At 38.2% G+C, this 144,179-nt stretch overlaps 1 protein-coding gene across 1 annotated transcript; it reads right to left on the minus strand.

The window, feature by feature from the left end:
* Positions 1 to 27,615: 27,615 nt before the first annotated feature.
* LOC131596290 (uncharacterized) lies at positions 27,616 to 92,117 on the minus strand. The gene is made up of 2 exons (XM_058868903.1): positions 90,494 to 92,117; positions 27,616 to 27,659 (listed from the first exon to the last, which is right to left on the minus strand). Exons 1-2 carry the CDS (start codon positions 92,115 to 92,117, stop codon positions 27,616 to 27,618), a joined length of 1,668 nt encoding a protein of 555 aa, XP_058724886.1.
* Positions 92,118 to 144,179: the final 52,062 nt, after the last annotated feature.

Consider the following 144,179-nt stretch of genomic DNA (forward strand, 5'->3'; position numbering starts at 1 on the left):
TATCAAAAAAAAGTCAACTGTATAGGATCACCCTTGACTTTTAAGGTTTTTGGTCAAACCATGACTTTCAAAGATCAATATCATCAATATATGGTTATTAAAGTCATTTGACCAAAGAAATTCAAAGAGATTCACCAAGGAGCAAAAAGTCGGGAATTAGGGTTTTTGAGGGCATTGTGGGAACTCAAAATTTCACCTACACAACTCAAAAAACTTCCAACATGAAAGTTGTAGATCTTGCAAAATAAAACAACATCTTACATAGCAACTTTTTTCAAAAGATCAACCATTTAAGAGATTTAGAAATTTTGAAGTTTTAGGTCATAAAGACTTAGAAAATTTTCTAAGTGTTTTAACCTAGTTTTCATCCAACTTTGGGCTCATTTTTCACAATTTTCCCAAATGATTCTGAAGGAACCATAAACTAATGATTTGAAGTAGATGTTTAGGGCTTTCCAAATTGTGTTCAACCTTCTCCAAATTCATTTTGAGCTAAGAGTTATGCTTGTTCAAAGTTGGCCTCATGAAGTGAAATTATAGGTCATGCCTCATTTTTGAACTTTGAAATTTTGTGCACATGACCTCAATTATGGATGCTACACGACCCATAACACATCTGAAAACATGCCATGCATTCATTTTCACCATAGCATAAGAATTGAGGAAGATTCCCAAAACAAGAACATGTGATTATGTAATGATTACATTTGGGAATTTATGGCAAATTGATGAATCACCCAAGGAATCTTCTCACCAACCAATTAGAGCTCATTTCTGTCTCAGAATTGTCCCCTAAGATCAAGCAAAATCGAGGGCTAGGGGATTGATCAAATGGAATCAAAATTTTCATCATTGCATTTTGGATATTTTTGAAATTCCTTCATAGCCAAGAAACCAAATCAACCTCATTAAGCAAGCTCACTCTCTCAATCAGTACTAGGGGATTGATCAAATGGGATCAAAATTTTCATCATTGCATTTTGGATATTTTTGAAATTCCTTCATAGCCAAGAAACCAAATCAACCTCATTAAGCAAGCTCACTCTCTCAATCAGTACTGAACCATTTGCCTATAAATAGAGGGCTCTTTCTCATTCAAAAAACACACCAAAGCAACAAAATTCTTGCTTTCTGTAACTCGGTGGGAGAACTGACTTTAATATTTCGCAAACAATGTTGCGGTGAGCATGAGCCGCCACCGACTTTTATTTTGTCCAATTTCAGGAAAGGTAAAAAGAACAGAAAAAGACCTTTTTTAGAAGAAACGGGCTCGGGGGGTAAGTTATGAAAAGGGAAGGTGTAAGCACCCTTTTCATCCACAGTTCTCTGTGGGCTCTTAGTTTGCTTAGCTCATGTTTGCTTATTGTTTGTTTGGAAAAGAGATTTTTGAAGAGAAAAGGACTTTAGCTTAAAAGCGTAGCCTTTGTTTTTGAAAGAGGTGTGAAAAACAATTTCTTGGTTTTGAGCAAGCAAACTAAGAGCACTACTCTATACTTTGTCTTTTCTATGCTTTTTAAATTTCCTAGGACTAACCATACCATTTATGGGTAAATAGTTCCTTTTTATTGGACGTGTTCGGGACATCGAAGGGTTATCGAAGGTCGTTTGAAGGCAACAGGATAAAGGTATCTTTAGCGATATCGAAGGGACAAATCATCTTTTGTTAGGCAACCGTTCGAGGGACAAAGATCATATTTTTGTAGGCAACAATTCGAGGGACAACGATCTTTGATGATTTTTTTTGTTTATCGAGGGACGTTCGCTTTAGATACCTCTATATTCGAGGGACACGACCTTTATTCGTAAGACAACCAAGAGGAGCATACCCTAGGGGTGAGTGGGTGCAAGAAGTGTATTCAATTCAGATATTTATCTTTTGAATTAGGTTAGCTAAGATTGCTTTTAGTCTTGCCATACAATCCTATTAACATACATCTAGCAATTATATAGCAGTTTATATGGTGCGGAAAATAAATAGCAGAAAATGAAATCCTACGCTATTACAAGGCTTCAGGATGGGGGGTACACAACCAAAAATGGGGATAAAATTATTACAAGTCCAAATGCAAATTAGAGCGGAAAGTAAACGATTAAATGTGCAGATGTTCACAAGAAATATCTCAAATCCTCAGAGATAGTACCTCGCAAAATTCAACAAAGTATTAGTATGGATATGAAAAATAGTAATGATTGAAATGATACAGTTTAAACAATTAATCAAGAAAATAATAAGAAGACATCTAAAAAAACTATTAACAACAAAATATAATTTTTAATATGGAGCATAAAGTCTAATTAATCTGATATACTAAAACATTTTTTGTATTTTTATTTTTGTGTAAGGAAATATTTCCAGTAAAATTAAAATAAGAGAAACAAGTATATTAAAATAAGAAAATGAATTAAAAAAAACTAATTGGGGATGCTGGGTCAGTAAAGGAAAAACGGGATGGGCTTACCAACAACAACAACCCGGCCCAAGTTCTCTCTAGAAACAAAACAAGAAAAACCTAATAGAAACTAAACCAAAAACAGCCGCCCCCTATCCTTCTTCTTCTCCATCGAGCTATCTCTCTCTTTGCAGAATGACAACAACAACAAAAACTATCCTTATCCCAAACTCAACGTCTTTCTCTCACTTAAATTTCTAATCTCTCAATCTCTGCTCTTATGCTTTCTAAATTTCTCAATTCAAACAACAACAAAACAACTTCTCTAATCTATCTCAGATCATACGAAACCATAGCTAAAATATTATAACCACAAATCAAGCAAGATTAAAATATAAATAAAAAAAGAGAAGCAACGTACAAACCTCCGCACATGATGGTTGAAGCTGCGCCGAGAAGGTTGTTGCGGCCGGTGGTAGCGGTTGAGTCACATGCGGCTGTTGGAAAACGTGTTTCACCGGTGATGACGTCACGTCAAACGATTTCGTGTTGTTTGTTGAAGATACGGTGGACGACTTGAATCGAATGAGTGATGTTTCGATTTATGCTGAAATCGGTGGAGCGCAGTGTTGAAAATCTGCTTCCGTTATGTCAATTGGGAGCTATGATGGTGTTGTTCATGAAGTTGCGCGCGTAGGGAGTTATGGAGTACGTTGCGACTTGATCAAATCCGATGCAGTGTTTGTTGAGGATGTCGCCCGTGACGGTGATTTCGATTACTCCACTTGTTCTTCTTCTGTAAAAAAAACAAACTACCAAAACATTATTCAAATTATTAAAGTCGTGATCATGTAGTTTTGATGATTTTGATTGAGTTCAACATTGGTTTGAAATTCAAAGGGCACTAAATTGTCACTGGTATGATTTGTTGGTTCAAAAACACATGTTGTTAATGGAGAATGAGTTTTAGTGATTGTATGAAACCTGCAGGTTAATGAATATCAGAATGTGTACAAGCATTAGTTAGGTACTGATTAACAATACATCCTAATTGCTAATAATTTGGATCCCACAAACCAAATAGATTAAAATTATTATAAAGAAATTACAATGTGAAATTCACGAAAAAAACAAACATCAAATATAAAATTTATCTTTCTAATGTGTTAGTGTAAGTTAGCAATGGCCTCAGTGTTATAAAACTGTTACGTGAAAAAGTTGATAGGATGTAAAAATATTAGATGAAAAAAGTGTTGATGAAAAAAATTTAGTTAAAAAAAACTGACCATCAGGTAAACATCATATGATTTTTTTTTTTTTTACAAAAACAGGTAAATTGAAATTAAATTTGGGGAGGTCTCATATTGAAATCATCGGCCAAGAACATTGTAGAAAAAATATTTTGAAAAATAGGGAGGCCTCAGGTCAGGTGTCATCATTGGCCAAAAACATCATTTAGAAAAAAGTTTTAAAATTGGGTAGGCCTCATATAAAATCATCGGACAAAAAAAGTTTTAAAAAAACTAGAAAGAAGGTTGAAATTGTTGATCGGTTGATGGAGGAAAGTTTCAGAAAATTGTTGATGAAAATAAGAGAGTGGAGAGCCACTATTTATAGACTGGAATTTAGGTTAAAATCAATCCTAAAAAGGAAATGATCCAACCCAAAGGCCCGTGACCTTCTATTTGCAAGCCTTTCATTCTTACCAATTGTGCTATTTTATATATTTGAAATAAAAAGCCAATTGAAAGTATATGGAGCATCAGTCAGCATTTTCGATTTATTAAAATATAAGCAATTTAAGAGTAAACTACTATATTTTAAAATAGACTTTAAATCGAATATTTATAAAATTCAGGATATCAATATAAAAGAACTCAAGATTTTATAAAATCCAATTTTTTGAAATAGCTTCGAATTTTTGAAAAGTGTGGGCAAATTTTGGGGTATGACACTTTCTCTCTTCTTTCTTCATACTTAAGGTTTTCAAAGGTTCTTTGGCAAGAAGACTCAGATTCTTCAAACCAGAGCTCTTCCTTTGGAATTAAGTATTCAAACACCTTAGGGGAGTCATTTAGAGGTGATCCAAACCTCTGAAACACTTCTGTACGTGGGGAATCATCATCTTCACTTCTCACTTGGAGCTGTTGCAGTTGGGGTCGAGCAAGAGGTTCTGGGCACTTTCAGTCCAAGTTAAGCATCTCAACACCTTCCAGGAGGATCACTGAAGCTATCTGGATCGTTGCAACAACTCTGCAACACACTTTGATCAGAGCCAAATCTTCATTTTTCAGGTAAGTTTCAAAAGCTTCTAACTCTATGATTCATGCATGATAAATTTAAAATGAAGTTACCAGTTGGTTTCTGCACCTTCATAGATCATTAGCCCTCAACCAATTGCATCAAATCATGCATATATAGTATTTCATGTTTAATTTCAGTTTTAGGGTTCTTAGTGTTCATGCTTGCGAATTTTATGTTACACTTAGAATAAATGAAATTAAAGGACACCATCATGATCCTCGTCCAAAAACGAGCAAAATCCATCTTTACATCTTTGAATTTAGTTGAGAATTGAGGGAGATAGGATTTCCAGAAATTGAAATCGTGAGGTTGAAGATGAAGTTGCTTTGCGCGCGTTTTTTTGAATTCTCAGAAGCAAGTTTAAAATATAATCAATTGGAAGCGTGTTTTGAACGACTAAAACATTCAGCTCACTTGGTTACAAGCGCCTCTCACTTTCTCATGCCTTAGGTCTGGGGTTCGATCCCCCCCTCAGACCTTTTGTTTTTATTTTTCATTTTAACGCGCGTGTTTTATATATAATAAATTGGAATCCCTCTTTAGTCACACTGAGCGTGTAGCTTAGTTGGCTTTGTTTTGTGTGGTGACCATGGGAGCGTGGGTTCAAGCCTTGGTAGTGACAAAACAACATTTTTTATCACTTTTTCCATTTGATTTCTTTACAACTTTAAACAATTATTTAACCTATCAAATTAATTCATTTTAATTTCATTTTTTACACACTTGTCATTTAATATATCTATTTTGTGAATAATAAAAAAAAATCATAAAAATATTATTTATTTCATATATTCTTATTAGGTTTAAAATAGTATGTTTTAAGTGTTTTCTTAAATACTTTGAAAATATATATTTTCATTTTGTTTTAACCTAATTACTTTGTGAATAATTTTATGATAAAACCCTAATTATTTAGGTCTTAATTAGGTATAGATTTCATCTTTTCCTTAATTAAGTTAACTTTTGTCAATGTTCAAAACTGTTTTCAGTCTCCAATTAAACGGATGATTAAGGATTTCAAACAACAAAACCTTATATCATTTCAATCATTTTCAACTGTTTCTTTTAAACAGTAATTAAATCTTTGGGGCTCTAATAGAGTGTAAGTCCCAACACCTTTTTCTTTTCATAGTTTGTTTTCAAAAACTGTATTTACAAAATCTCCTTTCTGTTTTCAAAATATTCTTCGGGTATTTGAAGGGCATTATTCCCGGTGAAACTCTTCAGATACCTATGTGACCTTTGTCCATCTTCACTTCTTCTGTTTTCAAAACCCTTTACTGTTTATCATATATATTCAACTGTTATCCATCAATTGCTGGTAAGGCTTTTTACATACTTCTTCAAAGGCCTCCACTCCATTCAGGATAGGCTTTACAAGCTTTCAATTTACAGTCTTTGTTTAAATTACTGTCAAATATAAACTGTGCATATATTTGTTTAGAACTATGTTTGAGTGTAAACCTTAGGACAGTTAAACTATATATATATTATAGGAATATGACCTAGGATTGAGAATGTCTTCCCGGTGAAGGCTCTTTCCTAATTAGAGATCTGTAGTTCAAACCCCCAAGATGAATTATTCTGAAGGATAGAAAAACACTTAGAAAGGGGGGGGGGGGGGTTTGAATAAGTGTAGTCTAAAAACTTGAACGATAAAAACAATATGCACAGTTATTTTTATCCTGGTTCGTTGTTAACTAAACTACTCCAGTCCACCCCCACGGAGTGATTTACCTCACCTGAGGATTTAATCCACTAATCGCAACAGATTACAATGGTTTTCCACTTAGTCCACGACTAAGTCTTCCAGAGTATCCTGATCACAACCTGATCACTCCAGGAACAAATGCTTAGACACAAGCTAAGACTTTCTTAGAGTATCCTGACCACCACGTGATCACTCTAATTACAACTGCTTAGACACAAGCTAAGACTTCCTAGAGTATCCTGATCAACACTTGATCACTCTAGTTACTTACAAATTAATGTAATCAAATAAGAGTTTTACAATGCTTCTTAAAAGCTATAATCACAACAGTGATATTTCTCTTAACGTTTAAGCTTAATCTCACTAATATATTACAACAGCAATGTAGTGAGCTTTGATGAAGATGAAGTTTCTGAGCTTTGATTTGAACAGCGTTTCAGCAAGTTAATATTCACAGAATTTGGTTCAGAGTTGTTAACCTTGCTTCTCATCAGAACTTCATATTTATAGGCGTTTGAGAAGATGACCGTTGAACGCATTTAATGCTTTGCGTGTTCCGTACAGCTTTGCATTTAATGTTTCACGCTTTTGTCAACTACCTCGAGCCTTGTACACGCTGTGTCTACTGACGTTGCCTTTAATAGCTTCCAACGTTCCTTTTGTCAGTCAGCGTAGCCTGCCACCTGTACTTTCTTCTGATCTGATGTTTGAATATAATATTTGAATATCATCAGAGTCAAACAGCTTGGTGCATAGCATCTTCTTGTCTTCTGACCTTGAAGTGCTTCTGAGCGTGATACCATGAGAACTTCAGTGCTTCTGCTTCTGACCTCAAGTTCTTCTGATGCTTTCATAGACCCATGTTCTGATTCTGCCTTGACCATCTTCTGATGTCTTGCCAGACCATGTTCTGATGTTGCATGCTGAACCTTCTGAGACAAAGCTTCTGAGCGCTGATTTGTGCATACTCTTTATATATTTCCTGAAATGGAAATTGCAATGTATTAGAGTACCACATTATCTCACACAAAATTCATATCCTTGTTATCATCAAAACTAAGAATATTGATCAGAACAAATCTTGTTCTAACAATCTCCCCCTTTTTGATGATGACAAAAACATATATAAATGATATGAATTTGCGATCAGAAAGAGCAGACGGCTAAAGACAAATTACACAGCTATAGCATAAGCATGTGAATATGTCTCCCCCTGAGATTAACAATCTCCCCTTGAGATGAACAATCTCCCCTGAAATAAATACTTGAAGAACTTTAATAATAAAAGACTTCCCTGATTATTTCGGTAGAGACGATCACATAAGCTTCTTGCTTCTGATAATTCATAGCTTCTGACTTCTACTTCCATTGGACAGCTTCAGAACTTGAATTTCTTTAGATCCCTAGAACACTCACAGCTTCTGATTCCTGCTTCCATTTAGGACAGCTTCAGAACTTGAGTTTTCTGGATCTTTCGAACATTCACAGCTTCTGATTTCTGCTTCCCTCGGATAGCTTCAGAGCTTTGAATTTCTTCTTTCATCACTTCATGCTAGATTGTATCAGAACATTGTTGAATGTACCAGAGCATCATCAGAGCATCTCTACATCCTGAAATGTTACAGAACAAAACGAAACGACAAAAGTCAGCATGAATGAGTTAGAACATAAAATGTGTATCAGAACACAAAATATGTATCAGGGCCATATAAGCCATATAGAATATATCAGATCCAATAGAAAATGTATCAGAGCAAATAGACAATGATTTGGATCATATTCTATTATCAGAATTTCTGATCATTCTTGCTTCTTGCTTCTGATTCTGAAGCTTCCTAGCACTCAGCTTGCTTCAAGAATCCAGGAGCTTGATTCATCATCTTGTTGCTTCTCATGTTGATCTTGAATCTTTGATTCCTGTAACAGCACAACTTAGAAACATATGAAGCTTGCAGCTTCTGTTAGTAAATGTGGGGTCTTTTTACTCGGTAACTGATAATATTAATCAGATCATTTATCATATATTTTCTCCCCCTTTTTGTCATAACATCAAAAAAGCATAAAAGATTCAGATGTAAAGCAAGAGACAAAAGGAAAGAAAAAAGATAACTTTTCATTGATTTCAACAAGAAAGATTACAAAAGAGGAATGCAGGAAAACAGATGCAACAAGGAAAGAAAACTACAAAGACTAAATGACTAAGACCCTAGCCTACGCAAAATCCGCGCCAGAACATCATGAATCCCGTCAGTGCTTGTAGCTTGCCTTGCCATGAAAGAGCGAAACTCAGCATTGGCTGCTTCTTGCGCGTCCAAACGAGAAGCCAGCATAGCTTGATTCTGATGAAGAGCTTCCAAGGTCTCCATCAGAGCTGAGGTTTCACCAGAAGAAGAGGCACCAGAATTTCTGCCAAAAGGGACAACAATCTCAGCAGGGCGATCTTCTGGAAGGTCTTCAGCTTGTGCATCTTCCATTTCCTCATCTGAGTCTGACTCAGAAGTAGCCTTAGCATATTCTGGTTCAGGCAGCTCAGAAGTTCCAGCTTCCAACGCTTGAAGAATAGCTGCTAGGTTTGTTGGAGGAGTAGGACCAGCAACTTCAGCAGGATAAACCACTACTGGAAAGACCATGTGAGGTGCTTTTTCAGAAGGGTTCATTCTGAACCAGTTAAACAGTCACTGAAAATCTCCAGTCAGCACAGGATACCATGGTCTCCACACCACGATGTCTCTGCAGGGATTTTCTTCTTCCAACTCATCTACCGGTATCCTCTCTTCAAGAACTCTTCTGTTCCTGATGAGATGGTGATAGCTGCTTTCACCAACTTCCAACCGAAGACCATGAACACCAGGTGCTTCAGACATGATCCTTCTCTGAGTGTCTGTAGCCCTAGCCAGAAAATCCTGACGAAAGGTATCCCAAAGGTTGCATGTAGCATACTCATCCAGATGGTTAAGGTGAGCAGCACCCAGAATCTCCAACCAGCCATTTACATCAGAATGTAAAAGCTCCAGAAATGATTGAGGGGTAGGGGTTGGAGGGTTAACAGTGAACCTGGAGTCGGGAAAAACAATACTGTAGGGGTTAGGTGTTCTGGTGGGAAAAGGGTGTGAGAGAGATGAAGAAATATCTGAGGGATGGGTTGAAGGAGAGGAGATATCAGATGGTGAAGAAGGTGGTTCCGAGAGGATGAATGAGGAGGAAGAGGTGGTGGAGGTCTGTGAAGAGGGAGGTGATTGAGGGGTACCGTCAAGGGGTTGATACACACGTCTAGAGTAGTTTCCAGACATCATAGCTTCAAACGGGTTCACTTTGAGAGGGTCATAGGTGATCCTTACTCTTTTTGGTTTGGTTTCTTGTTCAGCAGTTGCCTTTCTCTTTTGTTTTCGATCATTATCTTGATTTCCAGAGCTTGACGATGGATTCATGATGAAGTTGCAGATATTGGAAACTGCCAGGGTTTATGATATGAATGCAAAGAGAGAGAACGAAAAAGAAACTGAATGCAAAGTGAGAGAAATATAAGAGGGAAAAGAAACGTTTGAAGAATATAAAAAGAAAAACTGAAAGAGAGTAAATGATGAATAGCATTTAATGTTACGTGACGTGAGGAGAGATAATAATGACAAAAGACGTGATTTGCACAGTTACCTAAGTAGACGTCCCCTCAACTGCACGCACGCTTGTCCAGAAATAGTGAACACGTGTTTACCATCTGGATAGCCAGTTACAGCTGTTTTGCTTTTAAAGAGATTCTGAATCAACTTAGACAATAAAACGTTAGTAATAACAGAATCACACTTTCTAATTGATTTCAATCAGAACTTCTTATAAACAAAAATCCAATTTCATTTCAGAAGATACTCATACATAAGATCTTCTCATCTTCTCATTCTGGGCATAAATCCATACTGATATTCTTCAGAATGAACTTAAACCTATCTTCAGCAAGGGGTTTTGTAAAGATATCAGCCCATTGATGGTCTGTATCCACAAAGTTTAAAGAAATAACACCCTTCTGAACATAGTCCCTTATGAAATGATGTTTAATCTCAATATGTTTAGCTTTTGAATGTAAAATAGGATTCTTAGATAAACATATAGCAGAAGTATTATCACAGAAAATAGGAATGTTACTCTCATATATCTGATAATCTTCCAGCTGACTTCTCATCCAGAGCATTTGTGTGCTACAACCAGCAGCAGCAACATATTCTGCTTCTATTGTTGAGAGGGCAATAGTAGCTTGCTTCTTGCTGTACCATGAGATTAGATGACTTCCAAGAAATTGACAACTTCCAGAAGTGCTCTTTCTTTCTATTCTATCTCCAGTATAGTCAGCATCACAGAATCCTACTAAGTTGTAATCTTTAGATTTTTTGTAAACTAAACCAACATTAGTAGTACCTTTCAGATACCTTAGAATTCTCTTAACCGCCGTTAAATGAGATTCTCTTGGATCTGATTGGAATCGAGCACACAAACAAACACTAAAGAGAATGTCAGGTCTAGAAGCAGTTAGATATAGAAGAGATCCAATCATACCTCTGTACAACTTCTGATCTACCTTCTTACTTACCTCATCCTTACCCAGTACACATGTTGGATGCATAGGAGTTTTGGCTTCTTTGCTTTCAGAAAGATTAAACTTCTTCAGAAGTTCTTTCACATACTTCGTTTGATGAACATAGGTTCCATCAGACGTTTGGTTGATTTGAATCCCAAGGAAATACTTGAGTTCTCCCATCATGCTCATTTCAAATTCAGCCTGCATAGACTCAGCAAACTCCTTTCCAAGTGTAGCATTAGATGTTCCAAAGATAATATCATCAACATATATTTGACAAATTAAAATATCCTTTTTAAATGTTTTACAAAAGAGAGTAGTGTCCACTTTTCCTCTAGTGAAATCATTTTCCAGAAGGAAAGAACTCAAACGTTCATACCAAGCTCTGGGAGCTTGTTTCAATCCGTATAATGATTTCTTTAATTTAAAAAACATGATTTGGAGACATGGAGTCTTCAAAACAAGGGGGTTGGTGGACATAAACTTCTTCATCTATATAACCATTTAAGAAGGCACTCTTAACATCCATCTGATAAAGAGTGATGTTGTGTTGAGTGGAAAAAGAAATTAATAGACGAATAGATTCTAACCTGGCCACTGGTGCAAAGGTTTCTGTATAATCAATCCCTTCTTGCTGACTATAACCCTGAGCAACCAGTCTGGCTTTGTTTCTTACCACTTCACCTTTCTCACTTAGCTTGTTTCTGAAAACCCACTTAGTACCGATGATGTTAAATCCTTTTGGTCTAGGAACCAAGTCCCATACATCATTCCTTGTAAACTGATTTAGTTCTTCTTGCATGGCAATTATCCAGTCTGGATCTTCTAGAGCTTGATCAACAGAAGTTGGCTCGATCAAAGAAACAAGACCTAATTGACATTCTGCATTGTTCTTAAGGAATGCTCTTGTTCTGATGGGATCATCTTTCTTTCCAAGGATCACATCTTCTGAGTGAGCTGAAGCAAGTCTAGGTGATCTTCTGACTGTAGGTTCTTCAGAAATTCTCAGATTCTCTAAAGATGCAGCAACTTGATCTTCTGATCCATTGCCTCTGAGACTGCCAGCTTCTGCAGCTTTGCTTCTTGGTTCTTCAACTTCTGATATATCAATATCAAAATCTGCAAAATTCTCAAACTGCTTTGGTTTTTCAAAACCAAGCTTATCATCAAACCTGATATTGATTGATTCTTCTACAATCAATGTTTCAGTATTGTATACTCTGTAGCCTTTAGAGCGTTCAGAATATCCAAGAAGGAAACACTTTTGTGCTTTAGAATCAAACTTACCAAGATGATCTTTAGTATTCAGAATAAAACATACACATCCAAAAGGATGGAAATATGAAATGTTGGGCTTTCTGTTCTTCCATAATTCATAAGGAGTCTTATTTAGAATAGGTCTGATAGAGATTCTATTCTGAATATAACATGCAGTGTTTATTGCTTCTGCCCAGAAATGCTTAGCCATATTGGTTTCATTGATCATGGTTCTAGCCATTTCTTGTAGAGTCCTATTCTTTCGCTCTACAACTCCATTTTGCTGTGGAGTTCTAGGACAAGAGAAATCATGGGCAATACCATTTTCTTTGAAGAACTCCTCAAAGAGTCTGTTCTCAAATTCGCCACCATGATCACTTCTGACCTTTATGATTTTGCACTCCTTCTCAGATTGGATCTGAGTGCAGAATTCAAAGAACACAGAATGTGACTCATCCTTGTGTTTCAAGAACTTTACCCATGTCCAGCGGCTATAATCATCAACGATGACTAATCCACATTTCTTCCCTCTGACAGATGCTGTTTTGACTGGGCCAAACAGATCAATGTGCAAGAGTTCTAACGACCTTGAGGTAGAAACAACATTCTTAGACTTGAATGCAGGTTTGGAGAACTTGCCCTTCTGACATGCTTCACAAAGAGCATCTGATTTGTATTTCAGATTTGGGAGTCCTCTGACCAGATTTAGTTTGTTAATCTGAGAAATCTTTCTCAAACTTGCATATCCTAATCTTCTGTGCCAGACTGTCGCGGGCGAAAAATGGTTTATCCTTTTTTTTTTGGATGAGACACCTGATGCCTTCTTTGGGCTCGAGTGCTCATAAAAAATGATTTTTCTTTGTTCCGACCAAACTTTTTATTATTTCCAAAGTAGGAAAAGGAAAAAAGTTGCAATAACCTAAAAGGTGGGGAAGAGATCTTGGGTAAGAGGGTTGGTTATACGAAGGGAAGGTATTAGCACCCAACGTATCTATAGTACTCTATAGGTTTCTTTGTTTTGTTTTTTCGTCCTTTGTGGTGGAGGTTCTGTTGTGAAATAGGTGGGAGACTAAGGTGTTTGTTTGATCATGCTCGCAAAGATCATCGCGATCCTCTGCATACATATCCTCTAGAGGGAATCAGAGCATCTGTAGCTCGGGGTCTACGGGTGCTAAGGTTTGAATGGTTTGAGAGAGAAGTTTTGCTCGCCAAGGATACGACGTTGTGCCTACGTATTCTCAAAGGAATGTTGAGAAAGTCAGAGCAATCGTAGTTCCCACTTATGCTAGTGGAAGCAAAGGATAAGAGACAAATGTCATCTAAATGTTCGATGTATCTAATCTATATCATCACATACATCTGTTTGTTTTTTGTTTGAAAATCTTTTCATTATAAGCCTTGGGCTGTGCCGCTTATGGCGCTTAGAATGATAAAGATGTTTTTTTTGTTTAACCAGCCTTGTGGCAAAAACTTTCAATGAAGTCAGCCTTGTGACAAAAAGTTTTGATTAATCAGCCAGCCTTGTGGCAAAAGTTTCAATGAAGTCAGCCTTGTGACAAAAACTTTAATTAATCAGCCAGTATGGTGGCAAAACGGTTTGATTGATTAGCCAGCCTTGTGGCAAAAAAGTTAAGTTGATTGATTGATTGATTGATTGATTGTTTGTGATGATATAGAAGAGATACTCCTATCATAGAGATGATAAATGTCTAATCTCCTAGGGTATTTGATTTGGATATTGGGGATGCTTATAAGAAGCCCGTGGGTCCTTGTACGAAGCCCAAGAGGAGGCTATCCGAGGGTCCTTGCATTGTAAGCCCAAGAGGAGGCTATGGGAGGGACAATCCAGGGTCCTTGCATTGTAAGCCCAAGAGGAGGCTATGGGAGGGACAAGTCGTTTGTACAAAGCCCAAGAGGAGGCGTGGTATAGTTGGTTTGAGCTCTTAGAGCGATTTCACCGGGAAACCATACTCTATGTCCTAACCTAAACTAGTGGAGATTCTTTGCACGAAGCCCAATAGGAGGCTATGGGGAACCTAGTGTTGTACTAAGTTGAACAAGCATATATAACACAATCACAAGTATGAACAAGTACAAACAAATATGAACAAGTACATGAACAATTATGAACAGTTATACATATATATGACAAAGCGTGTGTATATAATGGAGTTTATGAAGGAAATATACCTGTAAGCATGATCCATTTGTATACACGGGGCTCGGGACTTATACTCGGGGAAAAACCCACTTGAGTTTATTCAAAGCTATGTAAACAGGCATTTACAAAAGGGCTTGGGACTTATACCTACATGGAGGCCCCTGGTATTTTATAAAACATGGTTGATTGTTTATTTACAGACGCGTCGTTTGAAAAACTGTTTAAAAGTTGTTTTGAAAGAAGTTTTCTGTTTGAAGAAAAACTGTACAAAGGCAAGGGTATGTACAAAAGGGCTTGGGACTTATACCTACATGGAGGCCCATGGTATATTTGAAAAGTTTGAAGTTTTGTTGTTTTGAAAATGATTTGAAAACTGTTTGAAAAGATTTTATTTTGAAGAATGTTTTATTGTTTTGAAAACTGTACAAAAAAAGGAAAAGAAATGGGACTTACACTCTCTAATATTCGAGAGGCCCCACTTCGTTTTGAAAATCAATTGATCAATTCAAAAAGATTCAATCAATAGTTTCTTTTGAAAAGAAAAATCAAAAAGAAATGGTTTATCGTTTTTGAAAAGAATTGCGATCGCTTGTTTTAAAACGATTTGAATTTGAAAAAAATCAACTTAATTAAGTTAAAACGAGTTTTAATGCTCAATTAAGTCCTAAGTGATTAGGGTTTGATCACAAAAAATATTTACAAATGATTAGGTTAAAAATCAAATGAAAAATAATATTTAAAGTATTTAAAAACATTTAAAATCATGTCTTTTTAAACCTAATTAAAAAATGTATTGAATAAATATTTTTTGATGATTTTTTTGGTATTCATAAAATATGTGTATTAAATAAGAGGTGTGCAAAAAATGAAGTGAGAATGAATTATTTTGATTGGTTAAATAATTAATTAAAGTTGTGTAAAAAATTGAAAAAAACAAGTGATAAAAAAATGGTTTTGGTCCCTATGAGTGTTGAACTCGTGACCTTAAGGTTATTACTCAAAAGTTTAACCAACTGGACCACGCGCGTGGTCTGTTAATCATTTGCAACGAATTGATTATGTTTTGAATCAAGTTTCTAAATTCAATTCCAAAAATATGGCGCCAAGAACACAAACCCCATTTGAATTTGAATTTTCTTAAAATTGAACCAATTTGATCAAGTGAATAGCCTATCTTGCTCGAATTTTCATAAGGAACACGATGGTATCATTTAATCGCATTTATTTTCACTCTAAGATCATTGGTTTTCTGATGAACACGAAGAACCCTAATCTTATGATTCAATATGAAATTGTGTATAATTGATGAATTGTGAAATTGATTGAGGGCTATTGATCAGTGATAGTGCAGAAACATGATAGCAACTCAATTTTTCATTTATGATGCATGTATGTATGAGTTTGAAGTTCATGAGCACTTACCTAAAAAATGGCAAAGCTGGAAATCGAATTCGAGCCTGGAGGTGTTACAGATGTTGTTGCTCAATCTGGACAGCTTCAATGGACCTTATAGAACATGTCTGGATGCTTGGAGTGAATTGAAAACCTCTTGATCACCTTGTGGTACCCGATCTGCAGTTTAGCTCAAGTGAGGATCAAGCTAGTTGATTTTGATGTTTCAGATCATGGATAATGGTTGGAACAGTTCATATGAAGTATATGGAGTGTGTTTGGATGATTAACTTGGACATATATGGCTTGGTATGAGAATTGATATGTTAAGGCTCATTTTATGCAAACATGGTGGTTGAAGAGTGATTATGAGATTTAGGTGTTTTTGGGGTGTGTGGATGGATCAAACACATCACATTTGATGTTTATGAGATGTTAGAACCCTCACCTTGGCCAGAACTTCAAAGGTTTAGAGGTTGAGAATTTTACCTCTTTGAAACTTAAGAAACTTGCATTCTAAGAAAGAAGAGAGAAAACCTATAATTGTGAGGTTTTGGTGTGATTTGAAGAGTGATTTGCACCTCTATTTATAGGCCAAACTTTCTGAATGCAGAGCCTTTGCAAGTTGCCCAAAGTATGATGACTTGGCTTAAGAGATAAACTAGCATCTTTTGCATTAAATGCAAATGGTTAAAAGTGACTTAACCATGGTTATTTTGCCAAGCTTCTTATCTCTTTCCATTCTGATCTCAAATCAGAAAATATCTCCAATTATTGCATCTATGCATCATTACTTGGATCATTTGGCAAAATGGTTCATAACTTTGGCAAAATGACTTAAAATTTCAAGTGAAAAGTTCACTAATGTCAAAATTCAAAACCATGGCTACACTCCATATTTTTTAATGCTCTTGGACATTTTGGAAAGCTCATGTTACACACTTCAAAACCCTAGTTGAAAGTTTCTTCAAGACCTTTAAGGAAATGGGTGAAAAAGATCCATGAACTTTGAAGAAAATGAAGTTTTAAGAGAAATTTTCAAAAGATACCAACTTTGAAGCTCCATATCTCTTAAATGGTTGATCTTTTGGAAAAAAATTATATGTGACAAAGTTGTTCATTGGATCAAAATCTACAACTTTTATGTTGGAAGTTTTTTTCAGTTTGTAGGTGAAATTTTGAGAAATTCCCTCCCAAAGTTTGAAAAAAACCATTGAAAAACACTTAGAAAATTTTCTAAGTATGAAAGTCAAACTTTTGACTTTTTGATTCTTGATTGATTTTCTTGATTTTTCTTGATCAAATGACTTCATATATCATATATTGATGATTCAAAACTTCAAAAGTCATGGTTGACCAAAATTCCCCAAAAGTCAATGGTGATCTTGTACAGTTGACTTTTTCAAACGAATCGCGTTTCTGGAGATTTCAAATGAACCAAGCTATCCTCACCAAATGAATGGTATGAATGGATCATATTGAGGCATTAGAGGATATTGAGCCATGGTTTGAGTTGTGGCACCATGTCCTGATAAAAAAGTCAGTTGTTCAGTGAATTAGGTCTAAAACCCTAATTGTCGATCTGATGAAATTGATGACTGTGGATCTTAAATTGAGATGTAATTTCCATTGGATGTTGTCATAGGGATTATTTGAAGATGATTGAAACCTTTGATTGACTTCCTGGGGATTTTTAGGGTTTCCCAAATGTGATACCTGATTTCAGTCCCTGATAGTTCAAAAACCCTAATATGATGATTTGAAATTTCACTGTTGATCAATCCTTGTGTAGGAGATGTCTTGAGTCAATAGATTAGGCCAAAATGATGTACTTGGGGTCTTGAGGTCATGTCCCAAGTCATTAGGTCAAATCCTGAGCAAAGGTCAGGAGTATACTATCTTCAGTCAAAACCCTAATCTAGTTGATTCAGAGCTTTTGAGTTTGTTGAAATGAATCTCTGAGGACCAAATGTTGATTGTTGATGAAGATGATTCATTTGAAATGAAGGGGGAACAAAACCCTAATTGATTGTTACTTGTACTGATGAGTGATTTCCTGATCAAATCCTGCTGAGTCACAAGTAGCAAACACAAGCTATGCAATTTGTTAGAGATGCAAATGATGCATATGCTATGATATGAGGTGGTATCTTAGGTCAAAAATTGGGGTATGACAGATTCCCCTATTTAAGTTTCTTCAACCTGAGACATGAAGATTGAAAATCTTCGTTTTGATAGGGTGGAAGAGACTTAAATATCAGAAGACGCGAATTTTGGACCTAAGATACCAAAATTGCGAATGATGCAAAGATATTTTTACCGAGGGATATCAAACTGACTCCACTGGAGAAAAGTGATCGGGAAGGATTCCTCAATCCGTTTTAGGAAGAGAATCCGTTTTTTCGGGAAAGCAAGTGTATGCTTCACCGGGGAATGATAGCTTTGTAAGAAAAGCTTACCTATCGACATTATCGACTATCAACATGGGGATAGACTTGTTTAATAATGCGAAGGTGAAAGGTATGAAACTGCATTACCGACTATCAGCATTGTGATAGACTTGACATGGTAAAAAGAGTTTCAAAGGTTCGGTTAATATTACCGACTATCAGCATGGTGATAGACATGTTAAATAATATAACCAGAACAAAAGGTTACCGACTACCAGCCTCGTGATAGCGATTTTAAAGACGTGATCAATTATCAGCCGAGTGATAAAATGATCCTGGAGACTTTGCTAGGGAAATTACTGGTTATTCAGCCTTGTGAACAGTAATAAGGCCCTGATTGTCAAATGGTCTTCATGATTGATTTCCTTGAGAGGAAAAGTCTTTTGGAAGAGACATAAGCTGCTCGGATGATGAGGCTATTGCTTATTGTCTGTTTTTCACGACTCTATTTGAGGAATCGGAATTTGAATCTCTGGTAAAGACAAGGTTCTAACCAAGAATGAATTGGAAAGAAACAGTCAAACAAGACTTTGTACCCATGAGGAATGAACTCGAATGGGTATTTTCTCCTTCGTTTTAGAGAGGAGAAAACTAAAGCAACCTTCTTCCACGAGGAATGATCTCAGTGGGGAACTGGAGAAAGAATATGTTCTTTTCTGCTTATGGGTGACAACCTACTGGAGAGATGACACGCCCGTACCTGTTTCTTTTTTCTTCTTCTTTTTTCTCTTTTTGGGATAGATATATCCTAAATAAGTGATTTTAAAGCAGACATTGAAAAAAATGCAAGAATGCATAAATGATGCAAATATGTATGAATGATGAATGTCATGAATGTCGCATGTATGCTGACAGACAAAGAGGTATATACTGGAGACGGACCAACGTCGCAATACAACCAGATACTTGGCAAATGTTCTTCAACACGGTGTAGATAACACAGGTGATGAATGATGCTGCGTGCTTTAGACTTCTCTGGGGAAGATAAGCATCTTTTCTTATTGAGATGGAAGAACCTCTTCACTGGAGATGGAAAATCTTCGTCACTGGGGATAAAAGACCTTCTTCACTGGGGATAGAAGAGCTTTTCCTATCATAATTTTTGATTCATCCTATGGAGATATCTGTTGATGTTCCTTCTGTTGTTCACCACTCAAAGGAAAGTTTCGCTTTTATTTTGGAAAAGGAAAGTAAATTCATTTAAAACTTTTTTTTCTCTTTTTTTTTCAAAAGTGAATAACACAATTAAAGCGTCATTTTGAAAGTTAAAAGAAATTAGAGATTGTAAACAAATGGGCACAAGACTCAAATTTATTTAATAGGATGGTAATCAGCTAAAGGCATGATTCCATAGAGTATTTACAAAAGTTGGAAATGGTAATTATGCGGAAAAGGCTACATTGAAAGCAATAACCACTATTCCCCCTAACAACTTTGAGTTCCAACTGTGCTTGTCGCTTCAGATTGGCGATGATTTGATTGAAGATTCTTTGATGAAAAAGACTCCTCAGGTGACGAAGTATGGACTGATGCAGTTACTTTGTCATGAATCCCTAATTTTTGCCTAGATTGCCCTTTCAGGTTTTCAATCTACCAGGATGAATTTTTTCTGTTTATTGTCTCTAATTTTTGCCTGGACCGCCCTTTCAGGTTTTCAGTCCACCGAGACGCTCATTTTTGCCTAAGTCGCCCTTTGCGGGTTTTCGACTTACCGAGCTGTTCTTTTGTATTTTTTAGACAAAGTATTTCTTGACTGCATCAGCATTCACAGGATGCGGTAGTTCATCACCATCCATGGTTGCAAGAGTCATGGCGCCGCCAGAAAATGTTCTTTTGACAACATACGGGCCTTCGTAATTAGGAGACCATTTGCCCCTAGAATCTGGTTGAAAAGACAAGATCTTTTTAAGCACGAGGTCGCCTTCTTGAAATTCACGAGGTCGAACCTTTTTGTTGAAGGCTTGTTTCATCCTTGATTGGTATAACTGTCCATGGCATAGAGCAGTCATACGTTTTTCTTCGATTAAGTTCAACTGATCGTATCTGCTTTGACACCATTTAGCTTCTGATAACTTAGTCTCCATGAGGACTCTCATTGATGGGATTTCAACTTCTACGGGGAGCACAGCTTCCATGCCGTATACTAGAGAAAAGGGAGTTGCCCCTGTTGAAGTACGCACTGAAGTACGGTACCCATGTAAAGCAAATGGCAGCATTTCATGCCAGTCTTTGTAAGTGACGACCATTTTCTGGACGATCTTCTTAATGTTCTTGTTGGCAGCTTCAACGGCGCCGTTCATTTTTGGTCTGTAAGGAGAAGAGTTATGATGCTCAATCTTGAATTCCTCACATAATTCTTTCATCATCTTGTTGTTCAAGTTTGAACCATTGTCAGTAATGATCTTGCTGGGAACACCATATCGGCAAATGATGTTGTTCTTGATAAACCTCACAACCACTTGTCTTGTAACATTGGCGTAAGATGCTGCTTCGACCCATTTGGTGAAGTAATCAATAGCCACTAAGATGAAACGATGACCGTTTGAAGCTTTCGGCTCGATCATTCCAATCATGTCGATACCCCACATGGAGAAAGGCCATGGAGATGAGAGAACGTTGAGTAGAGTCGGTGGCACATGGATCTTATCTGCGTGGATCTGGCACTTGTGACATCTCTTCACGTGTTTGTAACAGTCAGATTCCATTGTCAACCAATAGTATCCTGCTCTTAAGATCTTCTTGGACATTGCATGCCCGTTTGAATGAGTTCCAAAGGACCCTTCATGCACTTCATGCATTAACATATCTGCTTCGTGTCTGTCCACGCATCTGAGCAAAACCATGTCGAAATTTCTTTTGTATAGCACATCTCCGTTCAGGAAGAAACTGCCAGAAAGTCTCCTTAGAGTTTTCTTATCTTTGTTTGATGCCCCAAGTGGGTACTCTTGAGTTTGAATGAAGCGTTTGATGTCGTGAAACCACGGTTTATCATCGATGACTGCTTCGGTTGCAAACACATAGGCGGGCCTTTCAAGGCGCGTAATTCTAACTGTAGGCATATCGTTCCAATGATTGACTTTGAACATGGAAGATAGAGTAGCCAAGGCGTCTGCCATTCGATTCTGATCTCGAGGTATATGATGCAATTCAACCTTGTTGAAGAAAGTCAACAGACGTCTTGCATAATCTCTGTAAGGAATCAAGCCAGGGTGGTAAGTTTCCCATTTGTCCTTGATCTGGTTGATCACGAGGGCTGAATCTCCATATATGTCGAGGATCTTGATCCTTAAGTCAATGGCTTCTTCGAGACCCATGATACAAGCTTCATATTCTGCGATGTTGTTGGTACAATCAAATAGCAATCTGGCAGAGAATGGGATATGAGTACCCTTGGGAGTGATGATGATTGCCCCAATTCCATTGCCAAAAGCGTTTACTGCTCCATCGAAAATTAGGCCCCATCTTGATCCAGGCTCAGGACCTTCTTCAGGTAACGGTTCGTCACAATCTTTCATCTTCAAGTACATGACATCTTCGTCAGGAAAGTCAAACTTGAGAGATTGATATTCATTAATTGGTTGATGCGCCAAATGATCGGCGAGAATGCTTCCTTTGACCGCTTTTTGGGCACGATACTCAATGTCATACTCAGATAACAGCATTTGCCATCGGGCAATCCTTCCTGTTAAGGCAGGCTTTTCAAAGACATACTTGATCGGATCCATTTTGGAGATTAACCAAGTAGTATTGTTGATCATGTACTGGCGAAGACGTTTTGAAGCCCAAGCCAAAGCACAACATGTTTTTTCGAGCATGGAGTAACGAGACTCACAATCAGTGAATTTCTTACTCAGGTAATAGATGGCATGCTCCTTCTTACCGGTTTCATCTTGCTGTCCAAGCATACAACCCATGGATTCTTCCAACACGGTAAGGTACATGATTAACGGTCTTCCTTCAACTGGAGGAATCAATATCGGTGGTTCTAACAGGTATTCCTTGATACTGTCAAACGCTTTCTGGCAATCTTCAGTCCATACAACCCCTTGATCTTTGCGGAGAAGCTTGAAAATTGGCCCACAAGTAGCAGTCATTTGAGAGATGAATCTGGAGATATAGTTCAATCGTCCGAGAAATCCTCTTACTTGCTTTTCAGTTTTTGGTGCAGGCATCTCTTGAATAGCTCTGACTTTGTCGGGATCTACTTCGATACCTCTTTGGCTGACAATGAAACCCAAAAGTTTTCCAGATCTAACCCCAAAAGTACATTTGTTAGGATTCAAGCGAAGCTGATATTTCCTTAGTCGTTGAAACAACTTCAAAAGGTATTCAATATGTTCTTCTTCTGTGCTGGATTTGGCTATCATGTCGTCCACATAAACTTCAATTTCTTTATGCATCATGTCATGAAAGAGAGTAGTCATTGCCCTTTGGTAAGTTGCGCCTGCATTCTTTAATCCAAACGGCATCACTTTGTAGCAAAAGGTACCCCATGGGGTGATGAAAGATGTCTTCTCCATGTCTTCAGGAGCCATCTTGATCTGATTATAACCGGAGAACCCGTCCATGAAGGAAAAGACGTTGAACTTAGCGGTGTTATCAACCAGCATGTGGATATGTGGTAATGGAAAGTCATCTTTTGGACTGGCTTTGTTCAAGTCACGATAGTCAACACACATTCTGACTTTGCCATCTTTCTTCGGAACTGGCACTATGTTGGCCAACCATTGAGGATACTCAGAGGTGACTAGAAAACCTGCGTCGAGCTGTTTTTGAACTTCCACTTTGATCTTGTTAGCCATATCAGGGTGAGTCCTTCGCAATTTTTGCTTAACTGGCGGACATTCTGGCTTCAATGGCAAGTAATGCTGAACAATATTGGTATCCAACCCAGGCATGTCTTGGTAGGACCAGGCAAACACGTCAACATATTCTTTGAGAAGGTCTGCCAACTTACTCTTGATATCAGTATCAAGCAGCGATCCAATGGTCACTTCTTTTTTGTCTTCTTCAGAACCCAAGTTGATCTTTTCTAAAGGCTCTTTGTGAGGCAGAATGGCTCTTTCCTCGTGCTTAAGTAATCGAGAGATCTCGTCCGGGATCTCCTCTTCTTCCTCTTCTTCGGCTTCGAACACAGGAACCTCAAAGTTGGGAGAGGGCATAGGGTTATTGCATTCAATGGGTTTATCAATAGTAAATCTGCACATGTGATTTATATTTATTTCAGAAAATTTATGAATGCAAGAGTGTATGCAGATTTTTTTTGAAAAGTTTTTTTTATTTTTTTTATTTTGGTTTTTTAGGATTACCATTTCCAGAAAAAAGCAAAAAATAAAACACATAATGTAGGGAATTCAAAATGACACTTTATTTATGATTCATTTTTGAAACAAAGCCCTAAACACAAACTCATTTGCCTTGGGCAGGACAAAGAGGGAAACCTTTAAAACAAAGCCCTATACACAAAGTTATTTGGGCGGAACATTTAAAAGCAAAGCCCTATAAAACATCTCTCTGCTTTGGGCAAGGCAGGAGGTCAAAATAACAGCGAGGTGATTACTTTGAGCGGCGAACAACATTCGGAACGTCGACAGCTTTCCAGTAACAACGAACTCCTCTGTGCATTATGTATTCAGGAAAATTCTCCCCAGAATTATCTTCAGTATTGACCGCTGGTCGAGCAGGATTTGAAGGTCCTGGTTTGTCAACCTTGTTCTTTGTAGAGTTGAAACGGTCTTCTTCTACTTCTTGAAGAGCATAAGATGAGTCACAATCTTCAGAATTTTCAGGATGTATTTCCCAGTCTTCAGGATGAAGAGACTCATTGTCAGCGACACTTTCCGAGTCAACTGCGGGACCATCTTCCCCTTCATCTTCAAAAATGGCATTTATGTGATAATAACCATCTTTAGGATTATGTGCGTTGAAGCTGAAATCTTCAGTAATTTCAGGTTGCTGAGAAAAATGACAGGGCTGATAAGCCTCTTCTGATTGACTATTATATTCAAAGGGATCTCCCCATCCAGTTGGTTGGATGTCTTCAATCGCAATCTTTGAACTTTCAGGTGCAGTGTATTTCACCATATAATCAAATTTGCCACTTGGTTGTCCCAAGGTATCCCAGACCTCTGCAGGAATAGGCGGAATTTCTTTAGCACTTGTTTTCTCTGAAGGAGGATATGGTTCTTCCTGAGATATGTATCCCGAGTCATTGAGATAACATTTCCATTCTTCTTCATCATCGGAGAGACCTTCTTCGATGCATTCTTCGATAAGGACATTAACCTCTTGAGGAATTGGATTGAGGAACCCTCCACTAATGAATGTTTCTTTGATCGGACGAAGGGTTTCATCCTTCTTGGTGCAGTTTGAGAATGTTGGTGAACATCCGAGACCTGCTCTAGTTTCATTCTTGGTCGGGATCACAACTTGCCCCCAGCCAGTGGTAGTTCCATCTTTCACTACTTTCACTGCCTCTTTGTAAGAAGAGATCGATGCTTTCTTTTTGGAAGATTCGTCTTCTAAAGAGAGACCTTGGAACTGAGTTCCTTCCACATCATCGGCACTAATGAAAGAGAAATTGGACAAATGGCTCACCATCAAGGCTTGCTCCCCACTTATTGTTACCAATTTTCCATTTGTTACAAACTTTAACTTTTGATGGAGCGTAGAAGTTACTGCCCCTGCTTCGTGGATCCATGGTCGTCCTAACAGGCAGCTATAAGCAGCTTGAATGTCCATTACCTGGAAGGTGATTTGAAATGTATGTGGACCAATTGTCATGGGAAGGTTGAATTCTCCGATAACAGATTTTCGCGATCCATCAAATGCTTTGACTACCACACCACTGAACTTCATAGGCATTCCTTGGTAGGATAAACGAGAAAGAGTTGTCTTTGGCATCACATTCAAGGAAGATCCGGTGTCTACCAACACATTAGACAAAGAGTCTGACTGACAGTTCATAGAAATGTGCAAAGCAAGATTGTGATTTCTTCCCTCCTCGGGGAGATCTTCATCACAGAAGCTTAAATTGTTGCAAGCAGTTATGTTGGCTATTATCCCATCAAAATGGTCAACAGTCACATCATGATCTACAAAAGCTTGATCCAAAACTCTCATCAGGGCTTCCCTGTGGGCTTCTGAATTCAACAGCAATGAAAGTATTGAGATCTTTGAAGGAGTCTGCATAAGCTGATCCACAATCTTGTATTCACTTCTTTTGATAAGCTTCAAAATTTCGTCAAAGTCAGGATTGACATTGGTTCCACTGGATTGACCAACATCAGTGTTTGTATTACTGACAGGAGTTTCCTCGGGATTTCCCACTGGTGTATTGATAGGATTTTGTCCGGTAGCAGGAGCAACAGGCTGCTTCGGAGGTAGTGGAGTATACACACGTCCACTTCTTGTTACGCGACTCACATCGGCGATATTCACGACAGATGAAAGAGTAGGTAAAGGAACTTCTTGTCCATTCTTTATCATTGTAGCATTGTAGTTGTATGGAACTACCTTGTCAGAGTCATAGGGAACAGGTCCAGGTAGACAAATGATCAAAGGAGCAATAGGAACCTTTGGCTTGTTGTAAGTAACTTCCATGCGCTCAGGCATGTTGAAATGAGGAACGATGACGTTAACTTTAGGCATTTTCGAGTTGATATCTGAGACTAAAAGCTCATGCGGATAACATCCTATCATGTTAACTTCATCTTCATTCCTATTTCTGTAGATCTGAATAGTACCATTATCCAACAGAACTTGGAGATCTCTTCTCACAATCGAACATCCGTGAGGATCTACATAACATATGCTACAGGAACCGTAGTGATGCTGGCGAAAATTCTGCCCTTGACAGAGAGTAGCGTGCATTTGTACCAAATCTGCTCTTGAGAAATTGATATTATAGACTCGGTATGGACCAGGACATCCATACACCATGTTTACAACATGCCCTCCATGATTGGGTAGCGGATTTGCTTGCACATTTGGATTCAAATTTCTGAAAGAGAGGAGATTAGATCTTACCAACCTCTGAACTTCATATTTCAAAGCTATGCAATGCTCAAGATCATGGCCAGGTGCTCCTTGATGATAAGGGCATGAGACCTCAGCTTTGTACCACCATGGAAGTTTCTCAGGTACTGGTGGTGGTGCTCTAGTTTGAACGAGACCTTTTTCAACCAAGGCAGGTGTTGCACCCCAAAATTTGCCCTCTTTCTCTGTGCTATAAGTTATGAAGGACATTTATTTCGTCTCTAAAAAATAAAGAAAAATTAAAGGAGTCTCCTATATTTCAGGATAATTCAATTGAGGATTATTAAATTAAGGGTTGATAAGGGTACGTGAGCATTGCCAAGGCGTATTGGAGTATGATTTGTTTTCACGGCCATATGGATCATCTTTTCTCGGTTGTCCTCTTTGGATTTTAAAGTCAGGTTGAGACATTCGCTTATGATTTCAATCAATACTCTTCAAGCTTGTTGCGCGAGACTTAATTGTCACGCGTTATCATCAATACAAGCCCATCCATGGATTTGACGTTCGTTTCAAAGGCACTTTGGTGTAGAAGTTTAAGGTGAACTTGATATTTGAAAATTGAAGAAAAACACAGGAGGTTCACGTTAAAAGCATTTGTGCGGGATTTCTCGATATTCACGTTACAAGATTAAGGCATAACTGAGTTTTCATCAAAAAAATGTACATTCAAGTTCATTGTTCGAATTCATCATATCCATACAATATCCATACTTCCATTCAAAATTCATTTACTATCCAATTCCAATATCCATATAAAATTCCCAATTTCATAAGTCCTTGTTCATTACAAATCATGTTCGAATTACAAAAGTCCACGCAATTTATTACAAAGAATTGGGTTACAAACCATGGAAGATATTACAAAATTCTTCACAAAATTACACAAAAAGGTTATCCTACACGTAAACTAAATGAAGGCCTTGCTATCTCAAACCGAAACCAGCCCCCTTGCCTCACGCCGAAGTACTGGCAGCTTGACGGAATCGAAATAAAACCGGGACGGAATAATCCTTCAAAAGATCGATCCTGCACGAGAGAAATAAACCAACTAAACCGGTTCACAGCAAAAAGAAGGCTCAAGAGTAAAAATTCTAACTGGAAAATTACTAGAAAAAGGAGATTAGAAGGAGAAGCAGAGAGAGATAGATAGAAGGTTCACATAACAGAAGGAAGAAAAGAGGAGATGTAACAAACTTGAGAAAACCGTGTAACAAACTTCTAAATCGGAAAAACTCTATCCATTCATCTTCATCCAACCTTCAGCCAGAACCGAGAATCTTCAATCACCACCGAAATTCAGAAAACAAACTCTTCGAACCTCCTCTCCATCAATCAACCTTCATTCATCTTCTTCCCCAATCTTCATCATCTTCAATCTCCATTCTCTCTGCAATTCATACAAAAAACTCAGAAAAAGCTTCACAGAAAAACTCTTCAACCTTTCTCCAATCTTCAACAGAAAATTCCAGAACCAAATTCAATAACAGAAAAATCAAAAAAAATAAACCTGTAACAAACTCTTTCTCGATCTTGAATCTTCAGCTCCTCTTCATTCATCCACCACCATAACCTTCAAACCTTCTTCATTCATCCATCACGATAATCTTCATCTTCACCGATCCATAATCCTTCATCTCTTCAAGCACCTTTATCTCAAGAATTCTTCATCAATTTCACGTTGAAGATCTTCATCATCTATCATCAAGAATTCTGAAAATCACCTTGAGCCTTCATTCAATTCTGAGAAAATTCAACGAATTCGTTAATATTCAATCAACCGCAACAACTCCACGCGTCAGTATTGTTCATTATCATCATCGATTCGAGAAAGTACAGAAGATCTTGCGTCATCGTCAATCTTCACAACCTCCATCACCGATCCGCGTCTGTGTTATCTTCAACAAACCTTCAACTGCAACAACAAACCAGAAGAAGTATGCAGCTGAACGAGATTCAAGAAGAAGGAAGAACAATCGATCTGAAATGCTAAACGCAAGGTATACGCGGTGTTACCTGAAGATTAAAGGTTCCACTGATCTTCTTGTCATCACGGTTTCGTCGGAGTAGGAACCGATCGGAAAATTAAAGAGGAGAAGTGTGAGGCGTTGATGAGGAGAGGTCGTTTTGCTCTTGCTATTCGCGACGGTGCTCGAAAGACGGCGACGGAGAAGCTCGTCGGAGTAGTACAGCGGCGCCGCTCGCGTACTATAGGGAGGGAGATCTACTCTCAAATGTACGTGAATGTTCTAACCTAGTTCCTCTTCTAATTTCAAATTTGCATTGATTTTGAGTTTAACCAGTAATAATTAGCATTAGTAAAATAGAATATGATAATTAGTTGTTAATTAGTGATGTTTGGACCATGAAATCAATACAAAGACTATTGTTGGGCCTCCCATGCGAATTGATTGCCACACCTCCCTTAAGCCCAGCATCATCACACTCAGTTTTTGGCCTAGATAGAAAATCTGAGTACAAAAAACGCTTCCCTGGGCCTTTCACCTTTGGGCCTGCGCCCAAATTATTGATTTACACCATTGTTTTCCATATTTCACCCTTGTTTCATATTAATTCATATTAGATTTAGTTGTCTTTAACTAGTTTGTTGTCTATTATCTTTAGTATAGAAAAATGTATGAAAACAACTACTTTTGTTAGATTTTTTTGTATAATAAAACGATAATAAAAACATGTATTATTTTCCGTGATTAGATTTAGTATTTTGTACATAGTTTTGTTCTATTGTTTTAGATAGAAATGCCATGAAAAATAATATTCTTGTTAGATTTTGTTCTTAGAATTTAATTAGAATTTTACCTCTTTTTGTTTCATAATCCGATTAAGCGACTTTGTTCGCATTTTCTTGTTATTTTTAATAAGTGTGCTAGCTTGTGCAAGGTACTTTGAGAGAGTTCGATTGGGATTCAATTGCGTTGTGCTCCACTTTATTTGTGGGACACAAACTTATTCTTGATCTCTCATCCATGAGATGTATTCCTGTATTGTCTGGATTATATGTTTTGCAGGTTGCTTGTGTGGTTGTGTTTGATATGCACCGCATAGTGGTTGTGATTTATTTTCACACTGCATTGCTTTGACACTTACGCTGGACTCCTGGCTTTGCTGGATGTTAGATTACGTGAAGTTTCTTAGTTCTGCTTGCGTTGCTAGCTCACTGCGGATTTGCTATCCGCTCGGTATCCCCTTTGTCCTTTTTACTCTTTCGCGCACCATACCTTGCCATGAGAAGTAGGGTAGGCATGCAGCATCATTCTTAACATGAGAAGTAGGGTAGACATTCATCTGGCCAAGCCCTCGAAAGAGGCTCTGTTTTTGTTTGTTTACTATTCCTTGCTACTTTCTTTTGACTTTCCGCCTGTCTCGGGTGGCTTTCCCCGTTGACAATAGCTTCGGGTGGCTTTCCCCGTTAGCTAACAGTCTGTGTTGTGCCTGTCTCGGGTGGCTTTCCCCGTTGATAGTAGCTTCGGGCGGCTTTCCCCGTTAGCTAACAGATTGTGGCGTGTTTATCTCGAGTGGCTTTCCTCGCTGATAGTAGCTTCGGGTGGCTTTCCCCGTTAGCTAAGAGTCTTTAGTGTATTTATCTCGGGTGGCTTTCCCCGTTGATAGCAGCTTCGGGTGGCTTTCCCCGCTAGCTAAAGCACTTCCCCTGTCCCCAGGTCACTACTTCGGTAGTTTGTTTGCTTTACGAGCCGAGCTCGTTTGTGTGTTGCATTTGCATTGATTACGACTTTGTTAGTTTGTTTCTCGAGCGGAGCTCGATTGTATGCCCTATGCTTGTGATGCTTGTTCACTATCTTCTTATCTGCTATGCCTGTTAGCATGATATCTTTGTGATGCTTGTTCACTACCTTCTTATCTGCGATGCCTGTTCGTATGATATCTTTGTGATGCTTGTTCACACTTGCACATGTATGCCTGTTACATGTTGTTTGCGATGCCTGTTCGCTTTATCACTTGTGATGCTTGTTCACACACTCACATTCGTGTATGCCTGTTACATGATTGTATTTCTATCTGCGATGCCTGTTCGTATGATATCTTTGTGATGCCTGTTCGCCTGTTCTTATCTGTGATGCATGTTCACATGCCATGTTTGCTAGGATCTTTGTGACGCTCCTTGTTTGCATGCTCCCTTAGGGTGCTCGGTTCCGTTTCTCTAGGAGACGTGAATCGAGATAGAAACAGAAACTTTTGGGCCGAACTACGGCGCTCTGATTTCTCCATTGCACATTGGAGGTACGTAGGCACAGGGTACGAACGCCCTAGCGAGCGACTTTTCTTTTTTTTCTTTATTTTGTTCGAACTTTTTCTTTTCTTATTTTCGTTCGACTTTCTTGCTTATTTGCTTATTCCTTCCATTGTATGTTTCCTCTTATTTGTATATCTTCCATTGCATGTATTCCTTTACACATAGCATGTTGCACACACACACACACCCTTAGATTAGAAAATTAGCAAGAATGGATCCTGTGGAGTACCACAGACGTGAGGGGTGCTGACACATTCCCCCCACGTAACAGACACCCTTACCCTTTCTCTGAGACCATTGCTTGTTATTTGGTTTTCTTCGATATTTTCCATTCCTTATTGTAGGATAAATAGATGTTCGATGGCGACTTCATTGTATTTGTTTCGATGAGTTTTCCAGTTGCTTCAGCTGGCGACTTCACTGGGGATCTTTGAGTGTCGTTCCTAGTTCTTGTTTGCTTTCTCTTCTGTGGTTGTTTGTGTGTTTATTACTCGCATCATTTGTATATACTGCTTGCATGCATTTGCATCTATGTGTTTACCGCTTTCCATATTCTGGATATACTACTGTGCTGTCTGGCTATTTTTCATGGCGGGCGGGATGTTACTGTGAGGTAAAAGGTCCATTACCCAGACCAAGTATACACTTAGATTAGCGTGGATAGTTATGTTGGCTCTCGTGGCGCTTGGCACGTAGAGTTAGCATAGCATACCACAACCAGGAGAGGACTCGGTGAGGCGATCCTTGTCCGGCATGCTTATTGCCGTAGACAGGCGCTCTCATTGTTTGTTCGAAATTCCTGGCGACCATTAGGGACATCCTGTGTGTGTTTAGGATTCCTACCTGTGAGGTTTGGGATGGGACAGGAAACCTTGGCTCCTACATACCATTTGCTTCTTCAGAGTTGAGGTCGGACCTTTATTTGGTCTGTTCTCATTGTGCCCGATATTTTGGTATTCTGAAACGACGGCGGAGCTTTGATCCCGTTACTTTTGGTTCTATTCAGACGTGGTACAACAGGAGTGGTTCTATCAATGGTTAATTGGTCCTTGGTGTTCTGAAACTACGCCGAACCTTTGAATCTGAGCAGTGTGATTTTGCAGCAGTGCAACTATATCCAGTATTGTGGTTCCCATCGTTTTGCATCATTGCATATTTACTTTTGAAAAATGATGTACAAAAAATAAATAGCATACATGTTCCTTTCATTTCCAAGGAATCATATCTTTAAGTCTCGTGCCGAGCTTTTCCATCTCTTGCTTTCAAAAAATCAAAACACGAGGATTCCTTGGAAATCGAATGAACATGGCATTGCATTCATATCATGCATCTCCTACATTTAATGCATAACAGGTGTTCAGGGTCGAGGATCTCTTATTCAGACTTGGTACTCTCACTAGACTCACCGACTTGGCTTGTTACTGTTGTGTGCTCATAGATCAATCATGGAACAACTTTGTGGGGAGTTGACCGAGAAACAAACTCAGTTGGGGTTGTTTATGAAGACATGCAAGTTTTGACACGTTCTCAAGGACTCTTAGTAAGAAAGACTCGAGGAGAACTTCGTGGATCTCTTCCACAATTGTGCGGTTTCTGAAGTTCCTCGTCAGCGGCTAATCTCCTTTCTCTTATGAATTCAAGGGGTATGTTCTCGACAGAAGAGGACCGAAAGACGAGTCTATCTGATTCTCATGTCCTATGATCATTTGCTTCTATGCTTGCTTTATTTGCAACTGGTTAAGCTCTGTACGGTGTTGATGTCTACAAAACTCTCTACTTGATGACGATGACACTAGGTGTGAGTTCTATTCTGGGGCACCTGGTCGTGATGTTAGTATCTACAAGTCTTTGAAGTTGCTTGGGGCTCCCGCACGAGGGATAAGCAAGACATTGTCTATCTTGAGCATTGCACCATTCGCATTGCTCGAATCCCTAAAGCACTTACAAAATTTCGTATGACTTCGCCAGAATCTTCTGCCAGACAATAATCAAGAGTGTTTTGCACAGACACCTCTCGTTCTCAAGGATCTGCTTCACATCCTGAGTTACCTCCTCCCCTCTTGGAGTTTCCTTTCTAGTAACATTTTCCTGCCAACAGAGACAAAAAGAATATGAGAAACAAGCCGATTTAATTCCAATGCCTGGTGTTCAGTTGCTTTCCTATTTTTGATGGAACCTCAATTGGTTAACATTCGTGCTTCGGGTCTTTCTCACCACAGATAGTTCTCCTAATTTTGATGACAATACTCGGTGTTTTCCATTCTCAGGGCACCTGATCATAATGTCAAGCTTTACAAGGTGTTGAGGTACAAAAAGTTCAGAACTTGCTTGCTGCAGAGATGGTTGAGTTTATTCATAATGGTTTCCACTGCTTAATTCTATTTCATTCGCCACAAGTAGAATCTTTGATCCCCCTTAAGGAGTAATTCATAAGAACCACTTGTAAACATGTACTTCCAGAGGCTTCCTTCATAACAACTGTTGTGTGTTCTAAGTAATGACTTTGATAGCCAAGCGTTAGAGGTTATTGTTGTTCGCCGATAGTAATAAAAGGTTTCTCCATTCATGATGGTGATTTCTGTTTCAGCAGCTATATTTAGGGCTCCCGACCGAGGGATAAGCAAGACTCCGTGTTCTTGAGTTCGCATCATTGGCAGCTCAAATCCCTAAAGCATTCTACAAACTCCAGTCGTTGTGTTTAGGGCTCCCGCACGAGGGATAAGCAAGACGCCTTGTATCTTGAGTTTGTGCACCACTGGCATGGCTCAAATCCCTAAAAGTTGGACACTTGCAACTTCTATATAACTTTGCCGAAATCTTCTTCCAGGAAGTGATCTAAAGTGTTCTAAAGTAGTGCTTGGTGTGCTTTCCACTCTGGGGGCACTTGGTTATCTGATTGAAGGCTGTCAGTCATTCTGAGACAAGGTTCAAGACCTGATTGACACCGAGGCTATCACATTCGCGCCTGAGGGCCATAATTGAAGTTCTCATTTGACTTAGCGGATCTTCTGAAGCAATAAGTCCATACGGAGAAGATCTCCTCAACATTGGCAATTCTGAATTCATCATGCATGTTCATGTTTAAGCTTTCTTGTTTGTTCAATACTATTTATATGTAAAACTTGTTTGTTTTTGAACTATAATCATAATGCATCAGATATGTTTGTCTTGAAAAATCCATTCTCTTTTGCTCTTATATGTTTTTATATGCTTTTTGTGATACTTAACTCTTGTTAACAAAGCATGATAACTCCGTAGGGAGAATGATGAGCATAATACCAAGAATCTCAAATGGTATGCTTTTGAGTAGAACCCTGTTGATGATGTACAGGCATTGTTTCAAATTCCCAAACACTGGAGATATAAGGGAGTGAGACCCTCGATAACCCCTCTGAGCCTTCGAAGTAGGAGTTTCTTTTCTATTCATGAAAAAACCCTCACATTTAACCCAGGGGCGGGTAGTATTCAGTTAACCTGATCGAGCATTCAAAATTCATCAGAAGCACACGTCTAAAGATACAACAATGGCTATCTTTCAAAAGGTTGAGGAAAGTCAAATCCACAACGGTTATCCCTCACCTCAGGAGGTCGAGACATCATAATTATCCCTCACATCATGAGGTCAAGACCAACATCCAAACCGCTGTGGTTTATCCCTCACATCAAGAGGTCAAAATATGATGATACCACAATGGTAATTCTTCATCAATCAAAGACTCAGGCAGTCACAATCACTTCCAGCAAATCTGAGATTCAGGATCACACGACTTGTTCAAAAAAAAAGAAAAAAAGGAAAAGCCCGCTAAGTCAACAAGTTGAAAGCATGTGACTTAGGCAAAAATTAGGGCATCCCGCTGGACTTCCATATCAAAATTCAAAAGAATTTGTCCAGGCAAAAGTTAGGGAAACAAAAAAAAGTGAAAGCAAAACAGGGATTACAAAATAAGAATCCTCATCAAAAGAACAAAGTCGTGTGATCATACGCCAAAACAAAAGGTCAAGTGACTGCCATGTCCGAACGCCTCATTGACTCCTCAGTCATTTCCAAACTCCTCTTGAAGGATGAATGCTCGTGTCAAGTTAACTGAACATAGGATTAGAGAACATCATGAAGGGGGTGGGCACTAAATAATTTGAGCCTAAAAATCCTTTTTTCTAAAAAAACCGTGAACCTGACCACGTTACAACCCTTAAAAGTCCTAATTGAAGCAGGGTTAATTCGAAAGCAGACTATACATGAGAATACGGTAAGCTGACTCCTAGGAGATCCGCTAAACGCTTGAATTGGTATCACACCATCTTTTCTTTCTTTCACAAAAAAATCGATGTTACGACATCCTTTCATAAAAAGTTTCTTTAAACTTCAAGACAAATATACTCTTTGCATTAGAATTATATTTCTCATAATAAACATTCTTTGCATATGAACAAGTGCTTAACATCAGGAAAGTTTCCACAATGAACTTCAGATGAAAAGTTTTATCCTCCTGAAGGACAGGTTGTCTTCCGAACTCCGTTGAGCAGAGGCAGCAATATTTCAAAGTCTGATCCCTTCAGGGGCACAAAAGTGTTTTGAATACTTTGTCGAGCAAGTTTTCACTTAATCTGGGGCAATCAGGTCAAGATTCGAAGAATCTCTCTAAGTGCTAAGCAATCAAGGGCATTCATCCAAGTGCATTTGAAGCTACCTACAACTCAGGTCAATCAGGGGCATGGTTCCAAAATTCATGATACTGGGGCAAGACACTATGCACTGGCATTCTTTCCTCATCAGGGGGTGTCCAATTTAAAGTTCGGGTGTGAGCTAAACAACTTATGAACTCGAGAACCGTTAGGGTTGTCATCCTCAGCAATTAGAAGCTGAACGTTCCATTACTTGTTGGCATCTTTACAATCAACATGAATATGCAGAACACTGTGAAAGTCAATGCCTGTTTGGTCCCTTTGAGGTCAACACTTGCTTGACCCCTTAAGTCCACTTCCTGATGGCATTCTCTTGGAGAATAAATGCCTGTTTGATGCTCCGGCCGATACTTGTTTGGTGTTCTAATCATTGCTTGCCTGTCAACTCATTGAATCCATTGCCTTTATGGAAAGTTTCAGAGCCAAGATGATTGACAATCTGTTTGCTCTTACATTTGCCCATTATGGGTGAGCATCACTATCCTCTGCCATGTGAGGAAATCCCGTGGATGTCATGCTATATCCTGAGGCATTATCATCTGTTTATCTCGCAGGTACATCCTTTGAGCGCATCATATCAGCACATTGGCGGATCTAGTCAAGTGAGATATTCTCATTCCCCAGCTGGGTACATTTAGACAAGGTTTTCTTTGATCCAAGATTCTCATCTCCTCAGCAAAGCACATCTCAATGCAATCTCCGTGCTTCAGAAGTCTTATTCCCCGATGGAATGTCTTCTCCCCAGTTGGATCATGATTGAATGGTATCTGATTCCCCAGCAAGCTCTTAACGAGGTTCCTTGCCCGAGTTCCTCGTTCTCCCCAGTAGAGCTTTTCTCTCCCCAACAGATTGACCTGTTGTCCCCAGGAGAGTCATCTTATTCCCTAGTGGAGTTGTCTTAACAAGAGGTTCTTATGCCAAGTTCCTTATCCCCAACGGATCTCTTATACTCTCAGTGGACCATTATGCAGAAGTATTCATCTTCTCCACTGAGTCTTTCCTCAGCAGAGATTCCCATGCATCCTCAGCATAATATGTGTCCGTTAAGGATCTCCCCAGCGGAATGCGTCCTACACAAGCAAGTTGGTCGGTCACTCCCAATCAGAGATGTCTCCATGACTTGCATTTATCTCCACATCCCCAGAGTGTCGAGAATTTGCTTCTCCAGTGAAGTTGCCAGGGTATTCCCCAAGCAGTCGATTGGGATGTTCATATCCCCAAGCAGAATTTATTCCCCAGCCAGAGCTCGCGTCTAGATTTGATCGTCTCCAGCAGATTTCTGATCCATCTTTGCCAGCTCGTAGTTATGGCTTGAGGTCACTCATCTTGTCCTCTCCGCAGAGTTCCATACTCTCTCCAGGACTTCTTCAACAATTCAGTGCTCATCCGTTGTTTCCCTAAGCAACGTTCGAATCGTGCATCATTCGCATTACATTCTTTAAGCGTGTAGTTTTTTCCACTATCGGGATACTACTCCATAAAACAACATTCATACATGCATCATGCATAAATCATATCATATTTGTTTCTTTCTACAGGAAAGTTATCAAGTTTCTAAATGCCTCCCAGAGAGCAACTCGCCTAATCATTACAGGCGCTTATCCTGATGTTCAAATCAGAAGAAGTTTGTCTCCCTATCTTGACACCGTCAGATTAGTTGAAGGCTTACTTATTCCCGATGCCCCCAGATCGGTTGAAGATATTTGTTCCTATCCTGATTCCAGTTCAGTTGAAGGAACCGCCTCCGGATCTCCCAAGATCTTCCTAAGGAGCAAGCCTGCTGATGCTTCAGATCAGTTGGAAATATCTACTCCCTGACGATTTAGTTCGTTCAGAAGAAGAAACTCGTTTGCCCAGTCCTGATACCTTACTATCAGTTGAGGACGTTTTCTTTACCCGTCGTACACAGTTCAAAAGAGATATCTGTTCCTATCCTAATATTCAGATTCAGATTAGTTGAAGGAACCGCCTCCGGATCTCCCAAGATCTTACGAAGGAGCAAGCCACTGATATCATCAGATCAGATGGAGATGTCTGCCTGATCGACTTTGTCTTTCAGATGAAGATTGTCCTACTTATTTTCTGGCATCATGTCCAGATCAATTTAAAGGCATTCTTTCCCGACGCACACAGTTCGGAAGAGATATCCGTTCCTATTCCTGATAAATCAGACTTTCAGTTGAGGGAACCGCCTCCGGATCTCGTCGATCTTACGAAGGAGCAAGCCACTGATACCCAGATCAGATGGAGATATCTACCTGATTGATTTTGTCATTCAGAAGAGGATTGTTCTACTTATTTTCTAGCATCGAGCCTAGATCAGTTTAAAGACTTCCTTTCCCGGCGTACACAGTTCGGAAGAGATATTGTTCCTGTCCTGATAAACCAGACTTTCAGTTGAAGGAACCGCCTCCGGATCTCGTCGATCTTACGAAGGAGCAAGCCGCTGATACCCAGATCAGTAGGAATATTTGCCTGATGATTTAATTGCATCAGATGGAGATGTCACCTTGGTGCCCAGACCAGAGATATTTACTACCCGTTGATGCCCAGATCAACCGGAGTATCTCATTTCGATTCCCAGATCGACTTAGACATCTATCCCCGATTCCTGTTCGGAAGACATCTGCTACGTCTGATACCCAGATCATTCGAAGATGTTCCTTCTCTTGATGCCCAGATCAATTGAAGTTTTTTTCCCCTGCCTGTGGGGTTGTTTGTTCCTTCTTATCACAATTTGGAGCTTATTTAATTATCCAGGTCAATTGAAGTTTTTTCTCCCTGCTTGCGGGGTGGTACATTCCTTCTAATTGCAAGATGGAATCTTCTATTGATCAAGAGTGCAAATTTTCGAGTTCATTCTGGTATTCAATCTCCTTCCACCTCAACGGTTCGAAACTTTCGTTTCTCACTCGTCAGGTTCAAGAAGTTTGAATAGGGGCAGCTGTTGCACCCCAAAATTTGCCCTCTTTCTCTGTGCTATAAGTTATGAAGGACATTTATTTCGTCTCTAAAAAATAAAGAAAAATTAAAGGAGTCTCCTATATTTCAGGACAATTCAATTGAGGATTATTAAATTAAGGGTTGATAAGGGTACGTGAGCATTGCCAAGGCGTATTGGAGTATGATTTGTTTTCACGGCCATATGGATCATCTTTTCTCGGTTGTCCTCTTTGGATTTTAAAGTTAGGTTGAGACATTCGCTTATGATTTCAATCAATACTCTTCAAGCTTGTTGCGCGAGACTTAATTGTCACGCGTTATCATCAATACAAGCCCATCCATGGATTTGACGTTCGTTTCAAAGGCACTTTCGTGTAGAAGTTTAAGGTGAACTTGATATTTGAAAATTGAAGAAAAACACAGGAGGTTCACGTTAAAAGCATTTGTGCGGGATTTCTCGATATTCACGTTACAAGATTAAGGCATAACTGAGTTTTCATCAAACAAATGTACATTCAAGTTCATTGTTCGAATTCATCATATCCATACAATATCCATACTTCCATTCAAAATTCATTTACTATCCAATTCCAATATCCATATAAAATTCCCAATTTCATAAGTCCTTGTTCATTACAAATCATGTTCGAATTACAAAAGTCCACGCAATTTATTACAAAGAATTGGGTTACAAACCATGGAAGATATTACAAAATTCTTCACAAAATTACACAAAAAGGTTATCCTACACGTAAACTAAATGAAGGCCTTGCTATCTCAAACCGAAACCAGCCCCCTTGCCTCACGCCGAAGTACTGGCAGCTTGACGGAATCGAAATAAAACCGGGACGGAATAATCCTTCAAAAGATCGATCCTGCACGAGAGAAATAAACCAACTAAACCGGTTCACAGCAAAAAGAAGGCTCAAGAGTAAAAATTCTAACTGGAAAATTACTAGAAAAAGGAGATTAGAAGGAGAAGCAGAGAGAGATAGATAGAAGGTTCACATAACAGAAGGAAGAAAAGAGGAGATGTAACAAACTTGAGAAAACCGTGTAACAAACTTCTAAATCGGAAAAACTCTATCCATTCATCTTCATCCAACCTTCAGCCAGAACCGAGAATCTTCAATCACCACCGAAATTCAGAAAACAAACTCTTCGAACCTCCTCTCCATCAATCAACCTTCATTCATCTTCTTCCCCAATCTTCATCATCTTCAATCTCCATTCTCTCTGCAATTCATACAAAAAACTCAGAAAAAGCTTCACAGAAAAACTCTTCAACCTTTCTCCAATCTTCAACAGAAAATTCCAGAACCAAATTCAATAACAGAAAAATCAAAAAAAATAAACCTGTAACAAACTCTTTCTCGATCTTGAATCTTCAGCTCCTCTTCATTCATCCACCACCATAACCTTCAAACCTTCTTCATTCATCCATCACGATAATCTTCATCTTCACCGATCCATAATCCTTCATCTCTTCAAGCACCTTTATCTCAAGAATTCTTCATCAATTTCACGTTGAAGATCTTCATCATCTATCATCAAGAATTCTGAAAATCACCTTGAGCCTTCATTCAATTCTGAGAAAATTCAACGAATTCGTTAATATTCAATCAACCGCAACAACTCCACGCGTCAGTATTGTTCATTATCATCATCGATTCGAGAAAGTACAGAAGATCTTGCGTCATCGTCAATCTTCACAACCTCCATCACCTATCCGCGTCTGTGTTATCTTCAACAAACCTTCAACTGCAACAACAAACCAGAAGAAGTATGCAGCTGAACGAGATTCAAGAAGAAGGAAGAACAATCGATCTGAAATGCTAAACGCAAGGTATACGCGGTGTTACCTGAAGATTAAAGGTTCCACTGATCTTCTTGTCATCACGGTTTCGTCGGAGTAGGAACCGATCGGAAAATTAAAGAGGAGAAGTGTGAGGCGTTGATGAGGAGAGGTCGTTTTGCTCTTGCTATTCGCGACGGTGCTCGAAAGACGGCGACGGAGAAGCTCGTCGGAGTAGTACAGCGGCGCCGCTCGCGTACTATAGGGAGGGAGATCTACTCTCAAATGTACGTGAATGTTCTAACCTAGTTCCTCTTCTAATTTCAAATTTGCATTGATTTTGAGTTTAACCAGTAATAATTAGCATTAGTAAAATAGAATATGATAATTAGTTGTTAATTAGTGATGTTTGGACCATGAAATCAATACAAAGACTATTGTTGGGCCTCCCATGCGAATTGATTGCCACACCTCCCTTAAGCCCAGCATCATCACACTCAGTTTTTGGCCTAGATAGAAAATTTGAGTACAAAAAACGCTTCCCTGGGCCTTTCACCTTTGGGCCTGCGCCCAAATTATTGATTTACACCATTGTTTTCCATATTTCACCCTTGTTTCATATTAATTCATATTAGATTTAGTTGTCTTTAACTAGTTTGTTGTCTATTATCTTTAGTATAGAAAAATGTATGAAAACAACTACTTTTGTTAGATTTTTTTGTATAATAAAACGATAATAAAAACATGTATTATTTTCCGTGATTAGATTTAGTATTTTGTACATAGTTTTGTTCTATTGTTTTAGATAGAAATGCCATGAAAAATAATATTCTTGTTAGATTTTGTTCTTAGAATTTAATTAGAATTTTACCTCTTTTTGTTTCATAATCCGATTAAGCGACTTTGTTCGCATTTTCTTGTTATTTTTAATAAGTGTGCTAGCTTGTGCAAGGTACTTTGAGAGAGTTCGATTGGGATTCAATTGCGTTGTGCTCCACTTTATTTGTGGGACACAAACTTATTCTTGATCTCTCATCCATGAGATGTATTCCTGTATTGTCTGGATTATATGTTTTGCAGGTTGCTTGTGTGGTTGTGTTTGATATGCACCGCATAGTGGTTGTGATTTATTTTCACACTGCATTGCTTTGACACTTACGCTGGACTCCTGGCTTTGCTGGATGTTAGATTACGTGAAGTTTCTTAGTTCTGCTTGCGTTGCTAGCTCACTGCGGATTTGCTATCCGCTCGGTATCCCCTTTGTCCTTTTTACTCTTTCGCGCACCATACCTTGCCATGAGAAGTAGGGTAGGCATGCAGCATCATTCTTAACATGAGAAGTAGGGTAGACATTCATCTGGCCAAGCCCTCGAAAGAGGCTCTGTTTTTGTTTGTTTACTATTCCTTGCTACTTTCTTTTGACTTTCCGCCTGTCTCGGGTGGCTTTCCCCGTTGACAATAGCTTCGGGTGGCTTTCCCCGTTAGCTAACAGTCTGTGTTGTGCCTGTCTCGGGTGGCTTTCCCCGTTGATAGTAGCTTCGGGCGGCTTTCCCCGTTAGCTAACAGATTGTGGCGTGTTTATCTCGAGTGGCTTTCCTCGCTGATAGTAGCTTCGGGTGGCTTTCCCCGTTAGCTAAGAGTCTTTAGTGTATTTATCTCGGGTGGCTTTCCCCGTTGATAGCAGCTTCGGGTGGCTTTCCCCGCTAGCTAAAGCACTTCCCCTGTCCCCAGGTCACTACTTCGGTAGTTTGTTTGCTTTACGAGCCGAGCTCGTTTGTGTGTTGCATTTGCATTGATTACGACTTTGTTAGTTTGTTTCTCGAGCGGAGCTCGATTGTATGCCCTATGCTTGTGATGCTTGTTCACTATCTTCTTATCTGCTATGCCTGTTAGCATGATATCTTTGTGATGCTTGTTCACTACCTTCTTATCTGCGATGCCTGTTCGTATGATATCTTTGTGATGCTTGTTCACACTTGCACATGTATGCCTGTTACATGTTGTTTGCGATGCCTGTTCGCTTTATCACTTGTGATGCTTGTTCACACACTCACATTCGTGTATGCCTGTTACATGATTGTATTTCTATCTGCGATGCCTGTTCGTATGATATCTTTGTGATGCCTGTTCGCCTGTTCTTATCTGTGATGCATGTTCACATGCCATGTTTGCTAGGATCTTTGTGACGCTCCTTGTTTGCATGCTCCCTTAGGGTGCTCGGTTCCGTTTCTCTAGGAGACGTGAATCGAGATAGAAACAGAAACTTTTGGGCCGAACTACGGCGCTCTGATTTCTCCATTGCACATTGGAGGTACGTAGGCACAGGGTACGAACGCCCTAGCGAGCGACTTTTCTTTTTTTCCTTTATTTTGTTCGAACTTTTTTTTTTCTTATTTTCGTTCGACTTTCTTGCTTATTTGCTTATTCCTTCCATTGTATGTTTCCTCTTATTTGTATATCTTCCATTGCATGTATTCCTTTACACATAGCATGTTGCACACACACACACCCTTAGATTAGAAAATTAGCAAGAATGGATCCTGTGGAGTACCACAGACGTGAGGGGTGCTGACACATTCCCCCCACGTAACAGACACCCTTACCCTTTCTCTGAGACCATTGCTTGTTATTTGGTTTTCTTCGATATTTTCCATTCCTTATTGTAGGATAAATAGATGTTCGATGGCGACTTCATTGTATTTGTTTCGATGAGTTTTCCAGTTGCTTCAGCAGGGTACAATTCTGTGTAGGTCATTGGAATCGGATCAAACTGTGGAGCTTTTTGCACACGATTCTGATTATTGTTGAACTGCTGAGCCTGTTGTCGAGGCTGTTGTTGTTGAAACTGCGGGGTAAATCCCGGGTTTGGTGCTGCATTAACGACTGGTGTGATAGAAGCAACCTGTCGTGGACGACTGACATTTCCTCTTGGCCTCCCTTGGGATACCATGTCAACACTTTGTTCTTTCTTCTTTTGGAAACCACTTCCGAACTTTTTGGTTCCGCTTGAAGATCCACCTTCTTTAGTTAGACGTCCGGTTCGGACTCCTTCTTCTAGACGCATCCCCATGTTTACCATTTCGGTGAAATCACTTGGAGCACTAGCAATCATGCGTTCATAATAAAACGGGCTGAGAGTATTCAAGAAGATCTTTGTCATCTCTTTCTCTTTTAACGGTAGATTAATCTGAGCAGCAATTTCTCTCCATCGTTGGGCATATTCTTTGAAAGCTTCATGGTCTTTCTGAGCCATGGATCGGAGCTGATCTCTGTCTGAAGCCATATCCGAGTTGTATTTGTACTGTCGGACAAAGGCCTCGCCTAGATCGTTGAAAGTCCGAATGTTGGTGCTATCCAAACCTGTGTACCACTTCAGTGCGGCACCAGTCAAACTGTCTTGAAAGTAATGGATAAGCAACTGATGATTATCTGCATAAGTAGACATCTTTCTAGCATACATTACGAGATGACTTTGTGGACAAGAACTACCTTTGTACTTCTCAAAGTCTGGGACCTTGAATTTAGCAGGTATTTGTACACTGGGAACTAAGCATAGCTCTTGGGCATTCTTTCCAAACAAATCTTTGCCACGAATAGCTTTGACTTCCAGTTGAATCTTGTTGAATTGTTCTTGGAGATCTCCCACAAGATTACGCTGATTTGTGCTATCACCTTGATCATGATAAATCTCATTGCCATCATAAGGAATAGTGTGAACCGTAGGGGTCGGAACTGTCATAGTGGGTTGAGAAAGTGCCATAGTGATTTGGGAAAAAGTTACCCCTGAATGTGGAATAAATGCCGAACCTTGTGCAGCAGGCGCTTCAGTTGTGGTTGTTTGAACCCTAGAGAAATTATGGCGGAAACCTGCACCAAAGCTGAAAGGCGTGCCCCAACCTTCTGGCATGGAGAAAGATGGAATGCTGAATGCAACTGTAGAAACCGGAGTAGTGACTTCAGATGTTACCGTTGCTTGACTGTTAGGTGGCGGCGGCTGATTCTGTGCAGCCATTAAGGAGTCAACCAGAGTAGTGAGACTTTCCAACTTTTCCTGAAGGGTGGTCACTGTACCACGAAGCTCAATATTCTCTTGTTCAGAGTGTTCCATTACTCTTCTTCTGCTTGAACGAGTATTGTATCTGTGATCTGATTGCGAGCGCGGTCGAGAAACTTTGAGACGCGACAGCTTGACGATCTAATGGAGAAAGATCCAAAAGATAAGACTCTATATAACATACTCGATATGCAGAATGATGTATGCAAAAAGAAGTTTATGATTTTTCCAAATATTTTAAAGATTATTTTCTTGCAAACATTTGAACACAAACTATTCTTTTATTGAAACAATGGGAAAATGTTACAACATTGGAGCGTAGCTCCTCACAGAAGCAAATGATAAATAAAAATCTAAACAAATCCTAAGCATCTTCATCAGACGAAGAACCAAATGCGTTGTGCAGCTTGAGCTTCATGATTTCTTTCCCATAGTAAGCTTTCAACTCGGCCTTTTCAGCCCTCAGCTTGTCAACAACATTCTTCCAATTGTCAGGCATCGGAGCGTTGCTTGTCGAGGCTTCAAGATTTTTCTTGCTTTCTTTGATGTATCTTTTGATTGCGGCATCTTTCCGACGAATCTTCTCATCTTTGCTCATGAGCCATCCATCTTGATAATAGAGAGTTTCTTCGTGATCTTTCACTCGTTTCTTCAACTTTCTGTTTTCCACATCAGTTCTTCGAAACTTTTCTTCCCAAGCGTCTTTTTCTAACCTCATCTTGGCTAAAGTCTCTTGGTATTCTTCTATAGTGGGAATGTCGGGCAATTGAGATACTGCAGGGAACATGGGTTTTTCATTATCATAAGGCATTTGAAACTCCTTTGCTCTTTTCTTTACCCAGCAGGTGTAGGCGTTCGTGGCAATGCAATTTCTTATCCCACCTTTTTCTTTTCTTCGGACGTCGTACCAAGCTTTCACCATTCTCTTCTTCAACCTCTGAGGATCCTCTCCTTCTTGGTAGAAGTAGCTTTCCACTGCAAGACCAACAGGTTTAACTGAATTTGCATACCCGAGCTGTCGTCGGGTAGGACTGGATTGTAGTTAATTCCTCCTTGTGTACCAATGAGGGGTACGTTGGCGAACTCTCCACAACTATCAATGGTTTCTGTGCCGCAGCGAGCCAAGGTATACCAATGAATATCATTATTAGTAAGAGACATAAGCCTTTGAGACCAACGCAAACCTTCTTGGTTTTCCGTGAAAGTAGGAGACTCAGGTAAGTGTGAAACAATCCATTTGTACAAAAGAGGTGCACAACATACAATGATTCCACCACCTTGGCGATTCCTATGATGGACAGAGAAATACATGTCACCAAGCAAAGTCGGAACAGGATTTCCAATCAGAAAGATCTTTATGGCGTTGATATCAACAAAGTCGTTGATGTTGGGAAACAGAACCAACCCATAGATGAGCAAGGCTAGTACAGCTTCAAAAGCTATCATGCTACCAGTTTCAATGAAATCAAAGGCTTTCTTTATTAAAAACTGCGAAGTCAAACCCGGAAGGTTTCCTTTGGTAGTCCAATTACTTTCTACTTCAGATTTCTTCAAGTGGATACCTGCTGCAATGGCTGGTGACTTAGGAATGGCTTCCAAACCATTGAAAGGTATTTTGTCAGACACAGGAATACCCAAAAGATTGGCATATTCTTCCAAGGTTGGTACCAACTGATAGTCTGGAAAGGTGAAACACCGGTAGACGGGATCGTAGAACTGAACCAGAGTTTTGAGAAGTCCTTCATCAACGTGAGTGTTCAAGATAGGCAAAAGCTTTCCATGGCTTTTCCTAAAATCGGAAGGATCTTGTACAAAAGATGCTAATTCTTTCAGTCTTTCCACATTAGGCTCTTTGAAACCGTATTTCTTGGTATGCCTTTTTACCCACTCCATCACTTAATCCTATAATGTTTGCAAGGAAAATTTCTCTAAAATTTTTTTGGAAAAAAAATCATGTTTTTATGGAAAAAGATGGGTTTTTTTAATGAATGTATGAATGCATGGATGCGTGGATGCCACATATTCAAACATGGTAAAGCAAACATGGTAGTTCAAACATGGTAACGCAAACATGGTACTACATACATGGTAATATAGACATGGTAATATGGTACACACAGGTTCAAAGGTCCAGCGTCACGAGCATGAGGTCAGAGAACCAAACATGGGATAGTACTAGGGTTTATCACCTGCAAAACATGTTCTACTGATACGTCAGAGTCTACATTTTTCTTTCGGATATTACCGGCTTTCCACAATTAAACTCATGAGCCAACAATATTCTCAAGAAAAACTCGTCTGAGTGTGGTTCTCCGCATGACAACTAATCCAAGTCTTCACCTGAATAGTTTCTGCACCACAACCTAATAAGGCCAGGATGGGTTGGGGTTCTACAGCCAACTCAGCTTCTACAGTTCAATGAAAGCAATAATGTCTTCGCAATTAATCTTGCTAAACATATACTACCAACAAGGAACCTCCACTGAGCGGAAGGATTCTCATGCTGACTTTTTAAGGAATGACTCCTTGTATGCCATACATGACTATACCCTCCACCTAATTCTTATGTGTACTTAATCCGGGTTAGGATTTGTCCATAATGTATCACTTGTAACAGAACCATAGAACCAAACATGTAATAAAAATGAAATAAAAACAAAACAAATAGAAATAACCCCTTCTTTGGAAACAATAAAAAGATGGTCCCCAGTGAATTCGCCATTTTTCTGTCGCGGGCGAAACATCGTTTATCCTTTTTTTTTTGGATGAGACACCTGATGCCTTCTTTGGGCTCGAGTGCTCATAAAAAATGATTTTTCTTTGTTCCGACCAAACTTTTTATTATTTCCAAAGTAGGAAAAGGAAAAAAGTTGCAATAACCTAAAAGGTGGGGAAGAGATCTTGGGTAAGAGGGTTGGTTATACGAAGGGAAGGTATTAGCACCCAACGTATCTATAGTACTCTAAAGGTTTCTTTGTTTTGTTTTTTCGTCCTTTGTGGTGGAGGTTCTGTTGTGAAATAGGTGGGAGACTAAGGTGTTTGTTTGATCATGCTCGCAAAGATCATCGCGATTCTCTGCATACATATCCCCTAGAGGGAATCAGAGCATCTGTAGCTCGGGGTCTACGGGTGCTAAGGTTTGAATGGTTTGAGAGAGAAGTTTTGCTCGCCAAGGATACGACCTTGTGCCTACGTATTCTCAAAGGGATGTTGAGAAAGTCAGAGCAATCGTAGTTCCCACTTATGCTAGTGGAAGCAAAGGATAAGAGACAAATGTCATCTAAATGTTCGATGTATCTAATCTATTTCATCACATACATCTGTTTTTTTTTGTTTGAAAATCTTTTCATTATAAGCCTTGGGCTGTGCCGCTTATGGCGCTTAGAATGATAAAGATGTTTTTTTTGTTTAACCAGCCTTGTGGCAAAAACTTTCAATGAAGTCAGCCTTGTGACAAAAAGTTTTGATTAATCAGCCAGCCTTGTGGCAAAAGTTTCAATGAAGTCAGCCTTGTGACAAAAACTTTGATTAATCAGCCAGTATGGTGGCAAAACGGTTTGATTGATTAGCCAGCCTTGTGGCAAAAAAGTTAAGTTGATTGATTGATTGATTGATTGATTGTTTGTGATGATATAGAAGAGATACTCCTATCATAGAGATGATAAATGTCTAATCTCCTAGGGTATTTGATTTGGATATTGGGGATGCTTATAAGAAGCCCGTGGGTCCTTGTACGAAGCCCAAGAGGAGGCTATCCGAGGGTCCTTGCATTGTAAGCCCAAGAGGAGGCTATGGGAGGGACAATCCAGGGTCCTTGCATTGTAAGCCCAAGAGGAGGCTATGGGAGGGACAAGTCGTTTGTACAAAGCCCAAGAGGAGGCGTGGTATAGTTGGTTTGAGCTCTTAGAGCGATTTCACCGGGAAACCATACTCTATGTCCTAACCTAAACTAGTGGAGATTCTTTGCACGAAGCCCAATAGGAGGCTATGGGGAACCTAGTGTTGTACTAAGTTGAACAAGCATATATAACACAATCACAAGTATGAACAAGTACAAACAAATATGAACAAGTACATGAACAATTATGAACAGTTATACATATATATGACAAAGCGTGTGTATATAATGGAGTTTATGAAGGAAATATACCTGTAAGCATGATCCATTTGTATACACGGGGCTCGGGACTTATACTCGGGGAAAAACCCACTTGAGTTTATTCAAAGCTATGTAAACAGGCATTTACAAAAGGGCTTGGGACTTATACCTACATGGAGGCCCCTGGTATTTTATAAAACATGGTTGATTGTTTATTTACAGACGCGTCGTTTGAAAAACTGTTTAAAAGTTGTTTTGAAAGAAGTTTTCTGTTTGAAGAAAAACTGTACAAAGGCAAGGGTATGTACAAAAGGGCTTGGGACTTATACCTACATGGAGGCCCATGGTATATTTGAAAAGTTTGAAGTTTTGTTGTTTTGAAAATGATTTGAAAACTGTTTGAAAAGATTTTATTTTGAAGAATGTTTTATTGTTTTGAAAACTGTACAAAAAAAGGAAAAGAAATGGGACTTACACTCTCTAATATTCGAGAGGCCCCACTTCGTTTTGAAAATCAATTGATCAATTCAAAAAGATTCAATCAATAGTTTCTTTTGAAAAGAAAAATCAAAAAGAAATGGTTTATCGTTTTTGAAAAGAATTGCGATCGCTTGTTTTAAAACGATTTGAATTTGAAAAAAATCAACTTAATTAAGTTAAAACGAGTTTTAATGCTCAATTAAGTCCTAAGTGATTAGGGTTTGATCACAAAAAATATTTACAAATGATTAGGTTAAAAATCAAATGAAAAATAATATTTAAAGTATTTAAAAACATTTAAAAACATGTCTTTTTAAACCTAATTAAAAAATGTATTAAATAAATATTTTTTGATGATTTTTTTGGTATTCATAAAATATGTGTATTAAATAAGAGGTGTGCAAAAAATGAAGTGAGAATGAATTATTTTGATTGGTTAAATAATTAATTAAAGTTGTGTAAAAAATTGAAAAAAACAAGTGATAAAAAAATGGTTTTGGTCCCTATGAGTGTTGAACTCGTGACCTTAAGGTTATTACTCAAAAGTTTAACCAACTGGACCACGCGCGTGGTCTGTTAATCATTTGCAACGAATTGATTATGTTTTGAATCAAGTTTCTAAATTCAATTCCAAAAATATGGCGCCAAGAACACAAACCCCATTTGAATTTGAATTTTCTTAAAACTGAACCAATTTGATCAAGTGAATAGCCTATCTTGCTCGAATTTTCATAAGGAACACGATGGTATCATTTAATCGCATTTATTTTCACTCTAAGATCATTGGTTTTCTGATGAACACGAAGAACCCTAATCTTATGATTCAATCTGAAATTGTGTATAATTGATGAATTGTGAAATTGATTGAGGGCTATTGATTAGTGATAGTGCAGAAACATGATAGCAACTCAATTTTTCATTTATGATGCATGTATGTATGAGTTTGAAGTTCATGAGCACTTACCTCAAAAATGGCAAAGCTGGAAATCGAATTCGAGCCTGGAGGTGTTACAGATGTTGTTGCTCAATCTGGACAGCTTCAATGGACCTTATAGAACATGTCTGGATGCTTGGAGTGAATTGAAAACCTCTTGATCACCTTGTGGTACCCGATCTGAAGTTTAGCTCAAGTGAGGATCAAGCTAGTTGATTTTGATGTTTCAGATCATGGATAATGGTTGGAACAGTTCATATGAAGTATATGGAGTGTGTTTGGATGATTAACTTGGACAGATATGGCTTGGTATGAGAATTGATATGTTAAGGCTCATTTTATGCAAACATGGTGGTTGAAGAGTGATTATGAGATTTAGGTGTTTTTGGGGTGTGTGGATGGATCAAACACATCACATTTGATGTTTATGAGATGTTAGAACCCTCACCTTGGCCAGAACTTCAAAGGTTTAGAGGTTGAGAATTTTACCTCTTTGAAACTTAAGAAACTTGCATTCTAAGAAAGAAGAGAGAAAACCTATAATTGTGAGGTTTTGGTGTGATTTGAAGAGTGATTTGCACCTCTATTTATAGGCCAAACTTTCTGAATGCAGAGCCTTTGCAAGTTGCCCAAAGTATGATGACTTGGCTTAAGAGATAAACTAGCATCTTTTGCATTAAATGCAAATGGTTAAAAGTGACTTAACCATGGTTATTTTGCCAAGCTTCTTATCTCTTTCCATTCTGATCTCAAATCAGAAAATATCTCCAATTATTGCATCTATGCATCATTACTTGGATCATTTGGCAAAATGGTTCATAACTTTGGCAAAATGACTTGAAATTTCAAGTGAAAAGTTCACTAATGTCAAAATTCAAAACCATGGCTACACTCCATATTTTTTAATGCTCTTGGACATTTTGGAAAGCTCATGTTACACACTTCAAAACCCTAGTTGAAAGTTTCTTCAAGACCTTTAAGGAAATGGGTGAAAAAGATCCATGAACTTTGAAGAAAATGAAGTTTTAAGAGAAATTTTCAAAAGATACCAACTTTGAAGCTCCATATCTCTTAAATGGTTGATCTTTTGGAAAAAAATTATATGTGACAAAGTTGTTCATTGGATCAAAATCTACAACTTTCATGTTGGAAGTTTATTTCAGTTTGTAGGTGAAATTTTGAGAAATTCCCTCCCAAAGTTTGAAAAAAACCATTGAAAAACACTTAGAAAATTTTCTAAGTATGAAAGTCAAACTTTTGACTTTTTGATTCTTGATTGATTTTCTTGATTTTTCTTGATCAAATGACTTCATATATCATATATTGATGATTCAAAACTTCAAAAGTCATGGTTGACCAAAATTCCCCAAAAGTCAATGGTGATCTTGTACAGTTGACTTTTTCAGACGAATCGCGTTTCTGGAGATTTCAAATGAACCAAGCTATCCTCACCAAATGAATGGTATGAATGGATCATATTGAGGCATTAGAGGATATTGAGCCATGGTTTGAGTTGTGGCACCATGTCCTGATAAAAAAGTCAGTTGTTCAGTGAATTAGGTCAAAAACCCTAATTGTCGATCTGATGAAATTGATGACTGTGGATCTTGAATTGAGATGTAATTTCCATTGGATGTTGTCATAGGGATTATTTGAAGATGATTGAAACCTTTGATTGACTTCCTGGGGATTTTTAGGGTTTCCCAAATGTGATCCCTGATTTCAGTCCCTGATAGTTCAAAAACCCTAATCTGATGATTTGAAATTTCACTGTTGATCAATCCTTGTGTAGGAGATGTCTTGAGTCAATAGATTAGGCCAAAATGATGTACTTGGGGTCTTGAGGTCATGTCCCAAGTCATTAGGTCAAATCCTGAGCAAAGGTCAGGAGTATACTATCTTCAGTCAAAACCCTAATCTGGTTGATTCAGAGCTTTTGAGTTTGTTGAAATGAATCTCTGAGGACCAAATGTTGATTGTTGATGAAGATGATTCATTTGAAATGAAGGGGGAACAAAACCCTAATTGATTGTTACTTGTACTGATGAGTGATTTCCTGATCAAATCCTGCTGAGTCATAAGTAGCAAACACAAGCTATGCAATTTGTTAGAGATGCAAATGATGCATATGCTATGGTATGAGGTGGTATCTTAGGTCAAAAATTGGGGTATGACACAGACCCATTGCTCTTCAGAAACAGACATAAGACAAGTCACCTTCTGCTTCTCAAGATCAGAAAGATCAATCTTATAAATGTTGTTCTTTCTCTTGCCTGTAAATAGGATTGAGCCATCCTTCTGACTTACAGCCTTGCAAGACTTTTGATTGAAGATTATATCATAACCATTGTCACTTAATTGACTTATGGACAATAAGTTATGCGTTTATCCTTCTACAAGAAGTACATTAGTTATGGAAGGAGAGTTACCAAGACTTATGGTTCCAGAGCCAATGATTTTGCCCTTCTGATCTCCTCCAAACTTGACTTCTCCACCTGGTTTAAGCACCAGGTCTTGGAATGTAGACCTTCTTCCCGTCATGTGTCGCGAGCACCCAGAGTCCAGGTACCATGACATTTTGCTTTCTGTCCTCTTTGCCGCCAAGGATATCTGCAATAGGAATAATCTTTTCCTTAGGTACCCACAATTTCTTGGGTCCTTTCTTGTTAGTTCTCCTCAAGTTCTGATTGAAATTGGGTTTAGCAAAATATTTAGCAGGAGGAACAGCATGATATTTCTTATTCTGAGTTCCATGATATTTCTTAGGTTGTGTCACATGCTTCTTGGTGTGTGTTATGTGAAAACTTTGTGCATGTGATGTGTGCTTAATATCATGGGAGTGGCCAAATTTAAATTGGTTATACAGAGGCTTGTATGATATTTTCATATCATCCACAGATTCAAGCTTGTATGGGATTTCACCCTCATAACCAATGCCAACTCTCTTGTTTCCAGACATAGCATATATCATAGAAGCTAGCTGACTTCTGCCAATACTTCTAGATAAGAACTTCTTGAAACTTAAATCATATTCTTTCAGAATATGATTCATACTAGAAGTGGATTTTTCTGAATCAGAAGGGGATCCAACATTATTGGATAATTTTAAAACTTTTTCTTTTAATTCAGAATTTTCCAACTCAAGCTTCTTAGTTTCAAATTTAAATTGCTTTTTCAGCTTTTTGTATTTGATACTAAGATGAGCTTTTAATTCAAGAAGCTCTATTAGACTGGAAACTAACTCTTCTCTAGATAGTTCAGAAAATACCTCTTCAGAATCTGATTCTGATCCATCATCTTCTGTCGCCATCAGCGCAAAGTTTGCCTGCTCTCCTTCAGAGTCTGATCCTGATTCTGACTCAGAATCATCCCATGTTGCCATAAGACCTTTCTTCTTATGAAACTTCTTCTTGGGATTCTCCTTCTGAAGTTTTGGACACTCATTCTTGTAATGTCCAGGCTCATTGCACTCATAGCAGACAGGCTTCTTCTTGTCAGATCTTCTGTCACCAGAAGATTCTCCTCGTTCAAATTTCTTTGAACTTCTGAAGCCTCTGAACTTCCTTTGCTTGCTCTTCCAGAGTTGGTTCACCCTTCTGGAGATCATGGACAGTTCATCTTCTTCTTCAGATTCTGATTCTTCAGGATCTTCTTCTCTAGCCTGAAAAGCGTTAGTGCATTTTTTAACATTAGATTTTAATGCAATAGACTTACCTTTCTTCTGAGGTTCATTAGCGTCAAGTTCAATCTCATGACTCCTCAGGGCACTGATCAGCTCTTCCAAAGAAACTTCATTCAGATTCTTCGCAATCTTGAATGCAGTCACCATTGGGCCCCATCTTCTGGGCAAACTTCTGATGATCTTCTTTACATGATCAGCCTTGGTGTAGCCTTTGTCAAGAACTCTCAATCCAGCAGTCAGAGTTTGAAATCTTGAAAACATCTTCTCAATGTCTTCATCATCCTCCATCTTGAAGGCTTCATACTTCTGGATTAGAGCAAGAGCTTTAGTCTCCTTGACTTGAGCATTTCCCTCATGGGTCATTTTCAATGACTCATATATATCATGGGCAGTTTCCCTGTTAGATATCTTCTCATACTCAGCATGAGAGATAGCATTCAGCAAAACAGTCCTGCATTTGTGATGATTCTTGAAATCTTTCTTTTGATCATCAGTCATTTCCCTTCTCGTGAGCCTTACACCAGTAGCTTTAACAGGATGTTTGTAACCATCCAACAGAAGATCCCATAGATCAGCATCCAGACCAAGAAAGTAACTTTCCAGTTTATCTTTCCAATATTCAAAGTTTTCACCATCGAATATTGGTGGTCTAGTATAACCATTGTTACCATTGTATTGCTCAACAGAGCCAGATGTAGATGGAGTTGGATTTGATGGATCTTCACCAGCCATCTTTCACTGAAGCGTTTTTCTCTTCTTGAATCTTTTCTAAACACGGTTAAGTGCTTGCACCTTAGAACCGGCGCTCTGATGCCAATTGAAGGATAGAAAAACACTTAGAAAGGGGGGGGGGGGGGTTTGAATAAGTGTAGTCTAAAAACTTGAACGATAAAAACAATATGCACAGTTATTTTTATCCTGGTTCGTTGTTAACTAAACTACTCCAGTCCACCCCCACGGAGTGATTTACCTCACCTGAGGATTTAATCCACTAATCGCAACAGATTACAATGGTTTTCCACTTAGTCCGCGACTAAGTCTTCCAGAGTATCCTGATCACAACCTGATCACTCCAGGAACAAATGCTTAGACACAAGCTAAGACTTTCTTAGAATATCCTGACCACCACGTGATCACTCTAATTACAACTTCTTAGACACAAGCTAAGACTTCCTAGAGTATCCTGATCAACACTTGATCACTCTAGTTACTTACAAATTAATGTAATCAAATAAGAGTTTTACAATGCTTCTTAAAAGCTATAATCACAACAGTGATATTTCTCTTAACGTTTAAGCTTAATCTCACTAATATATTACAACAGCAATGTAGTGAGCTTTGATGAAGATGAAGTTTCTGAGCTTTGATTTGAACAGCGTTTCAGCAAGTTAATATTCACAGAATTTGGTTCAGAGTTGTTAACCTTGCTTCTCATCAGAACTTCATATTTATAGGCGTTTGAGAAGATGACCGTTGAACGCATTTAATGCTTTGCGTGTTCCGTACAGCTTTGCATTTAATGTTTCACGCTTTTGTCAACTACCTCGAGCCTTGTACACGCTGTGTCTACTGACGTTGCCTTTAATAGCTTCCAACGTTCCTTTTGTCAGTCAGCGTAGCCTGCCACCTGTACTTTCTTCTGATCTGATGTTTGAATATAATATTTGAATATCATCAGAGTCAAACAGCTTGGTGCATAGCATCTTCTTGTCTTCTGACCTTGAAGTGCTTCTGAGCGTGATACCATGAGAACTTCAGTGCTTCTGCTTCTGACCTCAAGTTCTTCTGATGCTTTCATAGACCCATGTTCTGATTCTGCCTTGACCATCTTCTGATGTCTTGCCAGACCATGTTCTGATGTTGCATGCTGAACCTTCTGAGACAAAGCTTCTGAGCGTTGATTTGTGCATACTCTTTATATATTTCCTGAAATGGAAATTGCAATGTATTAGAGTACCACATTATCTCACACAAAATTCATATCCTTGTTATCATCAAAACTAAGAATATTGATCAGAACAAATCTTGTTCTAACATATTCCCGGTGAAACATCTTGGCAAAAACCTTAGAATCCAAAAAATAGGACACATCCACCCAAAGAGGAATTATTCCCGGTGAAACCTCTTACCCATTTGCTTAAAGCCAAAATAAGTTCAAAATTACATAGCTTTCTCTTGTGCTATAACAAGGACCCTCGATGACCCTCGATTAGCCTCCTCTTGGGCTTTGTACAAGGACCCACAGGCTTCTTAAAAGCATTTCAAGCTTCCTCTTGAGCTTGTATACAAGGACCCATCAGGTTTCTTATAAACATAGGAACAGGTCTTTAGTCACCTTTTAACATACCCTGGTGAGTTTCTTCCAATTTAAACCAGACTTTAAACAAGCTAAGTTTGTCTCAATTTTACATTGAGTACACCTTTTGGAATGAGAGGCATGGACAGTCTCTGTCACCCTTATCTTCATCAATTTCCCTTAGCAGAGTCTAGGATCCATGTTTGCTTATCCTCAGTCAGTGTCAGCCTTCATCTTGGGCTTTAAACAAGAAGTCTCATTAGTTAATCTTTCTGCCATTTTTAACAAAAACCCCTGGGAAGGGTTAGCCTCCACATCATTCTTTCATCTTAATAAAAACCCCTGGAAAGGGTTAGCCTCCAAATTCAATTAATAAAAACCTGTTCAAAAGAATAAAACCCCTGGAAAGGGTTAGCTTCCAAAAATCATTCTTTTCAAAAGATAAACTCACCAGCTGAGTCAAAATCCCTGGAAAGGGTTAGCTTCCAAAAAAAAATCAGTCTTTTAATAAATAATTCCTTCAGTAGAGTCAAAACCCAACAAAAATAGTTAGCCTCAACCTTGGGCTTCATACAAGGCACCAAAACAATAAAACCCCCTTGTTAATAGTCAGCCTCAACCTTGGGCATTGTGCAAGGCAGATAATAGAGTCTCCCCAGTGAGTCCTTCATCATTCAGGTAGCCACAACCTTGGGCTTTGTACAAGGCAGATAAACCATACTTCATGTGTCAAAGATTCCTAACATCTAGGATCTTTTTCCTATTAGAGTCATTCATACTCAGTCAGCCACAACCTTGGGCTTTGTACAAGGCAGAAAATAATATATTTTTTTCTAGCTAGAGTCAGCCTCAATTCTGGGCTTTGTACAGAACACAAATTCCCTGTAATTAACCCCCAGTAGAGTTATCTCCCAAAGTCAATAAAAACAATAAAAAAAAGCCTCAAGCTTGGGCCTCATACAAGCCAGTTAAAAAATCAAATCTTTTATACAGTAGATAGACATAGCTTATCTCTATAGAGAGATCTTTCCTCTATCTCACCACATTCAAACAAACAAACATTACATTTCATTTCAATTTCAATCAAGTCTCCCATTTAGGATTTTGAAAGGCATGAGCTGGCAGTAAAACCCAGACATGTGATTAACTTTCCCTAATTTGGACGAGCATCTTTCTTTCCTTTAAGAGATACTAGCATACTTGCAAACACACAAGTAAGGTCACTCTCTTAATGAAATGAATTCAATCATTCTGTCACTCTTTTAAAATGTTTGTGGTGGAATAGTAGAAATACCTCTCTATAAAGATGACTTCATGTCTCTTTACCGTAAACAAAGATTTAATTCAAGCTTCAACCTTTAGCTTCAAGCAAGGCACCCAAAAATAATTAATAATTAATTAGTTCCCCGAACTACATTAAGCTCTGACTTCCATTAGGGATATGTAGGCATGAGGTTCACAAGGAATCTCAGCGAGCTAATAAAATACCAAAATTAGTCAGTCAGTCTGTCTGTCTTTCTTTTATTCAATTCAATTCCTTCTCCTAATACAAAGGAGAAACTTTCCCAATAATCATTAGCAGCACAAACACATTTAGACACAGAGAAGGTTCCTGTAGAGTACTACAGATATGTAGGGTGCTTAAACTCTTCCCTATGTATAACCGACCTCCCGGACTCCAAAATTTCTAGTCTAGGTGAATCCCCACACTTAGCAAACTCCTAGGGTTTAGTTGAGATCTTTTTTTCCCTTTCCTACTCGTAGGACAAATAAGAAAGTTCGTGTGATATCGTAGGAAGAACTGAAACAAAATTCATCCCACCACGGGCGCATTCTCCTTCCAAATTTCGCGTGAAGGGTCTAGCGTGACGTCCTCCCAAGTGAAACGGGGAGGTAAAAAAAACGACACCACAGAAAAATGGCGACTCTGCTGGGGATATAAGTGTTAAAAACCTTGGTTTTTCATCCAAACCAATGGTTGACCTGTTGCTGGTCCAACCCCAATGAGGAATTAGGGATGCCAAATTCCCCCTCAAACAAGAGAGGTCCTGCCTAACCTCTGTGTCATTTCATGTGTTTGCTGCATTTATATTTGTTTATTTTGTTTATTCTGTATCGGGAAAGGGCTTGATTCCCCCTTGTGGTGAGAAATCCTATACCCGAATTTGAGTGCAACATAAGATAGGATGGAGGATGTCTTCCCGGTGAAGACCCTCTAATCTTGGTTCACAATTCTACTCTTGGGATTTGCCTGGCTGGTTGTGATTAACTGCGCCAATGCATTCCAAGACTGATTTGTACCAAGAGGACCTAGAAACCCATTAACCCCACTTAAAGCCTTTTTTAGGACGTAGAGCGGTGATTACGAAAGTAATTGTCACGCAGATACTACAATCAGAGAAAACTCTCTTATAGATACCAGTCAACGTATCTTTAAGGTTGAGCAAAAACTCTGAGACCCCTAGAACCCGTTCTACAGGTACAAAAATCCTTATCCTTAGTTTACCATTGGGGCAAGGTTTGCGTTTTGACTTCATGACCACTATACCCTTCAACGCCATGTTTGTTTAAAACTCTTGTGTGTGCATTCATGCATTCATGCATCATTCATTAATAACAACTAAAAACAAAAGAGTCCTTTTCGAGTCGTTTTTCAAGGAAACTAAATAACGAACGTTTTAAACTTCATAGAAAGAGAGAAACAGAGAAAGGACTTAAGGATCTATACCATGGATTACGGAAGAAAGAGAGCTAGGAAATACACCTTCAAGATTCCCCAGGTCGAGGAACTGGGAAAGCTCGGAAAACTGGTGGTCAACCCCCAGGCTTTCAAGGAGAAGTATGGAAAACTTCTGCCTTTGCTCAATACCAACATTGTGGATGGGATCCTTCCCACCTTGGTACAGTTTTACGATCCAACGTATCACTGCTTCACCTTTCCAGATAATCAGCTCATGCCCACATTGGAGGAGTACTCTCGTCTGATTGGAATACCCGTGTACGCGCAAGATCCGTACTCCGGTTTGGAAAAGAATCCTGACGACATTATCATTGCTGCAACTACTCCTTTGAACGTAGTCGACATCAGAACTCATATGGTGAGTAGAGGAGGAATTCAAGGATTGCCTTCCAAATTCCTGTTTGATCAAGCTCGGTACTTCGTCAGCATCCAAGATATGAGCGCTTTTGAGGAAATCTTGGCTTTGCTTATCTACGGATTGTTTTTGTTCCCTAACATTAACGATTTCGTCGACATCAACGCAATTAAGATCTTCTTAATTGGAAATCCAGTTCCAACCTTGCTTGCGGATGCTTATCACTCTGTGCATTCAAGAAACCTGCAGCGAGGAGGATTAATCACATGCTGCGTACCGTTGTTATACGAATGGTTCGTTTTGCACCTACCAAAGTCTAGCACTCATACGGACATTGAGTGGTGTAGTCCTGACAACGACGAAACCAAGATCATCTTCAGTTGCGGAAGTTTTCCCAACATACCCCTTATTGGAACTAAGGGAGGAATCAGTTACAATCCAGCTTTAGCCCATCGTCAATACGGCTATCCCATGAAAAATATACCAAGTAACATCCAATTGGAGGGTCTGTTCTTCAAGAACATCGACGATCATGGCAACATGCTGAAGAAGGAAATTGTCCAAGCCTGGCGTCTTGTTCACAGCAAAGGGAGAAGATTGTTAGGAAAACATCTTTGCATCTCCCTGGATCCTTACCTTCAATGGGTACGCGTCAGAGCATTCAAGCTCAGGATGCCATATCAGCATCAAGAACCCATTCCCCTAAGGGAACCAATATACCTTTTCTCCACCGATGTTGAAAAACTACAAGCGGCATTAAACAAGGTATGCCAAGAAAGGAATGCTTGGAGGAACAAGTATCGAATCGTCAACATGGAAAACGTTGAGATTCATAACATCCTAAGAAGGAAGGATGAGTTACTTGAAGTACTCGATCGACAAGTGTCACAAACGTTACTTTCTCATCATATCCCACCTGCTTCCTGGATCATCGATCAACTCACGTCAGAGAACGCTCAGCTCAAGAAACTGAAGAAGATGTTAGAACGTGAAGTCGGCTCTTCGTCAAAGTTTTAGAGTCCTTTCTCTCAGTTTCTCTGTATTTCTTTTTCAAAGTGTGTAAAAAACGGCGTTTTCTCTTAATTAATAAAAGTGTGATGTTTCATAACGTAATTATGGTGTTTCCTTGAAAAATATTAACTTAATTGCATATCATACATCGCTTTAGTCGTACGCACTGACACGAGAATTGTCGCAGATCTATTAGTCACTTTCCTTTCTCCAGAAAGAGAGGAGGAGAAGGAGGTGAACCAAGACTTTCAAGCTGTCTCATCCATACAACACTCGTTCAAGTCACAAGAAAAGATTGGAAGACTTTGAGCAAGAGAATGGAGAACTCAGAGAAGAGATTAATACTCTCAAGGGTACTGTTGAAAGGCTCAATAGCATGGTAGAAGCCCTGGTAGTTGCACAGAATCGACCAATGCCAGAAGAACCACAAAGGACTGTGGTTTCCGAGATTGTTTCTACTCCTATTCCTCAGTACACCATGCCGCCCGATCGACCTTGGGGCATGCCGTATAACTTTATTCCAGAAGGGTACATACCCCCAGTTTCTGAAGTTCCAAGAGCTACAATGGAGATGCAACCACCGGAGGGTTACAAACCTCTGGAAATTGAAGTTCCAAGAGCAACGGCAATGGGTTTCACACAAAAGAATGCTGAGATTCCAAGATCTGCTGTCATGGCTTCTCCACAGCCCATTATGCATACTTTTCCTCCACAGGGCGGACAAGTATATCATCACGCTCCTAGTGAGGATGTTGACGTGTATGAAAGATTGGACGAGTTCCAGGAACAGTTTCTGCAAATGCAGAAGGAACTCAAGACTCTTCGAGGACAAGATCTATTTGGGAAGAATGCTGCAGACCTCTGTCTGGTTCCAAATGTTAAGATTCCTCACAAATTCAAAGTACCAGATTTCGAGAAGTACAAAGGGAATTCATGCCCACAAAGTCACCTCGTAATGTACGCTCGAAAAATGTCAACTCAGACTGATAATCAACAATTACTCATTCATTATTTTCAAGACAGCCTGACTGGTGCTGCACTCAAATGGTACATGAACTTGGACAGTTCAGAGATTCATACTTTTCGAGACCTCGGAGTGGCCTTCGTCAAACAGTATAAGTACAATCTGGATATGGCTCCCGACAGAGATCAACTCCGGGCCATGACTCAAAAGGATAGGGAAAGCTTCAAGGAATACGCTCAAAGATGGCGTGAAGTTGCTGCACAAATCTGTCCACCACTTGAAGAGAAAGAAATGACAAAAATCTATCTCAAAACTTTGAGTCCATTTTACTACGGACGAATGGTTGCAAGTGCACCAAGTGACTTTACCGAGATGGTAAACATGGGTGTACGTTTAGAAGAAGCAGTTCGGGAAGGACGTTTGAACAAAGAACCAGAATCTTCTATTGGTCCAAGGAAGTATGGAAGTTCTTTCCAGAAGAAAAAGGATCAAGATGTTAGCAATATCTTGCACAAAATCAAGAAGAAATTTCAACCTCAAGTTGCAGCAATAACTCCGGTTGTTAACTCAGCGCCAGCTTATCAACCTCAGGTTTCGCAACAACAAATTCAACAAAGGTCGCAGCAACCTCAGCAGCAGGTTTGACCTCCAAATTACAACAATTGGGCTCCAAGGTATCCTGCCTTTGACCCAGTACGAATGCCGTATGCGGATTTGTTTCCAACATTACTGGAAAAAGGACTGATTCAAACAAGGAGTCCTCCAAATCCTACAAACAGTTACTCACCATGGTATAAGGCTGACCAATCTTGTCCCTATCATCAGGGGGCACCAGGTCACAATATTGTGAACTGTTTCCCTTTCAAGATTGACGTCCAACGATTAGTGAAGAGCGGAATGCTATCCTTCAAAGATACTAATCCAAACGTCCAAGTAAATCCTTTGCCGCAGCATAAAGAAGCTTCAGTAAATCTGATAGATCAACACCCTAACGTCATTCAAATCTACGACATTCGTCAGATAGGGGAAAATCTTGTCAAGATGCACGCTAAACAAGCTGGGTACGGTCATGTACCACCTCACAACTACTTCACATGCGATATTTATCCAAAGAATAATCAAGGATGTGCCGTAGTTCAAGCTGCATTACAAGAACAAATGGACTTAGGATGGATTCAACATATCCGAGTCAGGACTGAACATGACATCAACATGGTTCAAGGATGTCTAGGAGAATACAAGATCTACAAAGTTGAAGATCTTGAAGGATCGGTAGTCAGGTTCCATAAAACTTTAAATGGACTCGCCTACTTTGGTACAGATTTCCACGCTTACAGTAGATGCAGAATTTGTCAAAGAAATTCACAAGGATGTTTGCGTGTTCGCAACGACATTCAAAAGCTGATGGATGACAATACCATTACTGTTCTTGCCAACAGAGAAGATGATGAAGTCTTTACCGTATCTCCTCAAATTAATCAAGTTGAACCAACGCAAGTTAAGTTTGATAGCAGGAAGACAGCAGTTGCTCCGCTAGTCATCTATTTACCAGGTCCTGTACCGTATGAGTCCAGCAAGGCTATACCATACAAGTACAATGCTACATTCATTGAAAATGGTAAGGAAATACCATTACCGTCTGTTGTCAACATTGCTGATATTAGTCGAGTCACCAGAAGTGGACGAGTCTTCAACAGAACAACAAAAAATATTGAGAAACCTTCGGAGGAAGTACCACATAGGCAAGACAATCATCCGACCAATGTTGTTCAAGCGAAAGAAAATGATGAGATCTTGAAGTTAATCCAGAGGAGTGAATACAACATTGTAGATCAATTACTACATACTCCATCTAGGATTTCTGTTCTTTCCCTGCTATTGAGTTCTGAAGCTCATAGGGAAGCTCTACAGAAAGTTTTGGAACAAGCTTTTGTAGAACCTAGCGTCACAATAAGCCAATTCAACAACATCTCCGCAGGAACTAACTTAAGTTTCTGTGACGAAGATCTTCCTGAAGAAGGAGTGGACCATAATCTTCCACTTCACATCTCAGTTGGCTGCATGGGTGATATACTCACAGGAGTCCTAATAGACAACGGATCCTCTCTCAACGTCATGCCTAAATCCACATTATCAAGATTATCCTTCGAAGATTACCCTATAAGAAAAAGTCATGTCATCGTCAAAGCATTTGATGGATCAAGAAAGTCAGTTTTTGGAGAGGTAGATCTTCCCATAACTATTGGACCTCAGATGTTCAAAATCACTTTCCAAGTCATGGATATTCCAGCACAATACAGTTGTTTGCTAGGTCGCCCGTGGATTCATGAGGCTGGGGCAATTACTTCAACACTTCATCAGAAACTGAAGTTCATAAGAAATGACAAATTGGTAACCGTATGTGGAGAACAAGCTCTGATCGTCAGCAACCTGTCGTCATTCTCCGACATAGAACCAAAAGAAGTTGTTGGAACTAAATTCCAAGCACTTTCCTTGGACAAAGTAAAGGAGAAAGCAGCGTCCATTTCTTCTTACAGAGATGCAATCCAAGTTGTAAAGGATGGCACTACCAGTGGTTGGGGGCACATTAATATTCCTACCAACAACAAGAACAAAATAGGAGTTGGATTCTTTCCAACATCATCAAAGACTATTCCAGGAATTGAGGTAGTTCTTCCAATTCAAGAAACTTTCCGCAGCGGAGGTTTTCTTCCACTACAACACGCGTGGGCTTTAAAAGCGCTTTTTTTGGGCTTTAAAAGCGCTTAAAAGCGCTGTGAAAGCCAGCGCTGGCGTAGGTAACAAAAGCGCTTTTGAAAGCGCTCTGGTAGACCCCCCCTATAAGAGCGCTTTTCTGGAAAAAGCGCTCTGGTAGACCCCCCTATAAGAGCGCTTTCCTGGAAAAAGCGCTCTCGTAGGGTGGCCTATGAGAGCGCTTTTTCTGGAAAAGCGCTTTTGTAGGTGTCTATTATTTTTATAATTTTTTTTATTATTTCTAAACCTGCACTTTTGGCAGCAATATTTCAGAACCTGTAATTTACTATTTTTTGGCAGTATTTTTTCATGAACCTATAATTTATCATTTCTAATCGATATATACCATTATAATCGATATCGATTATATACAAAAAAAGTATTATATTATATACCATTAATGTAAATCAAAATACATATATACATATTTCTAAACCAAAACAACTAAACCAATTCACATATTTCTAAACCAAAACAACTAAATGGGAAACAACTTCCGAGTTCTTGTGCAACCAATGTACGCTTCATGTATTATCTGGAGCTATGTTGTATTGATGCTTTAGTGGAGAACCAGTAGTCACCTGAGCTATGTTGTATTGTGTCACAGAATATGAATCAAGTAACTGTACCCTGAAGGATCCTGCCACAGAAGACATCGGGGTACAATTACTTGATTCATATTCTGTGGAACATAATCGGCAGGGGCACATTGTGTTCTATCCTTTACCAGTCCATCCACTGTTTGAAGCTCAACCTACAATAGAAAAACGTGATTATTACTAACTACATATAGAAAATCTTGAATCATGTAAAAGTTGATGAAACAGATATAGCAGAAAAGAAAATTAAACCTGCAAACGCTGCTCTGTAGCTCTGGTTGTGCCTCTTAGCACACCCAGTTCATGTTTCAGCACGTGAATTGCTTCACTTACATGGAGCCCTTGTAGGTCTATCATTCTCGCATGCCCTCTACCATTAACTTGCATCTTTGGACCAACTGGATTCCTGAAAAATCATAGAGTTGTACAGTGCTGGAGAAGATTATAACTCCTACATCAACATCACACAAAATTCCAAGCTGCTTCGCCTTCTTCAATAAACTGTTTCTCCGCTTCGAAAACGTAACTTGCCTACTCATAGAATTATCAATCATCCTTATCACAATATTTCCTCTCCCCATTCAAATAAACCCTAACGAACCAGAAAAACACAGATCAAACGAATCAGAACTTCAATTTCATCACCAAAACCAAAAAGCACGAAAATCAAAAGTATAAACATGAAAAACGTAGATCCTGAAAAACTGTAATGAATATTGCAGTTTCATTGTTGCGGTTCAATACAGATGTGAGAGAAGACGAATATGGAGGAAAATTGGATCAAGTTTCGAAGAGAGAAAGAAAATCTAGAGAGAGTGAGAGAGAGAGAAGCGCTTACTGGTTAAACCCTAACCTGAACAGAGAAGAGACGGTTGAAGGCTGGAGATGGAGTGAGGAAGGCGGCGGCGGAGTCGGTTGAAGGCTGGAGAGGGAGTGAGGATGGCGGCAGTGAGGGAGTCACGACGGAGAGGAGACGGTTGCTGGAGGGAGGGAGTTTGAAGACGGAGCAACGAAAGGAAGAAGAAGGTTCGCGTGTTTTGGATCTGAAACAAAACGCATGTGTTTGTAAAATATAATTTTTTAAATGGGCTACCAGAGCGCTTTTCAAAAGCGCTTTAATAACACCCCCTACCAGAGCGCTTTTATCCCAAAAGCGCTTTCGTAGCACCCACCCTATAAGAGCGCTTTTAAAAGCACTTTCATAACCCTCCTACCAGAGCGTTTTTTGAAAGCGCTCTCATACCCCCCTACCAGAGCGCTTTTTTTGCATCATTTTCCCTTGTTTATTAATTTTGTTTTTAGCGAACCATACGAGAGCGCTTTTGCTAAAAGCGCTTTAGTAGCTGCGCTGCTGCAGCTTAAATTTGGCGTAGTGTTCAACCTGTTCAACAAACAGTCAATACCATTGGTACGGAAAACACCGATGAAGAGGAATGGCTATCCTATCTTAACAAAGCAGGATACATATCAGAGTCTGATTCACCTTGCTGTTATCCTACTAAAGGATCTGAAAGTAAGACTCAACCAAGCAGTGATGAAGTTACTAACAGCTTCGCCACCAGAAGTCATGGTTCATCAAAAGAAGTTCCTCCTATCCCCGAAGAAACTTGGGATACATTAGGAGAACCAAGCGGAAAATTCGACTACATGGTGAAATACTCCGCTCCTGAAAGCTCAAAAACCCCTTTGGAAGATATCGTTCCAACTGGATGGAACATTGATTACGAGTACCTTACTCAGCCAAAAGAGATATATAACCCTTTCTATTCATCATCATCGACTGGTGAAATCATCATTGAGGATTATATCCCCAAGTCACCTTTCGAGGCTACGGATCTAGAGTTCACATATCTAGTCAATGCCATCTTGGGAGAAGAGCAAGACCAAAATACAGAAGAGGATGATCTCGAAAGTGTCTCCGACAACGAGTCTCTCCATTCAGAAGATTGGAAGTTTCCTCAAAAGAAAGTCCGACATACTCCACTTGGAAATGGGTATGCTCACACCGCTCAGTATGCTGAAGTAGAAGAGGATCGTATGAGTGTTGCAAAGACAGTGGTTGGTAAATCAAGACCTACCACAAACCAGCTTAAGCCTAAGGTTCCAGATTACCTAGTGCACAATGGGGTTCGCCACTATTGGACAGTTGTTGAAGTTACAACTGTTGTTCGCACTCCTAAGTAGGAACTTTCACCGTTATTTTATCCTCTCACCATAGCCCGGGGTGAAGAGATGTTTCATAGGGCTTTGCATTTTACTATTTCTTAGGAAAATGTTCCTCTTTGCTTCGCCCAAAGCAATAGAGTTTTGTTTTATAGGGTCTTTGTTTCAAGAAATGACTGTCAATAAATAAAAATGTCATTTTGTTCCGTCGTTAGTTTTTCCTTTTCTTTTTCGGAAATTGGTAATCCTAAAAAACACCCTTAAAAAACATCAAAAATTCCATTAACTGCATACACCGAGTCTTCCCTCGTTGTCTAAATAAAATCATCACACATATGCAGATTAATCATAAAATACCCCGTTGAAACGTGCGACCGTATGACTTCTCCAAGCTTTGAGTTTCCTGTATTCGAGGTAGAGGAAGAAGAAGACGAAGAAATATCAAAGGAAATTTCACGATTACTTCAACAAAAGGAAGAGGCCATTCAGCCATACAATGAGCCTCTAGAGATCATTAACCTTGGTTCCGATGGAAACAAAAAAGAGGTTAAGATTGGAGCTTCGCTCAGTTCAAAGATCAGAGAGAGTTTGATACAACTGCTCAAAGAATTCTCAGATGTCTTCGCTTGGTCTTATCAAGATATGCCAGGGTTGGATACCAGTATAGTGGAGCATCACTTGCCATTAAAAGCACAATGCCCTCCGGTCAAGCAAAAATTGAGAAGAACTCATCCGGAGATGGCCATAAAAATCAAAGAGGAAGTTCAAAAGCAGATCAACGCAGGTTTCCTCGTCACTTCAGAATACCCTCAGTGGTTAGCTAACATTGTTCCCGTTCCTAAGAAAGACGGAAAAGTCCGCATGTGCGTCGACTACAGAGATTTGAACAAAGCTATCCCTAAGGATGATTTTCCTTTACCACATATTGATATGTTGGTTGACAGTACAGCAAAATCCAAAGTTTTCTCATTCATGGACGAATTTTCAGGATACAACCAAATCAAAATGGCACCTGAAGACATGGAGAAAACAGCTTTCATCACCCCCTGGGGCACGTTCTGCTACCGTGTTATGCCTTTTGGACTAAAGAACGCAGGGGCAACATATCAAAGAGCCATGACTACGCTTTTCCACGACATGATGCATAAAGAAGTGGAAGTCTATGTGGACGACATGATTGCCAAATCAGAAAATGAAGAAGATCACATACAAAATCTGACAAAGTTATTTCAACGCTTACGGAAGTTTCAGCTTCGCCTGAACCCCAACAAGTGCACCTTTGGTGTCTACTCAGGAAAACTCCTTGGTTTCATTGTCAGCAAACGAGGAATTGAAGTAGATCCAAACAAAGTCAAGGCAATTCAAGAAATTGAAGGATAGAAAAACACTTAGAAAGGGGGGGTTTGAATAAGTGTAGTCTAAAAACTTGAACGATAAAAACAATATGCACAGTTATTTTTATCCTGGTTCGTTGTTAACTAAACTACTCCAGTCCACCCCCACGGAGTGATTTACCTCACCTGAGGATTTAATCCACTAATCGCAACAGATTACAATGGTTTTCCACTTAGCCCACGACTAAGTCTTCTAGAGTATCCTGATCACAACCTGATCACTCTAGGAACAAATGCTTAGACACAAGCTAAGACTTTCTTAGAGTATCCTGACCACCACGTGATCACTCTAAATACAACTGCTTAGACACAAGCTAAGACTTCCTAGGGTATTCTGATCAACACTTGATCACTCTAGTTACTTACAAATTAATGTAATCAATTCTATGAGTATTACAAATGCTTCTGAAAAGCTATAATCACAACAGTGATATTTCTCTTAAAGTTTAAGCTTAATCTCACTAATATATTACAACAACAATGTAGTGAGCTTTGATGAAGATGAAGTTTCTGAGCTTTGAGTTTGAACAGCGTTTCAGCAAGTTAATTGTTAGCAAATCGTCAACCTTGCTTCTCATCAGAACTTCATATATATAGGCGTTTGAGAAGATGACCGTTGGGCGCATTTAATGCTTTGCGTATTCCGTACAGCATTGCATTTAATGTTTCACGCTTTTGTCAACTACCTCGAGCCTTGTTCACGCTGTGTCTACTGACGTTGCCTTTAATAGCTTCCAACGTTCCTTTTGTCAGTCAGCGTAGCCTGCCACTTGTACTTTCTTCTGATCTGATGTTTGTGAATAAAATATTTGAATATCATCAGAGTCAAACAACTTGGTGCATAGCATCTTCTTGTCTTCTGACCTTGAAGTGCTTCTGAGCGTGATACCATGAGAACTTCAGTGCTACTGCTTCTGATCTCAAGTTCTTCTGATGCTTCCATAGACCCATGTTCTGATTCTTCCTTGACCATCTTCTGATGTCTTGCCAGACCATGTTCTGATGTTGCATGCTGAACCTTCTGAGACAAAGCTTCTGAGCGCTGATTGGTGCATACTCTTTATATATTTCCTGAAATGGAAATTGCAATGTATTAGAGTACCACATTATCTCACACAAAGTTCATATCCTTGTTATCATCAAAACTAAGAATATTGATCAGAACAAATCTTGTTCTAACAATCTCCCCCTTTTTGATGATGACAAAAACATATATAAATGATATGAATTTGCGATCAGAAAGAGCAGACGGCTAAAGACAAATTACACAGCTATAGCATAAGCATGTGAATATGTCTCCCCCTGAGATTAACAATCTCCCCCTGAGATGAATAATCTCCCCCTGAAATAAATACTCGAAGAACTTTAATAATAAAAGACTTCCCTGATTATTTCGGTAGAGACGATCACATAAGCTTCTGTCTTCTGATAATTCATAGCTTCTGACTTCTGCTTCCATTGGACAGCTTCAGAACTTGAATTTCTTTAGATCCCTCGAACACTCACAGCTTCTGATTCCTGCTTCCATTTAGGACAGCTTCAGAACTTGAATTTCTTTGATCTTCAGAACATTCACAGCTTCTGATTCCTGCTTCCATTTAGGACAGCTTCAGAACTTGAATTTCTTTGATCTTCAGAACATTCACAGCTTCTGATTCATGCTTCCATTTAGGACAGCTTCAGAACTTGAGTTTTCTGGATCTTTAGAACATTCACAGCTTCTGATTTCTGCTTCCCTCGGATAGCTTCAGAGCTTTGAATTTCTTCTTACATCACTTCATGCTAGATTGTATCAGAACATTGTTGAATGTACCAGAGCATCATCAGAGCATCTCTACATCCTGAAATGTTACAGAACAAAACTAAACGACAAAAGTCAGCATGAATGAGTTAGAACATAAAATGTGTATCAGAACACAAAATATGTATTAGAGCCATATAAGCCATATAGAATATATCAGATCCAATAGACAATGTATCAGAGCAAATAGACAATAATTTGGATCATATTCTATTATCAGAATTTCTGATCATTCTTCCTTCTTGCTTCTGATTCTGAAGCTTCCTAGCACTCAGCTTGCTTCAAGAATCCAAGAGCTTGATTCATTTTGTTGCTTTATATGTTGATCTTGAATCTTTGATTCCTGCAACAACACAACTTAAAAACATAGAACTTTGCAAGTTCTGTTAGTAAATGTGGAGCCTTTTTACTCGGTAACTGATAATATTAATCAGATCATTTATCATATATTTTCTCCCCCTTTTTGTCATAACATCAAAAAGCATAAAAGATTCAGATAAAAAACAAAAAGAAACACACGGAAGAAAAAGGATGATTTTCATTGAAGTTCAAACAGACAAGTACAGAAGTACACAAAGAGAAGGAAGACAAGATGCACAAAACAGATGCAGCAAAAGCAAAAACAAAACAACAAAGACTCAATCTAAGACGACCCTAGCCTTGACAAGATCTTGGCCAGCATCTCTTGAACCCCATTGTTGTGCTCATTCTGCTTCTCTATGAAAGTTCTAAACTCAGCATTGACTGAGCTTTGCTCTTCCTGGTTCTTCTGAAGAACTTCCAGAGTCCTTGCAAGACGGGAAGGTTCATCAGAAGAAGCTTCACAGCTTCTATCCACAGGGATGGCATTCTGGTCTGCGGCTTCCATAGTCAGATCATTTACAGGATTTTCCTCAACAGGAATTGTTTCATCAACATGATCTTCTACATCTGCTTCTTGCATAGAAGCATCTCCATAATATGTAGCAGGAATTTCCGAATCTCCATTCTCAAGTGCCTGAAGAATGGCAGCAAGATTCCTAGGAGCAGAAGGACCTTCAACTTCTGGTGGGTCAACAACTTCTGGAATGACCAAGCTTGGGTCTTTCTTAGAAGGGTTTTCCCTCAGAAAGTCAAAGAGGGTCTTGAAATCTCCAAGAAGAACAGGATAATCAGGAATCCAGATAACAATATCCCTGCATGGATTAGCTTCTAATGCAGCAGCCAGCCTTGCTTGTTCCAATTCATCCAAAAAGGGCTTCTCCTTAACCGCAACACAATTTCAAAGAAGAGGGAAACGTTCGAGGAATATAAAAAAGAAAAGAAGGACAATAAAAGAAATGATGAATGGCATTTAATGTAACATGACGAGAGGAGAGATAATAATGACAAAAGACGAGATTTGCACAGTTACCTAAGTAGACGTCCCCTCAACTGCACGCACGCTTGTCCAGAAATAGTGAACACGTGTTTACCATCTGGATAGCCAGTTACAGCTGTTTTGCTTTTAAAGAGATTCTGAATCAACTTAGACAATGAAACGTTAGTAATAACTGAATCACAATTTCTAATTGATTTCAATCAGAACTTCTTAAAAAAAAATCCAATTTCATTTCAGAAGATACTCATACATAAGATCTTCTCATCTTCTCATTCTGGGCATAAATCCATACTGATATTCTTCAGAATGAACTTAAACCTATCTTCAGCAAGGGGTTTTGTAAAGATATCAGCCCATTGATGGTCTGTATCCACAAAGTTTAAAGATATAACACCCTTCTGAACATAGTCCCTTATGAAATGATGTTTAATCTCAATATGTTTAGCTTTTGAATGTAAAATAGGATTCTTAGATAAACATATAGCAGAAGTATTATCACAGAAAATAGGAATGTTACTCTCATATATCTGATAATCTTCCAGCTGACTTCTCATCCAGAGCATTTGTGTGCTACAACCAGCAGCAGCAACATATTCTGCTTCTGTTGTTGAGAGGGCAATAGTAGCTTGCTTCTTGCTGTACCATGAGATCAGATGACTTCCAAGAAATTGACAACTTCCAGAAGTGCTCTTTCTTTCTATTCTATCTCCAGCATAGTCAGCATCACAGAATCCTACTAAGTTGTAGTCTTTAGATCTTCTGTAAACTAAACCAACATTAGTAGTACCTTCCAGATACCTTAGAATTCTTTTAACCGCTGTTAAATGAGATTCTCTTGGATCTGATTGGAATCGAGCACACAAACAAACACTAAAGAGAATGTCAGGTCTAGAAGCAGTTAGATATAGAAGAGATCCAATCATACCTCTGTACAACTTCTGATCTACCTTCTTACTTACCTCATCCTTACCCAGTACACATGTTGGATGCATAGGAGTTTTGGCTTCTTTGCTTTCAGAAAGATTAAACTTCTTCAGAAGTTCTTTCACATACTTCGTTTGATGAACATAGGTTCCATCGGATGTTTGGTTGATTTGAATCCCAAGGAAATACTTGAGTTCTCCCATCATGCTCATTTCAAATTCAGCCTGCATAGACTCAGCAAACTCCTTTCCAAGTGTAGCATTAGATGTTCCAAAGATAATATCATCAACATATATTTGACAAATTAAAATATCCCTTTTAAATGTTTTACAAAAGAGAGTAGTGTCCACTTTTCCTCTAGTGAAATCATTTTCCAGAAGGAAAGAACTCAAACGTTCATACCAAGCTCTGGGAGCTTGTTTCAATCCGTATAATGATTTCTTTAATTTGAAAACATGATTTGGAGACATGGAGTCTTCAAAGCCAGGAGGTTGGTGAACATAAACTTCTTCATCTATATAACCATTTAAGAAGGAACTCTTGACATCCATCTGATAAAGAGTGATGTTGTGTTGAGTGGCAAAAGAAATTAATAGACGAATAAATTCTAACCTGGCCACTGGTGCAAAGGTTTCTGTATAATCAATTCCTTCTTGCTGACTATAACCCTGAGCAACCAGTCTGGCTTTGTTTCTTACCACTTCACCTTTCTCACTTAGCTTGTTTCTGAAAACCCACTTAGTACCGATGATGTTAAATCCTTTTGGTCTAGGAACCAAGTCCCATACATCATTCCTTGTAAACTGATTTAGTTCTTCTTGCATGGCAATTATCCAGTCTGGATCTTCTAGAGCTTGATCAACAGAAGTTGGCTCGATCAAAGAAACAAGACCTAATTGACATTCTGCATTGTTCTTAAGGAATGCCCTTGTTCTGATGGGATCATCTTTCTTTCCAAGGATCACATCTTCTGAATGAGCTGAGGCAAGTCTAGGTGATCTTCTGATAGTTGGTTCTTCAGAAATCCTAAGATTCTCTAAAGATGCAGCAACTTGATCTTCTGATCCATTGCTTCTGAGACTGCCAGCTTCTGCAGTTTTGCTTCTTGATTCTTCAACTTTTGATATATCAATATCAAAATCTGAAAAATTCTTAAACTGCTTTGGTTTTTCAAGACCAAGCTTATCATCAAACCTGATATTGATTGATTATTCTACAATCAATGTTTCAGTATTGTATACTCTGTAGCCTTTAGAGCGTTCAGAATATCCAAGAAGGAAACATTTTTGTGCTTTGGAATCAAACTTACCAAGATGATCTTTAGTATTCAGAATAAAACATACACATCCAAAAGGATGGAAATATGAAATGTTGGGCTTTCTGTTCTTCCACAATTCATAAGGAGTCTTATTTAGAATAGGTCTGATAGAGATTCTATTCTGAATATAGCATGCAATGTTAATTGCTTCTGCCCAGAAATGCTTAGCCATATTGGTTTCATTGATCATGGTTCTGGCCATTTCTTGTAGAGTCCTATTCTTTCGCTCTACAACTCCATTTTGCTGTGGAGTTCTGGGGCAAGAGAAATCATGGGCAATACCATTTTCTTTGAAGAACTCCTCAAAGAATCTGTTCTCAAATTCGCCACCATGATCACTTCTGACCTTTATGATTTTACACTCTTTCTCAGATTGAATCTGAGTGCAGAATTCAAAGAACACTGAATGAGACTCATCCTTGTGTTTCAAGAACTTTACCCATGTCCAGCGGCTATAATCATCAACGATGACTAATCCATATTTCTTCCCTCTGACAGATGCTGTTTTGACTGGGCCAAACAGATCAATGTGTAAGAGTTCTAACGGCCTTGAGGAAGAAACAACATTCTTAGACTTGAATGCAGGTCTGGAGAACTTGCCCTTCTGACATGCTTCACAAAGAGTATCTGATTTGAATTTCAGATTGGGGAGTCCTCTGACCAGATTTAGTTTGTTAATCTGAGAAATCTTTCTCAAACTAGCATGTCCTAATCTTCTGTGCCAGACCCATTGCTCTTCAGAAACAGACATCAGACAAGTCACCTTCTGATTCTTAAGATCCTGAAGATCTATCTTATAAATGTTGTTCTTTCTCTTGCCTGTAAATAGGATTGAGCCATCCTTCTGACTTACAGCCTTGCAAGACTTTTGATTAAAGATTATGTCATAACCATTGTCACTCAATTGACTTATGGACAATAAGTTATGAGCTAATCCATCTACTAGAAGAACATTAGAAATAGAAGGAGAGTTACCAGACTTTATAGATCCTGAGCCAATAATTTTGCCCTTCTGATCTCCTCCAAACTTGACTTCTCCACCTGGTTTAAGCACCAGGTCTTGGAATGTAGACCTTCTTCCCGTCATGTGTCGCGAGCACCCAGAGTCCAGGTACCATGACATTTTGCTTTCTGTCCTCTTTGCCGCCAAGGATATCTGCAACAGAAATTATCTTCTCCTTAGGTACCCACAATTTCTTGGGTCCTTTCTTGTTAGTTCTCCTCAAGTTCTGATTGAACTTGGGTTTAGCAAAATATTTAACAGGAGGAACAACATGATATTCTTTAGGTTTGTCAGCATGATATTTCTTAGGATGTGTCACAAGCTTCTTGGTGTGAGTTGTGTGAAAACTTTGTGCATGTGATGTGTGCTTAATATCATGGGAGTGGCCAAATTTAAATTGGTTATACAGAGGCTTGTATGATATTTTCATATCATCCACAGATTCAAGCTTGTATGGGATTTCACCCTCATAACCAATGCCAACTCTCTTGTTCCCAGACACATCATATATCATAGAAGCTAGCTGACTTCTTCCAATACTTCTAGATAAAAACTTCCTGAAACTTAAATCATATTCTTTCAGAATATGATTCAGACTGGGAGTGGATTTTTCTGAATCAGAAGGAGATCCAACATTATTGGATAATTTTAAAACTTTTTCTTTTAATTCAGAATTTTCCAACTCAAGCTTCTTAGTTTCAAATTCAAATTGCTTTTTCAGCTTTTTGTATTTGATACTAAGATGACCTTTTAATTCAAGAAGCTCTGTTAGACTGGAAACTAACTCTTCTCTAGATAGTTCAGAAAATACCTCTTCAGAATCTGATTCTGATGTAGATTCTGATCCATCATCTTCTGTCGCCATCAGCGCAAAGTTTGCCTGCTCTCCTTCAGAGTCTGATCCTGATTCTGATTCAGAATCATCCCATGTTGCCATAAGACCTTTCTTCTTATGAAACTTCTTCTTGGGATTCTCCTTCTGAAGTTTCGGACACTCATTCTTGTAATGTCCAGGCTTATTGCACTCATAGCAGACAGCCTTCTTCTTGTCAGATCTTCTGTCACCAGAAGATTCTCCTCGTTCAAATTTCTTTGAACTTCTGAAGCCTCTGAACTTCCTTTGCTTGCTCTTCCAGAGTTGGTTTACCCTTCTGGAGATCATGGACAGTTCATCTTCTTCTTCAGATTCTGATTCTTCAGGATCTTCTTCTCTAGCTTGAAAAGCGTTAGTGCATTTTTTAACATTAGATCTTAAAGCAATAGACTTACCTTTCTTCTGAGGTTCATTAGCGTCAAGTTCAATCTCATGACTCCTCAGGGCACTGATCAGCTCTTCCAAAGAAACTTCATTCAGATTCTTCGCAATCTTGAATGCAGTCACCATTGGACCCCATCTTCTGGGTAAGCTTCTGATAATCTTCTTTACATGATCAGCCTTGGTGTAGCCTTTATCCAGAACTCTCAATCCAGCAGTTAGAGTTTGAAATCTTGAGAACATCTTCTCAATATCTTCATCATCCTCCATCTTGAAGACTTCATATTTCTGGATTAGAGCAAGAGCTTTAGTCTCCTTGACTTGAGCATTTCCTTCACGAGTCATTTTCAAGGACTCATATATGTCATGGGCCGTTTCCCTGTTAGATATCTTCTCATACTCAGCATGAGAGATAGCATTCAGCAAAACAGTCCTGCATTTGTGATGATTTTTGAAATCTTTCTTTTGATCATCAGTCATTTCGCTTCTCGTGAGCCTTACACCAGTAGCTTTAACAGGATGTTTGTAACCATCCAACAGAAGATCCCATAGATCAGCATCTAGACCAAGAAAGTAACTTTCCAGTTTATCTTTCCAGTATTCAAAGTTTTCACCATCAAATACTGGTGGTCTAGTATAACCATTGTTACCGTTGTATTGCTCAGCAGAGCCAGATGTAGATGCAGTTGGATTTGTATGAACTTCACCAGCCATCTTTTATTGAAGCGTTTTTCTCTTCCTGAATCTTTTCTAAACACAGTTAAGTGCTTGCACCTTAGAACCGGCACTCTGATGCCAATTGAAGGATAGAAAAACACTTAGAAAGGGGGGGTTTGAATAAGTGTAGTCTAAAAACTTGAACGATAAAAACAATATGCACAGTTATTTTTATCCTGGTTCGTTGTTAACTAAACTACTCCAGTCCACCCCCACGGAGTGATTTACCTCACCTGAGGATTTAATCCACTAATCGCAACAGATTACAATGGTTTTCCACTTAGCCCACGACTAAGTCTTCTAGAGTATCCTGATCACAACCTGATCACTCTAGGAACAAATGCTTAGACACAAGCTAAGACTTTCTTAGAGTATTCTGACCACCACGTGATCACTCTAAATACAACTGCTTAGACAAAAGCTAAGACTTCCTAGAGTATTCTGATCAACACTTGATCACTCTAGTTACTTACAAATTAATGTAATCAATTCTAAGAGTATTACAAATGCTTCTGAAAAGCTATAATCACAACAGTGATATTTCTCTTAAAGTTTAAGCTTAATCTCACTAATATATTACAACAGCAATGTAGTGAGCTTTGATGAAGATGAAGTTTCTGAGCTTTGAGTTTGAACAGCGTTTCAGCAAGTTAATTGTTAGCAAATCGTCAACCTTGCTTCTCATCAGAACTTCATATATATAGGCGTTTGAGAAGATGACCGTTGGGCGCATTTAATGCTTTGCGTATTCCGTACAGCATTACATTTAATGTTTCACGCTTTTGTCAACTACCTCGAGCCTTGTTCACGCTGTGTCTACTGACGTTGCCTTTAATAGCTTCCAACGTTCCTTTTGTCAGTCAGCGTAGCCTGCCACTTGTACTTTCTTCTGATCTGATGTTTGTGAATAAAATATTTGAATATCATCAGAGTCAAACAGCTTGGTGCATAGCATCTTCTTGTCTTCTGACCTTGAAGTGCTTTTGAGCGTGATACCATGAGAACTTCAGTGCTACTGCTTCTGATCTCAAGTTCTTCTGATGCTTCCATAGACCCATGTTCTGATTCTGCCTTGACCATCTTCTGATGTCTTGCCAGACCATGTTCTGATGTTGCATGCTGAACCTTCTGAGACAAAGCTTCTGAGCGCTGATTGGTGCATACTCTTTATATATTTCCTGAAATGGAAATTGCAATGTATTAGAGTACCACATTATCTCACACAAAATTCATATCCTTGTTATCATCAAAACTAAGAATATTGATCAGAACAAATCTTGTTCTAACAGAAATGCCTTCACCCAGAACCGAGAAATAAGTTAGAGGATTTCTTGGACGTCTGAATTACATCTCGAGATTCATATATCTCATGACTGCAACTTGCGCTCCTATTTTCAAACTTCTACGGAAAAATCAAAGTTGCGTCTGGACAGACGATTGTCAGAAAGCGTTCGACAGCATTAAAGAATATCTGCTCGAACCACCCATCCTGTCTCCTCCAGTGGAAGGAAGACCTTTGATAATGTACTTAACCGTCTTAGAAGATTCCATGGGTTGTGTCCTTGGACAGCAAGACGAGACAAAAAGAAAAGAGCATGTCATTTACTACCTAAGCAAGAAATTCACTGACTGTGAATCCCGCTACTCCATGCTCGAGAAGACGTGTTGTGCTTTGGCCTGGGCTGCCAAGAGTCTCCGCCAGTACATGATTTGACATACTACTTGTTTGATCTCTCATATGGATCCAATCAAGTACATCTTTGAGAAGCCTGCCTTAACTGGGAGAATTGCCCGTTGGCAGATGTTGCTATCAGAATATGACATTGAGTATCACGCACAGAAAGCCGTGAAAGGAAGCATTCTAGCTGAGCACCTGGCTCACCATCTACTCAATGGTCATGAATCAACCAGTTTCGACTTTCCAGACGAGGACGTCATGTACCTCAAGATGAAAGATTACGACGATCCACTACCAGACGAAGGACCTGAGATAGGATCCCAGTGGGGCTTAATCTTTGACGGAGCTGTCAATGCTTATGGACGAGGAATTGGGGCAATCATTATTACACCTCAGGGTACCCATATTCCATTTACTTCCAGTTTAACTTTCAAGTGCACAAACAATGAGGCCGAATATGAAGCTTGCATCATGGGTCTCGAAGAAGCCGTGGATCTAAGAATCAAACACTTAGATGTATACGGGGATTCTGATTTGGCCATCAATCAAATCAAAGGAGAATGGGAAACACGCCAACCAGGGCTAATTCCTTACAAAGACTACGCGAGAAGATTGTTACCATTCTTCGACAGAGTAGATTTTCATCACATTCCTCGTGAAGAAAATAACTTGGCTAATGCATTAGCCACACTCTCTTCCATGATTAGGATAAATCATTGGAATGACATTCCTCAGATCGATGTTATGCGCCTGGATAGGCCCGCTCATGTTTTCACAGTAGAAGCAATCATCGACGACAAACCGTGGTATCACGACATCAAGAACTTTCTTCAAAAGCAAGAGTACCCTCTTGGGGCGTCAAAGAAAGATAGAAAGACTTTGAGAAAGTTAACTTGTAGATTCTTCCTGAATGAAGATGTTCTGTACAAGAGAAACTTCGACATGGTTCTGCTCAGATGCGTTGACAGAAAAGAAGCAGAAGTACTCATGAGAGAAATACATGAAGGTTCCTTTGGTACTCACACCAATGGACATACCATGACAAGGAAAATACTGAGAGCAGGATATTATTGGCTGACGATGGAGTCAGATTGCTACCAGTACGCAAAGAGGTGTCACAAATGTCAGATCTACGCCAATAGAATTCACGTGCCACCATCTCTTCTCAACATACTCTCTTCCCCTTGGCCTTTCTCCATGCGGGGAATCGACATGATTGGAATGATCGAGCCAAAAGCGTCCAACGGACATCGCTTCATCTTGGTAGCTATAGACTATTTCACCAAATGGGTTGAAGCAGCTTCATATTCAAACGTTACAAGACAAGTTGTCGTCAGGTTTATCAAGAATCACATCATCTGTCGCTACGGCATTCCTAGCAAGATAATCACCGACAATGGGTCAAATTTGAATAACAAAATGATGAAGGAGCTTTGTGAAGAATTCAAGATTGAGCATCACAACTCATCTCCTTACAGACCAAAGATGAATGGAGCTGTAGAAGCAGCTAACAAAAACATCAAGAAAATCGTTCAGAAGATGGTCATCACTTACAAAGATTGGCATGAAATGCTCCCGTATGCTCTTCATGGTTACCATACATCAGTACGTACTTCGACTGGAGCAACTCCTTTCTCCCTTGTATATGGCATGGAAGCAGTCCTACCCATAGAGGTTGAGATCCCATCAATGGGAGTCTTGATGGAGGCAAAATTAACAGAAGCCGAGTGGTGTCAAAGCAGATTCGATGAATTGAACTTAATCGAAGAAAAGCGCATGACAGCTTTATGCCACAGTCAGCTATATCAACAAAGAATGAAGAAAGCTTTCGACAAAAAGGTTCGACCTCGCACAATCAAAGAAGGCGACCTTGTACTAAAAAAGATTCAATCTTTTCTCACAGATTCGAGAGGGAAATGGACTCCCAATTATGACGGCCCCTACGTGGTCAAGAGAGCTTTCTCAGGAGGAGCCTTAATACTCACGACTATGGATGGAGAAGAATTCACCCGTCCTGTGAACGTCGACGCAGTCAAGAAATACTTCGCCTAAATAATTAAAAGAACAACTCGCTAAGTTGAAAACTCGCAAAGAGCGACTTAGGCAAAAAAGAGCGTCTCGGTGAATCGAAAACCCGAAAGGGCGATTCAGGCAAAAGTTAGAGACATAAAAAATATAATAATCAATCCCGATAGACTTAAAACCCGAGAGGGGTGGTTTACGCAAAATTTAGGGATATATGGCAAGTAACTGTGTTCAGGACAAACTTGATCATTCAAAATCCATAGCGGAGTATTCATCAGCAGTAGGTCATCTTCTACGAAGCACGAATACAGCGCAGCTCGGAGTGGAAGGGAAAGATAACGGTCGTCACGTTTCATCGTAGCCCTTTTCCCCAAAAATTACCAATTTCCAACTTTGTAAATACTCCATGGAATCAAGCATTTGGCTGATTACCATTCCATATATAATAATTTGAGCCTTGTGCCTTTCTTTGCAAATCGAGTCTTATTCAGTTTCTTGAAATGCATTTTAAGTTTAAACAGTCATTTTCTTGAAACAAATGTTTTCATAAAATAAAATGAATTTACTTGCAAAAATAAAGGTGAAATTTCTTTCTAAGGTTTACAAACAATAGGAAGAATGCAAACGGTTGCTCCGAGAACGGTTGAGACTCCGGGAACCCAGATTTCCCCATGAGGTCGCTTTGCGAACATCTCCCAATGACGGATCTTCACTTCAATTCATATTACTTACTTCGGACAGCGGACAACTGATAACCAGGTATCCCCAACAGAGTTCAAACTACAAGAAGAAGACATCTTCTGATCAACAAGATTCAAGTCGTATCATAGGATTTTACATCCGCGACAATTCTATTCACATTCACTTTGCATTTCATAAATCATCGTAGTATTCATGCATTTTGTCTCACACCATATTTGTGTAATGAGCATAGTCTAGCCAGGTTTTTGATCATGTTAATACTCAAATTACTTGGGCATATACTCAAGATTCCCCTGAAAAGTTGTGAAAGGGTTTTCTTCTTCATGAAGAAGGTTCATACACCCAAATTCCCCAAGCAAGTCAACAAATGGTAGTCTCCCTCAAAGAGATAGTTTGTTCACTTTTGGAATTCCCCAATCAAGATTCTCCCGCAGAGCAACACTCGACAGTCTTCTTCTGATGAGATAGTCTATTTCGCATTTTGGAATTCCCCACAGGGTCGATGAGCGGTTCTCTTCCCCAAGAAGTGTGGATTCCCCGACATAATTGACAAGTGGTAGTTTTTCCTCCTGGAAAATAGTTTTGTATTTCCCCAGCAGGGTCAAGAGATGCCACTTTTCGTCAAAGAAAATAATTTGGAATCTCCCCAGCAGATCGACAAATGATCCCCAGCGGAGTCAGTGAATAGCATTCTCTTTCGGCAAAAGACAGTTCACTCACTTTTTCGGACAAAAATAACGAATGGCAGCCTTCTTCATGAAGACAATTCGTTTTGCTTAAAGATTCCTCAACAAAGTCAGCAAATGGCAGTCTCTTTCGACAGAACACAGTTTGCTCACTTTCTTTCACGGCAGGGTTAACAAATGGCGGTCTCTCCCAGTAGAAGACAGTTTGTTCCCCTAGCAATTGGCAAATGGCAGTCTTTCCTCAAGGAAAGACAGTTTGTCTGTTAAAACATTCAAGAGATCGACAAATGGCAGTTTCTTTAAACAGTTTGTCTGTTTCTGGGATGTTTCATCCCCTTCAGAGTCGACAAATGGCGGTTTCTCCTCTTAGGAAAACAGTTTGTTGGTTCCCTGGCACAAGTCGATGAATGTGGGTTTTCACCCCGAAAATAGTTCGTCTACTTTCAAGCAAAGTCATTAGCCCCTCAAAAAAGCGCGGGACCATATGACAATCCTTCAAAAACGTCAAGTTGAAAGGAGGGATGGTGAAGTTTCTTTATTTACCGTCAAATGGTATCTTACCTCCAAGTGCTGGTAAGAAGTTTGATGAGGAAACAAACCTTTGAAGTTTCTTTATTTACCATCAAATGGTATCTTACCTCCAAGTGCTGGTAAGAAGTTTGATGAGGAAACAAACCTTTGAAGTTTCTTTATTTACCATCAAATGGTATCTTACCTCCAAGTGCTGGTAAGAAGTTTGATGAGGAAACAAACCTTTGAAGTTTCTTTATTACCATCAAATGGTATCTTACCTCCAAGTGCTGGTAAGAAGTTTGATGTGGAAACAAACTGATGAAGTTTCTTAATTACCATCAAATGGTATCTCATCCCCAAGTGCTGATGAGAAGTTTGGTGAGGAAACATACCTTTGGAAATTTTCTCTTTATCTGAGATATTGTCCAAAATCACAACTTAGACCAGTTTCGAGATGCAGACATCCGAAACAAGGGGAGGTTGCTTGCCTTTTTCTAAGTGTCAACACTTAGTTAAAGAAGATGGATTGCGCATCCTACATTGCCATCCATTCACCAGAATCCACATGACGTATATCTACAGGAGTTTGTCTCCTCATCCCCCGCTAAGTGCGACAACGGGATCAAGTCATGAAAAGATTTTATCAATTACAACATCTCAGGAGCGCCCAAAATTCGGGCATTCTTTGATATTTAAGTCTCTTTCAAGCAGAAGAGATCGAGATATCAATCTCTCTCCCTCCAGATAAAAGAAACTTAAATAGGGGCATCTGTCATACCCTAATTTTTGACCCCCCTGAGATGACATATCTTCAGGATTTTCATCAGGTCAAAGCAAGTACCCAGAGCAGTCACTTGTTCATCTGATACCCAGTCTAGGGTTTTGAGCCCCCATCAAGGACTAAAATTAGGGATCACATTTGGGAAACCCTAGAAAACTCCAGGGCATCACTCAAAGGCATCAATCATCTTCAAATAGCCCATATAACAACATCCATTGGGCATTACACTCCAATCCAAGATCCACAGTCATCAATTTCATCTGGTCGACAATTAGGGTTTTTGACCTAATTCACCTAGATGGTTGACTTTTAATCAGGACATGGATCCAAAACTCAAGACATGGTTCAAGGACTTCTACTAACTCAATATAATCCATTTACATCACCCATTTGAGGAGAAGAGCTTGATTCCACACAAAAGTCCAAAATCTCACTTTATCAGAAAAAAAGTCAACTGTATAGGATCACCCTTGACTTTTAAGGTTTTTGGTCAAACCATGACTTTCAAAGATCAATATCATCAATATATGGCTATTAAAGTCATTTGACCAAAGAAATTCAAAGAGATTCACCAAGGAGCAAAAAGTCGGGAATTAGGGTTTTTGAGGGCATTGTGGGAACTCAAAATTTCACCTACACAACTCAAAAAACTTCCAACATGAAAATTGTAGATCTTGCAAAATAATACAACATCTTACATAGCAACTTTTTTCAAAAGATCAACCATTTAAGAGATTTGGAAATTTTGAAGTTTTAGGTCATAAAGACTTAGAAAATTTTCTAAGTGTTTTAACCTAGTTTTCATCCAACTTTGGGCTCATTTTTCACAATTTTCCCAAATGATTCTGAAGGAACCATAAACTAATGATTTGAAGTAGATGTTTAGGGCTTTCCAAATTGTGTTCAACCTTCTCCAAATTCATTTTGAGCTAAGAGTTATGCTTGTTCAAAGTTGGCCTCATGAAGTGAAATTATAGGTCATGCCTCATTTTTGAACTTTGAAATTTTGTGCACATGACCTCACTTATGGATGCTACACGACCCATAACACATCTGAAAACATGCCATGCATTCATTTTCACCATAGCATAAGAATTGAGGAAGATTCCCAAAACAAGCAAAATCCATGATCCTCGTCCAAAAACGAGCAAAATCCATCTTTACATCTTTGAATTTAGTTGAGAATTGAGGGAGATAGGATTTCCAGAAATTGAAATCGTGAGGTTGAAGATGAAGTTGCTTTGCGCGCGTTTTTTTGAATTCTCAGAAGCAAGTTTAAAATATAATCAATTGGAAGCGTGTTTTGAACGGCTAAAACGTTCAGCTCACTTGGTTACAAGCGCCTCTCACTTTCTCATGCCTTAGGTCTGGGGTTCGATCCCCCCCTCAGACCTTTTGTTTTTATTTTTCATTTTAACGCGCGTGTTTTATATATAATCAATTGGAATCCCTCTTTAGTCACACTGAGCGTGTAGCTCAGTTGGCTTTGTTTTGTGTGGTGACCATGGGAGCGTGGGTTCAAGCCTTGGTAGTGACAAAACAATATTTTTTATCACTTTTTCCATTTGATTTCTTTACAACTTTAAACAATTATTTAACCTATCAAATTAATTCATTTTAATTTCATTTTTTACACACTTGTCATTTAATATATCTATTTTGTGAATAATAAAAAAAAATCATAAAAATATTATTTATTTCATATATTCTTATTAGGTTTAAAATAGTATGTTTTAAGTGTTTTCTTAAATACTTTGAAAATATATATTTTCATTTTGTTTTAACCTAATTACTTTGTGAATAATTTTATGATAAAACCCTAATTATTTAGGTCTTAATTAGGTATAGATTTCATCTTTGCCTTAATTAAGTTAACTTTTGTCAATGTTCAAAACTGTTTTCAGTCTCCAATTAAACGGATGATTAAGGTTTTCAAACAACAAAACCTTATATCATTTCAATCATTTTCAACTGTTTCTTTTAAACAGTAATTAAATCTTTGGGCCTCTAATAGAGTGTAAGTCCCAACACCTTTTTCTTTTCATAGTTTGTTTTCAAAAATTGTATTTACAAAATCTCCTTTCTGTTTTCAAAATATTCTTCTGGTATTTGAAGGGCATTATTCCCGGTGAAACTCTTCAGATACCTATGTGACCTTTGTCCATCTTCACTTCTTCTGTTTTCAAAACCCTTTACTGTTTATCATATATATTCAACTGTTATCGATCAATTGCTGGTAAGGCTTTTTACATACTTCTTCAAAGGCCTCCACTCCATTCAGGTTAGGCTTTACAAGCTTTCAATTTACAGTCTTTGTTTAAATTACTGTCAAATATAAACTGTGCATATATTTGTTTAGAACTATGTTTGAGTGTAAACCTTATGACAGTTAAACTATATATATATATTATAGGAATATGACCTAGGATTGAGAATGTCTTCCCGGTGAAGGCTCTTTCCTAATTAGAGATCTGTAGTTCAAACCCCCAAGATGAATTATTCCCGGTGAAACATCTTGGCAAAAACCTTAGAAACCAAAAAATAGGACACATCCACCCAAAGAGGAATTATTCCCGGTGAAACCTCTTACCCATTTGCTTAAAGCCAAAAGAAGTTCAAAACTACATAGCTTTCTCTTGTGCTATAACAAGGACCCTCGATGACCCTCGATTAGCCTCCTCTTGGGCTTTGTACAAGGACCCACAGGCTTCTTAAAAGCATTTCCAGCTTCCTCTTGAGCTTGTATACAAGGACCCATCAGGTTTCTTATAAACATAGGAACAGGTCTTTAGTCACCTTTTAACATACCCTGGTGAGTTTCTTCCTATTTAAACCAGACTTTAAACAAGCTAAGTTTGTCTCAATTTTACATTGAGTACACCTTTTGGAATGAGAGGCATGGACAGTCTCTGTCACCCTTATCTTCATCAATTTCCCTTAGCAGAGTCTAGGATCCATGTTTGCTTATCCTCAGTCAGTGTCAGCCTTAATCTTGGGCTTTAAACAAGAAGTCTCATTAGTTAATCTTTCTGCCATTTTTAACAAAAACCCCTGGGAAGGGTTAGCCTCCACATCATTCTTTCATCTTAATAAAAACCCCTGGAAAGGGTTAGCCTCCAAAGTCAATTAATAAAAACCTGTTCAAAAGAATAAAACCCCTGGAAAGGGTTAGCTTCCAAAAATCATTCTTTTCAAAAGATAAACTCACCAGCTGAGTCAAAATCCCTGGAAAGGGTTAGCTTCCAAAAAAAACAGTCTTTTAATAAATAAATCCTTCAGTAGAGTCAAAACCCAACAAAAATAGTTAGCCTCAACCTTGGGCTTCATACAAGGCACCAAAACAATAAAACCCCCTTGTTAATAGTCAGCCTCAACCTTGGGCATTGTGCAAGGCAGATAATAGAGTCTCCCTAGTGAGTCCTTCATCATTCAGGTAGCCACAACCTTGGGCTTTGTACAAGGCAGATAAACCATACTTCATGTGTCAAAGATTCCTAACATCTAGGATCTTTTTCCTATTAGAGTCATTCATACTCAGTCAGCCACAACCTTGGGCTTTGTACAAGGCAGAAAATAATATATTTTTTTCTAGCTAGAGTCGGCCTCAATTCTGGGCTTTGTACAGAACACAAATTCCCTGTAATTAACCCCCAGTAGAGTTATCTCCCAAAGTCAATAAAAACAATCAAAAAAAGCCTCAAGCTTGGGCCTCATACAAGCCAGTTAAAAAATCAAATCTTTTATACAGTAGATAGACATAGCTTATCTCTATAGAGAGATCTTTCCTCTATCTCACCACATTCAAACAAACAAATATTACATTTCATTTCAATTTCAATCAAGTCTCCCATTTAGGATTTTGAAAGGCATGAGCTGGCAGTAAAACCCAGACATGTGATTAACTTTCCCTAATTTGGACGAGCATCTTTCTTTCATTTAAGAGATACTAGCATACTTGCAAACACACAAGTAAGGTCACTCTCTTAATGAAATGAATTCAATCATTCTGTCACTCTTATAAAATGTTTGTGGTGGAATAGTAGAAATACCTCTCTATAAAGATGACTTCATGTCTCTTTACCGTAAACAGAGATTTAATTCAAGCTTCAACCTTGAGCTTCAAGCAAGGCACCCAAAAATAATTAATAATTAATTAGTTCCCCGAACTACATTAAGCTCTGACTTCCATTAGGGATATGTAGGCATGAGGTTCACAAGGAATCTCAGCGAGCTAATAAAATACCAAAAATAGTCAGTCAGTCTGTCTGTCTTTCTTTTATTCAATTCAATTCCTTCTCCTAATACAAAGGAGAAACTTTCCCAATAATCATTAGCAGCACAAACACATTTAGACACAGAGAAGGTTCCTGTAGAGTACTACAGACATGTAGGGTGCTTAAACTCTTCCTTATGTATAACCGACCTCCCGGACTCCAGAATTTCTAGTCTAGGTGAATCCCCACACTTAGCAAACTCCTAGGGTTTAGTTGAGATCTTTTTTCCCTTTCCTACTCGTAGGACAAATAAGAAAGTTCGTGTGATATCGTAGGAAGAACTGAAACAAAATTCATCCCACCACGGGCGCATTCTCCTTCCAAATTTCGCGTGAAGGGTCTAGCGTGCCGTCCTCCCAAGTGAAACGGGGAGGTAAAAAAAATGACACCACAGAAAAATGGCGACTCTGCTGGGGATATAAGTGTTAAAAACCTTGGTTTTTCATCCAAACCAATGGTTGACCTGTTGCTGGTCCAACCCCAATGAGGAATTAGGGATGCCAAATTCCCCCTCAAACAAGAGAGGTCCTGCCTAACCTCTGTGTCATTTCATGTGTTTGCTGCATTTATATTTGTTTATTTTGTTTATTCTGTATCGGGAAAGGGCTTGATTCCCCCTTGTGGTGAGAAATCCTATACCCGGATTTGAGTGCAACATAAGATAGGATGGAGGATGTCTTCCCGGTGAAGACCCTCTAATCTTGGTTCACAATTCTACTCTTGGGATTTGCCTGGCTGGTTGTGATTAACTGCGCCAATGCATTCCAAGACTGATTTGTACCAGGAGGACCTAGAAACCCATTAACCCCACTTAAAGCCTTTTTTAGGACGTAGAGCGGTGATTACGAAAGTAATTGTCACGCAGATACTACAATCAGAGAAAACTCTCTTATAGATACCAGTCAACGTATCTTTAAGGTTGAGCAAAAACTCTGAGACCCCTAGAACCCGTTCTACAGGTACAAAAATCCTTATCCTTAGTTTACCATTGGGGCGAGGTTTGCGTTTTGACTTCATGACCACTATACCCTTCAACGCCATGTTTATTTAAAACTCTTGTGTGTGCATTCATGCATTCATGCATCATTCATTAATAACAACTAAAAACAAAAGAGTCTTTTTCGAGTCGTTTTTCAAGGAAACTAAATAACGAACGTTTTAAACTTCATAGAAAGAGAGAAACGGAGAAAGGACTTAAGGATCTATACCATGGATTACGGAAGAAAGAGAGCTAGGAAATACACCTTCAAGATTCCCCAGGTCGAGGAACTGGGAAAGCTCGGAAAACTGGTGGTCAACCCCCAGGCTTTCAAGGAGAAGTATGGAAAACTTCTGCCTTTGCTCAATACCAACATTGTGGATGGGATCCTTCCCACCTTGGTACAGTTTTACGATCCAACGTATCACTGCTTCACCTTTCCTGATAATCAGCTCATGCCTACGTTGGAGGAGTACTCTCGTCTAGTTGGAATACCCGTGTACGCGCAAGATCCGTACTCCGGTTTGGAAAAGAATCCTGACGACATTATCATTGCTGCAACTACTCCTTTGAACGTAGTCGACATCAGAACTCATATGGTGAGTAGAGGAGGAATTCAAGGATTGCCTTCCAAATTCCTGTTTGATCAAGCTCGGTACTTCGTCAGCATCCAAGATATGAGCGCTTTTAAGGAAATCTTGGCTTTGCTTATCTACGGATTGTTTTTGTTCCCTAACATTAACGATTTCGTCGACATCAACGCAATTAAGATCTTCTTAATTGGAAATCCAGTTCCAACCTTGCTTGCGGATGCTTATCACTCTGTGCATTCAAGAAACCTGCAGCGAGGAGGATTAATCACATGCTGCGTACCGTTGTTATACGAATGGTTCGTTTCGCACCTACCAAAGTCTAGCACTTTCTGGAATATGAGGGATGGCCTTTACTGGTCACAGAAAATCATGTCCCTCACTCATACGGACATTGAGTGGTGTAGTCCTGACAACGACGAAACCAAGATCATCTTCAGTTGCGGAAGTTTTCCCAACATACCCCTTATTGGAACTAAGGGAGGAATCAGTTACAATCCAGCTTTAGCCCGTCGTCAATACGGCTATCCCATGAAAAATATACCAAGTAACATCCAATTGGAGGGTCTGTTCTTCAAGAACATCGACGATCATGGCAACATGCTGAAGAAGGAAATTGTCCAAGCCTGGCGTCTTGTTCACAGCAAAGGGAGAAGATTGTTAGGAAAACATCTTTGCATCTCCCTGGATCCTTACCTTCAATGGGTACGCGTCAGAGCATTCAAGCTCAGGATGCCATATCAGCATCAAGAACCCATTCCCCTAAGGGAACCAATATACCTTTTCTCCACCAATGTTGAAAAACTACAAGCGGCATTAAACAAGGTATGCCAAGAAAGGAATGCTTGGAGGAACAAGTATCGAATCGTCAACACGGAAAACATTGAGATTCATAACATCCTAAGAAGGAAGGATGAGTTACTTGAAGTACTCGATCGACAAGTGTCACAAACGTCACTTTCTCATCATATCCCTCCTGCTTCCTGGATCATCGATCAACTCACGTCAGAGAATGCTCAGCTCAAGAAACAGAAGAAGATGTTAGAACGTGAAGTCGGCTCTTCGTCAAAGTTTTAGAGTCCTTTCTCTCAGTTTCTCTGTATTTTTTTTCAAAGTGTGTAAAAAACGGCGTTTTCGCTTAATTAATAAAAGTTTGATGTTTCATAACGTAATTATGGTGTTTCCTTGAAAAATATTAACTTAACTGCATATCATACATCGCTTTAGTCGTACGCACTGACACGAGAATTGTCGCGGATCTAATAGTCACTTTCCTTTCTCCAGAAAGAGAGGAGGAGAAGGAGGTGAACCAAGACTTTCAAGCTGTCTCATCCATACAACACTCGTTCAAGTCACAAGAAAAGAATGGAAGACTTTGAGCAAGAGAATGGAGAACTCAGAGAAGAGATTAATACTCTCAAGGGTACTGTTGAAAGGCTCAATAGCATGGTAGAAGCCCTTGTAGTTGCACAGAATCGACCAATGCCAGAAGAACCACAAAGGACTGTGGTTTCCGAGACTGTTTCTACTCCTATTCCTCAGTACACCATGCCGCCCGATCGACCTTGGGGCATGTCGTATAACTTTATTCCAGAAGGGTACATACCCGCAGTTTCTGAAGTTCCAAGAGCTACAATGGAGATGCAACCACCGGAGGGTTACAAACCTCTGGAAATTGAAGTTCCAAGAGCAACGGCAATGGGTTTCACACAAAAGAATGCTGAGATTCCAAGATCTGCTGTCATGGCTTCTCCACAAGTGCGGTAAAAAAAACGGGGAGGTAAAAAAAACGACACCACAGTGCGGTAAGGATGTAAGGAAGTCAGCTTTGTTGTTGAAGCAGAAATTTGTTGTTGAAAGGGACCCCAATTAGTTTCTTGTACAATAACCTGAAAAATGCAATGTGATAATGTGAATGTATGAGTGCATGTGTGCGTATGACGTGATGTGCCATTTTCAGAGTATCCAAGATTTTAATATTGATATAGAATAGCTAACAACGTGATAGAGGATAAGCATTAAGAGAAACAAAGGAACTAGTTCTTTTTCATTCATAACAGAAATTTAAACTTGGGCAAGCCATACATCAACAAGATAGTTGAACAAGGGAAATAAAAGACCCCATCCAACAAGTCTGGTGGTGGTCGAGACATACAAACTCAAACATCAATCCATCTGAATATAAAACAGAGGCCCTCCTTGTCTGAAGTGCTCGTCGCTCCACTTCTTAGTTTCATCAAACAGTTTCTTGGTTGCTTCTCGATCTCTTCCTTTAAGAAGGCTTTGAATCACCTCATCTTTGCGAAACAAATGCCCATCCAGCTTCTTGCAGCACTCCCTGAGTTCGTCACATCCTTTGCATTCTGGGAGATAATCCTTCTCAGATGCGTCCTCCATACCCATCATTCGATCTCTGAGCTTAGCATTCTCTTCTGTTAGTCGAGCGGTACGGAGGTGACTCCCTTTCAACTCAGTCTCCACCGCTATTCTTTGGGTGGTCTCTTCTTCCAGTTTCTTTTTCAGACTCCTCACTTCAGCTCTAGCCTCCCTTTCTATTTTGAGTTTATAAGCCTTCAAGTCTTCTCTGTACTCTCGCTTGAGTTTCTCTTCTGCATCTTTTACGGCCCTTTTCATGATCTCCTGGTGATCCTCAACAACAACAGTAGTATCTCTTTCATCTTTTTCCGTTCTAGCCCTCTTTTGAACTCTCAAAGATCCTTCTTTCAGCACCTTGGCTTCATGTGTCAACTCAACCCTTATTTGGTCCACAAGATGATGTTTTGGTCGCGCATCTGACCTCTTTTCGTGCAATTGGGTGCTTTCCATATTCACTTGGATGCAATTCTTAGCAGGCATAGTGGCATTTGGAACCTTAGGTGGTTGCTCGTACAATGGGATAACCTTCGGGAAAGGCAACAGGCGATCTTTAACTCTTTCTTCGACCCAATTTGTATAGGCTTGGTTGGCAACGACATTCTTCACACCTAGAGAAGTTTGATCATCTGTATGGATGCTATTCCAGGCATTCCTCACTTTTTTTAGACCCTTTGGATCGGTTCCCTTCTCAAAGCAAACGGATTCGAATATCTCTTTGTCCAAAGGCTTGTCTTCAAGTGCAAAACCCAACTGACGTAGCGCTAGCTTAGGATTATAGTTGATAACACCTTTCGTTCCTATGAGGGGAACGTTGTCAAAGGTACCACAACTAGTCATAACTTCCTTTATGCTCATTCCGATATGACAGAAGACAATGTCGTTTGCAGTAAGCCCCATGATCCTTTGAGGCCATTTCTGAGTAGAAGTAACAAAAGGACCACTTGCAGGTAGGTGAGACTTAAACCAGGTGTATAACAGCGGTAAACAATTCCGTATGGCGCTCCCTTTCCCATATCGAGAGTGAATGGAATAGTACGTATCGGCTAGCAAAGTAGGGATCGGATTCCTATCCACGAAAAGACATATAGCGACCAGATCAACGAACTTGTGAATGTTAGGGAACATCACGATCCCATAGATCAGAACGGCCAGAAGGGTGCTAAAGGCTTCCCACATCTTTTTGTTAGGCGACTCTTGGGCCTTTTCAATCAAGAAACTCATGTAGAAACCATGAGTGTTACCATTCTTCTTCCAATTTCCATGAACCTCTCCTATGCTCAAATAAAGAGCGTTGGCAATATAATCCAAATCAGGCTCTTCTGGGACACAAACGAAAGGAACCTTGTGTTGAATTTTGATATTGAGAAAGTGAGAGTACTCCTCGAGAGTGGGAGCCAACTGATAGCCTGAGAATGTGAAACAACGCAAGTCGGGATCATAGAACTGGAGAAGAGTAGATAAAGCCCATTCGTCGACATGTGAGTACAAAAGAGTCAAGATATTTCCATAATTCTCAATGAACACGGTTTTATTATGACCAGTAATCAATCCACCCAACTGTCCCAACTGAATCATGCCCTCACGATGGAAACTGTAAGTGTGAGTACGCCTTGTAGCTTCTCTGGTAGCGGTCACGTTGTTAGCCATCCTGAATGAAAAGTAATAACCTCAGATACCCTGAAAAATGGCATGCATATGAGAGATAATACTATTTTTTCTTTTTCTTTTTTTTTTATTACGTTTTTTCTTCTCTTTTTTTGGAAAATAAATATGCCATGATGAAAATGATGCAATGGAGATTCTCCCAACATGGGAGAGTTGTTGTGTTGTCTCTGAGCAGAATCAAATGTCATAAGGTCAAAGGTCCGACATAGGTGCCACACACCCAGAAGAACAATAGTCACCAACAGAACAGAATAGTCACCAACGGTACCTGTCATGTATATCCCTCCCCACTCACAGGTGAATCTAGGTCAAGGTAGGTCAAAAAAAGCCAACAGAGGATTGAAAGTAGGCGTAATCATACGATATTGCCTCTTTCAACCAAGCTCTGTCCGTGGATACATGATCGGATCAATCAGACATACGTCTTCTGTCCGTCATGGCCACTCTATTCCTAGTTCCTAAGGTATCACTCATGGCCTGGGTATTGGGCCTTTTACCTCATATAATCATCCCACCCAACCTGCAAACAGAGGAAATATGTGGCCCCCACGGGGACCCATAATATAGTCCAGATGCATGCGGAAAGTAAACATGATATGCAAGCAGGAAATAAACATGATATGCAAGCATATATACAAAATGTAAACACATAAACAAATAAATAAACACCCAATAAAAGAAACAAACAAAGGCTAGGATCGACTCGCTAAGAATGGACCAGCACAGGTCTATCAACATCCCCAGCAGAGTCGCCAGCTGTCGCACGCTCGTGAAAAATGAACAGAGTCGCCACCAATATATTTATCCCATAAGGGAAAGGAATATCAGAAAACCTAACAAAGGAAGGAACAGGGTCTTGCGACCAGAGAATCAAGGTACGGGAGTCGGTTACGCAAGGGGAAGGTACTAGCACCCCTCGCGCCCATCGTACTCGATGGTATCCACCTATGTTTGTTTCTATCTAAATGGTGTATCTATGTCTATGTCTATATGCGAATGAATGTAAAATGTAGGGAAAATAAAGAATTGTACTCGCACGGGCCCTACCCCGCTGCCTACGTATCCTTTTCAGGAATCAGAGTTACCGTAGCTCGGCTAAAGATTTTCTGTTTGTTTTTGTGTTTTTTAGTTGGGAGGAGTTAACGTTCGCGCTCTTGCATAAGGGATCGCCTACGATGCGTGCGAGCGGAAATAACAGTGCCCTTAGAAAGAAGAAAAAGAGAGATTGGTTTGTGTCTTTTAGGGTAATTCCATGATGACAAAACCCACTACAAGGTCTCGCATCACTTCCTTACTTTGTGTTATATCTGACCATTTATTAGTGTTTTATGTGTTTTTGATTGGTGTTTTTTATGGGGATTTTAACTTTATGACTTAGATCATACCAAAGAGAATTTTTTTGCATATTTAGAGAATGCACATCGAGGCCTACGCCACAATCGTTTCTCTAAATAGCGGTTAAGAAATACATCGAGGCCTCACACCTCAATCATTCTTTTCCGCTAAGTAAAAGAGATACAAAAAGAAGTTTTTTCTGAATATTTAGAGAATGCACATCGAGGCCTACGCCACAATCGTTTCTCTAAATAACAGTTAAGAAATACACCGAGGCTTCACACCTCGATCATTTCTTCTCTGCTAAGTAGAAAAGAACATACATCGGGGCCTACGCCCCAATCATTTCTTTCCTAGTATAAAATATAATAACGGTATGATCCTTTGTCGGTATTTATTAAGTATATTAAAAGTTGAAAAGAAAAAGAAAATGAGAAGGGAATTATTCCTAAATTCTAGTCTAAGTTGTCTATACAAGGAAATCGAAAATAAAAAAACTATACAATTTATTAAAGGAAAACTATACATGAGATAGGTAAAAGGAAATCAATATATGACAAATAAAGTTGAGAACTACAACAAGTAAATGATACTCACAAGCACACATACATCCATCAATCCTATACAAAAAATCGAGACTAAAATTTAAGTCCTAAGTCTATTAGAGAATTATTTACAAAGAAGTGTTAATCAAAGGAAATTCAAATATGTTGTGAAGAAAAAGATTTATTAAAAGGATTAAAACAATTAAGAGAAATTAACAAAAATCATGACAATTATTTACACACCCTAAAATATCTAAACAAATTTTTTTATGTATTTTCATATGAGAGAAAAAAGATTTATGAATTAGAAGCAAAAGAACACAAAAATGGAATAAAAGCCTAATATCTAAACCGCAGGGGGGTGTATCGGTAGTTTTCTGATGAACTAAAACTATGTTAACAGCAATCTGGGCCTAATTCAGGGTGGTGGGGAGAGTAAGAGTTTCGCGTGAGGCCCATTCCAGGCACATGGTGCGCCAACAACGGAGGGGTACGATTCTGAACATGTTGCAAGGCCCAAGATCTCGTGGCCCAATACATCACTACTCCCTTTTTGTTTCAATTTGTTTCATTTGTTCTAGTATCAGCATGTATTATATTCCTTTTATTCTTCTTTTTTTTTACTGCATGTGGTTTAGTATATGTATTACAACGTGACATATTAATAAAATCAATTGGTCACACTCTCACTTAAATCACAAAATGCCAAGAGAAAAATCTGAACCAATCGTAACGCGACACCAAGAGATGCAATCATTTGAATAAGGACAAAATTTCAACACAATGGGATATGAACGAGTACAAACTCGTCACGTATACAAAACGGAAGAAGCCATGAGGAACATGCAGACGCCGGAGCCAGGGCTCCGGTCGTCTTCTCCGACTGCCTCACGGCGGAGCTGTGCATGAATTTTCCAGAAATCAACAAAATTAATATCAATCGACTCGAAATCCCGAGCTGAGTGCAGATCTAGCATTAGTTTTCATAGATAGCACCTCTAAACCCCTGACCACAGTGCACTCAATGAACTCTACCTTCCAAGATTCCCTCAAAACGATAACAGAGCACGACATTCAAATATACTTATCGCATAGAGTCGAAACATGGAATTAAGGCGATAAACATGTTCTGATTCACCCATTCATAGCTCAGAGTTCGTAAAATGCAACATACGATCACCTCATACATTCATGCTATCATGGAAAGAAGTTTAGATTTCTTACTTGGAACAGATCCTAAGCCTCGAAGAACAGAAAACCTGCTGCTTTCTCCCTTTCGCTCCTCAGTTGACGACGACGAATACGCTTCAAGATGAGACGAGACGATCTCTGAGAAGTAAACTACAAGTTGTTGGATCTTGAGATTCGAACCTTGATCTTAATACCAGATTCAGAGATGGTGATAGTTAGGGAATGCACGAAATGATGGTGATGATGATTCGAGAACGAGGAAGATAACAAGTGATTATGAGGATTATAGATCGAAAAGTGATGACGATGCTGGTTCGAGGCTTAGTAGCGTTGTTGACTCGGAGAAGAGAGAAGCGTGGTTGTGCTGGTGGCTAGATGATGAAGATGAAGGATGGAAGGAGAAGGTTGTTACGGCTATGGGGTTAGTTACAGTAACAAACTGTTTGTGGAAAGAGGATGAAGGAGATGAAGGTGGTGGTGGTTTGAGTTTGTTACAAACTCATAACAAACTTTGCAGAGAGAGGAAGCGGGGAGAAAGAGAGGTAGGAGAGAGAGAGAGCTTTGGAAAAATGAGAAAATCCGAGAGAGTCCGTGATTTGTGAAAGGTTTTGTGTTTATAAATGAGTGTGTATGGGGTGTATGGTATAGTGTCCTGTAGTGTATCATTCTCTCATGCTCAATGAACAAGCTTGTGCCTTTGGAGCAAATACCCCACGTGACTTTTATTAACATTGCATGGCCTTGCATGGTTGCTTGGGGCAACATGTTTTGACTTGGCTATGGCAAACTGTTTTGGCAAACATTTCGAATGGCCATGTTTGTGCTATCATAGCTCTCTCAATAGGTCACCACTAGGCCCAAACTCATGATCAATGTGAAGGGAGCACATAATAGAACAAGCTTGGTGTTGCAATGATTGGGAGATATAGCTTGGAATTTATCCAAAACACATTAGAACTCACCCCTTTGCAACTGGATCTGCCTGCGTGTGTGCCCTAGGTTAGACATAGAATTTTGGCCAAAACTTGACTTAGTAGGGACACAACTTTGAGGCCTCACAAGCGATTACTTTCTTGGTCAAATGTTATGTTCAGGATATCAATAGAAATAGGTCATGGAAGATAACATGTTGACATTAGATTAGACTCAGGAGGACCTTCACAACGCTCTAAAACTGGATTTACATATGGCATACCACGTGTTTGTGGATATGCCTGCGCGTGACTTGGAGTTTGACTCATGCCCATGCCAACACATAACTTTGCCAAGGCGTGACTTTGGTGACCTGTATCTGGCTCCACCCTTATCCAAGTTTCATAATTTTGTACTGTTGGATAGAGGACATGGTAGAGAACACATTAATATTGAACTTGAATTTTCAGGATCCTTGACATGCCCTATAATGAACTTTGAAAATGGCACGCCATGTGTTCGATGAAATGTGTCACGTATGACCAGAAATGTGCCCAGCTTCATGACTTGATTCAGTTGAAAATCTCCAACTTTGAACCTTAATATCTCTTCAACCAAGCTTCAAATGGAAAAGTGTCCAACTTCAAAGTTGTTCTCCTCCATGAGAGGAACAACTTTGATGTTGGGAATTTTTCCAGAAAATGCCATTTGCCACGTGTAATATGATGGTGAAGTGGACCGATCATCAAACTTTCAAGAGCCAAAATTTTTCTAAGTATAAAAACTTTCCTATTTTTGATATTTTTCTATTTTTGGCAACTTTTGTCAAAGTCTTGATTTTATCCATCCTTTGACTTTTCTTGACCGATTTTCCACCAAAAGTCAATATTTGAGTGATTGACCTGATTTTGACCCAAAAGTCAACTGTTCTGATTTTTCTTCGATCTTAATGGAACCCCGATTAATTCAGCTTCTAACCAATGGAAATCAACGGAACGCCTCCACACGGCCATCATACCGTCTTTTCTCATAAAATCAGCTCTTGATCAATGTTTTGACCAAAAAGTCAACTGTGTTGACTTTGGTCAAGAAACCCTAATCCAGGATAACCAGTTGAATTACAAGCTTGTATACTCCCACCAATGCCTTGAGTTGAGAATGAGAAAACCCTAATCCAGGAAAACTTTGATGAGAACAAAGCCATGATCTTTGCCATAAAAGCTCTTTCTTGCCAGTCTTTGAATGGTAACAATGATATGAATGGATGAGTTGAATGACCTGTATGAAATATGCGCATGAATGTGAACCAGATAATTAGGGTAGGACAAATTTGGGGTATGACAGTGGTGCTCGGAGGGAGTTCCTACTCGAGGCCCGATTGGAAGCTAAGCTCGGTCTACAGTCCTGCGTGAGAGACTTGTGGAATTTCCAGGTTGGACCTAGCGTGGTGCATACCCGATGTTGGGGCAGGTGCAAGCCCTGGTGACGAGGAGCTAGATTGGGCCTTCCCTTGGGTCAGTTTAAATTTGGGCCTCTCGCTGTGTATGGGCTATGCGTCGGCCCAGTCCAGAACAGGAGCCTCCCTAGTTGTAGCTTCCGAGCAGGGAGCTGTGACTTTATGTTCGTCTAGTATGGATCTCAACCAATACATGTCAGGGTGTTCCTCGTGTGGATGCTTCGTTGGGTTGAACGTACTCAAGAATTCTCGCGGGGAGAGTGGTGCGCTCGCTGGTCATCAGGGATGCGAAACGGTAGCGTGTGGCAGACATTTGGGTGATGTGGAGGCGTATTAAGAGTGTAATGATGACCTAGGGCCTAGGTCATAATGAGGCTTGTACGTAGGCAGCGATGTGTCAACCGAGGTGACGTTTTGCCTTCCGCGCAAGACCTATAAAAGAGGGCTCTTTTCCTTCATTTAGGGTTTACTCTCACTTTTCACTCAAGATTTCTCTACTTTCCTTCCAGTCGCCGCTTCCCCATTAATCATCTTCAACGCTACAATCTCCACGCATTCTTCATCATGCAACCTTCAGGTACACTATTTTGGCCTTTCTTTAGTTAGATTTTACCTTTGGGATGCATTTTGAGTTTTCAGGGAACTTGTCCCCGGACATTTGTCTTCTTAGCTATGATAGGCTTAGGATAAATGTAGGAAACTTCACGTGAGGAATCTTCCTCCTCGAAAGATTGGTGGGGATCCTTGGATCCTTCATGGGAAAGCTTGGAATTCCTGGTTACCCTCGGAGGGTTTAAGGGTTTCCCTGGGATGTTCATGTTAGAGCCCGGGAAATTCATGTTTTCTCCCCGTGGAATTCAGCTTTTTCCCGGGAGATGCATACCTTGCTCATCAGCTTCGTGTGTTTGCTCATAGGTTTTACTTATTAGAAGCTGAATGAGTTAGGTGTCATCGATCGCGCTCGAATCCTCCTCGAGGAGTGAAATAAGGGTTCGTTCGGGGGCCTCTGGTGTCCCTTGTGTAGCACCCCGTAATTTCATAAATTAATTTAATTTAAGTTAAATTAACTATTTGGAAATTATTTAATTATTTAATAATTAAAATTGGATTTTTGGAAGAATTATGAGAATTATCGTTATTGGGATGTGACGTAGTTAGTAAAAGGGCAGGTGCCAATGGAGAGGCCTTACTAACTAATTATCCTATTTTTCATAAAATAGAGAAATTGTGAAAACAAGGAAAAAGGATAAGCAAAAGAGGAAAAGTGCAGGAACGTGAAAGAGGAGAAGAAGAGGAAGAGAAGAATTCATGATTTTGGCTAAGGTAAGGGGGGACTTTTCCGATTAATCTCTATTATCAGGTTGTAGATGATAGGATTGAGACCATATGTTATTGATTCAATAGAAAAATGTATTCTAGGTTTTGGGGTTTGATGTTTCTAGGTTCAATTCGTATTTGTGTGTAATTGGATGTTTGATGATTGATCTGAATTGTTATATGAACTTGTTGTTGTTGAAAATGCACGAAGTACCAGTGAAATTGTTTTGTTTTCGTGTTGCAAATGTTTTCAATTTAATTGAGTTGGTTGAAAGTGGGATTTTTTGTCAAAAAGGGGATTTTTCTGGTGTACGAGTTCGTAACCGGTTACGGTATCGTTGTAACCGGTTACGGTTGTGAAAAATGGGGTTTTTGGGCTAGTTACGAATTCGTAACAGATTATGGTGTGGTCGTAACCGGTTACACTGAAGCTGTTTTTGAAAATTTGTTTTTCGTAACTCGTTACTCTATTTTCGTAACCCGTTACGCTGAAGCCTTTTTGAAAAATAAATGATTTTTATCAAGCGTAACCCGTTACGCTGCAGCTTCTATGAAAAAAATTATTTTCAAAAATTCGTATCTTTTGAACCGTAAGTCCGTTTTGGGTGCCGTTTTGGGCGTTGAGTCAATAATTATATTTTCTATCTAATAAAATAGCTTAAAGAGCAGTAGCTCAATTTTATTTTAAAAACCCGGTAGTCGTGGTGGTGAATTATACTTGTATGCATAAGTGATAAATGTATTTATGCGGTGGCGTTGCGACAATGTATTTGCTATGTTGATGTTGTGTTTGGTGTGATGTAAGTATTACATGATTGTTGAATGGTGTTAAAATATGAATGCACTATTCGGTGTTATGTTGGTGAGTTGGTTTTGATGATGTTATTCATCTTAATCGGTATTGCTTTTGGTGAGTTTATGCATGTGTACATATATTGATAAATGTGACAATGTGGATGTGTTATGACAACATGTTTATAATGAAATATTGTGTTCGGTGTGAATAATATAATGTAATTGGTTGGATTATGTTGAGGTGTGAATACATTATCCACGATTGTTGTTCGGTGTTGAAATATGATAAAGATTTGTCATATTGTTTGGTGTTGATGATTAGCATGCTTAAGGTGGTGAATGCATAAATAATCATATGGTGGCTGTATCCCGATGGAGATGGATCAGTGGTCGCTAATTCCCATGATTGGTACCACATGCATATAGTTGCATTGCATTAGGTGTATGAATTATTATAACATGAATGGAATGTTGTCCAATGTTATAATATGGTGCGTTTGATCAACTGTTATGATTTGATGGATGTGTATATAATCTCAAAGTGTTTGCTATTGGGTGGATATTATACTGTTGATGTTTTATCGTTTATGAACTGATAACATTGTTTAATTGTGAATGAGACTCACCCTTACTGTTGATCATTTTCAGAATAAAGTGTAGCAGCTGTGCTTGGTGAGGATAGCATGTTGAGTCGTTCGTTTAGTTCGTAGGGTCGGTGTCATGCTCTGGTTTTGTAACACTGTGGGGAAACGCTTGTTTACTTTTGAGTTGTTTGATAACTCTAAATTTTAGTTGTTGAATAATTTTATTTGTTTCGATGTGATGATTATGGTTTGATACATTATTCAACTTATGAGATAACTTCCGCTGTGTTAACATTTTAGTAAAGATGGAGCATAGTGTTTTCCTCGTGATTATGCATGACGTATGTGATTTTAAATTAATTGAAGAGTTGTAGAATCCTTGATACATGTTTTACTCTGTAATTGTTATAATTATTTCGGGGTTTAGAAGGGTGTTACAATAGTGGTATCAGAGCATAGTCGGTCGTTGTGGCTAGTGTCTTATTGATAATTATTCCTTTGGTATGCGACATGTGTGTGAAACACTGTCCGTACTCGGTGTGTTCCTAGTTGTTGGCTGCAGAAGTTGGATTGAAGATAAGTGGGGGAAAAGCTTTGCTTCTCGTATATGTTTCAGGTGCAAGTTTTCGAGTAGAATCGTTGTCTTGGTGTTTCGGAAATTGAAATTCGACGAATGAATGTGTCTCTCGAGTTATAAGGAGTTCGGGAATGAATATATATGTTAAGAATTGTTTGGTATATGGTTAAGTTGAAGAAAAATTAGCTTTGGAATGGAATTCCCGTAAGCAAAACGCCGGAAAAATTCTGAATCATTGTGAAACTTCAAACAAATTCATAACTGGAGTTCTGGGCATCTGATTTGAGTCCCGTTTGAAGCGCTGGAAAGCTAAAGAGATGAAATTTTTTATGAAGATGGTTGCAGCAGCTGTAAGGAATTTACTTGTGACACGATGATGTTGGAAAGAGTCGAAGTCCGTGGTTACGCTTATCCTTAGAACCGAGCTTGTGCGCTGGTGTCGCGCGAGACGTCATTGTCAGAGTCGAGTGAATTGAAGAAGTAAATAAAAGTCTTGTTGAGAAGAAATTTTAAGAAACTAAGTGTACAATTTGTGGATTTTTGGGTACGTCGTAAAGAATGTTGTTGCATGACGTGGATGTGTACAGTTTCGGATAACGTTGGAAAATTCATATCTTGAGTTCCGAGTATCGGATTGATGTGCCGTTTGAACCTTTGGAGAGGTGAAATTATATTCTACCTTATGGAGGGGTTATAAATGCAGTATATGAGATACTATAAGGAAAGGTTCTGAAGTCGCTTATTGAAGCGTGAGGCTTGTTGATTAGGAACAGTTACTATCCGCAATCGTTGGAGACGAAGTTGAGTAGAATATATCGTTGACGACTAAGTTGAGAGAACAAGATGTTTGGTATCAATGATGATTTGAGTGCTGATGGATTTTAAGGAAAAGCGAAGTAGTAGTAAAGGAGAAATAAACTGTAAGACGATTTAAGTCGTATTTGTGATGCCAAAGTAGCGGTATGCTTGAAAGAAGGATTGTAGGGGATTTCTATCGCCAATTCGAAGTAAGGAAAACTTTATTGAGATTCCGAGTGGCATGATATTTGGATGCGAAATATGTTATGGGATTTAGAGTAAAGTTGCGAGCTATGAATGTTGTCGTGGTCTTTTTCTAAGATAAGGACTTTGGTTGGGACGAGACGAATCCTGGTGTATAAGTATAATAATAGTTTCGGAGTGGAGAAATAGTTAACGATTGTGTGATGCTAGGTGACTGAAGTGAAACATGTAATATGTTTGGACGATTGTGTTACCTTGAAGGAACCAAGTGAGAAGGAAGTTGTGAGAGTTGTAAAACTCAAAGTGAATTATTGGATTATGATGTTGTTAACGAATGTGTGAGAAAATTCAGAAAGGATACTATTATGTAGTAATGATAGTTTGTGCTTAAGTATGGTTGTCGACTATCTATTGACAAATTGAGGACTTGATCACCCTTAATCCCTTGTTGATAATAGACGAAATCATATGTGATAAAATGGACTTATCTTACTATCTTAATGGTGCGTAAAGTAATAAATGTTAGCGAAAGTCTGAAGCTTGATTGAAACTTGTGAACCATATAGTTGAGGTAGATGTTAATGGGAGATGTGAACTAAGATGTGAACTAATTTTGTTTGCATTGCAGTAATGCTGTTGTTGGTTACCGTAGAGGATGAGTAATACGCTATAATATTAGGAAGTTGATTAAGTGGGTTATGTCAGTGTCACTATGAGAGTGATACGACGAGATGAATGGAAGTGTTGATGCTTTGTTAAAGCATCACATCTGTGTATGGGAATAAGAATTGTTTCCGAGGTTCATAGTTTTCTGGGTCTTGCAGGTTACCGCATGAAATTTTTTGAAGGATTTTCGAAGTAAGCATTGCCGTTAACTAAGTTGACTCGGAAGGGTTGAGCGTTCATTTGGGATTCAAAGTGTGAAGAAGAATTCCCAGAGTTAAAGAAGGGGTGACTAGTGTTCCTATTTTGATTTTGCCGAATATCCGGCAGGATCTTTTATGGTATATTGTGATGCTTCATTGTTGGGTTTAGGCGGTGTATTGATGCAGAATCGACAGGTTGTGGCTTATGCATTGAGACAACTCAAAGTGCACGAAAGGAATTATCCGATTCATGATTTAGAGTTAGCAGCTATAGTATTTGTGTTGAAATTGTGGAGGTACTATTTATACAATTCGAGGTTTGAAGTGTTTAGCGATCATAAGAGTCTGAAGTATCTCTTTGATCAGAAAGAGATTAATATGAGGCAAAGGAGATGGTTAGAGTTCCTTAAAGATTATGATTTTGGATTGAATTACCATCCGGGTAAAGCGAACATTGTTGTCGATGCTTTGAGTAGGAAGTTATTGCATATGTCTATGCTGATGGGCGGGAATTGGATTTGACTGAACAATTCAGAGACTTGAGTTTGGTATGTGAAGGTACTCCTAATAGTGTTAAATTGGGTATGTTGAAGCTGACGAGTAACATTCTTGAATAGATTAGAGAAGGACAAAAGACTGATGATGAATTGGTTGATAAGATGACTTTGATTAACCAAGACAAATGAGGTGAGTTCAGAATTGATGAAAATGGTATATCGATTGGCGACCGTGTTTGTGTTCCTGATGTTTCCAAACTGAGAAGAAGTTGTTTTAGTGGCCTGGAATGAAAAAGGAAGTTGCAGAATTGTGTATGCTTGTTTGACTTGCTAGAAGTCGAAAATTGAACATCAGAAGCCGTATGGGTTTATGCAATCGATGTTTATTCCGGAATGGAAGTGGGATAGCATCTCTATGGATTTTGTTTCTGGTTTGCCGAGGACAACTAAGAATTGTGAAGCCATTGGGTTATCGTGGATAGATTGACGAAATCTGCTCACTTTATACCGATGAGAATGGATTATCCGATGGAGAAGTTTGCTCAGTTGTATATTGAGAAGATAGTTAGCCTTCACGGTATTCCTTCGAGTATTGTGTCAGATAGAGATCCAAGGTTACATCGAAGTTTTGGGAAGGTTTGCAGAAAGCTTTGGGCACTAAGTTGAGATTGAGTTCTGCTTATCATCCGCAGACTGATGGTTAGACTAAGAGAACGATTCAATCGTTAGAGGATTTATTGCGGGTTTGTGTGTTGGAAAAGGTGGTGCTTGGGATAGTTACTTGCCTTTGATTGAGTTTATGAGATCTACTCCTATGACGGGTATTGGTCGAGCTTTAAAGTCAAAGAAGTTGACTCGGCGTTTTATTGGTTCATTTCAGAGTACGAAAAGAGTAGGAGAAGTAGCTTATTGTGTTTCTTTACCGCCGAAGCTTGCGAATAGCATGATGTGTTTCATGTGTCTCAACTGAGGAAGTATATTGCGGATCATTCTCATGTAATCCAAGTGGATGATGTACATGTGAAGGACAACTTGACAATTGAGACCGTGCCTATGAGAATCAAAGATCGTAAGATGAAGCAATTACGTGGTAAAGAGGTCGCATTCGCAGAGTGGCTCGGGGAGGACCAGCAAGTGGAAATGTTACCTGGGAACTGGAGGGTTAGATGAAGGACCCTTATCCAGAACTGTTTACTTGAAGTATGTTTTCGAGGACGAAAACTCTTTTTGTGGGGGAGAGTTGTAACACCCCGTAATTTCATAAATTAATTTAATTTAAGTTAAAATAACTATTTGGAAATTATTTAATTATTTAATAACTAAAATTGGATTTTTGGAAAAATTATGGGAATTATCGTTACTGGGCCGTGACGTGGTTAGTAAAAGGGGAGGTGCCAATGGAGAGGCCTTACTAACTAATTATCCTATTTTTCATAAAATAGAGAAATTGTGAAAATAAGAAAAAAGGAGAAGCAAAAGAGGTAAAGGGAAGGAACGTGAAAGAGGAGAAGAAGAAGAAGAGAAGAATTCAAGATTTTGGCTAAGGTAAGGGGGGACTCTTCCGATTAATCTCTATTATCGGGTTGTAGATGATAGGATTGAGATCGTATGTTATTGATGTAAATATAAGAGTGCGCCTAAGAAGGGGGGTGAATTAGGACTTTGAAAAATTATCCGGTTTTTAGAATACTTGTTCTTATTCTTCTGGTTTGTGGCAAGAGTTTATACATATGTTTCTTTCTTTTCTGGTTTATGATTTGCTATGAAAGCGGTAAATGCAAAAAAGTAAAGAACACAATGATGTATACTGGTTCCCATCACAATCCGAGAGTACTGCAGTCCCCTTTCAACATGAAAACGATTTTACTATAGTTTGTGACTTACACAAGACAACCAAACACCAAGAACAATCCTTTTGGATTTTCACTAAGTACACTAAGAGAACAAGCCCACTTCTATCATTAGAACTTTGAATAACCAAGCCCACTTCTATCATTAGAACTTTGAATAACCAAGCCCACTTCTATCATTAGAATATCTTTATTGACTAACGACACCCTCTAAACCAATTTTTTATTTTTCATATCTTTCTAGGACTCTCTTTAATTGGACAATTTGGAAAGAAAGTGATTCGCAATTATTACATGTAGATTTTTGTTTTTCTTTATCAACATATTGTTGTTTTTCAACCTCGAAATCTTTTTGCATAATATCAATTTTCTCTTCAAGAGATTTGATTTGTTTCTCTTGTGTTGATACCATTCTATACAAGATTTTCGTTTATAGCACCTTGAAAATTATTATCAAAAAGGGAAAATTCATTACTAACCTCATTGTCTTCATCATCTGAATGGTGTGAAGCCATGAATACCAGATTTACACATTCTTTGTGTGAGATATTGGATCGAACTCTAGTATTGTCGAAGGGTAGCTTCTTGGTTCGACAGTTCGACAGAGTTAAGCATGAAGTCGAAGGATTGTTCACATGCTGGTGTCGAAGTGTGCATGCTGTAGTCGAAGATGGGTCTAGCATGCAGATGTCGAAGATTCTAGGGTTGTTAGCATGTTAAATTAGGTTTTAGTGTTTAAACCCTAATTTGTTAAGTTAGCTTGTTTATTAAGTTGGCTTGTGTAATGGGCCTTGCTGGAAAAGCCCATTAGTTAGTATGTTAGGTTTTATTATAAATAGCATACTAGTCTCTCATCATTGCTAAGCTGCAAATCCTAATTTAGGGTGAGAGAGGTTATTTGTTATTCTTGTAAACTTGAAAACTTGTTTTAAGAGAAAGTGAAAGAATAGCAGTTATAACCAATTCTTGTGTTCCTCTTCTTCCTTGTCCTTTATTCTTCCTTGTTTTATACTTTGTTCTTGGCATTGAATTCACAACAAATTGGTGCGATGAGCGTGGAGAAGATGCCTTCAACAAAGTATGAGATTGAAAAGTTCACCGGAGTGAATGATTTCGATTTGTGGCGCTTGAAGATGAAAGCTCTACTGGTTCAGCAGGGTTGTTTGGAAGCGTTGAAGGGAGAGGCAGCCATGAATGCAGAATTGACGGCAGCGGAGAAGACGAATATGATCGAGAAAGCACACAGCGCAATTTTGTTGAGCCTTGGTGATAAGGTTCTCCGGCAGGTATCAAAGGAGACGACGGCATCAGGGTTATGGGTGAAACTTGAAAGTTTGTATATGACCAAATCGCTGGTAAATCGACTCTACCTGAAGCAAGCTTTGTATTCATTCAAGATGATTGAAGACAAAGTATTGGCGGAGCAGTTGGATATGTTCAACAAGCTGATTCTTGATCTTGAAAATATTGATGTGAAGATCGATGATGAAGATCAAGTGCTGTTACTATTGTGTTCTTTGCCTTTATCACATGCTCACTTCAAAGAAACTCTCTTGTATGGAAGGGAGTCCCTGACGTTTGAAGAAGTTCAATCAGCCTTGTACTCTAAGGACTTGAATGAACGAAAGGAGCATAAACCTTCGACTGTTGGCGAAAGTTTGGCTGTTAAAGGAAAACTCTTACGAAAGGATGGTAAGTTCGACAAGAAGAAAGGCAAAAGCCAGTCGAAGACTTTCAGTGGCGAAGCATCTGGCATTCAATGCTACCATTGTAAGATAGAGGGTCACACAAGAAAGGTGTGCCCTGAACGCTTGAAATATCATGGAGGTAAGGATAATGGCAACGCTGCCATTGTTCAAGATGATTTCGAATCATCTGATGTTCTTGTGGTTTCAAGCAGTGACTCTAAGAAGGAGTGGATTATGGATTCAGGTTGCACTTGGCACATGACTCCAAACAAAGACTTGTTCGAGGAATTATGTGATCAAGATGGCGGATCAGTATTGCTGGGAAACAACAAGGCTTGCAAGATTGCAGGTGTTGGATCTGTGAGATTCAAGCTCCATGATGAGTCAATAAGGTTGTTGACTGAAGTCAGGTATGTTCCTGATTTGAAGAGAAATCTGCTTTCTCTTGGTGAATTCGACAAGAAAGGATATGTTTTCCAAGGAGAGAAAAGTATCCTAAGAGTCATGAAGGGTTCGAAGGAAGTCTTGAGAGGCGTGAAGAAACAAGGCTTGTATACCCTTGAGGCTGAAGTTGTAAGTGGTTCGACAAATGTTGCATCCACGAAACCTTTGTCGAAAACAGAAATCTGGCACATGAGATTGGGCCATGTCAGTGAAAGGGGTCTGGTCGAATTAGGGAAACAAAATCTGCTTGGTGGAGACAAAGTCGAAAAGCTGAAGTTTTGTGAACCCTGTGTACTTGGAAAATCTTGCAGAGTGAAGTTCAACAAAGGCAAACAAAGAACACATGGATCCCTTGATTACATCCATGCTGATCTTTGGGGGCCTGCAAGGTGTCCATCACACTCAGGAGTAAGGTATTTTCTATCCATAGTAGATGATTATTCCTGAAAATTATGGGTATTCATCCAGAAGACTAAGGATGAAACTTTTGAGAATTTCAAAAGTTGGAAGACTCTGGTTGAAAATCAGACTGGCAGAAAGGTCAAGAGGTTGAGAACCGACAATGGCCTTGAATTTTACAATGAGGCATTCGACAGTTTTTGTGCTGCCTCTGGTATTGCAAGGCATAGAACTACTGCAGGTACTCCACAGCAAAATGGTTTGGCTGAAAGGTTTAATCGAACTATTTTGGAGAGAGTCACATGCATGTTGACTAGTGCGGGGTTAACAAAGGTGTTCTAGGGTGGGGCTGTTTCGACAGCAACATATCTGATAAACAGATGTCCTTCGACAGCGTTAGATATGAAGACACCTGAAGAAGTTTGGTCGGGACATCCACCAGATCGCGACAAACTGAGAGTATTTGGCTGCGTAGCCTATGCTCACATTAGGCAAGACAAGGTCGAACCTAGAGCTCTGAAATGCATGTTCATGGGATACCCTGAAGGAGTCAAAGCTTATAGGCTATGGTGCCTAGAGCCAGGTCACAGGAGGTGTATCACCAGTCGAGATGTAGTTTTCAATGAAGCTGAAATGGATTTTAAGAAAACTGATGATGTTGGTCGAAGTACAGAAACATCTGACGAAGAGCTGGAACAGGTAGAGATTCCTGTTGAGGTGGAGCATGTTGATGCTGAATTGCGTATCCCATATGAAGTCGAAGAAGAAGCAGAAGATGCTGAAGTTGAGGAAACTGACGATGACTACCTATTGTCGAGAGATAGGTCGAGAAGAGTCATCAAGCCACCTCAGAGACTTGGATATGCAGATCTTATAGCTTATGCCTTAATCTCTGCAAGTGAGGTTCTAGACGAAGAACCTAGAGACTATAAGGAAGTTATGAGGAGTCGAAATAAGACTAAATGGCTGAAGGCCATGGATGATGAGATAAAATCTCTTCATGATAATCATACCTGGGAACTGATCAAGAAACCTGATGGGGCAAGGTTAGTCAGCTGTAAATGGATTTTCAAAGTTAAGGAAGGAATTGAAGGAGTGACGTCGAAAAGATACAAGGCAAGGTTAATTGCAAGGGGTTTCACTCAGAAAGAAGGTGTCGACTTCAATGACGTGTTTTCTCCTGTTGTGAAGCATAGGTCCATTCGAATGTTGCTTGCCATGGTGGCACAGTTCGATCTTGAACTGGAACAGATGGATGTGAAGACTGCGTTCTTGTATGGTGATTTAGATGAAACGATCCTGATGAGGCAACCTAAAGGGTATGTCGAAAAGGGGAAGGAAGATTATGTGTGCAAGTTAAAGAGATCTTTGTATGGGCTGAAAGAATCTCCTCGACAGTGGAATAGGAGATTCGACAAGTTCATGGCACGCATAAGTTTCATTAGAAGTCAGTTCGACCACTGCGTTTACTTCAGATTTCGATCTGGTAATTCATTTGTTATTTTGTTGCTTTACGTGGATGATATTCTCATAGCAAGCAACAATGTTGAAGATGTGACGAGGGTGAAGGCTGAACTCAATAAGGAGTTCGATATGAAGGATCTGGGAGCTGCTTCCAGGATTCTTGGAATTGAAATTCGAAGAGATAGAAAGAAGTCGAAGTTATGCTTATCTCAAAAGGCATATCTACGGAATATTCTTGAAAAGTTTGGTATGTCGAATTCGAAGCCAGTTGTGACTCCAACAAACCCTCAATTCAAGCTGAGTATTGATCAGTGTCCCAGTACTGATGTCGAAAGAGCCTATATGAATAGCATTCCGTATGCTAATATAGTTGGTTCTTTGATGTATGCTATGGTTTGTACTAGACCCGACATAGCTTACGCAGTCAGTCTTGTAAGCAGGTACATGGCGAATCCTGGAAAGGCTCACTGGCAAGCATTGAAGTGGATTTTAAGGTACATAAATGGGTCTCTGAATAGAGTCCTAATTTATGGTGGAGCCTTGGGTGAAGATAGTAAAGCAGTAATAGAAGGATATGTCGACTCTGATTATGCAGGTTGTATGGATTCTAGAAAGTCTATTTCTGGATATGTTTTCACTATGTTTGGCACAACAATTAGTTGGAAAGCAACTCTTCAGAAGGTTGTTGCTCTATCAACCACTGAAGCAGAATATATTGCTCTCACTGAAGCTGTGAAAGAAGCATTGTGGCTTGAAGGTTTTGCGAAGGAGCTGAAAATTCAAGGTCGAGGTATCACTGTTAAATGTGATAGTCAAAGTGCAATACACCTGTTGAAGAATTCAGCCTATCATGAGCGAACTAAGCACATTGATGTGAGGCTGCATTTTGTCAGAGGAGTAATCGAGCGTGGACAAGTCCAAGTGCTGAAGGTTTCGACTGAAGACAATGCTGCTGATATGATCACCAAGACATTGCCGAGCTGCAAGTTTTTCCACTATATGCAGTTGATAAAGCTGCATGAAGAAAGCTAGTTTGTTCCTTGACGTTGTAGAGTTAGGTCCAAGGTGGAGATTTGTGAGATATTGGATCGAACTCTGGTATTGTCGAAGGGTAGCTTCTTGGTTCGACAGTTCGACAGAGTTAAGCATGAAGTCGAAGGATTGTTCACATGCTGGTGTCGAAGTGTGCATTCTGTAGTCGAAGATGGGTCTAGCATGCAGATGTCGAAGATTCTAGGGTTGTTAGCATGTTAAATTAGGTTTTAGTGTTTAAACCCTAATTTGTTAAGTTAGCTTGTTTATTAAGTTGGCTTGTGTAATGGGCCTTGCTGGAAAAGCCCATTAGTTAGTATGTTAGGTTTTATTATAAATAGCATACTAGTCTCTCATCATTGCTAAGCTGCAAATCCTAATTTAGGGTGAGAGAGGTTATTTGTTATTCTTGTAAACTTGTAATCTTGTTTTAAGAGAAAGTGAAAGAATAGCAGTTATAACCAATTCTTGTGTTCCTCTTCTTCCTTGTCATTTATTCTTCCTTGTTTTATACTTTGTTATTGGCATTGAATTCACAACACTTTGCTTTTGGAATCGAAAGATGAACTTACTTCATTTTCATCCCATGCTACATATGCTTTATTTGGCCTTTTGTCCTTCTTTCTCTTGAAGTATTTATTCTTCTTTTCAAGTGTAGGGCATTCATTTTTGACATGTCCTTTTTCTCCACATTCAAAGCATTTAACCTTCCTTGTTGGTGCTTCCCCTTTAATTATCTCCTTTTTCCTTTCTTTTCTTAGAAACTTTTCAAATTTCTTGATAAAATCATCATCTTCTTCACTAGTGGATTCTTGTTGATTTCTATCATGATGTTTGACTCTCGTCTTTAAGGCAATGTCTTTTGAATATTTTACTTGAATTTCATGCGTTTCAAGTCTTCCGAGTTCCGTTTCATATTCTTGAAGTTTTCCGAACAATGTGGCAGAAGTCATTCTAGATAGATTCTTCTTCTCGGATATCGCCGTTACTTTTGGTTGCCATTATCTTGTTAAGGATATAAGCACTTTTAGATTTTGTTCCTCGGTAGTGAGTTTCTTTCCAAGTGCACTTAAATGATTTACTAAGTGAACAAATCTTTTTTGTAAGTCGAGAATGGATTCTCTGGGTTGCATTATTGTAGATATTTTCAAGTTGGCTGCATTTTATGGTAAAACATATCTGGTTGATATTGTGTTATGCAGGCAGCATATGTGTTAAGCTAATATAGGTTTTCCGTTGGATGTCATGCTCGATGTCATGACATCAGTATTTGACAGCAGATGATGTTATATTTAACTGTCACGCGCCTGCTGAGCTGGAATATGAAGATTCAGTAAGTACTCAACAGATGCAGAATATTATATGGAATATTATGCAATCCTAAGTGGCGCAAGTTTAAAGGTCAAAAGAATCAAGTCAGAATATTGAAGATTATGCAGTTTCTAATTATGGAGATAACTTAGGAAACTTATGATTGAAGACCTTATTTGTAGCAGAATATTTTCTGCATATTTGTAACAGCAAAAGTGTTGTGTTTGTAAGCCCAAGTCCAATTGAGATCAGGTTATAAATAGGAACATTTGTAACCTAGTTTAGTAAGCTAGCCGGTGTTTAGAACGAGGTAGTCATTAGGGTTAGCCATGTAGGTGAACCTCCCGGTTTGTGGGAAGGTCACTGATTTGTGCCTCGAAGCCTGTAGGTAAGAGGTTTATTGTATTCACTCAGAAGCTGTGAAGAAATGAGTGATGATTGTGTTTATGGAACGATTCCATTATGTTTATTTAGAGTGTTGGTAATTAGGTCGTCGATGCAGTTGCTGAGTTGTTGACTGCTAGACATCATTGCTGTGATTGGGAGTGGAATGGAGATATTCCATATCTAGGGAGAACCTAGGTAGAGGGGTCATTGGGTAGTGATTAAGTGAGGAGTTTTAAACTGGGAGTTTAGCTATGAGTTGATACTGCTAATAGTGGACTTCATCCCTGGAATGGTATGCCCCCAGAGTAGGTTGATTGAACCGAACTGGGTGAACAATTCTGGTGTGTTCTTTATTTTCTGCATTATTTTATTTTTTCTACCTTGTCTGTGTTATAATTTCAGATCAGATGTCACGACATCCATATATGACATTTGAGTTCTGTCTTATCGCAATTTCAATTATAAATAAATCATATTCTTGACTCAATGTATTTAATCGAGATCTCTTTACTTCAACGGTTCCTTCATGAGTTTCTACTAATGTATCCCATATTTCTTTAGCCGTTGTACATGCCGAAACACGAAAGAAATCGTCCATACCAAGTGTTCCTTGAAGAATATTGATTGCCTTTTTATCATAGAGGACCTTTTTCTTATCATCATCATTCCATGAAACTTTAAGCTTTGTTGATTCAACACCATCGACAACAGTTGTAGGAACAAAGGGACCATTTTGGAATGCTTCCCATACTTCTTCTCCTTGTGCTTCTAAGTGAGCCTTCATCTGAATTTTACAGAAATCTAAGTATTCTCCACAAAATAATGGAAGCTTGTTGTTACTACCACCGTCTCTAAAAACTGGATTTTGATTTGCGGAAGCCATTTGGATCTTTTAGAAACAGGTTATCTATAACCTGCTCTGATGCCAATTGTAAGTATAAGAGTGCGCCTAAGAAGGGGGGTGAATTAGGACTTTGAAAAATTATCCAATTTTTAGAATACTTGTTCTTATTCTTCTGGTTTGTGGCAAGAGTTTATACATATGTTTCTTTCTTTTCTGGTTTATGATTTGTGATGAAAGCGGTAAATGCAAAAAAGTAAAGAACACAATGATGTATACTGGTTCCCCTCACAATCCGAGAGTACTGCAGTCCCCTTTCAACATGAAAGAGATTTTACTATAGTTTGTGACTTACACAAGACAACCAAACACCAAGAACAATCCTCTTGGATTTTCACTAAGTACACTAAGAGAATAATCCTCCCTTAATAACTCACTTGTTTCCAACAATCCTGGACAAAAAGATTTCAACCACCAAGAACAATCCTCTTGGACTTACTAACTTGATTATGAGAACAATTCTCTCACTAATCAACAACCCTTGCTTCCAACAATCCTGGATAGCAAGTCAATAATAACAAAATATATTTGAGTAGAAATGTTGATGAACATATATCAATCACTAGGATTGATCTTCTCTTTCAAGCAAGACAATTTTCTCAATGGTATACAAGTGTTCAATAAATGATATGAGACTTATGATAATTTTCAATGAAAATTAAGTTTAGAAAGTTTCACTAAAAATTGACATGAAAACACTTGTAATTTGGAATGATGAAATGAATTAAATTTGTTTTAATTTTAGATGAAAGAGGTGATTTGTAATTTAAAATTTCATGTATTTATAAGTGCACAACACCTCTACGAAACATGGTAAATTTTGAGACATTTTCTTGAAGGTTTGCAATGGTTTAAAATAACAATGGTTCATGAAAAAACATAATTTTAAATTCTGTACACCACTTCTTAAGTCAGTTAAAACGGTCACCTGACTTAACAAGTTCGCAACATTTTTCAAATTTCAAATTTAAAAATACTCTTTCAAAATGTTGTAAATTGTGGCGGTTTTTGTGCTGTTATGGTATGTAAAAATGCCACAATTTACCAAAAACTGCATGTTTAAAAAAATGAAAAAATTGAAAATTTGCCTAATTATTTGAACCAACATAATGCAACATCTAATTTATTTATTCAAGTAAATATATTATATTTGAAAGTGATTTAATATGGTTCAAGCATGATAAAAAATTTATATTTAAAAGGATTTAACATGGTTCAAATATGATTAAAAAACATTATATTTGAAAGTAATTTTAAATACAAATGGCCAATGCATGCAAGTGATTTTTTTGGAGAATAATTGAGCACTAGATTTATCAATATAAATGCATGCTTATACCTCAATAAGTCAAGATCAATGGTAGTCTTCAAAATATAATTCTTGAATTCTTTGATGCGCTAGCTTTCAATATGACGAGTCTTGAATCATTTGAATAGATAAAATGCACTTGAAGCTTTTTCCTTACTTTATGACATGATCATTTGATTTTTACTTTGTCTTCATCAAAACACAATAGATGGAGAGTCTTGACTTCACATTCTCCCCCCTTTTTGATGATGACAAACCATTGCAATTTGAGGTGCTTAGATCTCTTGAAAAACTTGAATCTCTTATGTGAATGCCCCCTATCCTTGATAACTCCCCCTTGATCAAAGCTCTCCCTTGATTCATATAGATTTTTGATTCATATAGATTTTTACATCTTTCTTTTAGGCTGCAATAGTTAGAGACAAGCATACACATACATATATATATCTTCTCCCCCTTTGTCATTAGCAAAAAGGATGGGAAAAGACTTTTTTAAAATGTAGAGAAATTTATGAAAATAAAAACAATTTATACCTATGAGTTTTACCTCATGAGTGACTTCATCAAAACATTCATCTTTTGTGAATATGATTTTGAAGCCTTTGTCACAAAGTTGGCTTTTGCTTAGAAGATTTTTCTTTAGTCTTTCAACATCAAGTACATCTTAAAATGGATGTGAAAGTTAGTACTCTAACTTTGTCATTGCCAAGAATTCTTCCTTTAAGGTATTACTCATATGAAATAACCCTTGGACTTTTAGAACTAGATTTGAAAGTTAGTTTATGTCTCCCATCAAATGCTTAGAACCACCATTTATCAAACCATCATATATTTAAAGTGGTCCTCAAGCAAACCTACAGAAGAAAGTAAGTTTGATTTGGTACCCAGTGTGCTTTGGGTCCATCATAGTTATTTCCTTTCTTAATCCACACATAATGCCCACTTGCTACACTAAAGTTTCTAACATAGCAAGCATTGGGTGTATGGCCACTTATACCACAATAAAAACATGTAGGAACAAAATTACTTCTATATCTAGGAACATAAGGTTTCTTTTTAGGAAATCTTTTCTTAGGAAGGTGATAAACCACTTTAGGTTTGTTAACTTTCTCTTGGGATGTTTGGTCACTAGCCTTAACAAAAATAGTTTTGTTAGAATTTGGTTTTTAGAACTTTGAATAACGAAGCCCACTTCTATTATTAAAATATCTTTGTTGACTAAGGACACCCTCTAAACCAATTTTTTATTTTTCATATCTTTCTAGGACTCTCTTTAATTGGACAATTTGGAAAGAAAGTGATTCACAATTATTACATGTAAATTTTTGTTTTTCTTTATCAACATGTTGTTTTTCAACCTCGAAATCTTTTTGCATAATATCAATTTTCTCTTCAAGAGATTTGATTTGTTTCTCTTGTGTTGATACCGTTCTATACAAGATTTTGCATTCATTAAGTAGTTCGTTTATAGCACCTTAAAAATTATTATCAAAAAGGGAAAATTCATTACTAACCTCATTGTCTTCATCATCTGAATTGTGTGAAGCCATGAATACCAGATTTACACATTCTTTGCTTTTGGAATCGGAAGACGAACTTACTTCATTTTCATCCCATGCTACATATGCTTTATTTGGCCTTTTGTCCTTCTTTCTCTTGAAGTATTTATTCTTCTTTTCAAGTGTAGGGCATTCATTTTTTACATGTCCTTTTTCTCCACATTCAAAGCATTTAACCTTCCTTGTTGGTGCTTCCCCTTTAATGATCTCCTTTTTCCTTTCTTTTCTTAGAAACTTTTCAAATTTATTGATAAAATCATCATCTTCTTCACTAGTGGATTCTTGTTGATTTCTATCATGATGTTTGACTCTCGTCTTTAAGGCAATGTCTTTTGAATATTTTACTTGAATTTCATGCGTTTCAAGTCTTCCGAGTTCCGTTTCATATTCTTGAAGTTTTCCGAACAATGTTGCAGAAGTCATTCTAGATAGATTCTTCTTCTCAGATATCGCCGTTATTTTTGGTTGCCATTATCTTGCTAAGGATATAAGCACTTTTAGATTTTGTTCCTCGGTAGTGAGTTTCTTTCCAAGTGCACTTAAATGATTTACTAAGTGAACAAATCTTTTTTGTAAGTCGAGAATGGATTCTCTGGGTTGCATTATTGTAGATATTTTCAAGTTGGCTGCATTTTATGGTAAAACATATCTGGTTGATATTGTGTTATGCAGGCAGCATATGTGTTAAGCTAATATAGGTTTTCCGTTGGATGTCATGCTCGATGTCATGACATCAGTATTTGACAGCAGATGATGTTATATTTAACTGTCACGCGCCTGCTGAGCTGGAATATGAAGATTCAGTAAGTACTCAACAGATGCAGAATATTATATGGAATATTATGCAATCCTAAGTGGCGCAAGTTTAAAGGTCAAAAGAATCAAGTCAGAATATTGAAGATTATGCAGTTTCTAATTATGGAGATAACTTAGGAAACTTATGATTGAAGACCTTATTTGTAGCAGAATATTTTCTGCATATTTGTAACAGCAAAAGTGTTGTGTTTGTAAGCCCAAGTCCAATTGAGATCAGGTTATAAATAGGAACATTTGTAACCTAGTTTAGTAAGCTAGCCGGTGTTTAGAACGAGGTAGTCATTAGGGTTAGCCGTGTAGGTGAACCTCCCGGTTTGTGGGAAGGTCACTGATTTGTGCCTCGAAGCCTGTAGGTAAGAGGTTTATTGTATTCACTCAGAAGCTGTGAAGAAATGAGTGATGATTGTGTTTATGGAACGATTCCATTATGTTTATTTAGAGTTTTGGTAATTAGGTCGTCGATGCAGTTGCTGAGTTGTTGACTGCTAGACATCATTGCTGTGATTGGGAGTGGAATGGAGATATTCCATATCTAGGGAGAACCTAGGTAGAGGGGTCATTGGGTAGTGATTAAGTGAGTAGTTGTAAACTGGGAGTTTAGCTATGAATTGATACTGCTAATAGTGGACTTCATCCTTGGCTTGGTATGCCCCCAGAGTAGGTTGATTGAACCAAACTGGGTGAACAATTCTGTTGTGTTCTGTATTTTCTGCACTATTTTATTTTGCCTACCTTGTCTGTTTTATAATGTTAGATCAGATGTCACGACATCCATATATGACATTTGAGTTCTGTCTTACCGGAATTTCAATTATAAATAACTCGTATTCTTGACTCAATGTAAATAATCGAGATCTCTTTACATAAACGGTTCCTTCATGAGTTTCTACTAATGTATCCCATATTTCTTTAGCCGTTGTACATGCCGAAACACGAAAGAACTCGTCCATACGAAGTGCTCCTTGAAGAAGATTGATTGCCTTTTTATCATAGAGGACCTTTTTCTTATCATCATCATTCCATGAAATTTTAGGCTTTGTTGATTAAACACCATTGACAACAGTTGTAGGAACAAAGGGACCATTTTGGACTGCTTCCCATACTTCTTCTCCTTTTTACAGAAATTAAAGTATTCTCCACAAAATAATGGAAGTTTGTTGTTACTACCACTGTCTCTAAAAACTATATTTTGATTTGCGGAAGCCATCTGGATCTTTTAGGAACACGTTATCTATAACCTTCTCTGATGCCAATTGTAAGTATAAGAGTGCGCCTAAGAAGGGGGGTGAATTAGGACTTTGAAAAATTATCCGGTTTTTAAAATACTTGTTCTTATTCTTCTGGTTTGTGGCAAGAGTTTTTACATATGTTTCTTTCTTTTCTGGTTTATGATTTGTGATGAAAGCGGTAAATGCAAAAAAGTAAAGAACACAATGATGTATACTGGTTCCCCTCACAATCCGAGAGTACTCCAGTCCCCTTTCACCATGAAAGAGATTTTACTATAGTTTGTGACTTACACAAGACAACCAAACACCAAGAACTATCCTCTTGGAATTTCACTAAGTACACTAAGAGAACAATCCTCCCTTAATAACTCACTTGTTTCTAACAATCCTAGACAACAAGATTTCAACCACCAAGAACAATCCTCTTGGATTTACTAACTTGATTATGAGAACAATTCTCTCCCTAATCAACAACCCTTGCTTCCAACAATCATGGATAGCAAGTCTGTGAGATATTGGATCGAACTCTAGTATTGTCGAAGGGTAGCTTCTTGGTTCGACAGTTCGACAGAGTTAAGCATGAAGTCGAAGGATTGTTCACATGCTGGTGTCGAAGTGTGCATGCTGTAGTCGAAGATGGGTCTAGCATGCAGATGTCGAAGATGCTAGGGTTGTTAGCATGTTAAATTAGGTTTTAGTGTTTAAACCCTAATTTGTTAAGTTAGCTTGTTTATTAAGTTGGCTTGTGTAATGGGCCTTGCTGAAAAAGCCCATTAGTTAGTATGTTAGGTTTTATTATAAATAGCATACTAGTCTCTCATCATTGCTAAGCTGCAAATCCTAATTTAGGGTGAGAGAGGTTATTTGTTATTCTTGTAAACTTGTAATCTTGTTTTAAGAGAAAGTGAAAGAATAGCAGTTCTAACCAATTCTTGTGTTCCTCTTCTTCCTTGTTCTTTACTCTTCCCTGACATTATACTTTGTTATTGGCTGGTTTTTGTGCTGTTATGGCTGGTAAAAATGCCACAATTTACCAAAAACTGCATGTTTAAAAAAATTGAAAATTTGTCTAATTATTTGAACCAATATATGCAACATCTAATTGATTTAATCAAGTAAGTATATTATATTTGAAAGTTATTTAATATGGTGCAAGCATGATAAAAAATTTTTATTTAAAAGGATTTAACATGGTTCAAATATGATTAAAAAAATTATATTTGAAAGTAATTTTAAACACAAATGGCCAATGCATGCAAGTGATTTTTTTGGAGAATAATTGAGCACTAAATTTATCAATATAAATGCATGCTTATACCTCAATAAATCAAGATCAATGTTAGTCTTCAAAATATAATTCTTGATTTCTTTGATGCTCTAGCTTTCAATATGATGAGTCTTGAATAATTTGAATAGATAAAATGCACTTGAAGCTTTTTCCATACTTTTTGACATGATCATTTGATTTTTACTTTGTCTTCATCAAAACACAATAGATGGAGAGTCTTGACTTCACAATTGATTCAATAGAAAAATGTATTCTAGGTTTGGGGTTTGATGTTTCTAGGTTCAATTCGTATTTGTGTGCAATTGGATGTCTGATGATTGATCTGAATTGTTATATGAACTTGTTGTTGTTGAAAATGCACGAAATACCAGTGAAATTGTTCTATTTTTGTGTTGCAAATGTTTTCAATTTAATTGAGTTGGTTGAAAGTGGGACTGCTGTCAAAAAAGGGATTTTTCTGGTGTACGAGTTTGTAACCGGTTACGGTGTCGTTGTAACCGGTTACAGTTGTGAAAAATGGGGTTTTTGGGCTGGTTTCGAATTCGTAACCACTTACGGTGTCGTCGTAACCAGTTACACTAAAGCTGTTTTTGAAAATTTGTTTTTCGTAACCCGTTATGATGAAGCCTTTTTGAAAAATAAATAACCCGTTACGCTATTTTCGTAACCTGTTACGCTGCAGCTTTTATGAAAAATATTTATTTTCAAAAATTCGTATCTTTTGAACCGTAAGTCCGTTTTGGGTGCCGTTTTGGGCGTTGAGTCAATAATTATATTTTCTATCTAATAAAATAGCTTAAAGAGCAGTAGCTCGATTTTATTTTAAAAACCCGGTATTTGTGGTGGTGAATTATACTTGTATGAATAAGTGATAAATGTATCTATGCGGTGGCGTTGCGACAATGTGTTTGCTATATTGATGTTGTGTTTGGTGTGATGTAAGTATTACATTATTGTTGAATGGTGTTAAAATATGAATGCACTATTCGGTGTTATGTTGGTGAGTTGGTTTTGATGATGTTGTTCATCTTAATCGGTATTGCTTTTGGTGAGTTTATGCATTGTGTACATATATTGATAAATGTGACAATGTGGATGTGTTATGACAACATGTTTATAATTAAATATTGTGTTCGGTGTGAATAATATAATGTAATTGGTTGGATTATGTTGAGGTGTGAATACATTATCCATGATTGTTGTTTGGTGTTGAAATATGATAAAGATTGTTCATATTGTTTGATGTTGATGATTAGCATGCTTAAGGTGGTGCATGCATAAATAATCATATGGTGGCTGTATCCCGATGGAGATGGATCAGTGGTCGCTAATTCCCATTGTGTGGAATTAGTGAGTTGAGGTAGCCGTATCCTTGATGATGGTGGATCGTTGAGATGGGTAAAACCCATGATTGGTACCATATGCATATAGTTGCATTGTATTAGGTGTATGAATTATTATAACATGAATGGAAGGTTATCCAATGTTATAATATGGTGTGTTTGATCAACTGTTATGATTTGATGGATGTGCATATAATCTGAATGTGTTTGCTATTGGGTGGATATTATACTGTTGATGTTTTATCGTTTATGAACTGATAACATTGTTTAATTGTGAATGAGACTCACCCTTACTGTTGATCATTTTCAGATTTAAAGTGTAGCAGTTATGCTTGGTGAGGATAGCACGTTGAGTCGTTCGTTTAGTTCGTAGGGTCGGTGTCATGCTCTGGTTTTGTAACATTAGGGGGAACGCTTGTTTACTTTTGAGTTGTTTGATAACTCTAACTTTTAGTTGTTGAATAATTTTATTGGTTTCGATGTGATGATTATGGTTTGATACATTATTCAACTTATGAGATAACTTCTGTTGTATTAACATTTTAGTAAAGATGGAGCATATTGTTTTCCTTGTGATTATGCATGACATACGTGATTTTAAATTAATTGAAGAGTTGTAGCTTCCTTGATACATGTTTTACTCTGTAATTGTTATAATTATTTCGAGGTTTAGAAGGGTGTTACACCTTGCTCTACCCTTTATCTTATCTTACGGTGGAAGGGTGGATTTGATACAATGTTGAATTCACTATTTTCCTCGGCTTGCAAGTGACACGGCCGCCCAAGAGGAGATATTACCCTATCTGAATACGAGGAGGATCTTACTTTGTTCGAATCCATGACGAATCCTAGTGTAGATTGGGCAGCCGAAGAGCCGCGGGGGATAGCGTCACGTTACGTAGATTCCCTGGCCAGAGCATTCTGGGCAGTTGAGGAAAGGGGGCCGAGCAGTCCGAGGAATTAGGATGTCTCGTGCCCGGATGAGACAGAGAGGATATACTCCAGGTTCAGCGGTGATATTTTTGCCATGTACGAATATGTCTTTAGGGAGATAGGGTTCCGTCTCCCCTTCACCAATTTTCAGATTGTCGTGTTCGCGCATCTGGGATTGGCGCCCTCCCAGCTTCATCTGAATTCCATCGCTTTCTTGCAGGCGTTCGAGATCGTATGTGATTACCTCGGAGTCAGGGTCACGATTTCATTATTCTTCTGTTGCTTCAAGTTCCAACGACAGTTGGCTGGGGAAAAACATAGTTGGGTTTCTTTCAAAAATGCCGACCAGAGGTTTTGTGGATTCTGTCAAAGATTTAAAGGATAAGCACTATCTTATTCATCTTGACAGTGAGAGGGCTAACAACTCTGTCTTAAGGTTGGTGACTGACAAAGACTATGAGGGTCGGATAATCCTTGACGAGGATGGACAAGTTAGGACCTGGCTGGTGTCGCTGTTCCCCTTTAAATGGTGGAGGGCGTATTTTCTTAATAACCCCTCGGGATTATTCCTTTGACGACGAGGATTTGAACGATCAAGACAAAGCGTCTTATGCGGCCCTATGTAGATATGTGGAAGGCTTCAGCCCGGCCTAGTGGGTAACGAGGGCAGGGGAGCCGATGGTCGACGAGAATGGAGAGTTCGTGTGGGAAGCTCGCGCTATAAATACCAAGGCCTTCCTCGCGTGTAAAACAGTTGGGGAGGCCGGGGCTTTGTTAGGTTGTTTTTAAATGCGTTATTTTTGCTTGGTAATCATGATTTGTCTATTACTGACCAACTGTTTCCTTTGCAGGTGTTATGTCGACTGCCAACGAGAAATTCACCAAACTGACGCACGACGTCAAGAAGTCAAAGGTCAAAAAGGTGACCCGCTTTGCTCCTCATGATCCCCCGGCAACCGATGGCACTGGGACTTCTTCCCTGGTTATGAACTTGACCATTGTTTCACCCCAAAATATGCCCTTCTAGTTTCCTTTAACCGGTCAATGTTTCGCATTAGAACATATGCATTATTATCCATATCATTGGCTCTGTGATCGCGAGATCAAGGTTTATCTTCTCAAGCTCGTCTGGGACCTATCAAATCCTTGTCATGACGAAGGTCTAGCACTCCAGTGTGCTTTACATCAAGAGCTTCCGTTGTTCCGAGACAGTTCAAAGGAAAAGTCGATTTTGTGATATCTTTGCAAAATTCGTAAATCCCAACTGGAAGGTCGTATGAGCTCAGTTTTCGTAATTACCAACCCTGTTTCGGCATTCTCTACATTTTTCGTGTTTGGCTCGGGAGCCAATTATTTGAGGAAGACCTTCAAATTTGTGATTTACTTGTAGCTGATAGTGTTGAATCGTCGTTTTTGGACAGTAAAAAAATCATAACTCTCGCACCGTATATCGGATCTGGCTCAAACTTTTATGGCAACTTTGTCTGGATGTTCCTAACATTTCGTATGTTCGGCCCAAAGGTTAATTCTGCACCGAAAGTCCCAGAAAATTTAAGAGCGACAAAGTTCGTTCGCGAAAACGCGCTTAGAAAGGGAAATTTGGGAATTGTGCGTATTTGGCCATTCTATATATTGTTTCATCTCTCATTTTGAAGGGGGATCTGAATTTTCACTTCACCACAAACAAAAACCAGAAATCTCTCTCTCTCTCTCTCTCTCAAGGATCAAACACACTCTTTCTCTCAATTTTCACAACAACTTCATCAAGAACGCGAAGAGGTTGATTTTCTGGACTTTGGTTCGAATCTCCTTCTCTTCTCTTCCCCAATGTGTTGTGCCTTTCTCTCCTCTCCTCCACATTCGGATTTGCACTCTCATATTTGACTCGCATTCGAATTCGCACTTCACGTAGATCTTCGATTTTGGTTAGTGCTCGAATCTTGAATAAAGTGCTTAATTATGAACGATAACATGAATTTGAATGTTAGAACTAAGTGTTGATGCTGTTAGTTGATGATGATGATGATTAAATGACGCCATATTTTCTATTTTCCACCTTTGTCATTAACAAAACCCACACTTTCACATTCGTAGCACAAGATATTATTCTAAATTTTGTGTTTCTTACTCTCCAACATTGTACTATTACAACCATAGTGCTATCACCGAACCACATTTGAATTTCATTACCAAAAAAAATGCGGAGGGCACTTGAACTATGGTTTCTAAATCTGGTTCCAATCTTTGAACTATGCCTTCTAAATGGTTTTTAAAGTTATATTTGGTGAAAGTTAGAGTTGAAATGAAGAGAAATAGAGGTTCGGGGGTCAGTTCTGGCATCAAGTGGTTCCAGCCCCCTACCGATCGCAGTTGCGGGGGATCGAACCGTGGTTCTCCCTACCAAGTTCAGCGCCAATTTCCACTGAACCAACTAACGATTGGTTGTAGTGTTTGTTTTTTGTCCTAATAAAAAAATGAGCATGTATTGGTCCCTACAAAATTATTATACATGTAGTTTTAGTCAATGCTGTTAAATTAATGTGTATTTTGAAATAATTATTTTGCAGACATGTTTAAAATGTTATAAAGAGTTCCTAAAAAAAGAAACTCAAATTTTGATTTATAAGTCAAGATTTTCTTTACTTTTATCAATATCATTTAAAATTAAAAAAATTCTTATTTAATTCTTTTTATTTTAAAAGATTCTAAAATTTTGCAAAAAAAAAATTTATAGTATTTTAAACATATATGAAAAATTAAACAATTTTCAAAATTTTAGAAAATAGAAGGTATATAAAGTTAAAAATTTTTTTATGAGCTAAAAAATTAAATTTTTTAGAAAACTATTCTCTAAATTTTTTTTAGAAGAATTAAATATTAAATATGAGATATTGAAGAACAAAAAAAACATTATTAGCCGTTACTATTTTAAGACATTATCAATACTATTCATTATATTAAAAAAAAAGTAATTATCTGAATACATTTGTTACCTAAAAAACCTAGAAAAACTAAACTACATATATGGGTTTTTTTGCCTATACTCATTTTCTCTCTCTAATTCTCCACTTCATCTTTCTTGTTATGCCTGGTTACGAAACAGTCGCTTAGCATTCTTTTAGTGTCAATAAAGATTTTAGATGTCTTTTTTTTTGTTTTCAATCTTGGAGTTAATAATGAAGGACTGCAGTTGGAACAAAGATCTAATTTTTGGGGAGTTAAATAGGAAGGAGTGCAGTTGGAACAGGGACTTAATTTTGACGGAGTTAAAGATGAGAGAGTGCAGAACAGAATAGGAATCCAGAGGAGTCTGGTATTAGAAACGTTAAGTGGGATTCCAATGATAAAAAGCTTGCCATTCATATTATTTTATAACTTTTTTCACAAACCCTGTTTGATGTACTATTTTCTTTCTTTTTTTTCCGTATATTCTTGGACTAATGGAGAATCATTTGAAAAACAAATGATAAATAAAAAATATATGTTAATATGATAATGAAAATATTATCAAATTTATTTATGAAAAAAAATTTAACTCTTGAAATCTAGTATTAAAAGAATTGAAGAAAGATTTTCACTGGACTTCCTCTATTTAAAATTTTCGTCACTCATATTTTGAAAAGAGTTGGATAAACTATAATGTTTAATACATACTTAAATTAAGTAATATTAATCTTTGAGAAGTTCTCCATTGTTTGTCATATATATATATATATATATATATATATATATATATATATATATATATATATATATATATATATATATATATATATATATATATATATATATATATATATATATATATATATATATATATATATTACAAAATTACCTTGCAAATAACTTTAGTTTCGTTCGTTGAGTATTTTTTAAATATTTTAAATTAAAAACATGCTTAAAAATAATATAAAAAATCTATTTAAAAAGTTTTAAAGTTAATTTTTTTTATTTTTAATTTTATCTTGGAATTTTGGTGTTTAAAAACTAGATATTCAATTCACTCCATATTAAAATATTCTAAATTTTTTAGTGAAATATATTTTTTTGATGATATTCTAGTCATACTTGAAAAATATATACTAACTTATTATTAAAAAATAAAATTATTTGTATGGTAGTTTTATTGTATTTGAAATTAGAAATTTTTCTATAAATGAAAAATAATTTTGTTGTAGAACTAAAAACACTTTTCACTTCTTAAATGTAAAAATAAGTTTAAAAAAATAAATATTTTTGAACTATATTTAGATTAAAATAGTATTAAAACAAATTTATATTAAAATAAAAAACATATAAAAGGAGTTTCGTATTTTTTTATTTTGTTAATGTCTTTTGATATTAAATATATTAATCATTTTTAATTTGTTTATCTTTAAAAAAAGTTTCAATAATAAAATTAACAAATATTTTTTCCTTTCTAAAGAGTTTTTTAAAATAAATTTTAAGAAATAAAATAAAAAACAAGCTCACTTAATTGTGCTCTAAATAATAGTTTATCTTCCTTTCACCTAATTCTTACTATAATAAATACTACTGTGTTGATTGGTGCATGCCAAAGAAAAAAAAATGTTAGGTATAACTTCAAATCATGCAATTTTACTTAAATCCTACTCTAACGTAAGAAGTGAGAGATCAAAGAATAAAAGTTAGATATAACTTAAAATCATACAATTTTACATAAATTCTATTCTCATGTTATATGTGAGTTCAAGAATGAAAAACTACATCTTTTGTCCTAAATATGAGAAATGAAAGACTTTTTATATTTTAGCATGGAGTTGGTAAGCATTTAATTTGTGCTTTTTGGCATCCTCTTCTCATTATCTAATAGGATGTATGAAAGGTTGATATGACTGCAATTTACTATCTTACTATTACTATTAAATTGACCAAAGAGACTAAATTGTCCTTCACTCCAAAATCATTTACAAACAAAAAAGGAAAATTATGTAACTAACAATATCACACACTACTTTTTTTACTTTTCAATAACCAGAAACCAATTATTGGTTTCTCATTGGTCCAATTTAATTTTTTTTCTCTTTCCATCCATAACATCCTTAGATATTTAAGTACCACTTGTCAAAGATTTATTTGTCAAATTTGAATATCTTATTTTCCCACTAAACACACTACTACACACTACTCGAGAAAGGATTAGACTACTCCCTCTTCCATCATAACCTCATTTTCCCTCCAACCTTTCTTTCTTTCTTCTGACACTTTCTCTCACTACGCCAAATTTGGGTGATACTGTTGTTGGGAGTTGTAGAAAAAGTTTGGGTGATACATTGTAACTAATTAAAAAAATTGCCTTAGTCTCTACGGTGTAACAGCGAGTTACGATATTGACTTAAATAGTCCTCGGCAACGGCGCCAAAAACTTGATCGCGATTTTACGTGTCTATTAGTCGGGATAACTCTAAATGCACAGTCGTGTCGTGTAGTTTTAAAAGATATCGAATCCACAGGGACTATAAATCGATCTACCGTTATCTAATGTTACTATGTAAAGCTAAGGCTAAGAATATTTGGGTTGTTTATAAATGGGGAAACTAAAATCTTAAATCTAGGTAAAATATATATGCGCGGATATCGGTATGTAGTTCGTCTAACTTAGGTGATCCGAAATTCCATTGGCCAAATTCTTATTAAATTAAAAACCTTTACTAACTATGTCATTTAAAAGTCCTCATCTCAAACTCTCGCTCTATTGATTAAGACTACGATCCTAACTCATAATGTACGCTTTCGCCATCCCACCAGATTTAGAAACGCTTTTTGAAAACAACATATTTAATAAAATGCTCGCTTCATGAAGACGTTACCTACTTAAATCTCCTAGTCTCAAACTCTCGCTCTGTTGACTCGGATCATGCTAGTATTCCCTAACGTACGCTTTCGCCATCCCGCGTCGGGTTTAAAAACACTTTTTGAAAGTAAATTAATTCTAATTAGTTAAAGATCTCAAACCCTCGCTCTGTTGATCCTAACATTTATCAGTTCTAAAATCTCAAACTCTCGCTCTGTTGATTTTAGAACTTTAGCAAATTAAATTAGACACAAAACCAGAAACGAGTGATTTTTAATAAAACATAATTAAGCCAATTTATTTCGGATCCCTACGGGTAAATTACTTTACATACCGACATCTAAATAAATTAGCCAGACATATTAATATGGTTAAACATGCATAAATAGATCTGATTCATAATATTAGGCATATTAATTGGCATATAATATATCATGCAATAATTATAATTAAAGCGGTAAATTGAAACATGAATAATATAAATCTGAATTAATTAAAGCTTGAAATCTTCGAGTACTTGAACTTTCACCACAGGTTGGTTGGATTGTTCTTCAAATATTATTCAGCAGGAATTAAAACAAGGAAATAAAAACTGAATCTAACGTAAAGTTAGATCCGTTAAAGGTTCGCAACAATTTCTGGTCTAGAAATTGTTGTGAGAAAAGATGAACAAGAATTGAAAACAATTACTGGAAAAGTAAAATGCTGGAATGAAATTAATACTAAAAGCTATGGCTGGGACAAAGCATGGTCCAACCCCTCTTCACTTCGTAGAAGCCTCTTTTTATACTGAAAAATGCGATAACTGCTTCTTCACGTCTTCCTCTTTCTTCCCCGAGAATTTAGGAACAGTTTAACTTGGAAAGTGTTGGAGACGTGCGCCTTGTGTGAGAAAGAAGTGGAGAAAATAGTGGAGGGGTGAAGACGGGCGTCTCCATTTGTAACGTGGCCACTTTCACCCTTGGGCCTAGGAGACGGACGTCTCCTCCTGTAGTGGGCCCAAAGACGGGCGTCTCCCACTTGGAGACGTGGCTTGGATGATGGGGACGTGCGTCCCTTGTTTTGTGGAAGGTGAGACGGCCGTCTACCACTTGGAGACGTGGGGATTCAGCTTAACGTGGGCTGGACCTCGCGTGTTCCTCTTTGGATTCCTCTATTTGCACCTCACTTCACTACAGTACCTCCAACTTGATTCTTTTGCCTTTTTAATACGATTTCTTCTCGATTTCTTCTTATTTTGCCTAATGCTTCTTGCATAAACATAATACCTGAAACAAAGGAAAATACCAGCATAATACCGTAATAAAATATAATTATAATAAAATAACGAAACAATTTATGTTATAATTGAGCCTAATATACGATATAATTATTTTTATGGCAAACAAATGGTTAACATTGATGGAAGAAATATAATTTGTAGCACTATGGTTGATATATGACATGTATTGTTGTAAGCTTTGAAGGTATAACTCATAATTTTAATTAAGTAGCATTATTGATGATTCACATGTTTCTAAATATATTTTATACAATATTAAATAAATTTACATGTTATTAGGCTGTATTTTACGGGTCACGATCAACAGAGTACATATTTTATTTATTTTTTCAAATGTTAAAATTCTTTTTATTCTCTTTCTATCTCATGGGTCAGTTTTTTTCTTTGTATAATTATTTAATAATTAAGTAATTCATTTCAAATTTATTTGTATTTAAATAATTTTACACCATATCTATTGCATAATAGTATAATGTATTTTTTAATTTTAATAACATTAAAAATGTATTTATCTCACAGGTCACTAACAAGACAATATTTATTTTAGTTTATCAATCGTTATTTTAATTTAAGAGACATAATCTTTATTTTTAAATCTTAATTTTTTCCATCTCACAATTACATTTTTTCTTCTTTATGTATGATTATTTAATATAATTAAATCTATATGATTAATGTTCATTTTAAGAAAAGTAAATCATTTCAAATTTTGCATTCACATCTAAAATTTTACATTTGTATTTGATACTATCTAAGTGTTATGATATTAAGACTCATTCATGTGTTATCACATTAACAAATATTTTGTTGTTATTTTTTGATTTCATGATTATTATTTGAAGATTCTAAATTACTATATTTTTTAGTTATTTACACAATATCATAATTAAACTACCCGTGCGGTGTATAACTCAAATATCTTTCAGTGTGTTTTTAACACAAATGTATATCCAATTACTTATGTTTTTTCTCTTTCACATTCATTACTATGCCAGCCTCATTATGAGATGTTTGTGTATGCGAAAATGAAAATTGAGATGCTTAACATAATTCTTTTATTTGCTTAGTCACAAATTTTAATAAATTTTTGTCATCCATTGACTTCAACATCCTTTTTCTGTTTGAAAGCCAAGGATGTGTATCTCAAACTCTTGTTTAGACTAGTATTTGAGACTATTGATTTTGTGAAATTTTTTAATCATCTATAATTATCTATGATGAAGTAGCAAAGTTAGAGTTTACAATAGCTATTACAAAGTTTAACAATAGTTCTGATATAAAAACAATTTTTGTATTAGGATTTAAAAAATTAAGCAATTTTAATTTGAAGACATGTGATCCAAGGTTGCAAGATTATGATTTGCTATCAATTTATGGAATCTTACTATTTGAGGGAATCACGTATGTTTTACTCAATAAGTGAGTGTTTGAGAGAGCGTTAAAAAAGAGTGCTTCTAACACTCCTCTATATTATAAACTTTGCGAATCTTAAAAGCACAACTCTTTTGCCGTTACAAACCCTAATTTTATAACTCTTGACAATACAATTGTGCCGTAATAAACTCTAATGCAACATATCCATACTGATAGTTCTCTTATTTTAAGGTTGGCATTAATTTTAGTAAAACAAATATAACAGCACTATGTTAAATAGGATGAGTTATCTTGGTTTAACAAGATTTCCTATGATATAAAAGAAATATGATGTGTTGAGATGTTCTATCAATTAAAGCAACATGTCATACAAGATGTCATATGCAAAAGGTGTTCGACATCGTGACTGTTTGGATTGGGCTGATTGGTTGGGTTCGAGATCTGACTTATGCAGAATATTCTGGGAATATTGTGCAGATCTTTGTAGTGCGGATTAGTAGGACTGACAAATTCAAGCCAGAATAAAAGTAGGACTGACAGATTCAAGCCTGAATAAAGGAAAATATTCACTTTCTAATTATGGAGATAATTTAGGAAGATTTTATTGAAGACCTATTTTTATCCAGAATCTTCTACAGATTTGTAGCAGCCAATATGTTGTGATTGAAGCCCAAATACAGTTAGGAAAAGTTTATAAATAGAAGCATTGTAACCTAGTTTATGTACAGGTCCAAGATGTAGAAGTACTAGGGCTTGTTGTTTGTACCACTCCCTATGAGGGTTAGTTGTTTTGTAATCCACTCGACATGTGAGTTAGAATGTGTTCCTTGAGTTGTAAGGTTCTGTTATCTCTCTTAAGCTGTGAAGCATATAATTGATTATTGAAGTTTTTAAGTAACTCTAAGTATTGTTCTTAATCAAGAGTAAGTGTGTCTTCCTATTGTATTCTAAGTGTTTAGAACTATCCAATCACTGACTGTGATTGAAGGGGGGTTGAGGATGGTCTCATGCCTAGGCGAGTCTTAGGTAGAAAGTTAATTGGATAATGATTAAGTGAGAAGTTGTAAACGGGGGAGTTTAACTTCAAATAGATACTATTATAGTTGATTTTATCCCAGGCTTGGTAGCCCCTAGATTAGGTGTTATTGTACACTGAACTGGGTTAACAATTCTATGTGTTCTTTTACTGTTCAGTATTGCTTATGAACTGTTATACCTTGTCTGTATGTTGTTCAGATCAGATGTCTCAACATGTCATAAGACATCTGAACCCTGACATACCAGAATTTCACATACCATCAAAACCATAACGAGAGATTATTTAATTTGATAGATCACAATTACATTGCTTCACCGTACTAACGTTGGATTTCAAAACAATGAACATTGATCATTCATATTAAACACATTAATCATCACATAAATTGAATCGATAAAATAAAACAACATATCAAATATAATGTCGTTACATCAGAATTATTCATATCTTATATGAATCTATCAATCACATTTGTATCAATTATGGATGATTGAAGTATCTCAACTTCACCATACAAACGTCAGATACTGAAGCATAATCAACAATGGTCAATACAAATTATACAAATATAATGCCCATATTTAATTTATTATTATTAATTAGGAGTATACACGAGTTAGCTTGGACCAAATTTGATCTAAGTCATACTTCAACCTGTTCAAATTTCAATGAGTTGGGTTCATCATCCAACCCGCAAATTCATAGTCAAATTCAAACCATACAGACCCGCTCATTTATGAGTTAGGTTGGCTTGAGTTTGTGGGTTGTGTTTCAAATAAAAAATATTTATTTGATAAACTTTTTTCAATTATAAAAAAGCTCTAACACAATTACACTCATTTCTAACCCTGAATTTGGATGAAATACATCATATAAAGTATAATAAAATTCATCCACATTCTATAACACTTGATAATAGTAGAAAATTCCACTTGACATGTTATTTCCTAAAATACATAAGTTAGAAATGATACAAAAGAAAGTAAGAAGCAATATTTGTTCTTAAAATTATGTAAACACATTTATCTAGTGTAATATTGGTGGTGAATAATTTTTTTGGCGAAATTGTAATTAGTAGTGAAATATTAATTTTATATTTTCATTTAAATTAATATTCAAAAAAATAAATCACTAATGTCATATCGACGGGTTGGGTCAATGGGTCCGTGAGTTGAGAAACTCAAACCTGATACTTGAACCAAAATGACATGGATTGTTGCGAGTTGGGTTCGGTATATCCGTAAACGAATAGGTTCGAATAATTTATGGGTTGATTCGATTTAGGTAAGTAGGTTCGCGGGTAGACCCGCACCCATGAAAATTCGTATTATTATTTAACTTAACTCATTATGTGTTTTAATCAAATTAATACACAAATTACACAAAATAAACAACTATCCGAAACATGGTTTCGTAAGTGGCTCTGATACCACTAAAGGAAAATCGCGATATAAAATGCTGTGGAAAACAAAAATTCCCCTTTAGTTGATCCTTACGAATGATGCTTAATCAGTGATAGAATGATTACCTCTTGTGGCGATTAACACCTTTGATGCAGAATCAGAGGAATGATACGAGCGTTAAATGAAGGACAAGGCCTCTAATCATTACACATGAACAGGGTATCTTTAATCTCAGTTCTAGATGCTATAAATAAAGACCTTGAGAGAGAGAGAGAGAGAGAGAGAGTTCAAACCAAAATTTCATCAAGTAAGAAAGCTTCTGCACAAGGGTTCTATTTTTAGAATCACTTGTGTGGGCTGCAAGTCAATGAGCCCACTTAGGTGCACCTTACTTTATGGTGAATTATTTTTCACTTAAGCACATGGTACCTTACCGTATTCCATATTCCACTTAAGTGCACCGTACCTTACAGTGTTATGTAACTCTCTTAAGTATATTGTACCTTATGGTATTCCTTATTTATTCTATCTCTCATCAGTCTGCCCTTATGTGTGTGACTTTGTAGGTTCTCATGACATTGAAAATTATATTAAATCACATATTTAATATAATAAATAGTGATCATTATCTAGAAACACACCATTGTTATCTAATAGTGGGTCAATCCAATATAAATATTATGAAACTTTACATAACATTTTATGTAGTATCCTTTTAGTGGGTCAATCCAATATAAATATTACTCTTAATATTCATACCTATGTGAAAACTTGATAACTCTTTATTCATAATCCATGAGATGTGATCATCAGTCTATCCACATAATAGTCTCAATGTTTTAATGTTATTATACATCATACTAAAGCTCGACCGCAGATACTTTAAAGGAAAAATATCCTTTTTGGTCCTTTATGTTACCCTCGGGGTTCATTTTGGTCCCTTAATTTTAAAAAGTTCCAAATTGGTCCCTTAACTCTTCAAAAGGTGTCATTGTAGTCCTTTCTGTCATATTAGGGACTGATTTAGCGACCGATTTTTGAGTTTTTCCGTCGCTAATATGATAAAAAGTGTTAGACGCTAGGCTTAAGGATCTAGAGGGGGTGAATAGATCTCTCAGAGTTTTTCGGAATTTTTCCAAACTTAAGCGAAAGCGGTTCAGGATCGACTCGCGTCTAATCCGGACCGCTATTGAAAAGGTTGTATATGTGATAAAACCACAAGATAATTGGGATTAACAATGAAAGGATAGATTATAGAATCAATTCGTTGCTCTAATGAAAAACAATTAACTTCTGATTTGATAAACTTTGTTTGCAATGCTTTGATAATGGATGAAGCAAAAGCACAAACACTTGGTGATAATATCCAAATTGATTGTGATTCAATATGTGGTGAATTGTGATGTTTACGAAGGTTCTTAAAACACAATTTTAACACTTGAATCATTGATCAGTTTGCAATTATAACCAAGTACGAACAGAACGTAAATGAAAAGACAAAAGCGATAACAACACGATATTTGTTCAGGCAGTTCGTCGATCGTCCTCGCTACGACTACATCTGCCCCCAATTCCAAACGGGAATGGGGATGTCTTTCATTATTATTGAAAAAGTTTATACAAAGAAGATAACAAAGCGATAAACGATATACCAATTATGTTGATCCTTTGAATCTTCTTCCCCCTTAATCTTGAGCCAGATCAAGGTCTTCCAAGAGCTTCACTTTGATTTCCTTGCTGCAGTGTATTGAATTCCTCGAACCCTTGTTCTTCAATCTTCACACTCAGCTGAATCTTTGATAAAGCCTCTTGATAAAAACCCCCCAAAATTCACCAATCTTGGAGGGCAAAATCTGCAGATTTTATTCACCAAAACCCCACAAATCTTCACCCACTAGGAATCTTCAATTCCGTCCCATGGACATTATCGATCTTGAACGCAAACCCTCAACGCAAAAATGATTGTGTGTAGTTATGTTGGAGTTGTGTCGATGATCGAAGATGAGAAGCCTTTGTGTATCTTTCAGTTGTTGGTGTTTTTATTGCAATAAATGACATGAAAGAATATATAAAGGAGCAGGATCTGTGTATCAGCAAAACACACTAAGTTTGGCAAGTTTTGAGGAGATAGGTCGACCTACTTTGTTGGTTAGGTCGACCTAACAGAGGTAGATTTGGCCAAATTGTAATTGCTTTCAGTTGAGTCGACCTGTTGGTAGCTTAGGTCGACCTAAAGTCAGTTAAGTTGCGTTCTTGAGACTTTTCTTCAGTTTAGGTCGACCTATGATGGAGGATGGGTCGACCTAACAGAGACATGGTGTTTTTTGCTTCACTTTGAGTCGGCCTGCTGAAGCTCTAGGTCGACCTAACAAAAGTATGCAATTTTTGCTTCAGTTTGGGTCGACTTGATTTTGAACTAGGTCGACCTGACAGATGCAAAGTTGGTCAAAACTTCATTTTCTTTGAGTCATTCACTTGTGCGCTTGTATTTGATTGCTTGTGATGTTTACCATGAATCAAAAACTCATTTGTGAGTGTATGCTTGTTCTTACAAACCCCCCTTTTTGATGATGGCAAACATTTGCTTGAATGACGAACGTTCCCCCGTATTCACAGCTCATATCTTGTATGTGTTAGCTCCCCCGTACTAAGCTCCCCCGTACTCTCAATTTATCTTCCCCTTTGACAACATCAAAAAGCCAGAAAACAGAAAGAGAGAAGCAGAAGGCAAAAATAATATAGAAAGACAATATCATAATAGTGCAGATCAAATATGATATAGAAAGGCACAATATAATATCCAGGCATAATTAAGGTTACAAAACCAAGCTCAATGTCAAGTAATTAAGGTAGACAACAAAAAAAAACATAGAGATATGAAATGAAATGCAATGAGATGGCTAATGATATGCAAGGCTTGCTAATGTCTGCCCCGTCGTCCTCGTCCTCTATGGAATCCGTGAGGTCGATCCTCTTCAACTTGTTCCAGTAGATCATTGACAGAAGTGTTAAGGATGATGAAGTGTTGGCTTAGACTGGCATGTCTATTTGCTGCTGTTTCTTCAAGGCGATTCTGGTGCTCAATCAATTTAGACGCAAAGGTTTCAAAATCAGTTTTGTGCTCTTGAGCTAGGCGGTGTAGAGTTGCATACTGACTTTGTTGTTCCTCATAGCGCTCTTGTTGAAGCTGTTGCATGTTTTGGAACTGGAGCTGCTGTGCTTCGAAGTTTTGTTGTTGACGGATTTGCATATTTTCAAGCATGGAAATGATGTTAGACTGATCCGGCTGAGGTTGAGCTGTGTATCCCCAAGGGATTTCCTTTTCTTGTGATGGAACATATTGCCAGTTTGGATCCGGATGATGTGAAACATCTTCCATAGTGTGATCGTCATCATTTGCTATGTCTTGATCATTGCCTTCTTCATCATTACCTGCATGGGGGCCAAACTCTGTAGGATCGTCATAGTTGTATATGATCTTTCCGGTTCCCTTTTGAATGAGATAGTAGGTTTTCCTATTTGGATCCCAGTGGTATCCCATGAGGGTTAAGGTTGTCTGGGAGAAGTCTTGAGACTGTTGCATGTGGATATAGGGCAAGTTATCAAGCTTCATGCCGAAATGGTTCACGATTGTTTGAATGATTGAACCATAACATAGAGTAGTAGTTTTCTGCTGTACTTCATGGAACTTGGAAGCTAGAAAGTGTGGCCAGGTACACGCGTTCTGTTTTGCAGCAGATACATTAACACAACTTCATTGCGTTCAATTCTTGAGAATCCTCCTACTCTTGGGCGAATGACTCTTGAGATGATCCAATTTAGGAGCCTAGGATCTCTCTTTAAGTGACCAGCTGTGATTGTTTCATTTGGCTTGTCAAAGATGGAAGGGTCTTTGAGAATGGATTTCATCTAGGCCACATGATCATAGTTGCCCGACATTTCACCGTCTTCCATACAGAATTCATCTCCTACAAGTGTGAGGCCAAAAATGCTTATCCAAGCCCGTTTGTCAACTGTTAGACGCTGGCCTAAGGATCTAGAGGGGGAGGGGTGAATAGATCTCACAGAGTTTTTCGGAATTATTTCGAACAAATGCGAAAGCGGTTCTGAATCGACTTGCATCTATTCCGGACCGTTAATGCAAGGGTCGTATTGTCACACCCCGAAATTTACCCGATGTGATTCTCATTTCAATTTATTAAGGGCGTTAAAAATTAGGAGCCATAGGGCTTAGTATACCTATTACTAAACTCGATCTCTTATGAAATGCCCTTATAAGTTGATTAAAACAAAGTTGAGGTATGAGTAGCAAACACTTGAGGCCTAATTTGATATTGGGCCATTTGTTTTTTCTCTCATCATTTAATCATTTAATTATCATTTTTTACCAAACAATAATACTATTATTCACTAACTATTAATGGTTAATATTATTATTTTTTATTATTATTATCATTACTAACATTTATATTATTAAACTTATTTTACTAATTATTATTAATCTTATTATTTGTCTGATAGTTAAAATTAACCATACTATTGTTAATTAATTGTTGATTAGGTTAATTAGTTGAATAATTAAATAAGTAAAACAAAATTATTAGGTTTTTGGTTGGTGGGTTGTTGTTGTTTGTTTGGGCCGAGAAGAAAACAACAAGATAATGGGCCGGTTCATCTGCATACGTGGACCAGGGGTAGCGAACCGGGTCAAACCGACCCGGTCACTATTCATCGTCCCCTTCACCCAGCGGCGCTGCAACCACAAGAAACCCTAGTTCCCTAAAACGTTACCCAGGCCCACGAATCTTGAATCAAAACGCAAATCATAACATAATTTCACAAAATCAAATCTCAGTAAATAACAAAATCGAATCTGATAATAACTCAAACAGAATCGAATATAATTTTCATTCAAATCTGCAAATCAATTACAACCGAAATCAACCTAATCTAATTGAATATAATCTTTCCTAATTTAATTAAACCCTAAGACTATAAGAAGAGCAGAAGAAGAAATTGAAAAAGAAAAAAAGAAGGATCGCCGGAGAGAACCCTTGAAGCCGCCGCTGGTTCTTCAACTTCGTACCTGCAAATCACACACGGAGAGAAGAAGATTAGAGGAGGGAGCTTACACGTTCCAGAAATCAAGAACACAAGGTAACCGGATCTATCACTTAGCTTAGAGATTTGCATGCTTGTGTGTTGTTTTTGTTTCGGTTGAGTCGATTGCATGTTTAATTTGGGATTTATGGTATGAATCTGGGTTTATTTTGGGATTAGGGTTCAATAGATTTAGGTTAGGGTTCATAGGTTAACGAGGTTAGGGTTGGGATACGGGTTGTTTGTGTGTTTGGTTCTGGGTTGTTGTTGAATATATGGGGCGGAGGAGATGAAGATTCATCAACATTTTCATCTGAACTGGGTTTCTTATGGTGGTCTGAGGGTGGTTTACGGCGGAGGGGTGGTTGGTTTGCGGTGGGATTCATATTTTTGCTGGGGTTTGGTTGAAGAACGAAGAACAAGAGAGAGAGGGTCTGAGTTAGAGAGAGAAAGGGAAGAGAATAATGAGAGAAGGGTTTGCGTGGTCTCTTTGATAATTATCCCTGGGCATCCCGATCGTCGCCATTTGTCCTCTCATGGACACTTGGCAAGCATCACTGAACATGATTCAGTGTGTGCTTCCTAACCATGCGCCCCAGGTTCATACACGTTCAGACCTTTAGATAGCCACATATAAGATCCAACGTCTTTGATCTTGAGCGCACACCCTAAGCCCTACGTCTTCACCACACGTGATCAACTGGACCTCTATCTTAATGGGCCTGGTTCATGACTATCCACACCCCCAGGTTTTGCTACTAAGAACAAAATACACCCCCCTACGAAAATAACAAAATTAATAACTTAATCTTGTAAATTGTTAATTATTTAAATGATTGTTTTTTTTGTATAATTTAATTTTCTCATCGAACCGACCATACCTATTGGTCGCATTAGGCGAGAAATAATTCGAATCAATTTATTTATTTGTTAATAATAATTCAATTAGTTCTAATTTAATCTTCTCCTCGAACCGACTAAACCCATTAGTCGCAATTAGACGAGAAGTGATATTTAATTAATTTAATAATTCTAAATCAATTCTCTCCTCAACCCGATTAAAGCTATTAGTCGCTTTAGACGAGAGATAAAAAATACTTAAGATTTAAAACACATTTAATTTGTTGCCCCCGACGATCAATCTATCGATCTGAGCAATCAACAATGCCTTTAATCCGTTAGCTATACTGACCAAATCCATTGGTCACTGCATCTAACGGTGCTAAATCAAATCAGGGTTGTACGCCCAAATCTTAAAACACACTAAACCACGACACTACAGATTTTCATCTCTTCAATACTGCGATGTTCCAACTGCGATAAGGTAATTCAAAATACCTTCGAACTTCGCATTTCAAAAACTACGATAGGCCATTCAAAAAGCCTTCAAACACCTCCATAATCAATTCTAAGGCGTACAACCCTGTGCCCGAACTACATTGACTCTGATTCTCCTTAAGGAGATACGTAGGCACTTGGTAACAAGGCGAGTCTCCCCCCTTAAAATCTCAATTCAGTTTTAAATCTTAATTTTTACCCTTTTCATTTCATTAGCTATAAACCTTATCTTTTGCCATAAACCTCTATCTTTAAATGTTAGCCTTTAGGAAAGGGTTGAGGGTGCCTAACACCTTCCCTCAACCTGATTGTAATAACTTACCCTGAATCTCATATCTGCGTAGGGTTTCCTATTCGCCCTTCAGAATAGGTGGCGACTCTAAAGCTTAATTTTTAGGGCAGGTTGCTACAGCTGGCGACTCTGCTGGGGATATAACATTATAGGTTAATTATTATGCTCCTAAGGTTTGAGAGGGTTTAGGTTTGTGGTTTGTGGTTTAGGGTTTTTGGCGCATTTTAGGGTTTGGCAAACTTGCCACGTTTAGGGTTTGGGGGAAAGTTCATCTTTTAATATTAAATGCTTAATTATTTATTTATTTATTTATTTATTGTTTTTTATTAAATGTTTATTTTCCATATTTGCATTAAATGTTTAATTATAATATAATTTGCACTATTGGGTATATTTTACTGTTGTTAAGCCTAAGCGTGGGAATTATAATAATGACCAGAGGGGAACTACATCGCCTACGAGTCTTATTATAATTCCACTCAGAGTGGGTTAAATATTCGGAAAGTTCTGATACGAGGCTCGACCTTGTTGAGGGGTGGACTGGGTATTTAGCTGATCTCTCTGGGAACCAACCCCTAAAATTCGAACCTCATGGACCAATGAGTTGTTCTAAAATCCAAAGAGACAAAAAGTCTCGGCGGCTACGAATGATCCCATGAGACCTTCTAGAACTTTCCCATGGGAAGGGTAGGCTCCCGAGCCGTTACGTCGAACCTATGAACTTAGGGCCTATGTGATTATATGCTGAATATGTGCTTATTATTATTATAATATTGTTTTTTTTGTATAATTATTTGCATGCATCATACATCATATGCATATTTTTATCATGTCTTATCCACAGGTAAAAAAAAAAGGAGAATAAAAAAAATAATAATAATTCTTTTTGGTGAAAATTCAGGAAAAATGAATGCTAAGAAGCCTATTGTCCACCTCACCGTCTCAGTGCCTGACATCAAGAAATTGAGAAACATAAGGGATAAAATGTCATCAACTTCTTTGAACAGGTTTGAAGGCCGTTGTGGGGATATTCTGGATTTGCTCAAGGTTAAGGTTCAAGAAGAAGCAATCACCGCTTTGATCCTGTTTTATGATCCGCCGCTTAGATGTTTCACTTTTCAGGATTTTCAGTTGGCTCCTACTTTGGAGGAGATGGATGCTATGCTTGGGTTTTCAAGGATAAAAAAGGTATTCTATACAGGTGCTGGAAAGAGGGTTGAAATGTCTGATTTGGCCAAAGCTTTGGAAGTACCCGTTGCGGATTTAGAAGCTAATCACAAAACTGATGGAAGAATACAAGGAATTAAAAGAACTTATTTAGAAGCTCAAGCTATGTCTTATGCTCAAAAGAAACAATGGGACATTTGTGGACATTTTTTAGCTCTTTTAATTTTTGGTGTTGTTTTATTGCCTAATAAGGCGGAATATGTTGATGATGCTGCTATCCATGTCTTCACTTCCTTCAGAAATTCAAATGAGGATCCAACTCCTACTATTCTTGCCAATATTTACTATACTATCCATGATCGGTATGAAAAGAAAAGGGGAGCGATATCTTGTTGTCTTCATTTATTGTACTCTTGGTTGACTTCTCATCTTTACAAGGCTAGCTATTTAATCAAAGATTTGACTAGGCATGAATGGTCTCAAAAGCTAAGAGCTCTCAATGCGGATTCTATTTTTTGGTTTGCAAGGAAATTAAATTCTAAAAGAATTATTTATAAATGTGGAGAATTTAATAATGTGCCTTTAATGGGAACTTTGGGTTGTATTAATTATAATCCCGTGCTTGCATTGCGCCAATTGGGTCATTCTATGGATTATGAGCCTTCCGATCAACAAGTGGAAGGATTTATTTTGCATGATAATGGGAAAGGAGATCCAAGAACATTAAAGAAAATAATTCAAGCTTGGAAGCATGTTCAAACAAAGAACTATGGGCCGAAGAATATTGTTGCTAAGGAACCTTACATTAGATGGGTTCAAGAGAGAGTTGGAAAGATTTTGCTACCTTTTGCTGTGGATCCCGCGTACAAGCCCGATTCTACTAATCCTATTTCTCTATCCATCGAAGAGATAGAAGGAATCAAGGCTGCCCTAGAGGCGTCCCATAAGGAAAAGGAAAAATTAGAGCTTGACATACATCGACTTTCCAACAAAAAAAGCCAACTACGCTTCGATCTTAAGGAGAAGAGCCAAGAGCTTCAAGCCGCTAAGGAAGAGAATGATAGACAAAGGAATAAAAGGAAGCGAGCAACCGAAGGAGTACTAAGTGCCAACTTTGATTTAATTGCACACAATGAAAGGTTGGAACAAGCGGACATAGAAATTGCAAGGTGGAGAAGGCGCTATGAGAAAGCTTCCCATGACAAAGCTGAATCTGAGAAAAATCTAGAAGATGTGGTCTTTGAATTAACCGATAGGACTAAAGATCAAGAGGAGGAAATAAGGAACCTCAAATATGATCTTCAAGAAGCTCGCAATTCTGGACAACAAGAGCGCGCAAGGAGATTAACCACGGAAGAAGCACTTTTACAGCGCACCGATGAGTACAATAGAGCATTCCAAGCCATGGTATCACTTAGGGAAATATTCACAAGACAAAGAGAGGTACACGAGGCAACCCTGAACGAAAGAGACCATTGGAAAAGACAATACACAATTGTTTCTACGGCAAATGAGCATGTGAGCATGGTTCCCAAGATGCTTGAAGAATATGAGAAGTGTCGTGAGAATTATGACAAGCTAGTCTACTTGTGCAATGATTTAATTCTAGACATTCCGAAGGGTTTAGAAAAAGCGGAGTCTTCTCCCATCATCCTTCCCAAAGAAGTGAAGGAGTTCTTGGAACTTTGTAGGGGCATGGTGGACAAATTCAAGGAGGACATTCATAGGCGTTCTTAGTCATTTATAGTTTTTATTATTTAGAAGTTTTATTTCTATGGGTGTTTATTTCCTTTCGCAATGTTGAACAATTTAAATTGTACTTTCTTTCAAGTTTTTTTTGAATTAATAAAGTGTGTTTATTTCCGCATTATTCAATTTCTTCGCAATTATTCACCAAAAAGAATTATTCAAAAAAGAGAAATAAAAAGTTCCTACTAAAAAAAAAACAAAAAACAAAAAAAAAAACAACACAAAAAAAGAAATAATATATATATATATAGACATATATGCTAATATATAAATATATATATAAATATATTATAATAACAATGTGGATAAGACATGAGCATAGCATTTGCATATCATTCATAGCACACATATCATTGCATTTCTTTTCAAAACATTAAAAGGAAAACTGTCTTCATCTCCAGTCACGCCATTGCAACCTGATCACTCATCCAGACAAGAGCTCAGAAGAAGAAAGCAATGGAACAACTAGAGCAGAATCAAGCCGCCCTTCGCGAAGAAATGACCCAACTGAAAGGCACTGTTGAGGACCTCAAGGGAGGGATGACCCAAATGCTGAGCTTCATGAAAGACCTCAAGGATAAGCAAGACAAAGCTAAGGAGGTTCAGGATCAGTATGAAGAGGTGCCAAATGATGGCAACCCATTGTTAGGATATGTTCGAGGCCATGACCCTCACAAAACGAATGCTCATTCCTCTAAAAGGGTCGTCACAACCCAGGAGGAAGGAGAAGCCTCTCAAGAAGGATTTATTCCTGCCCCTCAGAAGGAAGGGACGTCTCGCACAGTTCGCATTCCTGTCAACAATCCTCTTAGGGATGAGGACTACCTGGATCTGCAATACAGGGACACTAATGACACAGATCAAGTCCCTCAACCAAAGCTGACCTCTACTAATTCTGGGGAGGATTCTAAGGAGAGTGGACAAATCAGGGCATTGGAAGAGAGACTGAAAGCTGTAGAAGGATATGATGCTTTCGACGTGGACACTTTTGAAATGAGTTTAGTCCCGGACCTGACAATTCCACACAAATTCAAAGTTCCCAACTTTGAAAAGTACAAGGGACTCACTTGTCCGAGGAATCACTTGCGCATGTATGTGCGAAAAATGGCTGCTTATGCTCATGATCAAAAGCTGATGATTCATTTTTTCCAAGATAGCTTGAGTGGAGCATCGGTTGACTGGTATATGCAATTAGAGAAGTCTCATATCCGAAGCTGGCCCGCTCCCACCTTCACAAAGAAAAAGGAAGGAGAGACTAATGCAGTGGTACATCAGGAAGCTAGACCTCCCATGTCATTCCCACCACAACCAAACCGGTTTCAGGGAAGCCAAAGGAGATTTGATCCGCTACCCACTTCCAAGAAGGATATACTAAGACATTTGATAAATGAGTCCTTGGTAGAAATTAAACCATTGGCACCTCCTCTTCCAGGCAAGATCACACCCAACTACAAACCAAATGAAAGGTGTGAATTTCACGCCAATTCTCCCGGACATACCTTGGAGAAATGTTGGGCCTTCAGGCACATCGTTCAAGATCTGATTGAGTCAGGAGCAATCGCTTTTGACAAACCTAATGTGAAAACAAACCCGATGCCACACCATGATGGCGCAGTTTATGCGATAGAAGTCGTCAACGAGCAAGAGTTGGTTCAACAAAGGAACTCCCCCGTAGATGCCCTTAAGAGGTATCTTCTTATGAAGGGGTTTATCCTAGAACATAACGAAGCTTTCAAAGACACTTTGCAGAAGCTCATGGATCAAGGGTTGATCCAACTGGAGGAACACCCTGAAGAAGAGTATGTGGCTATGGTGGAAAGAAACGAGCATTTAATGATACCCACACAAGGGGCAAGAAAGCCATTAATCATCCCATGCTCGAGATCACCGTTGATGATACCTACACAAGAGCATACTAGGGTCATCCCGGTCACAGATCCATATCCTCTGGATAAAATGAAAGCAGTGCCTTGGGAGTACAATTCTGGCACTAATCCTGCTGTATCAAGCATTGTGGGACCTGGGGGCATGACCCGTAGTGGACGCATATTCAAAACTGCGCAAGCACAACCAACGGCCAATGAAAACTTGACACAATCTGGTGATCAAGCTGCCATGAGTCCAAATAACGAGGTTGAGCCTAAGGGTAAAGAGACTGTCAACAAGGATGCTGAGGAGTTTCTGGCTTTGATTAAGAAGAGTGACTATAGGGTGGTAGATCAGTTGCAACAGACGCCATCTAAAATATCACTCTTATCGCTACTGATACACTCCGAGAGGCATCGAGATGCTTTGATGAAGATTCTGAATGCCGCCCATGTAACTAAGGACATCACAGTCAATCAATTCAATGGCATGGTGGCCAATCTGACTGCGGGGGCATGCCTGGGTTTCAGTGATAGTGAACTACCTCCACAAGGAAAGTCACATAACAAAGCCTTACATATCTCCATAC

Source organism: Vicia villosa, linkage group LG1 (genome assembly GCF_029867415.1).
Source record: "Vicia villosa cultivar HV-30 ecotype Madison, WI linkage group LG1, Vvil1.0, whole genome shotgun sequence".
In the NCBI taxonomy this organism is placed as follows: domain Eukaryota; kingdom Viridiplantae; phylum Streptophyta; class Magnoliopsida; order Fabales; family Fabaceae; genus Vicia; species Vicia villosa.

What these genes read in the sequence shown, in the direction of transcription:
- LOC131596290 (XM_058868903.1), bottom strand. Translation starts at nt 92,117, where the DNA reads ATGGCTAACAACGTGACCGCTACCAGAGAAGCTACAAGGCGTACTCAC. An exon ending in GCTCAGAGATCGAATGATGG is followed by an intron (nt 27,660 to 90,493) that starts GTATGGAGGACG and finishes TATGAATTGCAG; the next exon opens with AGAGAATGGAGATTGAAGAT.